At 56.7% G+C, this 140,139-nt stretch overlaps 2 protein-coding genes across 6 annotated transcripts; both read right to left on the bottom strand.

Annotated features, from left to right (window-relative positions):
• Window positions 1-43,268: 43,268 nt before the first annotated feature.
• On the bottom strand, window positions 43,269-59,945 carry RRM1 (ribonucleotide reductase catalytic subunit M1). Its single transcript, XM_084226272.1, has 19 exons — window positions 59,833-59,945; window positions 58,836-58,924; window positions 57,172-57,349; window positions 56,621-56,721; window positions 55,983-56,042; window positions 55,215-55,254; window positions 53,936-54,098; window positions 53,062-53,203; window positions 52,391-52,474; window positions 51,964-52,125; window positions 51,353-51,432; window positions 50,851-51,052; window positions 49,731-49,880; window positions 48,593-48,814; window positions 47,638-47,714; window positions 46,543-46,678; window positions 45,431-45,526; window positions 44,254-44,442; window positions 43,269-43,528 (listed from the first exon to the last, which is right to left on the bottom strand). Exons 1-19 carry the CDS (start codon window positions 59,849-59,851, stop codon window positions 43,340-43,342), a joined length of 2,379 nt encoding a protein of 792 aa, XP_084082398.1. The 5' UTR covers window positions 59,852-59,945; the 3' UTR covers window positions 43,269-43,339.
• Window positions 59,946-63,866: 3,921 nt separating this feature from the next.
• On the bottom strand, window positions 63,867-138,508 carry STIM1 (stromal interaction molecule 1). Of its 5 annotated transcripts, none has more exons than XM_084226000.1 (13): window positions 138,474-138,508; window positions 137,880-138,058; window positions 111,670-111,800; window positions 105,293-105,407; window positions 100,561-100,672; window positions 99,336-99,451; window positions 94,205-94,382; window positions 89,941-90,118; window positions 85,428-85,595; window positions 83,907-84,007; window positions 81,775-82,010; window positions 74,827-75,217; window positions 63,867-66,945 (listed from the first exon to the last, which is right to left on the bottom strand). In XM_084226000.1, the coding sequence occupies exons 2-13, from the start codon at window positions 138,010-138,012 to the stop codon at window positions 66,396-66,398; spliced, it is 2,409 nt and encodes an 802-aa protein (XP_084082126.1). In that variant the 5' UTR covers window positions 138,013-138,058; window positions 138,474-138,508; the 3' UTR covers window positions 63,867-66,395. The 5 variants fall into 5 exon arrangements, with proteins under 5 accessions (XP_084082126.1, XP_084082127.1, XP_084082128.1 ...); XM_084226001.1 differs by lacking the exon at window positions 138,474-138,508 and adding an exon at window positions 79,280-79,360 and having other exon boundaries at window positions 75,151-75,217; window positions 137,880-138,127; XM_084226003.1 differs by lacking the exons at window positions 63,867-66,945; window positions 138,474-138,508 and adding an exon at window positions 79,280-79,360 and having other exon boundaries at window positions 74,284-74,897; window positions 75,151-75,217; window positions 137,880-138,127.
• Window positions 138,509-140,139: the final 1,631 nt, after the last annotated feature.

Genomic DNA, 140,139 nt, shown 5'->3' with positions numbered 1-140,139 from the left:
TCACTGCTCCTGTTGTTTGGCACCAGTGGGATGTGTTATGGAGATTGTTCACCCAAAGTGATTTATTAATTGGACACTGGTGAGGGTTGCTTGGATTTCCTTGGCCAGTTGGGTCAAAGCTGTGTCCTGGCTGTCTCAGACAGTCCGGGTTTTTCTTTAGCATCTCTTTTGATATAGTATGTAATTTAGTGTAGTATTAGTGCAATACAGTATTGTTTTAACAAAGCATTGGAGATTTATTAAAGGTATTCAGCCTTCTGAATCATGGAGCCAGAGCACATTATTTCCCTGGCTGGGGGTGCCCTGCACCAACACCTGCTCAGTCTGGAGAAGGGAAGGCTGAGAGGGGATCAATCCATCTACTCAAATACCCCATCCATCCATCCATCCATCCATGCATCCATCCATCCATCATCCATCCATCCATCCATCCATCCATCCATCCATCCATCCATCCACTCAAATACCCCATGCATCCATCCATCCATCCATGCATCCATCCATCCATCATCCATCCATCATCCATCTATCCATCATCCATCCATCCATCCATGCATCCATCCATCCATCATCCATCCATCATCCATCTATCCATCATCCATCCATCCATCCATCCATCCATCCATCCATCCATCCATCCATCCCTATCCATCCATCCATCATCCATCCATCCATCCCTATCCATCCATCCATCCATCATCCATCCATCCATCCATCCATCATCCATCCATCCATCCATCCATCCATCCATCATCCATCCATCCATCCATCCATCCATCCATCCCTATCCATCCATCCATCCATCCATCCATCCATCCATCCATCCATCCACCCAAATACCCCGTCCATCCATCCATCCATCCATCCATCCATCCATCCATCCATCCATCCATCCATCTCTTCATCCATCCATCCATCCATCCATCCATCCATCCATCCATCCATCATCCATCCATCCATCCATCCATCCATCCATCCATCCATCCATCCATCATCCATCCATCCATCCATCCATCCATCCATCCACCCATCCATCCATCCATCCATCCCTCCATCCATCCATCATCCATCCATCCATCATCCATCCATCCATCCATCCATCCATCCATCCATCCATCCATCCATCCATCCATCCATATCTCTCCAGGGGTGTCAGGATGGTCCCAGACTCTGCTCAGTGGGGCCACTGGCAGGACAAGGAGCAATGGCCAGGAACTGAACCACAACAATTCCAGGCCAGCCTGAGGAAGAACTTCCTTCCCTGGAGGGGCAGAGCCCTGGAGCAGCTGCCCAGGGAGGGGCTGGAGTCTCCCTCTCTGGGGACATCCCAACCCCCTGGCCACGTTCCTGTGTCACTGCTGCAGTCACCCTGCCTGGGCAGGGGCTGGGTTCGGTGGTCTCAGAGCTCCCTCCCTGCCCTGCAGGTGCTGACTGAGGGATCCCGGGGTCTCTGCTCTCTCCAAGATGAACCCCTGGGATCATTCCCAAGGCAGGGCTGGTTTCTGTCCCCCTCAGCCCGGGGAGGCAGCGCAATCTGTTCCCTCCGGGCCGTTAATGGCCCATCCCGCAGGCAGGGACCCAGTTTGTGATGGAAAGAGCCCGTATTGTTTGCCTAACAGTCAAGTGACAAATTATTTAATTAGCACATATGCCATTTGTCTCCACAGCTGTGTTCATCGTCCTAATTGCAAAGCAGCCTTAATTTATTGCGCCTATATTGCTCCCTACTACTAACACGGTAATTATATGCTTCCATTAGCCCACTACACCCTATGGAAGCAGGAAAAAAACCGGAAAAAAGATTAATTCCTCCACACGATGTATCTCCCCTCTTGCAATGGATGGCTCGCCGGGAAGCGAAGCTCAGGCAGCAGCAGGAAAAGCGGCACCTTCCCCGGGCGTTTTCCTCCCAGCCACTTTCCTTAAACTTTGTATTGCCGGGATTTGTCCGTTTGGGCTTTGTTTGGGGAAGCGTTTCCTCGGGCGCACAACCCTGCTTTGAGATCTCCACCTGCTGGAGAAATCCCTGCACGCGCGAAGGAGCTCCGGGAAAACCCCGGCTCCACCGCGGCCAGACCCGCTTCTCCTCCTCCTCCTCGGCAGAACTGCTCCGGCCGGCCAGGAGCGGCGCTTCCCACCTTTCCCACCTTCCCCACCTTTCCCACTGTCCCAGCTCTCCCACCCATCGCCCTGTCCCACCCGTCCCGCCCGCAGCTCTCCCCCTGCCCAGGTGTGTCCCTGGCACTTTGGGATGTGCTGCTCCGGGCAGGATCCCCACTTTGGGATGTGCTGCTCCGGGCAGGAGAGCTCCGAGCCCTCCTCAGGTCACTCTGGAGAACCTGCTGATGTTCCTGCTCTGGCAGCTCCTGGGGAACCATCCCAATTCTCTTGCTCTGAAAAACCTGGGGTAGTGGGGGGGATTGGAGCTGGATGAGCTTTAAGGTCCCTTCCAGCCCAAATCATTCTGGGATTCTGGGATTCTGGGGTTCTGGGGTTCTGGGGTTCTGGGGTTCTGAGGTTCTGAGGTTCTGAGGTTCTGGGATTCTGGAATTTTGGAATTCTGGGGTTCTGGAATTTTGGAATTCTGGAGTTCTCAAAAGATGCCATTTCTAACAGAAGGGAAAGCTGGGAGCCAGCACCACTGTCTGAGCCCCCTCACAAGGACAGGTCCTGCCCCTGAGGGTGGCCTGAGGCTGCAGGGCCAGGAATGCCACTGTCCCAAAGCACAGCTGGAGCTGAGCCGGCCCAGAGCCCCGGGAATGCTGGCCCGGGCTGGCTCTCCCTGAGCCCAGAGCCAGGGCAGAAGGGCCGGGGCTGGGGCTGCTGGCAGCTCGTCAGGGGAGATCACCCCAGATCCCAGCCCAGCCCAACAGCTGCTGGAGCCTCTTCTGGTTAGGCAGAGCCTTTGAGGGCATCCCCAGCTCGGCAGAGCTCAGCTAAGCCCGTCTGAAGTTCAGAGGGTTTAAGCAGATGCACCTCTCTGCTTAAGCCCGGGTTTAAGCCCCCTGAAGGGCTGCGGAGCTGCGGGGGCAGGGACAGCTGCACGACCCTTTCCTTTTTCCTTTCCTTTTTCTTTTCCTTTTTCCCTTCTCCTTTCCTTTTTCCTTTCCTTTTTCCTTTCCTCTTTCCTTTCCCTTTCTCCTTTCCCCTTTCCCCTCCCACAGCCCCCAGGACAAACTCCCCCGGCCCCGGGCAGCTCCAGCCCCTGGCACAGTGCCCAGCTCGGTGCCAGCCGAGGGGTGAGGGGCCACTCCCCGGGCACCCCCAGAATGTCCCCTCTCTCTCTGCCCCCCGGGGTCGGTGACAAGGGACAAGAACCGAGGCCACCTCTCCTTCTGTCTCCCTCCCCCCAGGCACTGCCAGGAGGCGGAAAATCCCCCCGAGGTGGGGCAGAGCCGGGGAAAAGAGGGGAGAAAGGAAAGGGGAAAAGGGGAAAGGGGGAAGGAAAGGGGGAAAGGATGGAAAAGGGGAAAGGGGAAAGGATGGGAAAGGGGAAAAAGGGAAAGGGGAGAAAGAAAAGGGGAAAGGGGGAAAGGATGGAGAAGGGGAAAGGGAGAAAGGAAAGGGGAAAGGGGAAAGGGAAAATGAAAAGGGAAAGGGGGAAAGGGGGAGAGAAAAGGGGAGAGGGGGAAAGGGAGAGAGAAAAGGGGAGAGGGGGAAAGGAGGAAAGAAAAGGGGAGAGGGGGAAAGGAGGAAAGAAAAGGGGAGAGGGTGAAAGGAGGAGAGAAAAGGGGAGAGGGGAAAGGGGGAAAGAAAAGGGGAGGGGGGAAAGGGGGAAAGAAAAGGGGAGAGGGGGAAAGGATGGAGAAGGGGAAAGGGGAAAGGGAGAAATGAGAGGGGAGAGGGGGAAAGGAGGAAAGAAAAGGGGAGAGGGGGAAAGGGGGAGAGAAAAGGGGAGAGGGGGAAAGGGGGAGAGAAAAGGGGAGAGGGGGAAAGGGGGAGAGAAAATGGGAGAGGGGGAAAGGGGGAGAGAAAAGGGAGAGGGGGAAAGGGGGAGAGAAAAGGGGAGAGGGGGAAAGGAGGAGAGAAAAGGGGAGAGGGGGAAAGGGCAGCGCTCTCAGGTGGCTGCTCCAGCCCTGCCTCCCGCCAGACGCCAGATCCAAGCCGGCAAATGCAGCTCCATTCTTTTTCCCCCCTTTTTCTTCCTTCAATGCGGGCTACAAGGCTACTGCCAAAAACATATCCAGCACAATCAAACATCAGATGGTGACTCCTTTCCCACAGCTTGTGTGAGTGAAAACAGTGAAATTATACCCATGTTTTAGCGGCGAATCCCCTGGTGTTCGAGCGAGGCAAGCCCAGCACAGGGCTCTTGTTCTCCTGCTTTTTGTTCCTGGACTTGCACTGTTTTTAGCACTGGACACCATTCAGCCCCCATTCAGCATTGTATGTCACTTCACATATGGTTCATCCGCTCCAAATGTGTGCATGTACCCAGAAAATGCAGCTTTTCATTATGTATTCTCTATGTAACAGAAAAGATTAAGATGTAAGCCCGGTGAATGCAGCAGGAATTAGTTGGACAGATGAATAAGGGAAAAATGAATCTGGAATGACGGCGGATTTAGTCTAATGATGGTGGGAGGGCGGTAAGAACTTGGTGGTAGGTTTCAGCCCTTTTAATCCCAGCCTGTGTGTGTATTTTGGCAGGAGAAATGTTTCTTCAGAACTGCATCCAGAGGGATACAGTAAAAACACTTTTAACCCGATCCACATGAAAGGCATCAAAATTGTCAGGCAGCACAGCGCCCGCGCCGCCCCAAACTCTGCTCAAATCTGGGGCAAAACCCCGCAGAATTTGGACAATAAACAGAAAAACCCCCCACCTCCCCGAAAGCCTGCAATATCAGCCCTGAATTTATGCATTTCATTCAGTTATTCCTCCTCTCGAGATACGATTTCCATGAATATCCGCTAATGAGGAAGCCTTTGATGCAACTCGGAGAGGGGATTTCAGTTTTAAAAGGAGAATAAAAGGACTGAAGTTTCCTTTCCCCCTCTGCCCACAAATGCTCCCCTCAAACGTGCCCGACGGTGAGTTAAAGATACTTTTAAAATTCAGGCGTTTGTGACACTTCGGGCTGGAAGTGTCAAGGCGTGGATAAATAGAAAAGCGGCTCATTTGCTAGCGGCCGTTTGCAGCGCTTGACAGAAAACAGGAGGGAGAGAAATCCCGACCCTCAGTGGGAGCGCTGGGAGTTAAGCTCACTTCCTACAACACTTTGCACAGCGAGAAAGAGGTTTTTTTTTTCTTTTCTTTTTTTCTTTTTTTCTTTTTTTTTTTTTTTTTTTTTTTTTTTTTTTTTCGGATTGAAAATCAACATTTGCATCACAATGGAGATATTTCAAAAGTATAAACACAAAGGGCTGCAACTTCAGAGGCTCCCGGGTCAGCTGCGCTCCGCTCCGGGCGTGCAGCGCATCCTCCGCGGCCGGGAAGGGAAAAGGGAAAAGGGAAAAGGGAAAAGGGAAAAGGGAAAAGGGAAAAGGGAAAAGGGAAAAGGGAAAAGGGAAAAGGGAAAAGGGAAAAGGGAAAAGGGAAAAGGGAAGGGGAAGTGTCCCACAGATCCCTCAGTGACTTTTCTGTGTCCCAAAAATCCTCCAGTGACTTTTCTGGGTCCCACAGATCCTCCAGTGACTTTTCTGTGTCCCACAAATCCAAAGCCATCCCTTCACGTCTAAAAGGCGCCATTTGAATTTTCCCTCCCTTTGGGGTTTTAAAATAAAGATTTCATCCAATAGGATTTCAGGGAATCTCGCCCTGATTTTTTAAGATTTTCTAAGCCTTCTGATATTTACATTCTTGTAACAAACTTTCTCGCACACTTGGTTATTGTTTTGCATTCTTTTATAGAGGAAGGGAAATTGGACAAACTGTTGGTTTGTCCAGTGTCATTGGAGAGGTGGCACTGTCACCTTCCAATCCACTGTCACTTTTAAGTGTTAAAATCAAAAATAAATATTCCTTTTACCTTGAAAAGAACAGCGTGTCCGTGGCGTGTTATTTTCTGTCCTATAGCAACAAATGAATGAAGTTCTCCATTCAAAAATAAAAATAAATTAATCTGGGCAGGGAAACCTCTGGATAAATAACAATTCCTCCTGCCTGGCACCAAAGATGTTCTGACACATCCTGTGCACGTGGTGGCTTTCAGCTGTCCCTGTTAAACTCTGGCAACCTGAAAAATAAGGGAAAAATTCTCCACTCTTCTCTGTTCAGTACATTTTGACTGAAAAGGAAGTAAAGTGGTTTAAAAATCCTGGAAGTAATTTTTAAAAATATCCCCCCACTTTCCCACAAAAGGATTTTAAGGATTAATCCCACTAAGAAGCTGAATAAAACCTTTCTAGTTACTGACAAGAAAATTAAATATATTATATATATCTTAAATAATATAATTAAATATAAAGGGTCCTGTGAAGAAATTATGTCTTTTTAAAAAGAAATAAAAATTTAATTTTTAATTGCAATTCTTCAATGCCAGAAGGTCAAAATGTGTCAATTTGGTCTTGAGAAATTTCCCCACCAAGCCCAGGGGGCTCCTCTTTGGGTGGTGGTTGCAGTACTTGGGCTGACATGGCTACATTTGACATTTACACCTGAATTTCACCATTCTGACAAAATTTTCAAAACTGCCAAAAACTGACCAAAATCAGTGGCCCAAGTAAGACAAACCAGTTAATTTCACCAGTTAATTTCACCAGTTTACTTCACCAGCTAATTTTACCAGTTTATTTCACCAGTTAATTTCACCAGCTAATTTTACCAGTTAATTTTACCAGTTTACTTCACCAGTTTATTTCACCAGTTAATTTCACCAGTTAATTTTACCAGCTAATTTTACCAGTTTACTTCACCAGTTTACTTCACCAGCTAATATTACCAGCTAATTTCCCCAGTTAATTTCCCTAGTTAATTTCCCCAGTTAATTTCCCCAGTTAATATTACCAGCTAATTTTACCAGTTAATTTCACCCCTTTTCCCCCCTCCTCTGAGGACTCACACCATGACCTGCAGCTGCTTTCCACTCCCCCAAACCTGGCTCCTTTTTTGCCTCTTTCCATGTGGGTTTGGATTTAAAATTCAGAACCAGAGCAGAAATCCCAGCTTGGCCCAGCCCAGAGTCAGGCTCACCTCGTGCCCTGCAGCTGCTTTAAGCCAGGCTTAAATCAGGCTCAAATCAGGCTCATTTTTGCCTCTTTCCCCAGGGATTCAGGTTTAGAGGGCAGAACCAGAGCAGGAATTCCAGCAGTGCAGTTCCCCCTGTGCCAAACCCAGTAACTGCAATAATTCCTCCCGAGGAGGAGGAGGGAGGGTCTGGCCTTGTCCTTTATCCCAATTTCAGGCCTCTTCAAACATGGAATTGATGGGGTTTTGGCCCTGCAGGTAGCTTTCCAACTTTTGCAGTTTTGTTTGTGTTTCCCCTACTTGTGCACCTGGAATTTTTTTTAGGGGATTTTTTTTCCCCCTGTAGGATCGAGTGGCAACTCATAAATGCACAATTCTTCATTAAAGCCAAATTGGAGGCTGCAGGTGCCACCCACAGGGCCCTGGGCTTGTCCTCAGCCTGCTCCTCCTGTGTTGTACTAATAAGTAGATGGGGCTTGGGTTTTTTATGTAGAAAAGTTTATTCTTTATTTACATAACTCGTTTTTACATTGTTTTTACAGACTTTGTGTTTAATTGGCTAGTAGTTTTCTTGTTACTCAATTTATTGGTTAGTAAATGGCATTTTACATGTTTATTACATCTCTATTCTTGGACTGGTTACATGTCCTCTTTATTGATTCTTCTGGGATCAATTTCTTGGGTTTTAGGTGTAAAGTTATTTTTCTCACATGAACAAATTGTTGTGTTAACTGATTTTTATTTTCCTTTTTTTTTTCCATAGGAACAAATAGATTAGCTGTTATCTGTACTTAGTAGGTTATGATATTGTAAGGCTTTTTAAAATAATATTTTTACTTGTATGTAACACTCCTGGGTGTTATCCTCCTGGTGCCTCAGGTTTGGCTTTTCTCTTTTTGAGGTTCTGTGCTGCTTTAGTGTGTGGGTCTGAGCTCCATATCAGGGGATGGTGAGCTCTGCACAGAGCAGGGAGACAAAACAATTCCTGCTCCAGCTGGGCACCAAGGACAAATGAGCCAAATCTCAGGCCAGGAGCACAAACCCCGTGGGCTGGAGAGAGAAAAACAAGCAGGGTGGGACTGCAGGGGCTGAAGCTGGGATGGGACAATGAACTGCAAGGTGCAAATGGAGCAGAGCTGATCCCAGGGAGAGACCCCGTGCCCGGCCGGGCATTTTGGGGCCATTTTGGGTCATCTTGGGTGCAGCCCTGGCTGGGCTCTGGTGCTGCCCCAGGTGGGTCCATGCAGGAGATCCTTTGGATAAATCCCTGCTTTATTCTGGGACTCTGCCCAGCCCCTGCTCTGGCTCAGCCTCACAGGGCACCCCCTCCCTCCCTCCCTGCAGGTGACACTGCCCTTCCCAGGGCCACCCTGGAGCTGACTTTGGTAATATATATGTAATATACACTCTGTATGTGCATATACTGGTTATATATCTATATATCTATATCTAGATATATATATATATATCTCCACTCTATGTGTGTACATATATATATATATATATATATATAAAACATCCACTCTATATGTGTACATGTACTTTAGCAAGTATATCCTTGATGTTAAATATGCTTCTCTCAGCTGGGAGATTATTTTCTTTTAGGGGTAAGATGAATTTAGCCAAGGCACCTGTGACAGAGAAGAATGCAGTTTGTTGAACCTTTGCGCCCTTATTGTAAATTCTGTGTGGACAGCCCAGGAGGGTGAGCAGTGCCTTGGTGTCCTTGGTTCTGGGCTGGAGAAGGATTGTTCTGTGTGACTGAGCTGTGAGGAGAGCTGCTGACACTATATGAAATTCAGAATTACACACTAATGCAGTGTGTAACTGCAGAGCATAACTGTACAGTGCAGTGAATGTGGAAAATATGAAATTTAAAACTGAAGGCATCACATTCAGCCCTTGGATCTGCTGCCACCTGCCCAGAGCTGTGCCAGGGGCACCAAGGGGACTCTCCTTCCTCCTGGGCTAAAAGGCAGCAGGGCTGTCCATGCCCTGCCAGGACAGGTGGATTCACTGCGAGGATGAGGAGGGAAAGGGGCTGTTCTGGTACCTGCTGCTGCTCCCCAGGCCTGGGGAGGGGAGTTTGGAGCCTCCACGTGTCCCCTGATGCTGCCAGCAGGAGCTGCTGGGTCCCCAGAGCTGCACAAAGCTGTAAAAGTGAATTGGTCTAAAACTCCCCAGATGTCAATTCCTGAACCTCAGGAAGGAATTCCTGAGTTCAGGATGGTGCTGGTACAGCTGAGGGACTCCTGTGGAAGAGGAAAACCTGGAAAAACCCCCCTCTATTTGGCTGGTCCAGGAAACAACCGTGCTCTCCAGATTCAGGTGAAATCCCAGAACCCCAAATCCCTGGTTCTGGCAAAGCCCTGCCAGCCCAGGCAGTGCCAGCTGTGCCCCACGGCCACCTTGTCCCCAGCCCAGAGCACTCAGTGCCACCTCCAGGGCACACCTGCAGGGATGGGCACTGCAGAGCTCCCTGGGCAGCCCCTGCCAAGGCCTGAGCCCCCTTTCCATGGGCAAATTCCTGCTGCTGGCCCAGCTGAGCCTGCCCTGGCCCAGCCTGAGGCCGTTCCCTCTGCTCCTGTCCCTGTTCCCTGGGAGCAGAGCCCGACCCCCCCGGCTGTCCCCTCCTGGCAGGGACTTGTGCAGAGCCACAAGGGCCCCCTGAGCCTCCTTTGCTCCAGGCTCAGCCCCTGCCCAGCTCCCTCAGGAATGCTCCAGCCCCTTCCCAGCTCCCTCAGGAATTCTCCAGCCCCTTCCCAGCTCCCTCAGGAATTCTCCAGCCCCTTCCCAGCTCCCTCAGGGATTCTCCAGCCCCTTCCCAGCTCCCTTCCATGACCTGGAGATGCTCCAGCCCCTCCAGGGCTCTCCTGCAGGACCAGAACACAGGGGACAATCCCTGCCCTGGGGGACAATCCCTTTGTCCCTGGGGCTGGCCCAGCCCCCTGGCCCCTCGCAGTCCCAGCAGTTCCTGGGCAGAGGCAGCACAGAGGGCACAGGGGAGAGGGGAAAGGCTCCCCAAAACCCTCCAGAGCACTTTGGGGTCACCCACCCTGCAGGTGGGGACTGCACTAGCAGCAGTGACCTCTCTGGGGACAGCCAGTGTCCCCAAGCCACTCCAGCTGCCATTCCAGGGACCATCCCACACAGGACAAGCGACCTGGTGTCCCTGGTGCCCAGGGAGCTCACCCAGCTCTGCCTTGGCCACCTCCTTTTAATAATGCTGCTGTCATATTGATTTCCAGGCTCCAATCACACAGAATGTTTTATCCATGATGGAGCAGCAAGTTGGAAAGCCTGGGCTGCTTCTTTAATTTCAGCAGGCAGACAATTCCCAGCAGGGCTGTGAAACTGGATCTGTGTCATCTTCTGAGCTGGCACAGAACAGCCCAACCCCACCTGGGGCTGCTCCAGGCTGGGAAAATGTCTGCTGAGAATTCCAGCCTGTCTGTGCTGCCAGGCACTGACCCCCAGAGAACACTGCAGTGACCTGAGGGCCTGGAGAAGCTTCCAGAATGGAATGACAGAACTGGGATTGTGGGGGTGCAGTTTGGATAGAAGTGTGTGATATCACAGGGTGGGAAACTCAGAGTTGGAGGGTTTAGAATGCAGTAATAGACAGAAAGCAGGATGGAGGCTTTAGGGTGGAGGCTGCTCCTTCTTCACCTTCTTCTTCTCCTTCTCCATGGGTTTGGGTGGTTTTGTGTCATTGGATAAAAAAGTCCCCATTGCGGGCACGGGTGGTTGGGTATTGGGTTAGAAGTGAAAATAATTGAGGTGTCATTTCTAAATTGGACAGTTTGTCCTTCAAAGGCCTTGGAGAGAGAGACAGGGCTTCATTTTTAGTTTGTGGCAGTGAAGTGCTGCAGAGCTCAGGGTTTGTGAGACTGTGACAGAGACAAGAACTGATGAACATCTGAGTCCCAACAAGAAATTCCATCTCATACATTTAATCCCGACCCTGGCAAAAAGGAGATAAAACTCAAAGCTGGGATGGGCCAAGCTCAGCTCAGAGCCAGCCTGGGAACAAATCCAGGGCTCACTGCAAACCTTGTGTACTTTTCTCACTGACTTGCTTGGGATGGAGGGACCCCACAGCCCACCCAGTGCCACCCCTGCCATGGCAGGGACACCTCCCACTGCCCCAGGCTGCTCCAGCCCCAGTGTCCAGCCTGGCCTTGGGCACTGCCAGGGATCCAGGGGCAGCCCCAGCTGCTCTGGGCACCCTGTGCCAGGGCCTGCCCACCCTGCCAGGGAACAATTCCTCATTGCCAAGATCCCACCCAGCCCTGCCCTCTGGGTTTGGTGACAGGGGCCAAGGGCCAGGGAACAGAGGCCAGGACAAATCCTGGCAGTGTGGTGGTGCCAGAGCTGCAGGACATCCCAGCTGCTGCTGGCACTGGTGGGGGTGATTTGGGCACAGGTAATGCCCTAAATCCAAACCAGAGCCTGTGGCAGGAGTGGTGACAAACAAAGGTCCCTCTGCACAGCAGGGCAGGACTGAGACCACCTGCAGCTGGGCAGGCAATGCTCTGTGTGTGCAAAATCCCAGTGTGGGGACACTGGGGGCATTTTCCCTGGGAAAAGGTAACAATGAGGGCTGGAGTGAGTTCTGGGCAGTGCAGCTCCCTCATCCTTGCGGTGTGGAATGTGGAAGGAGGGGCTGCTCCATCCCTCTTAGCCCTGGCACCTCTCTGAGCTCTGCACATTTCCCCCAGCCCCTGGCCTGTGCCAGCCGCCCTGGGCACAAGTTCCCAGTGTGAAAAACACCATCACTTGTTTTTAAATTTTTAAAGAATTTAATAACAATAAAATGGTTATAAAAATAACAAAATAATTAGAGTAATAATAATTTTGACTGTTTGGATTGGGACAATGTGAGACAATAAAAACAAAGAGTTATCAATAGTCTGGGTACCTTTTCTGGGCAAAATACACCCAAAAAGGCCCCACATTAACAGAGGATTATCCCCTTAAAACACCAGCCTGTTGCATATTCACACACCTCATCCCTGGTGCATCAATTCCATTCACACCCAGGATTCTGGCTGGGCACTGCCAGCTCCTTCCTCTGAGTCCTGACGGCGTCTGCAGGGCTGAGCAGGCAGGAAGAAGTTCATTTGTTCTGGTAATGGGGCAATAAATTCTCTTTCTCTGAGACATTCAGGTGTCCTGTGGCTGCTATCAGGTGTGAGTCCCTTCTTTAAAAAGTATTTTAAAAAGCATAGTTTCTATTTTAACATTCTGTTATAACCTAAAACTATATTTAGCACACTACTTAAGAGAATGAATACAGCATTACTTTCTAACACAACACACAGAATATTCATTTGTGTGTTTGCCAAAAGCCAATGATAAAGCAGGCCTTTCCCACAGCAGCAATCCCAGCCCTGCAGGCTGGAGCTGGAGCAGTTTGAGCAGAGCTGAGGAAATCTGGCGCGCGCGGTGCCGGCGCTGTTGGGCCCTTTGAGCTCGCCCTCAGCTGTGCTCATTTTTTGTCACCATATTGGGGCAAGCCGGGCTGTTTTGTCACTCCACACTAATCTGACATCTGATGTCTGCCTCGCATCATTGTCTGGGGCACAGCTGGATCCAGCCCAGCAACACCCACCGCACTCGCACCCTTTAATTCTCATTTTCCAGCGCTCGGGGCCTTGTTTGTGGGAGGCCAAAAGGGCTGGAAAAAAATCAATTACTGCTGCAACAGCCCTTGCACCCACTCTGCACGGGCAGGTACGAGGGGGAGCAGCGTGGGGATGGTGCTGCTGCCCCTCGGCACGTGGGGGGCCGAGTCTGACCAGTTAAACCAGTGAGTTAAACTGGGGGAGCCCTTCTGTGGCTCCCGAAATATTCTGGCAGCTTTGCTTGTACAACCTGGCCAGGAGCAGCTTCCAAAGCACCTTTGAGCTGTGTTTCTTTGGGTTGTGTTTCTTTTAGATTGTTTCTTTTCCTCCTGTTCCCTTTCCCTCTCCTTGCCCGGCAGCACCACGGGGCAGCAGGATTTGACTATCCCGGTTATTAGTGGGAATCTCCAGTTGGACCTTTAAGGAAAGGCAGTGACTCCAAAGCACCTTTGAGCTGTGTTTCTTTGGGTTGTGTTTCTTTGGGTTGTGTTTCTCTTCCTCCTGTTCCCTTTCCCTCTCCCAGCCTGGCAGCCCCAGCCCCGCGGGGCGGCGGGATTTGATTATCCCGGTTATTAGTGGGAATCTCCAGTTGGACCTTTAAGGAAAGGCAGTGACTCCAAAGCACCTTTCAGTTGTGTTTCTTTGGGTTGCGTTTCTTTGGGTTGTGTTTCCCTTCCTCCTGTTCCCTTTCCCTCTCCCAGGCTGGCAGCCCCAGCCCCGCAGCACGGCGGGACTCCAGGACTCGATTATCCCGGTTATTAGCAGGAATCTCCAGTTGGACCTTTAAGGAAAAGCAGCGAGGTGTCAGTTGTTAACTTAACACAGCTCTGCAGCGGGCTGAGAGCTCGGGTCGTGACCCTATAATGGCCAGCCAGCCTATTAGTTCAGCAAAGCCGGGCTCAAATGTCATTTCAGCACCCGGCGGATGCTTGAATTTATTACCCGGGAAGCTCCCAACTTGAAAACGATAGGATTTCTTCTCCACCAGCTGCTGGAAGTCCCCTTTTTCGAAATAATAGCGACAAATCTGCACTTTCAAAGTTCTTAACTGGTGGGGTGACCTGTGGTGAACGAGGAGGCCGAGCAGGTACAGCAGATCATGGAACCTCCGGGAAAAGGGGGGGGAAAGGCAGGATAAAGGCAAAAAAAAAAATGCCAATCAAATTGAAATGATGAGCCCATTAAAGAATGATTTTCATTCAGGCCTCACCTTCTGCAGTGCTCACATTTTTATGGTTAAAACCCACAGGAAGCAAACTCTGCCCCTTCGTGGCCCTCCCTCCCGCCCGTTATTAATTCCTGATATTTGGTGATAATTTTAGTCGAGGGGGAGAGAGGGAAAAAAAAAAAAAAAAAGAGGAAAAAAACCCAACCAAAAAAATCTCTCTGCATTCAGTCCCCTGAGAATGTTGGGTCGAGTTTTTTGATCCCTGTTGCTCATTGATTTGAGGGCTGATGTAGTGCAAGGGGTCCCTATTAGTGGCGTCTGTCACTGCTGTAATGTTTTTGTTATTTTTCCTCATTTGTTCGCTCTGACATCATGTCATTACAGAATGGTGCTGTTCAGGCCCTGCCTTGGCTGTTCGTTAGCGTGTGTTTAATGAGCAGCTTAATTGAGCTGTCTACTAGGCCACCTGTCACCCTCCGGACTTATTAACATACTAATGGCCTGACATTGTCCTCGCTGACAGGCAACAGGGTTTACTGATTTGATGTCTGGACATGGGGATTTTATGCAGGAATGAGAGAGGATATTGGGAAGGAGGTTTAAAAACGCAAATTAACTCTTTGGTATCTCTGTATTTATGGCTGGCTCGGAAAAGTTCAACACAAAGTGGCCGGGGGTGGGTGGCAGGGGGGCCAGCCCTGCTCAGGCAGAGCCACTTTGTCACCGCTGGCAGCACGTTTGCGGAGGGGAAAATCTGCTTGGGGTAAGAGGAGCGGGCTTTACTTCTATTACAGTATTATTGTTGGGGCTGCTTCAAAGGAGAAATCTCCTTAAGCCCGCAGGAAAGTTTTGTGACTGGGCTTTTCTGCACTGTGGCTAAACAAGTGAAAGGCACGAAATTTCCAGTGAAGGGATTTAAGTGCACGACATTGTCCCCACCTTTTAAAGCCAGATGAGGACATTCATCGCCTCTGAACGCTGGGCCGGGCTCTAAAGGTTCAAAGGAGCGCCTTAAGTGCACGCAAGTTTAATAAAAACACTGGGTTTTGCTTCTTGCTGCCGGTTGCTGTCGGGTGGGTTTTTCCCGACCTTCTGCCAGCGCTGAGCTCGGCTTTGCGGAGATCCCGCACCCAGATGGGGCTTCCCTAAGCCCGGCCCAGCAGTAATCCCAGCTCTGGGGCCGTGGGTTTGGGTGCGGGGGCTGCTCTTGCAGGAGGGAAGGTTCGAGCTGGTGGGGCTTGGGAAAAATGCGTGTTTTATGGTCGGCTTTTGGCAAATATTCAGTTAATATTGTTTGTGTTGTGTTAGAAAGTTCTCCTGTATTGATTTTCTCAAGTAGTGTGCTAAATATAGTTTTAGGTTATAACAAAAGGTTAAAATAGAAACTATGCTATGTAAGATACTTTTTAAAGAAAGGACTCACACCTGATGGCAGCCACAGGACACCTGAATGTCTCAGAGAAAGAGAATTTATTGCCCCATGATCAGAACAAACGAACTTCTTCCTGCCTGCTCAGCCCTGCAGACGCCGTCAGGACTCAGAGGAAGGAGCTGGCAGTGCCCAGCCAGAATCCTGGGTGTGAATGGAATTGATGCACCAGGGATGAGGGGTGTGAATATGCAACAGGCTGGTGTTTTAAGGGTTAATCCTCTGTTAACCTGGGGCCTTTTTGGGGTTATTTTGCCCAGAAAAGGAACCTGGACTGTCTGTAACTCTTTGTTTTTATTGTCTCACATCGTCTCAATCCAAATTGTCCAAATTGTTATTACTCTCATTATATTGCTATTTTTATAACCATTTCATTATCATTAAACTTTTAAACATTTCAAACCAAGTGATGGCGTTTTTCACAGGCTCAGCTGGTGCTTCCAGGAGCCAGAGGGAGCAGAGTGAGGGGAACCCTGAGGAGCTTTGCTGATGGGTACTGGTAAAAACAAAATCTGACACCCAGTGCTAAAGGGATTCCAGCATTTATTGTAATAAAAGCAAGGCCCAAAGCAAGGGGTACTAAAGTGATTCCAGCATTTATTACAATAAAAGCAAGGCCCAAAGCAAAGGGTACTAAAGTGATTCCAGCATTTATTACAATAAAAACAAGGCCCAAAGCAAGGGGCACTAAAGTGATTTCAGCATTTATTACAATAAAAGCAAGGCCCAAAGCAGGCCCGGGCCGGGCAGGAGCGTTCCCTCAGGGATGGAGCAGGGCCTGTAGCGATGGATGGCCCCGATGTTCCAGGGGGAGCAGCACAGCTTCCCTGGGTCAGATGCTCTTTTTTATCCTGTTTTGTCCCTCTGGATCGGTTTCTGTTTGGATCCTTCATTTGCATGGAGGTTTCAGGTGCTTTAATTGATTGCCCCATGACAGTTCTCTCTGGGCTGGCTCTGGTGCTCTTTGCTGAGGTGTGCTATGGCACCCTGAGTTCCAGATTTCCTAACCCCACCCTTTTAATCCCTTCTACAGGAACCAAACTAACAGTACCTGTTAAAAACGAGAGCAGGCTCCCGGTGCTGAAGTGATTCCAGCATTTATTAATTACAATAAAAGCAAGGCCCAAAGCAGGCCCGGGCCGGGCAGGAGCGTTCCCTCGGGGATGGAGCAGGGCCTGTAGCCATGGCCCCGATGTTCCAGGGGGAGCAGCACAGCTTCCCTGGGTCAGATGCTCTTTTTTATCCTGTTTTGTCCCTCTGGATCGGTTTCTGTTTGGATCCTTCATTTGCATGAAGGTTTAGGCCTTGATTGGCCATTCCAGCTCGGGCTGGCTGGCTCTGGTGTGAGGTGTGGCTCTTTGCTGGCTGGCTCTTTGCTGAGGTGTGTTATGGCCCCTTGAGTGCGGATTTCCTATAACCACCCTTTTAACCCCTTTAGCCCCGGAGCTGAGGGAACACAGCAGGGATGGGGCCAGCCCTGGCAGCACCAGGGTTCCTGTGGTCTCCAGTCAGGAGCTGGGATGGGGCAGGGAGAGCAGGATCCCCTGGGGAAAGAGGGGTCCCACGACACTCGGAGGGGCTTGGGGAGAACCTGAGCCCCGGCAGCACCTGAGTGTGGCCACAGATCCCTGTGGAAATGTCTCTTCTTTAGCAGTTTAATGTCTGGTTAATTGGTGTGGGCAGCAAGGGAAGGGGATCCTGCCCCTCCTGCAGCCAGGTCTGGGCTCCTGGCACAGGCAGGACCTGGAGCTGCTGGAGAGACCCGGGGGAGCCACGGGGCTGGAGCCAGGCTGGGAGGGCTGGGAAGGTCCACCTGGAGAGGAGAAGGCTCCAGGGAGAGCTGGGAATGTCCAGCCTGGAGAGGAGAAGGCTCCAGGCAGAGCTCAGAGCCCCTGGCAGGTCCTGAAGGGGCTCCAGGAGAGCTGCAGAGGGACTGGGGACAAGGATGGAGGGACAGCACACAGGGAATGGCTGCCAGTGCCAGAGGGCAGGGCTGGGTGGGATCTTGGCAATGAGGAATTGTTCCCTGGCAGGGTGGGCAGGCCCTGGCAGGTGTTCACAGGAGCCCCAAAGCCTGGGGACCCTGTGGGATCCCTGTGCCATGCCCTGGGGTCTGCAGGCACTGGCAGCACCAGTGAGCCTCAGGAAGGGGCACCCAGGGCCCACTGGTGCCAGGCTGATGGGGTGTTTTAGGATGAAACACTCCAATGATTTCACAACTCCCAAAATTCCTCATGGACAGGAAATGTTTGTTTCCTTGGATCCCAAGGGGAATCAGAGAAGTCACCCTCCCCTCAGCAAAGCCAGCCCCTACTGGAGCTCATTTCTCCTTTTCACTGGGTGCTTTCCTTTGGGAAATGGTGGCTCTGACTCCACAGCCTCTTTTCTACTGGAAAAACAAGGAATTTGCTGCAGGTGAGCCTCTGTATCCCCTGGGTCAGAGAGAAGCAGGAGACACCCACAGAGCACAAACACCCTGAACACCTTCCCACAGAAATGGTGGGATGGGCACAAGGCTGGACCTCCCGACACTTTGGGATATTTTCAGATCTACCTGGAGGAGAGGGAACAGGAAAAGCCTGGGAATAAGAAGTTACAGAGAAATCCCATTCCTTCATGGCACTTTCTCACTGCAGAGGGCTTCCATCCTTCCCCAGAGTGCCATGAACATTTCAGTGTGCCATTGGACCTTCTCCAAATGCACAGGAAGGTCCTTCCCTGCTCCCACAGGGCCACTGGGAATTATGCACTGCAGGGCTGGGCTGGGAATTCTGCGCTGCTGGGTTGGGAATTCTTCATTGTGGGGCTGGGCTGGGAATTCTGCACTGCTGGGATTGGAATTCTGCACTGCTGGGAGAGCAGGGATGGAAAGGGAAACAGGGACTGATGCCTTGTGCAGGCTGAGCCAGAGCAGGGGCTGGGCAGAGTCCCAGAACAAAGCAGGGATTTATCCAAAGGATCTCCTGCATGGACTCACCTGGGGCAGCACCAGAGCCCAGCCAGGGCTGCACCCAAGATGACCCAAAATGGCCCCAAAATGCCCGGCCGGGCACGGGGTCTCTCCCTGGGATCAGCTCTGCTCCATTTGCACCTTGCAGTTCATTGTCCCATCCCAGCTTCAGCCCCTGCAGTCCCACCCTGCTTGTTTTTCTCTCTCCAGCCCACGGGGTTTGTGCTCCTGGCTGAGATTTGGCTCATTTGTCCTTGGTGCCCAGCTGGAGCGGGAATTGTTTTGTCTCCCTGCTCTGTGCACAGAGCTCACCATCCCATAATATGAACCCAGACCCACACACCAAAGCAGCACAGAACCTGGAAAAGAGAAAAGCCAAACCTGAGGCATCAAGACAGTGGAAGAGGCATGAAGGGAATGAATGGACTTAGAGGAAAAACCAAGTTGCAGGCCTATTCATCCCAAAAAAGGCAGCGACACTCCCAGCCTGCCGGACTCCAGCAGCTGGGCAGGACCTGGAGCTGCAGACAGAGGGATGGCACCTCCTCAAAACCTCCCTCCTGAGCCCAACTGCTCCTGCCAGGAGCAGCAGGAGAGCTCTTTCAGCAGCCTGGGCCCCTGAGCCCAAACCAGGATCTGCCTTGTCCTCCCTGGCCCTGCTGCTCAAAATGTGTGCTGTGGGTCCTGCCCACCCCAGAGCCTGGCTGGGAGGGATCAGCCCTGCACAGGCAGGAATAAAACTGGAATTAAATTCATCAGACTTGCTGTCAGCAAAAGAATAATCTCTGTTGCTTTGAAAAACCCAGTCCTGAGGGCCTGGTAGGAAATGGGGATGTGGCACCTCTTTCCTGCCTGTGAGAGGAAAAGAAGGAGAAGGGCACGGGGTGGTTGCAGATACAGCAGGAGATGGTAAATTGAATAAAATTTAATAACTCAGGGAGATCACAGTGCTGGGGGCAGGAGAAGCAGAGTTTCCATTCCATTCCATTCCATTCCATTCCATTCCATTCCATTCCATTCCATTCCAGAGGTTTTGTACAGACACTGGCAATTCCATTAAAAGGAAGGATCCAAAGAAGCCTTGATATTCAGGCCACTTAAAAGGAACAAACAACAAAATAATTAATAGAGGAAATAAAACAAACATGAAAATTCTGATCAAGCTGCTCCATCCTGTTTCACCTCCTTTTGCCCACGTTTGTATGGCAATGTTCACTGTAACACAAAACCCCAGGTATTTCACACGGAACCTTGCTGAGAACCCAACCAAACCCGAGAATGTTCCGTTTCAAAAAGCCCAAAATAGCCAACACTGCTGGAGCTTTCCCTCCTGGAGCAAAAGCACTTTCCTGATTCCTGGGGCCAGGCTGGGGTCTGCCATTGGTTGGATGCATCACCCAGCACTGCAGTCCCAGAGGCTGGGAGAGAGCCCTGGGAGCACCCAGTGCCAGCATCCCCCAAAATCTGACAAAACATGGGGTGGTGATGGGCGACCTCCATCATCAAGAACCTGACAGAAACCACAACTGCAAAAAACTGGGAATGCTGAGGCAGGCACAGGCTTGTTGTTTCCAAAATCATGAAACTTTGATAGATCAGAGCCAGGCCAAGGGGCTGGAGAAGGGACAGGAGGGAGGGAATCCCTGGGAAACCTTGGCTGGAACTGGGGCCTCCATTCCCTGGGGGAGCAGCTGTTCCTCCGGGATGGGAGATATGGGATATGGGATGTGAGATTTGGGATGTGGGATTTGGGATATGGGGGATATGGGATTTGGGATATGGGAGATGGGGGATGTGGGATTTGGGGGATGTGGGATATGGGGGATATGGGATTTGGGGGGTGTGGGATATGAGATTTGGGATATGGGATTTGGGGGGTATGGGATTTGGGATTTGGGATGTGGGATTTGGGATATGGGATATAGGATGTGGGGAATGGGGGAAATGGGATATGGGATGTGAGATTTGGGATGTGGGATTTGGGATATGGGGGATATGGGATTTGGGATTTGGGATTTGGGATTTGGGATGTGGGATTTGGGATATGGGATATGGGATATGGGGGATGTGGGATTTGGGATATGGGAGATGGAGGATGTGGGATTTGGGGGATGTGGGATATGGGGGATATGGGATTTGGGGGGTGTGGGATATGAGATTTGGGATATGGGATTTGGGGGATATGGGATTTGGGATATGGGATTTGGGATATGGAGGATATGGGATTTGGAGGATATGGGATTTGGGATATGGGATATGAGGGATATGGGATTTGGGATTTGGGATTTGGGATGTGGGATTTGGGATATGGGATATAGGATGTGGGGAATGGGGGAAATGGGATATGGGATGTGAGATTTGGGATGTGGGATTTGGGATATGGGGGATATGGGATGTGAGATTTGGGATGTGGGATTTGGGATATGGGGGATGTGGGATTTGGGGGATGTGGGATATGGGGGATGTGGGATTTGGGGGATGGGGGATGTGGGATACGGGATTTGGGATATGGCATGTGGAATTTGGGGGATATAGAGTACAGGATTTGGGGATATGGGATACAGGATTTGGGGGATATAGGATTTGGGGGATATGGGATATTTGGGATATAGGAAATGGTGCTTCCAGGCAGGGTTTGATTCTTGCTGCACTCCAGAGCTGAAGGGAAAATCCTTCTCCCAGACCAAAGAGCAACTTTCCATCAGTGGCGGGGTTTTCCTGCTGGATTTCAGAATAATCTCTCACCTCCCTTAGGGGGACAATGTGTGTGGGGGCTCTGCTGTCCCGTTTGTCCCCAGGGTTGGACACACAGCCAGGCTCTGCTCTTGCCTTTCCATTCATTGTTCCTGTGATCCAACGTTCTCCCTGCTCACTCCCACAGGGACCTTCGCTCTCTCCTGCCACAGGGCCCTCCCTCAGCTCTCAGGCACCTGCCAGCTCTTCCTCCCTTTGTGCAGCAGTGGAACACCCAACACCCTGAGCAGGAAGGATCTTGCAGGCCACCATCCCCTCAGACACCCCTGGGGAGGATGGCAGAACCTGTCCCCAGGTGCTGCCATTCCAATTAAGCTGCCCCATCCTGCTCCATCTCTTTACCCACATTTGCATTGCAGGGTTCACTCTGACACAAAACCCAGGCATCTCACACACATCCCAGCCGTGCCCTCCCTGTTTGTTTGTTTGTTTGTTTGTTTTACCAACCTCAGTGGAAGTGCCACTCCCACCTGGGCAGGTGCTGTGTGTGTCCTGTTCTGGTGGGTCCCTGTGTGCCCTTCCCTCACCTGCACTCCCCTGAACTCAGGCACATTTTGGGGCCCTGTCTTGTAAGAGCCTGAATGAGGGATGTGGGACCCAGGCTGCTCTCCAAAATGCAGTTTATTGTGTCCAAAATGCAGTTTATTGTGTACTAAATGCAGTTTATTGTGTCCAAAATGCAGTTTATTGTGTCCAAAATGCAGTTTATTGTGTCCAAAATGCAGTTTATTATGTACAAAATGCAGTTTATTCCATCCAAGAGGTCACAGCAGCCCAGGGTGGTGGGTGACAGAGCTGTGCCCACAGCTGTCAGCTCCAGCTGCAGGCAGCCCTGCAGACCCTTTGCTTTGGTTACAGTTCATTATAGACTTCTCTATGCTGAGCATCTTAATACAGTAGAACCAATCTATGCCTTGACTATTATCTATAGCCTATCATAACTACTATAATTACAATATTCATGTTACTATTCTCCAATCACTCACAGTCACTACATCACAGTTTAAGCCAGAAGTTGTTGTTCAGTTTTCTTGCAGTGGAAAATTCTGGGACCTTTTTTCTCCTTGCCACATTTGCTGCCTTGTTTGCCTGTGCTCTCTTCCTGCTTGGTAAAAACATCTTCTTGTTTGGGGTGGGTTTATCCTTTGCTCTAAGCCATAAAACCCCTCCTAACTCACACACCCTTTGCCTCCTTGGTTACCCAGTCAGACTGGCTCAGCAATTCTTTTCTTCTATATCAAAACTTGCTTCCATCTCTATTCCTTCATCAGACTCCACATTCAAAAATCTTTCTGCCAAGCACACATATCTGTGAGACTTCCTTGTCAAACTTTCATCCCTCCCACCACTGTCCCCCTCAGGGGAGGTCACATCCCAGCAGCATTCCTGATCCCTCTGTGCCTCCCTGAGCCCTGTCCTGGGGCTGCGTGAGGTGAGCAGATCCCTCATTCCCAGTGATCTCCGTGGGAATTTGTGCTATTTTTGGGGTCCCCAGGATAAGGAGGAATTGAGAATCTGAACTCCATGTTCTTAGAAGGCTGATTTATTATTTTTTTACTTATATTAAGGAATGCTATACTAAAACTACATTAAAAAATAGAGAAAGGATACAGACAGAAGGCTACAAAGAATGATGGTGAAAACTCCTGACTGCTCCCAGAGTCCCAAACACAGCCTGACCACGATTGGTCATTAAGCCAAAACAATTCACGTTAAACCAAACACCCACCTGTTGGCTAAACAATCTGCAACCACATTCCAAGGCAGCAAAACAAGGAGAAGCAATCAGATAATTATTGTTTTCATTCTTCTCTGAGGCTTCTCAGCTCCCCAGGAGAAGAATCCTGAGCAAAGAGGATTTTTCAGAAAATGTGACAGGAATCTGCTCTCCCACAGGAGCCCTCCCAGCAGCAGCTGCTCTGCTCAGGGACAGCCCTGGTGAGCACAGAAGCCTCACCCCAGAAGGGAACTCTGTGCCCTCCCGTGCTGCTGGGCCATGCTGAGGTCAGGCCAGGGCTGGTCCCTGCTCTGAACCCTGCCTGGGTCACCATGTGGCTGTGGCTGGGGAGGGACCCACAGTGACCCTGGAAGGGGCAGGGCTGGGGATGCTCCTGCAGCAATCAGCAGGGCTGCTCCTGCTCCGGGTGACACGGGGACGGCAGATGGCAGGAGCAGCCAGGGCAGATGGCCTTGAGCCCTGGCCTGCTCCCAGCCCCACTGCACCAGGTCCTGCTCACAAGTGCTCTCAGGAAATGAGCAGCCTGGGGTTGTTTTTGCAGTTCCTGTGCCCAGGGAGCAGCAGCAGACAGGCTCCACTGTCTTTGGATGTAATTTGGAAGAAAGGAAGTGGCAGCAATCTGTGATGTCCCAGTGCCCACCTTGTCAGTGGCTGCTGTTCAGTGCCACAGCTGGGAGATTCATTGTCCCCACAGCTCGGGTTTGGGCCCCTCTTGTCCCCTCCCTGCAGCCACCCTTTAGTCAGAGCCCCTGGCAGGGCCTGAAGGGGCTCCAGGAGAGCTGCAGAGGGACTGGGGACAAGGATGGAGGGACAGGAGCCAGGGAATGGCTGCCAGTGCCAGAGGGCAGGGCTGGGTGGGATCTTGGCAATGAGGAATTGTTCCCTGGCAGGGTGGGCAGGCCCTGGCACAGGGTGCCCAGAGCAGCTGGGGCTGCCCCTGGATCCCTGGCAGTGCCCAAGGCCAGGCTGGACACTGGGGCTGGAGCAGCCTGGGGCAGTGGGAGGTGTCCCTGCTGTGGCAGGGGGGCACTGGGTGGGCTCTGAGGTCCCTCCCAGCCCAAACCAGTCTGGGATTCCCTGATTCCATGAACAACTCCATGTATGGATTTATCTCAGGCCGTTTTCCTCCTTCCTTCTCCTCTTCCTCTGCCCTCCCACAGGCACTGGGAGACAGGAATTGTTTATGAGTGTCTGATCTTCCCACAGGACAGCCCAGATCCATCACTGGGCAAGTGACCCAAGAATACCAATGGTGGTAGCTCAGCGCTCCTGTTCATCCCTGAGGATGGGGCCTGGCCATGGCAGCCCCAAGGCCAAAGCTCCTGTCCCAGGGAGCAGCTGCTCTGGGCACTGTCACCTCCACAGGAGCCAGTGTCACATCCCCTCCCCTTCCCTGGGGGCTGCAGGGGCAGAGGGACAGTGGGGACAGGGGGGTTTCCTCATGATGCCCTGTGAGGCTGAGCCAGAGCAGGGGCTGGGCAGAGTCCCAGAACAAAGCAGGGATTTATCCAAAGGATCTCCTGCATGGATCCACCTGGGGCAGCACCAGAGCCCAGCCAGGGCTGCACCCAAGATGACCCAAAATGGCCCCAAAATGCCCGGCCGGGCACGGGGTCTCTCCCTGGGATCAGCTCTGCTCCATTTGCACCTTGCAGTTCATTGTCCCATCCCAGCTTCAGCCCCTGCAGTCCCACCCTGCTTGTTTTTCTCTCTCCAGCCCACGGGGTTTGTGCTCCTGGCTGAGATTTGGCTCATTGGTGCCCAGCTGGAGCAGGAATTGTTTTGTCTCCCTGCTCTGTGCAGAGCTCACCATCCCATAATATGAAGCTCAGAACTGCACACTAGAGCAGCACAGAACCTGAAAAATAGAAAAGCTGAACCTGAGGCATCACTGAGGGATCCCCCTGTTCCTGGGAGGGGTGAGGATGAGGTGGAGAGGGGCTGGCTCAGAAATGGTGCTGGGTCCCCACACTCCTCAGGCTGAAGGGGGGCTGCAGGCAGGCCTGGAGACCCTTTGGTTTGGTTACAGTGCATTCTAGACTTTTCTTTGCTGAGCATCTTCATGCAGCAGAACCAATCTACGCCTTGACTATTGTCCACAGCCCACCATAACTCCTGTCAGTGCCATATTCATGTTACTGCTCTCCAGTCACTCACAGTCAGTACATCACAGTTTAAGCCAGAAGTTGTTGTTCAGTTTTCTTGCAGTGGAAAATTCTGAGGCCTTTTTTCTCCTTGCCACATTGGCAGGCTTGTTTGCCTGTGCTCTCTTCCTGCTTGGTAAAAACATCTTGTTTGGGGTGGGTTTATCCTTTGCTCTAAGCCATAAAACCCCTCCTAACTCACACACCCTTTGCCTCCTTGGTTACCCAGTCAGACTGGCTCAGCAATTCTTTTCTTCTATATCAAAACTTGCTTCCATCTCTTTTCCTTCATCAGACTCCACATTCAAAAATCTTTCTGCCAAGCACCCACATCTGTGAGACTTCCTTGTCAAACTTCCATCCTTCCCAACAGGTGACCCCTCTGCACTGATCCCCAAAGGGACATTAAACCCAGCAGGATGTCAGGCAAAGGGACATTAAACCCAGCAGGATGTGAGGCTTCAACACTGGCAGGGGCTGCCCAGGGAGCTCTGCAGTGCCCATCCCTGCAGGTGTGCCCTGGAGGTGGCACTGAGTGCTCTGGGCTGGGGACAAGGTGGCCGTGGGGCACAGCTGGCACTGCCTGGGTGAGTCCCAGACAAGGGGGAGATGTTGAGTGAATTGAGTCAGAAGCCTCTGAATCCTTCAGAGAGAGAAAGAAATGCAGGGGTGGGAATAAAGCATTTTAAAAATTAAGATATGTTAAGCCCCATTGATATGAAACAGAATTGTAGGTTTAAGCTTTAAGTAGAAGTGTAAGTTACAGTTTTAAGTAAAGAGAAATACATTTTAAGTGCCTTAAGAAACTGAGCTGGGGGGGCTTTTCTGGCCTCGGGGGTTTGGGGGTTCTGTGCTCTGAACTCATCTTGGGGAGAGAGGGGGGATCCTTCAGGGAAGGGCTCAGGGCTGCCCTGGTTTGGGGGGCAATGCCCCCTCCCTCTGAGGGCACCTGTGCAGGTAACCCAGCTGCTCCTGCCAGGTGGGCACGGGCAGAGTGAGGGGCTGCTGCCCCCAGCCTCTCCTGCCTCCTGCCAGGGAATCCCTGCAGGAACCAGGGCTGGAAAACACAGGAGCTGCCCTGAGAGGGGCAGTGGATGACCACGAGCTCCCAGGGAGCTTCTTCTGCTGACTCTTTTGCTCTTTTCTGCCAGGGTCAGGATTAAATGTGGGAGATGGAATTTCTTGTTGGACTCAGATGTTCATCAGTTCTTGTCTCTGTCACAGTCTCACAAACCCTGAGCTCTGCAGCACTTCACTCTAACAAACTAAAAATAAAGTCCTGTCTCTCTCTCCAAGGCCTTTGAAGGACAAACTGTCCAATTAAGAAATGCCACCTCAATTATTTTCACTTCTAACCCAATACCCAACCACCCGTGCTGCAGTGGGGACTTTTTTATCCAACGACACAAAACCACCCAAACCCATGGAGAAAGAGAAGGAGGTGAAGAAGAAGGAGCAGCCTCCACCCTAAAGCTTCCACCTTGCTTTCTGTCTATTCCTGCATTCTAAACCCTCCAACTCTGAGTTTCCCACCCTGTGATATCACACACTTCTATCCAAACTGCACCCCCACAATCCCAGTTCTGTCATTCCATTCTGGAAGCTTCTCCAGGGCCTCAGGTCACTGCAGTGTTCTCTGGGGGTCAGTGCCTGGCAGCACAGACAGGCTGGAATTCCCAGTGCCCAGGGTTCCCACATTTTCCCAGCAGGATCAGCCTCCCCAGCCCATCCCAGGGAATCCCTGCCAGCCCTGGTGGCCGCTGAGCTCTCCCCGCTCCCGGTGAAACAGGAGCTGCTGCCAGGTGGGGATGGCCCCGGGTGGGCACAAACCCCGCAGGGGAGGCTCCAAAGGCAGCCCGGGGTAAAGCTGGGACTAATGCTGGGGGCACCTGGTCCAGCCCGGCCGCTCCCTGAGCCCTGGAGCACAGCCCGAACCGAGCCCGGACTAACGCTGAGCTCAGCCCGAACCGAGCCTGGACTAACGCTGAGCTCAGCCCGAACCGAGCCTGGACTAACACTGAGCTCAGCCCAAACCGAGCCTGGACTAACACTGAGCTCAGCCCGAACCGAGCCTGGACTAACGCTGAGCACAGCCTGAACTGAGCCTGGACTAACGCTGAGCTCAGCCCAAACCAAGCCTGGACTAACGCTGAGCACAGCCCGAACTGAGCCTGGACTAACGCTGAGCACAGCCCGAACCGAGCCTGGACTAATGCTGAGCTCAGCCTGAACTGAGCCTGGACTAACGCTGAGCACAGCCCGAACCGAGCCTGGACTAACACTGAGCTCAGCCTGAACTGAGCCCGGACTAACGCTGAGCACAGCCCGAACCGAGCCTGGACTAAGGCTGAGCTCAGCCTGAACTGAGCCCGGACTAACGCTGAGATCAGCCCAAACCAAGCCTGGACTAACGCTGAGCACAGCCCGAACCGAGCCTGGACTAACGCTGAGCTCAGCCCGAACCGAGCCTGGACTAACGCTGAGCTCAGCCCGAACTGAGCCTGGACTAACGCTGAGCACAGCCCAAACCGAGCCTGGACTAACGCTGAGCTCAGCCCAAACTGAGCCTGGGCTAACGCTGAGATCAGCCCGAACTGAGCCTGGACTAACACTGAGCTCAGCCCAAACTGAGCCTGGGCTAACGCTGAGCTCAGCCTAAGAAAGTGGGGCTGGGAGCAAGCGGGGGATGCAGGGTTGGATGCAGGGGGGGGATGCAGGGGGGGGATGCAGGGGGGGGATGCAGGGGGGGGATGCAAGGGGGGATGCAAGGGGGGATGCAGGGGGGGATGCAAGGGGGGGATGCAAGGGGGGGATGCAAGGGGGGGATGCAAGGGGGGGATGCAGGGAGGGGATGCAGAGGAGGGGATGCAGAGGAGGGGATGCAGGGGGGGATGCAGGGGGGGATGAAGGAGGGGGATGCGAGGGGGATGCAGGGCGGGATGCAGGGAGGGGATGCAGGGAGGGATGCAGGGGAGGGGATGCAGGGGAGGGGATGCAGGGGGGGGGATGCAGGGTGGGGGGATGCAGGGCATGCACAGGAGATGCACGGGGGACGCACGGGGCATGCAGGAAGCCGGGCTCGCTCCCGCAGCCCCTCCCCGAGGCACGAAGCCGTCCCAAAGCCTGCCCGGCCGTCCAGCCCTTCGGGACCATCATCTCCCGCCCCTCCCGCTCTGACAATTAGTCCCTATCATTCACACTGTGCAATCAGCTGTTAAATCCTCATTTATGCTAATTGGAATGCGAATGTGCTGCTCGGCAAAATGTTAGATTGCCATGTTTACAAATATACTCCAGGTATTTGGAAATTTAGATGATCCAAACCATACTGCTTAAGCTACCGGTGCTGCCAGTTTAAAGAACTTAAGCCTATTTATCAGTTCTTTAACAATTCTTTGCACATTCTGCCGTTTTCTTGGTGCGGCCCCTTGTCGCACGAGCTTGCTGCTTTAAAAAATCCAAATATAATCTAATAATTGGTAATCTCAATGGCAGGATTTAATTGCCTGCAGCCTCGACGTGGGTAGCACGATTTACCCAAAACATGTTTTCCTAATCCGTGAACGCGTCCTTTAAAGCTGCTGCATTTGGCAGTAAAGAGGAAAATCACCTCTTTGGCTTAGCTGCACCTCAGAGACTGCAATATGTCCGTGGAAAGTGATTTCCCCGAAGCTATTACAGCATAATAAGCTCAAGAATTAGTTTCAAGTGAAAGTTTATCTCATTATGAGCTCTGACCTGTGTGCAGCTCACACTCCCTTCAAAGGCTGAGCTCTTCTAATGGCTCTGCTTGGATGCAGCGGGAAAGGTGAGGCCACCCAGAGCCACAGAGCTGCCCTGGCCCAGGAACCCTCCCCTGGCCCTGCAGGGAGCAGCTCAGGAGCCAGGGCAGCTCCTGCTGGGGGTCAGGGCCCCGCCGTGCTCCCTCGAGGGGTTTGGTGGGTCCAGAGTTCCCCCCTGCTTCTCTTGCACCAAAACAGGAACCCCCAAATCCCTGGGGCTGGCACAGCCCTGCCAGCCCAGGCAGTGCCAGCTGTGCCCCACGGCCACCCTGTCCCCAGCCCAGAGCACTCAGTGCCACCTCCAGGGCACACCTGCAGGGATGGGCACTGCAGAGCTCCCTGGGCAGCCCCTGCCAAGGCCTGAGCCCCCTTTCCATGGGCAAATTCCTGCTGCTGTCCCAGCTGAGCCTGCCCTGGCCCAGCCTGAGGCCGTTCCCTCTGCTCCTGTCCCTGTTCCCTGGCAGCAGAGCCCGACCCCCCCGGCTGTCCCCTCCTGGCAGGGACTTGTGCAGAGCCACAAGGGCCCCCTGAGCCTCCTTTGCTCCAGGCTCAGCCCCTGCCCAGCTCCCTCAGCTGCTCCTCGCAGGATTTGCAATTTGAGGAATCAGGGTGAGACCAACCTGCTCCTAATCCCCTCCTTGGGAAAACAATTAATTCAATAAGGAGAGGAAGCTGCATCTCGCTCTGGAAACTTCTGATAAAGCTGCGGGTTATGCACCAGGCCCTGGGCAGCCTCTGCTCACTGAGGGTCCCACTTCCCTTTGTCCCTGGCTACACTGAAAAGAGCAAGTCCCAGCCTTGCCCCCAGTTCTGGTTGAGTGGATCCTCACAGCAGCAGTGCCAGACTTCCCTGGCTCCCTGCTCCCATCTGCAGCCCCACGGGCACCCCAAACCTCTGAGAGAGGCCGGGGTGAATGCAGAGGATGGCATGGAGCCATGGAATGGTTTGTGTTGGAGGACAGCACAACACAGAGCTGCTCTGGACACCCTGGGGCTGCCCTGGATCCCTGGCAGTGCCCCAGGCCAGGCTGGACACTGGGGCTGGAGCAGCCTGGGGCAGTGGGAGGTGTCCCTGCCATGGCAGGGGTGGCACTGGGGGGGCTGTGGGGTCCCTCCCAACACTGGAATCTCACAATCTTTAGAGGAAGCTGCTGAGCAGGAGAACCTCACACAGGGAGCTGGACCTAGAAACACCTTCCAGGGACCAAGGCTGAGCTCCTGGGGCAGGGGAGCTCTGCAGGAGCTGCAGGAGGCATGAGGGGAAGGGCTGGGGCAGCTCCAGGGCAGCAGATCACAGCACCCCCAGCCCCTCACAGCACCCCCAGCACCCCCAGCTGGGGCACAGCAGCCTCCCCAGTGCACAGGGGGCAGCGACCCCCGAGCTCATTCACAGAATCCCCAAATCCCTGGGGCTGGCACAGCCCTGCCAGCCCAGGCAGTGCCAGCTGTGCCCCATGGCCACCTTGTCCCCAGCCCAGAGCACTCTGGGGGTGCTTTGGCTGAGCAGCGCAGGAGCTTTGGGGGTCCCAGCTCCATTCCCGCCTCGGGGGCTCTGCAGGCAGCAGCACCTGCAGGAAAGGTCCAGGCCCAGCCCTGGAGGAGAGCGGCCTGGCAAAGCTGCCAGCCATGGGAACGAGGGGCACCAAGATAAAAACCCTTCAGGGCTTCAGGCCAGAGCCCTGGGAGCAGAACAGGAGCTGGGATCCACGAGGGGAGGGTGCTCTGGTGCTTCCCACCCGGGGTTTTCCCCACTACCTCTGTGCCTTTCCCACCTGTCCCACTGGGGGACTGTCACCTGAAACTGGGACTAACCCCTGGCTTATCCCAGAGCCTGGGATCATCCCGAGCCTGGGCCTCCGGGGGCAAAGGGGTGGGAGGAGCAGCAGTGCAGGGAGGAGGCTGCTGTCCCCTCTGCTGTCCCCTCTGCTGTCCCCAGCCCTCTCACCCCAGCTGAGTGACCCTGGAGCCATGGAATGGCCGGGGTTGGAAGGAGCACACAGATCATCTCATTCCAGTAATATTCCAGCAATATTCCAGCAATATTCCAGCTCTCCCATGCCCACCAGAGCAGGAGAGCTGCAGAATTCCTGCTGTCCCAGCACCCCCGACCCCTGGCCTGCTGAGCTCTCCCTGTGCCACAGGCTGGCTCTGGTTTCTGATATTTTGGGTCCATTTCATGCCTTCCATTTGTCCTCGGTGGGAGCTGGGATCATCAGCAGAACTCGGCAGCTGGAGGTGCTCCAGGTGCTTTCTGCCAGCAAATCCCTCCCTCAGAGAATCCTCCAGCAGCCTCCCAGCCCAGCAACTGCCACTGCTGGTGAAAATAATATATTTATTATATTTATTTGGAAGTAGAGCCAAGGGGGGGGGGAAAAAACCCAACAACTTTTTTTTTCTTTCCTTCCCCCCAAACCACCTTTTTTTAAAGATGAAAAGTCAGTCATTCAGCCAACCTTCAAAGTGCTCGACTTAATCCGCGGGGGGACCGGGTCTCGCTTTTCTCAGCCCAGATTTCCCCCCTTGTTCACACACCTTGAGACAAAGGCCGCAGGAAGGAGGCGGGGGGGAGGCCAGGGGGTGTTTTTTGTGCGGGACGCGGAGCAAATTTATTCCGGAGAGCGCCTGAAGCGGCGCCCGGCAATGCGGAGAAGTGTCCTCGGCGAGAAAAGGAGAAAAGGGCCCCGAGCAAAGCGCCCGGCCATTCAGGAGATTTGCTCGGGCACTCGAGGAGCGGGGCAGGAAGAAAGGAAAAGCTGTTGTCAGGTTTGGGGTGTTTATCGGCTCCCCTCGAGACACTTGACCCCGGGTGGGACCCCCTAATCCCCGCTCTGCATGCGCGGCCGGCCGGGCGCTGGTGGCGCTCCCGGCGGTGCCCATTGTGTGCCACTCGGCCCCCCCGGTGGCATTCTGCTCACAAACGCTCCCACAAGTTGTTTGGGCTGGCTGTGCCGGGGGAATTGTGCTCCTAATGAAACAGTCTGGTCATTATACAGCGGCGGCCGGGCCCGGCCGGGGGACGGGGACAAAGGGGCAGCGCCGGGGACAGCCTGGCACACAAACAGTTACTGCTTGTGCCGCGGGATTTAGGGGAATTAGGTTTAGGGGCTCCCTTAATGGGCCGCGTTTGTGAGGACAAAGCGCTTCGAGCTGCTCGCTGAAGGGGGAAAAGCTCCAAAACCCAGCTTGGTTTGGGGCTGCTCCCTTCGCAAGGAACAGGGGCAGGGAAGGAAGCGCCTCCCGCGGCAAAGAGGCTTGGCAGAACCCCCTTGGCAGAGCCGCTTCTCCCCGAAAACGCCCCGATTGAGTTAATTCCCAAAGCCTGGGGATTTGCAGCGTTCATTTCAATGATTTTTAATACCTGCTGATCAAAACTGTTTGCAATATTTTTGTACGTTTTTAATTGCATTAATCATTAGCTGTAATTATTTCGATTTAGGAGCTCCTTTGTTCAGCGGCTAAGCACAAACTCGGTGGAAACAGCTTGATTTTCACAGGGCAGAGTGACTTGCTTCACTTCAGGAATTGAACTGAGCAGAAATCCCAGAGCAGGAGCGGGCTGGGAAATTTTTACCAGGTGATTTATCACCGGAGGGACACTTTAAATCTGGATCAGTTTTATTAAATCTGCCAGGCATTTATTAAAGCCAGAGCAGGAATAATAGCTGGCTGCAATATCACATAATGACCATCATTGCACAAAGCCCCAAAATAGCAGCCGAATATGGTTTGGAAGTGACAAACAAGGATAATCCCGGGACGTGTCTGAAATAACTTGTGAGCTCCAGCCCCACCTGAGCTGGGCCCCAGGACAGGGGGGAAAAGCCCCTTCCCCACACCAGGGCAGAGCCAAGGCTGGGCCTCGAGCCCAGCTTCTCCACCAGGGCTCCTCATCCCATGGGAATTCCCACCACAGCTCCTCATTCCATCCAAACTCCCACCAGGGCTCCTCATTCCCTCAGTCCTGGGAGAGCTCGAGGTGTGGAGAGAGCAGTGCCTGGGCTGTTCCCCAGCAGACCCCAAAGGGAGCAGGGAAGGGGCTGGAGCATTCCTGAGGGAGCTGGGCAGGGGCTGGAGAATTCCTGAGGGAGCTGGGCAGGGGCTGAGCCTGGAGCAAAGGAGGCTCAGGGGGCCCTTGTGGCTCTGCACAAGTCCCTGCCAGGAGGGGACAGCCGGGGGGGTCGGGCTCTGCTGCCAGGGCACAGGGACAGGAGCAGAGGGAACGGCCTCAGTTTCTGAGGAGGGAATTCACAGCCACCCCAAACAAACCCCTTGGAAGGTGCAGGACCTGCCCGGGGCCCTGACACCCACATGAGGTCAGGCATGGTGGGAGTGGGACAGAGCCCCACTGTGGAAGATGTGGAGATGTTTGGTACCAACCCCTCCAGGAATTCACAGATTCCCAGGGCTGCTGGAACAGCTGCCCCTGCTCCCCTGTAATCCCAGCAGAGTGAGGGCACAACTCTGCACAGAATCCCCAAATCCCTGGGGCTGGCACAGCCCTGCCAGCCCAGGCAGTGCCAGCTGTGCCCCACGGCCACCTTGTCCCCAGCCCAGAGCACTCAGTGCCACCTCCAGGGCACACCTGCAGGGATGGGCACTGCAGAGCTCCCTGGGCAGCCCCTGCCAAGGCCTGAGCCCCCTTTCCATGGGCAAATTCCTGCTGCTGTCCCAGCTGAGCCTGCCCTGGCCCAGCCTGAGGCCGTTCCCTCTGCTCCTGTCCCTGTTCCCTGGCAGCAGAGCCCGACCCCCCCGGCTGTCCCCTCCTGGCAGGGACTTGTGCAGAGCCACAAGGGCCCCCTGAGCCTCCTTTGCTCCAGGCTCAGCCCCTGCCCAGCTCCCTCAGGAATTCTCCAGCCCCTTCCCAGCTCCCTCAGGAATTCTCCAGCCCCTTCCCAGCTCCTTCAGGAATTCTCCAGCCCCTTCCCAGCTCCGTTCCCTGCCCTGGACACCCTCCAGCCCCTCCAGGGCTCTCCTGCAGGAGCAGAACTGGGCCCAGCCCTCGAGGGGTCCCAGCACAGGGGACAATTCCAGCCTTGGTCACCACAACATTTTGGAACAATTTTCCATGCCATGGCTGTTGAGCTTTTCACCCTTTAATTTAAAGCATTCAAACCCTCTTGATGTAAATTTACCTTGTGGTTTGTAGCTCTCCAAGACCCCCAGGCAGCAGCACCTGTACCTGGAATGTTTCTGTGCTGCTGAACCAGTCTGGAGCCCTGCTCCCACTAAAAATAGAAAGACAACACAGCCCAGGGGTGTTTATTAGTGTGAGGAAGAAGGGAAATAGGGATTTTTATTCACTGCAGCTAAAGGTCTGTGCACAGGAGTTCAACAGTAGGATTTTTAAAATTCAAAACATAAGAATGAGCAGCACTTCATTGCAGAGTTGAAAGATAATTGTGCAATTAACGGTATAAGGTCAATCATGCCAGAGCTGGAGGCTTCTGACAGATAGGGATAATCAATCCAGCCTCCATATGAAAGGCTCGGAGGCAGCAATGGAAAAATAACACAGTGCCAATGTTTCTGTGCCCTAATGAACACCAGACAAGTCATTATTGACTGGTTTTTACTTATTTTAAGTGCCAGAGCACAAGTATCCGCTTTGATTAAATGGAACTTGGAATTTAGCCTGAAGTCCAGTTTCTGTCCTGGCCTAAGCAGGGACATTAATTTGGGAATGCAGCAAAGTCTCCTCGTGGCAGCTGCAGTGTGTGCTCAGGGAACGGCCAGGAGAACCCCCAGGAAAATGTCCCAGCCTGGATTTTGTGGGGGCAAGGGCAGCAGCCGAGCTCTCCTCCTGCTGGGCAGCACCCAGACCTGGCTGGGTGAAAATTCCTTCAGCCCTTGGCACCAGGATGGGCCGTGGCACCGGGGGTAGAACAAACCCAGAGCAGGGATCAGCAACCCCAGATCCAGGGAGAGACACGAGGAGCCCCGAGCTGCTGGATGGCAGCAGAGGCATCTCGGCCCTGCTTGGCTGTCCCTGTGGAATCAGGAAAAGCCTCATGCCAGCATTTCAGCTGGGGGTGCTCACCTGCAGAGGAGAAGGCTCCAGGCAGAGCTCAGAGCCCCTGGCAGGGCCTGAAGGGGCTCCAGGAGAGCTGCAGAGGGACTGGGGACAAGGATGGAGGGACAGGAGCCAGGGAATGGCTGCCAGTGCCAGAGGGCAGGGCTGGGTGGGATCTTGGCAATGAGGAATTGTTCCCTGGCAGGGTGGGCAGGCCCTGGCACAGGGTGCCCAGAGCAGCTGGGGCTGCCCCTGGATCCCTGGCAGTGCCCAAGGCCAGGCTGGACACTGGGGCTGGAGCAGCCTGGGGCAGTGGGAGGTGTCCCTGCCATGGCAGGGGTGGCACTGGGGAGGTTTAAGGTCTCTCCCAACCCAAAGCATTCCCTGATAAGCAGGGACAGGGAGCACAGGGACAAGCTGACATCGGGGAGCTCGAATCCCTCTGTACCAGCACAGCCACAGCCCATCCCAAAGTGTTGAGGAGGCCCCCGTGCCCAGGAAAAGCAGGAGGGGAGCAGGAGCAGGGGCAGGGGCAGGAGCAAGAGCAAGGACAGGGACAAGGACAGGATCAGCTCCAGCCCCTCCACCTGCAGCGCCGGGACGCGGCCGTTGGAAGCGCCAACCAACGCCGGTGATTAACGGGATTAATTCGGGATGCACGTGACTCATTAGTCATCAATTAGGGGGCTCATCCGCACACGGCTGATTAGGGACCATCAGTGCCTCAAATTAAGCACGAAAAAGATGTTTTAACGCAACCATATGGTTGTGCTTCAGAAGCAGTTAGAGCGCAAATGGAGCACATTGACGGCTCCTAACTGGCGATGAATGAGGGGAGAGTGGCCCAAATTTGTTTAGAGAGTTCCCCCTCCACTTTTGCTGCGGTTTTTAATGTGATCTAATGAATAAGCAGAGTCAGCTTTAATTGCCGACTCGCTCTCCGATGCAAAAGAGCTCCCAAAAGCTCCTTTTCCTCCTCCCAAGCCGCTGGGAAAAGCCCCAGGGAGATGATTTTTCCCTGGACCGCAGGTGAGGCCGTGCCTTTCCCTTCCTTCACTCCTGCTGCAATTCCCAATTTCCCCGGCCAAGCAGGAGCGGGATTTTGCTCTTTCTTTGCTCTACTTTCCCTTCTCCAAGGAAAAGGTGGGATTTTGGCTTGGGGGGGTTGAGAGATGGGAGGGGTGGCAGGAGGGACAGATGTGTGGGGTGAACACCTGCAGCGGGCTCGTGGCTAGGGAGGAGATGGATGGGAAAACCCCTGGGAGGAGGGGTTGGGATTGCCGAGGTGTGACAGTGACAGTGTCCTGCAGCTCCACAGATCCCAAATCCCTGGTTCTGGCACAGCCCTGCCAGCCCAGGCAGTGCCAGCTGTGCCCCACGGCCACCTTGTCCCCAGCCCAGAGCACTCAGTGCCACCTCCAGGGCACACCTGCAGGGATGGGCACTGCAGAGCTCCCTGGGCAGCCCCTGCCAAGGCCTGAGCCCCCTTTCCATGGGCAAATTCCTGCTGCTGTCCCAGCTGAATGTCAAGACGGAGTTGTAGTGGCCCAGGAGAGCCCAGAGCTCCCCCACGGGAATGTTTGGGATTTGGGGCACCCCTCAGAGCCAGCTGGAGTCACAGGGGGATCCCAGCTCTCCTCTGCAGGTGCTGGGCAGGCACTAACACCCAGCACAGCTTAGGGGGTGACAAATGGAAGGGATGAGGCTCCTGCCCAGCTTTAGCACCAGCCTTCAACTTATCCATACTAACACTGCCTTCTTTGGGGGATGGTTTGTTATTTTCACTGAAATCACAGATATAGGGAAAGGGGTTGAGAGGAGGGACCCCAAAGCCAACCCAGTGTGCCCCCTGCCATGGCAGGGACACCTCCCACTGTGCCAGGCTGCTCCAGCCCCACTGTCCAGCCTGGCCTGGGACATTGCCAGGGACCCAGGGACAATCTTTCCTTCTGTCCTGAAGTGAGGAGGGGACAAGTGAGGAGGGGTTCCTCCTCATCCATCCCTGAGGGCTGGATTTGACACCCTGGGGATGGATGAGGAGGAACAGAGGGATTTGAGGGGACCCTCGGGGGTTCCCTGGGGCTGATCCTGCCGGGCTGGCTGGGGAGGGATCCCCCCAGCAGGGGAAAGGAACCAGCTGCAGGCGTCTGTCCCACCTGAGAAATGCCCCAGCGCTGAGGGACTCGGTGACAGTGGGGACCTGCTCTCCTGCCCCGGGGCCAGTGGGCAGTGTCACCTCTGGGTCCTTCCCATCACAGGTTCTGATGAACCCCTGAGCCCCCCGTGCTGCCAGCAGGGCCCTCAGGAGAATCCCCCTTGTCACAAAATTTGGGAACTGCTCCTGAATGGGCCCAAGAGCGGGGGGCTGTTCCCTCCCTAATGCCACATTTCATAGCAGGAGCTGGGGACAAAAGGCAGCTCCTGCAGCTTCCTGTGCCCTGACTGCTGTGACCCATCCCCGACTGCTGTGACACATCCAGCCTGCCTTTGTCCTGCCGGGAGGAGGCTCCAGCCCCACGCTCCTGGAATGTCCTGGGGCTGAACCAGCCCAGAGCCCCAGCTGCACCTGGGCCACCCCTGGAAAACCCAGATGCACCCGGCTTGGCTGGGCTTTTTCCCTCCTGGTGCTCCTGGAAGGATGTGATTGCACCCAAGAAGTCCAGGATTATCAGATTTTGCCATGGCAACGCGTTATTATAAATGCAAATGGAGACTGGAAAAGGGGAGGCCTTAGGTTCTCCTAATGAGATGACAAAAGGGGATAACAGTGAAATATTCCGTGTACTTTGAATCTGGAAAAAATCCTCCTCTCCTCTGCCATCTTCTTTTCTGGAGAGCTGCTCAAGGGCTTTTGGCTGGAGCCCATGGAAGAAATAATGTGGTTTAATTTTATTTTTATTTAGTGAGTGGTGGGGTTGACACTTCACCTGCACCATTGGGAGGTCTGAGTGGCTGCTGCTGGTTTGGGAATTTGATCTCCAGAAGGACCAGGAAAAGATCAGTGGGAACATCACTCCTTTTAAACCAGGATTTCACAACCAGAAGCTGTTCTACCCTGACCTTTCATTTGTGTTTCCAGCACCTGAGCCACTCCCACGTTCATTAGGCATTTTCTGCATGTGGAGTAAGGGAACTAATTGGGTTTAATTTTGACAAAGAGAAGCCCTAGTTCATTAAGAGTAAAATGCTGTGCAGGACCTTGTACAGAGAGCACCTGTAGCATTTTTTTTTTCTAATTACCCATCAGTATTTACCTTCCTCACTTGTGCAAAAAACTTTAGAGAGTACCATGAAAGCAGCACTGAGCAGCCTCAGTGCCAGCTCACTCCCAGCCCAGGGGAAGAGGAGAAGTTGGAATTATTGCACGTGCCAATCCCAGCTACTTTTCATGGAAAAGAAAGGCAAACCCCAAAGCCCTGAGAGGGCAGGGGCCGGATGCTGTCACGGATTTCCACATGGAAACAGCAGCGTGTGGGGACACTTCCCCCTTTGGGACCCTCCAGAGGTGCTGTTTGCACAGCCAGCAGCCTCTGCAGGGATTCCCAGAGGTTTAGGGCTGGTGAGCAGAGCTGGAACAGCTGCTCCTCACTCCCCTGCTCTGGCTGCAAACCCGTCAGGCGCTCCCCCATTCACCAGCCCCTTTCAAGGTCCTTTAAAAATCCATTTCTTTAATGCTCCTGCAAACTCTCCCCTGCCTGCCCAGCTTTTTTTCCCCCTTTTTTTTGCTAATTTGATGAAGACCACACACATAAAATCAAATGCTTTTGTCATTTGCTTCTCATTGTCCCCCATTGGTGAAAGGAAGCATCGCCTGCGTGGCGTGATCATAAACATGGGAGTCCAGAGCCTGGCACCTCTCCAAATGTTCATTTCTCAGGGCAGCTTTTGGGATAACTGTGGGGCTTCCTGGTAACTATCACTTATGGGAGTGGCTGGAAGCACCAGGACACTGCTTGTGTGCTGGCAGGGTCCAGGGCAGGGAATGGGGCTGGGAAGGGGCTGGAGCATTCCTGAGGGAGCTGGGAAGGGGCTGGAGAATTCCTGAGGGAGCTGGGAAGGGGCTGGAGCATTCCTGAGGGAGCTGGGAAGGGGCTGGAGAATTCCTGAGGGAGCTGGGAAGGGGCTGGAGAATTCCTGAGGGTGCTGGGAAGGGGCAGAGCCTGGAGCAAAGGAGGCTCAGGGGGCCCTTGTGGCTCTGCACAAGTCCCTGCCAGGAGGGGACAGCCGGGGGGGTCGGGCTCTGCTGCCAGGGAACAGGGACAGGAGCAGAGGGAACGGCCTCAGGCTGGGCCAGGGCAGGCTCAGCTGGGACAGCAGCAGGAATTTGCCCATGGAAAGGGGGCTCAGGCCTTGGCAGGGGCTGCCCAGGGAGCTCTGCAGTGCCCATCCCTGCAGGTGTGCCCTGGAGGTGGCACTGAGTGCTCTGGGCTGGGGACAGGGTGGCCGTGGGGCACAGCTGGCACTCCATGGGGTGGGTGTAATTCCCAGGGAACAATTTGAAAGAATAACAAATGTGAAAATCATCCTGCCTCAAATCTCACCCATTTTTCCCCAAATCCTCACAGGCCACTGGTTTTGAGCCAATCCCTACTAATGGACTGGGATCTACCCCTGACAAGCAAATAAGGAATAGATGGGATTTCATTTTAGAGAGGAAAAACACCTTCAAAAAAGCATCCAAGGAATCTGATGGAATGGAGAAGTTGTGCCCAAATGAGCAGCTCAGCTGATCCAGGCTGGATGGGGTCCAAAGGGCTGATAAGGCACTGCAGCAGCACAGGCTCCACGTGTGTCTGCACACCAGTGCAGGACCTGCAGCAAAGTCAGGATCATGTTCAGTCCTGAGGATTTTTTTCCCAGGGCTTTTGAGTGACTTTCCTCCTGACAGACTCTGTGAATAACCTCCCCATGTTTGTACAATGTTTGTATTCATTTTCCGTGGTTTATTTATCCTGCAGAAGGAATTTTCTCCAGAACTGTTCCCTCTGACTTGCAGGAATGACACACAGAGGTGAACCCCTTCCAGCTGGGGACATTCCTGCTCTCTGAGGATCCACCTGCTCCCTGAAACAGTGAGATTTTCCTATTCTCAGTCTCTATTTCAGCTCCTCACTTTTTGTGGCAGGTGGATTTGTACCAGGAGCCTGGTGGGTGGGTTTGTTCTTTGGTTGGGAATCACTGCTGGAAGCACATTTGGGATCCAATAAACTGTAATAAACCTGAGTTTGTTCCTCTAAGTGTCTAAAAATGGTCACATGCAGAAAAACAATTACACTTACACTAGTTATTCCAAGCCTTTCCCTCCAGTGTTTGCTGCTGAATAGGAGCAGACACAGATCCCAGAATCCCCAAATCCCTGGGGCTGGCACAGCCCTGCCAGCCCAGGCAGTGCCAGCTGTGCCCCACGGCCACCTTGTCCCCAGCCCAGAGCACTCAGTGCCACCTCCAGGGCACACCTGCAGGGATGGGCACTGCAGAGCTCCCTGGGCAGCCCCTGCCAAGGCCTGAGCCCCCTTTCCATGGGCAAATTCCTGCTGCTGTCCCAGCTGAGCCTGCCCTGGCCCAGCCTGAGGCCGTTCCCTCTGCTCCTGTCCCTGTTCCCTGGCAGCAGAGCCCGACCCCCCCGGCTGTCCCCTCCTGGCAGGGACTTGTGCAGAGCCACAAGGGCCCCCTGAGCCTCCTTTGCTCCAGGCTCAGCCCCTGCCCAGCTCCCTCAGGAATGCTCCAGCCCCTGCCCAGCTCCCTCAGGAATTCTCCAGCCCCTTCCCAGCCCCATTCCCTGCCCTGGACACACTCCACCCCCTCCAGGTCTTTCCTGAAGACATTGAAGAAATGTCTTCATTAAATCCTGACTTTATTATAATTTTGTTTCCATTCCCTGTTAATTCCAAGCACACAAACCCAATCCAGCACGTTCCCAAGCCAGTAACTCCAAAGGCTCAGCCAGGGAGGCAGGTAGCAGGATTCTGTTCTTTTGTGCCTCCCTGTTTAAAATTCCCTTTGCCCTGGATGTGAGCTGTTCCCAGCCTCCCAAACCCCATTACCTGGGAGCAGAAAATGAGTGGAGGGAAGGAGTGGAGTGGGGAACAGCAGTGCAGCCCAGGGGCCACCACACTGCCCATCCTGGGAGGCTGAGAGCTGGACTCACTGGGCTGCTGAATGGCCACTGGCACCCTGGAGAGGGGTCCCTGGGGGGCACCCTGGGGACTTCCTGGAGTTCCTTGGATTCCTGAGGAACCTGCAAGCAGCTCCTGGCTCAGGAACTCCTCAGCATTTAGCCCAAGCCAGGCACAGTGAATCCCATGCCAGGAAGCCCTGCCCAAGCTGGGACAGACGCAGCAGCTGCAGAGCCTGGGCACAAAGCTCCCAGGAACGCACCAGCAAGGCCTCAGTGCCCCTGTCCTGCACCCCAGGACCCCTGTCCTGTCCCCACAGTGCCCTGTCCTGTTCCATCCTGGTCCCCCTGTCCTATTTCCCCAGTGTCCCATCCCATTCCTCCCTGCCCTGTCCCCCAAGTGCCCCTGTCCCATTTCCCCTGTCCTATACTGTCCTCCCCGTGCCCTGTCCCGTTTCCCATCCCATTCGCCCATTCCCGTCCCGTCTCCCGTCCCATTTCTGTCCCGTTCCCACCCCGCTGTTCCCACTGCAAGCAGCTCCGATGAGGATCTGCCATGGCAGCCCAGCAGCTGCCCCCGGCCGGTCCCCTCCGGTTTGCGGTGACAGAGCCGTACCCCCGGGGCAACCTGAGCATCCCGGGGACGGCAGCAGGGGATGAAGGGAAATTCCAACACGAGGAAAACTCGAGCCACCTCCGTGCTGCCCGACTGTCCCCGCCCGGCCGGGGAAGCCAGGTTGGAGACGGGCAGCGCTGCCGGAGCTTCCCCGGGAAGCAGCGGGAGCTCTGGGGCGGCGGCGCGGGACATGGGCGACCCCAGCTGCAGAGCCCGCGACAGGAAACCGGGGACTGAGCCAGGGCGAGCTCTGCTCGGGGCCGGGGGGCTCGGGAAGGGCTGGGCCAGGTTCGGGGAGGTCAAGGAAGGTCCGGGAAGGTCCGGGGACATTTGGGGACGTTCGGCACCGGGACACCGGGCACCGGGGGCGGGGCACGCGCCCAACGGCCCCGCGGCGGCCGCGCCACCAGCGCCCCCCGGCGGCGCCGCGCGGAACTGCAGGACCCGCGCCACCCCCGGCACCGGCACCGGGGTTCCAGTGCTGGGAACAGAACCGGCACCGGGGCTCGAGCGCTGGGAACAGAACCGGGAACAGCACCGGGGCTCGAGCGCTGGGAACAGAACCGGGAACAGCACCGGGGCTCGAGCGCTGGGAACAGAACCGGCACCGGGGCTCGAGTGCTGGGAACAGAACTGGCACCGGGGCTTGTGAGCTCAGGCAGAACCAGCACTGGTGTTTGTGAGCTCGGGACAGAAGCAGGCCCAGCCTGGGGCCGTTCCCTCTGCTCCTGTCCAGTTCCCTGTGAGAAGAGCCCAGCTCCCAGCTGTCCCCTCCTGCCAGGAGCCGTGCAGAGGGACAGAAGGACAATGGCTCCGTGTCCCCATGGAAAGCAGCCCAGGAGCAGCAGCACGAACCAGTGAGCACAGATGCTGGGTGTCCATCACCACCAGGAGCGTTCCCAACAGCACCAACCATTCCCCCGACATTCCGTGTTTTATTGAGCTGGGACTCGGTGGGGTGAGGTTCACGAGTTCAATAAATACTGCAGAACTGCCTGAAGCCCCACTGAGCTGGAGCAGGGAGTGAGTACAGGAGCAGTAAATCAGTAAGAGGTTTAAAAATCTAAGAACTACCTGGGGTGGAGGAATGGAGCTCCCTGAAAAGAGATGGCAGGTGACCTTCACCAGTGGCATGTGGCCCTCACAAAATAGCACCTGACCTGTGGCCAAGGACAGCACTAGCCCCCCTGCCAGGAAACTGCCTGAGCAATTACATCAAATCAGTGAATTTAATGCAGACTCAAATGCAGGGCAGCAGCTCTGCCTTTCCTGGCCCCACTGGAGGACACTCAGCCAGTGCCAGGCTGCCCTGGCCAGCTGAGGGAGAAGAGCCCAGGAAGCACCACCCCTTCCACCCATCTGCTCCTTCCAAAGGCGTTCTCGAAAGGCCAGAGGAGGGACAAGGAGAAGGAACAGCAGTGGGATGAGGAGGCTCTGGCAGGGTGGGGACACTGCAGGTGTGTCAGCAGGACACACTGCCCCTGTGCCCTGGCAGACACTGAACACACCTACCCTGGGGGTCTCCCAGCCAAGGAAAAGGGACCAGCCAGGTGTGCTGCTCCCTCTGGCACATGAGGAGCAGTCTTGGGTGACTGCAAGGCACAGTCTGGGGCGCCCAGGACAGACCTGTGAGTGGCACCAGCACCTCCCTGTCCCCAGTCCCACCTGCAGGGTTCCATGGAAGGCCACGCCAGAGCACTGAAATCTCTGGGAAGCCCAGCTACTAAAGCTATGCTCACCCCATCCCTGTGGATGGGGAAGCTACACCACCCCCCCAGCCCCAGCCCCAGCCCCAGCATCCTCACGTTCTTCCAGATGCTCCTGTCCCAGCAGCTCCAGCCAGGGGCAGCGGCTGTGCCGGAGCCGCGGGCGATCCCTTAGGAGCCACACATCAGGCACTCCTCCCTGTTCTCCAGGGAGCACACCATGGCTGCCTTGTTCCTCTCCTTCTCCTCCTCCTCCCTGGACGCCTTCTCCCGCTCCCGCAGCTTCTCCTTGTTCAGGGTGAACTGGATGGGGTTGGCAGCTGGCTTCGTCCGCAGGTAGTACATGCCAGTCTTCAGGCCCTGGGGACACGGGGAGCTCAGGGCTGGCAGCAGCAGGGCAGCGCCCCAGCTCTGGGGACACTCCAGAGCAGCACCCCCAGCTCTGGGGACACTCCAGAGCAGGCACCCCCAGCTCTGGGGACACTCCAGAGCAGGCACCCCCAGCTCTGGGGACACTCCAGAGCAGGCAGCCCCAGCACTGGGGACACTCCAGAGCAGGCAGCCCCAGCACTGGGGACACTCCAGAGCAGGCAGCCCCAGCTCTGGGGACACTCCAGAGCAGGCAGCCCCAGCTCTGGGGACACTCCAGAGCAGGCAGCCCCAGCTCTGGGGACACTCCAGAGCAGGCAGCCCCAGCTCTGGGGACACTCCATGGGAAAACAGGATTCTTGGAAGGAAACAGCCATTTGCCCTTCCCAGAATCACTGAGACCAGCTTGCCGCACCTGACCTTACCAGTCCCTGTGTGCCAAACTCACCGGGCCCCATTTGTTGGAAACAAACCCCCCTAGTCCCAGGTGCAGCTCATGTTTTTTGGAAACAAGCCCCCCAGTCCCAAACACTGCCCCTATTTGTTGGGAACAAGCCCTCAATCCAAGGTAATGCCCCTGTTTTTGGGAACAAGCCCCCAGCCCCAGCTGATGTTTGTGGGGAAGGAGCTCCTGCCCCAGCTGATGCCCCATTTTGGGGAAGGAGCCCCAATAATCCCAACTGATGCCCCATTTTGGGGAAGGAGCCCAGCTGTACCTGTTTCCAGCCATAGAAGTGCATGCTGGTGAGCTTCCCATAGTTGGGCTCAGCAATGTGGATGTTCAGGGACTGGCTCTGGTCGATGAAGGCCCCTCTGTCTGCAGCCATCTTCAGGATGGTTTTTTGGGAGATCTCCCACACAGTCTTGTAGAGCTGCTTCAGGTCATCGGGAATCTCAGGGATGTTCTGGAAGAACAGGAGGAGTTTTGCAGGGTGGAAAGCACTGACTGCCCAGATATCCCTATTTATAACATGGAATTCTTCAGTGACTGCTGGGGCTCCAGCAATCCGGACTGGAACTGAGGCCTGTACAGCAGAGCTCTATCCATACTGAGTCTAAACACAGAATCCCAGACTGGTTTGGGTGGGGAAGGACCCTAAATCCCCCCAGTGCCAGCCCTGCCATGGCAGGGACACCTCCCACTGCCCCAGGCTGCCCCAAGCCCCAGTGTCCAGCCTGGCCTTGGGCACTGCCAGGGATCCAGGGGCAGCCCCAGCTGCTCTGGGCACCCTGTGCCAGGGCCTGCCCACCCTGCCAGGGAACAATCCCTCATTGCCAAGATCCCACCCAGCCCTGCCCTCTGGCACTGGCAGCCATTCCCTGGCTCCTGTCCTTCCAGCCCTTGTAAACTGTCTCTCTCCATGTTTCCTGTTGGCTCCTTCAGGCCCTGGAAGGCCACAATTAGGTCACCCTGCAGCCTTCTCCAGGCTGAACAATCTCAGTTCTCTCAGCCTTTCCTTGCAGGAGGTGCTCCATCCCTCTGATAACTTGGTGGCCTCCTCTGGACATCCTGCGTCTGCGGGCACCAAGCACACCTGCAAACACCCTCAGCTCCCCCTCAGCAGTTACATGTGGACAGGCTGCAGAGCAGAGCAAGGCTCTTCCCCAGAGGGTGCTGGCACTGCCCAGGCTGCCCAGGCAATGGGCACGGCCCCCAGGCTGCCAGAGCTCCAGGAGCCTTTGGCCAGCGCTGCCAGGGATGCCCAGGCTGGGCTTGGTGGGCTCTGGGCAGGGCAGGGGTGGCACTGGGGCATCCCTGGGGGTCCCTTCAGCTCAGGACATTCCATGATATTCCCTGCTATGAAACCAGCCCTTTATCATCTTCCTGCTAAGTGGGAATCCAGAAGGAGCAGGAGGTGCCTGGCAGGAATGCCTGCCCTTCTGCCCCTGTACCTGGATGGAGCCGTTGTGGGCGATGATCTGGTTCTTCATCTCCTCGTTCCACAGGCCCCTCTCCGTGAGATCCTTCAGCAAGTGGGGATTCACAACCTGGGAGGGCAGAGGACAAAGGTTTTTAAATGGCTGAACAAGATCCTGCACACTCCTGACAGACCCTCACCCCTGGAAATGTTCCAGGCCAGGCTGGACAGGCTGGGAGCAGCCTGGGGTAGTGGAAGGTGTCCCTGCCATGGCAAGGCTGGAACTACATGATCTCTAAGGCGCCTCCAAACCATTCTGAGATTCTGCTGGACATGGCAAATGAGAAGGGGGCTGCATGGAACTGCCCTGCATGAGGAACTCCAAAAGATGGGAAAAGGAGAGATCACACAGTTACAGGGGCACTGGCCACAACCTGAGTTCCTAAAGAAGGGTGTAAACATCCAAGACTGATGTCAGGAAGGGAAAGAATAGAACAGGGGCAGGCTGAGTATTGGAAAGAAAACACAGCCCCCTTTTCCTGCTGGGACTGGGGTCCCTGTCCCCCAGCCCTACACAGGGAGGCAGGGCAATGAGCCTCCTGTTCCACCTCCCCACTCCTGTCTGGGGTGATCCTGCAGCCACGAGGAATGGAGAGCACTGAGACACCCCAGAGGGGATGGACACACCCCCCAAACAGGGACAGCCTCCCCTTGTTTCCACAGGAGTCTTTGCTAACTCCAGCCTCCAGAACTCATTTCACTCCCTTTTCTGACTGACAGACCCCTCTGAGCCTGTGGAGCTCTTCCATGGCCCCTTCAGACCCTTGAGTGCTTCACAGCTCATTCTCAGGACCGCAGTCTCAGCTACTCTTCCCATGTCCCTTCCATGACATCACCACCCCCCTCAGCAGTTATTCCTGCAGCCCACCTTGAGGGCCCACAAAGGCTTTTCCCAGACAAAAGCAGCACTTGTTTATAATTTCACCTATTCCCTAATGACTCTGGAACACACAGAGCCGGACTCCTGCAGCACCCAGCACTCCAGGTCCCCTTGATCCTTGGGCACATCAGGCTGAACTGAGCCCCCAGTTGTCTTCCTTAGTCATAAAACCTCAGGCCACAGCAAAGCTGCTCCCCAGAGCTCACCTGGAACTCCCCCGAGAGGACCCTGCGTGTGTAGATGTTGCTGGTGTAGGGCTCGATGGACTCGTTGTTGCCCAGGATCTGGGCAGTGGAGGCCGTGGGCATGGGGGAGATGAGGAGGCTGTTCCTGACACCATATCTGGGGACAACAGGCAAGGTTAGGGAGCTGCAGCCAAGGGACACAGGGCAGGAAAGAACCAGGAACAGCAGGAAATAAATCTGGGATAACCTGCAAAGCCTCACATCACCCACAGGGAAAAGGGAAGCACCACTGACCTGGCACTGGGGGTCAAGGGCAAGTGGAATTAGGGGCTTTGCTGTTCTCATCCCTCACCAGAGGATCTCCCATCCTGAGGCTGTTCTCATCCCTCACCAGAACACCAGAGGCTGTTCTCATCCCTCACCAGAGGCTTTCCCATGATTCAGTCACGGGTGGGGTGCAGGGAAGGCAATCTGCCAGGCACTGCACCATCCACAGCCCTGAGGCAGAACTGAACCAGCAGCCCATGAAGAAGCTGAAACCTCTCCACACACAGGACAGGGGACAGACTTACCACATTTAAAAATTAGAGCCAAACAGCCAGAATTAGTCCATGACAGGCACTTCACACTTCAGTGATTGCTGTCTTCAGGATGTTCAAGCCTCAGCTTTTCCCTGGCAGTGGGGAAGAGCCCCAGGGCCAACTCATGGCTTATTCCTCACTATGTTTGTTTAATGGGAACACAAATCCTCCTGCTGGATGCATCCAAAATGGAATTAGAGCTCAGCTAAAGCAGAGCAGTGAGGGTGGTCTCCTTGGCTTTGGAAGGACAAAAAGGAAAGAAGCCACCCAAAAAACAGCTCAAAGGAAAGATCTGCTGGGTGGGGGGAACACATGGGACTGTTTTCACACTTGGACCTTGCCTTTAGCTCTCAATAGACAGGACATGTCAAATCCATATACAAAGCCAGGCTGGATGGGGCTGGGAGCAGCTGGGGACAGTGAAGGTGTCCCTGCCATGGGGGGGGGTGGCACTGGGTGGGCTTTGAGGTCTCTCCCACCCAACCCAGTCTGGGTTTTATCTGACGTCTACTACAAACCATGCAGGGTTACTCACTTGGCAATCTTCTCCTTCAAAGCCTTCCAGTCCCAAAGGTCAGAGGGGGTGACATTCCACATGTCATACTGAAGGATCTGAGGAACACAGTTTGGTCCAAATTAGAGCACTCTTTTCTCCATGTTTTTTAAACCCCATTGCAAATGGACCTGTTATTCCTCTTAATTCTTCTTTCCCATTAGATTTCAGTGAAACTCTGGTATAACCTAATAAACACTCCATCTTGTGACTGCTTCAGGGCACAGCCAGCACAGGCTGAGTCTGCTCATCTTTTCAAATCAGAGAATCCCAGAATGTCCTGAGCTGCAGGGACCCCCAGGGATGCCCCAGTGCCACCCCTGCCCTGCCCAGAGCCCACCAAGCCCAGCCTGGGCATCCCTGGCAGCGCTGGCCAAAGGCTCCTGGAGCTCTGGCAGCCTGGGGGCCGTGCCCATTGCCTGGGCAGCCTGGGCAGTGCCAGCACCCTCTGGGGAAGAGCCTTGCCCTGCTCTGCAGCCTGAGCTGCCCTGGCCCAGCCCCAGGGGCTCCCTGGTGCTGTCCCTGTGGCAGAGCAGAGCTCGGAGCTGTCCCCCCCTCGGGAGGAGCTGCAGCCCCGGGGAGCTCTGACCTCAGGCTGCTCCAGGCTGAGCTGACCAAGGCACCTCGGGGGCCCCTCCAGACCCTTCCCCAGCCCCGTGTCCCTCCTCTGCACTCTCTCTTGGATCTCTGTGATACTGAGACACCCACAACTGAGCCAGCACTGGAGGTGAGGCTGCCCCAGGGCAGAGCAGAGTGGGACAATCCCTTCCCTCTGGGCTGTGATGGTGTCCCCAGGACAGGGATGTCCCTCCTGGCTCCAGGGCACCGCTGACTCAGATCTCACTTGCCACAAACCAGGTCCCTGCAGGTCTCTGCAGCAGCCCAGGCACAGGATCAGCTTCCCAGAGCTTTTCTCTGTGCCATCCCTGGCACTCACCCCCTTGCTGACCGGCGAGCCGTGGTAGGTGTCGTAGGGGCCCTGCTCCCTGGCCAGCTCACAGCTGGCCTCCAGGGCCCCGTAGTAGATGGTCTCAAAGATGTGCTGGTTGAGGCGCTGCGCCTCGGCGCTCTCGAAGGGAAACCTCATCAGGATGAAGGCGTCGGCCAGGCCCTGCACGCCGATGCCAATGGGCCGGTGCCGCCGGTTGGAGCGCTCGGCCTGCGGGACAGCACAGACATGTCACCTCCAGCAGGACACGCCACCTCCGGCACAACTGGGAAGGGCCCCAGGGAGCAAAACCTCCTGCTGTAGTGTGCCATGAGTGCATCAGCACTCCTTCTACCCTGCCACTGCCTGCTGAGGCCAGACTGAGTTTGTCAGTCCTTAGCACATATTGTGATTGTTTAACCCAGCAAGGGGAGGCAGGATTTAGAAGAGAACACTCAGCACATTCTGATAAATGAAGACATTTAATAGAGCAGAATCACAGAATCACTGAGGTTGGAAAATCCCTCAGAGTCTATCCACTGCAACTGTTCCTCAGCAGAGCCAAGGTCACCATTGACCGTGTCCCCAAGTGCCACATCCACATGGATATTAAATCCCCTCCAGGGATGAGGACTTCACCACTGCTCTGGGCATTCTGTGCCAGGGCTGGACAGCCCTTTCCATTAAGACATTTTTCCTAATGTTCAACTTAAGCCTCCCCTGGCACAGGTCAAGGCCATTTCCTCGTGTCCTTTTCCTTGCTTTCTGTGAGCAGAGCCTGACCCCCACCTGGCTGTCCCCTCCTGTCAGGGAGCTGTAAAACCAGCCAAAATGAGTTACACTTTCTCAGGATCTTTCCAGGATCCTTCTCTCTGTTCCACTTCCCTCTCTGTTCCTAGTGCTGGTCTGTGCTTCATGGAAGTCCTCACACATGAAAACATTCCAGTGGCAGAAGCAGAGTGGGAAGCTTTCCTACAACTGCTTCACCACAGAGCTGCTCTGGGCTAAAGCTCAGGCAGGCACTGACAGGTCCCACCTGGGAACAGGTGGTTCACAGAGCTCCCAACAAGTCCATGGAGTTCCTCTGTGACTCCTTGTGTCCCAGGCTGCTCTGGGATTGCTCTGGGCAGGATTCAGCCCTACTCACCTCTGGCACAGGGTAGTAGTTGATATCAATGATTTTGTTGAGGTTTCTGACGATGACCTTGGTGACCTCAGCCAGCTTTTTGAAGTCGTAGGTGTGCTCGGGGGTCACGTACATGTTCAGGGCGATGGAGGCCAGGTTACACACAGCCACCTGTGGGCAGAGACAGGGGGTCATTGGGAACAGGCCCAGAACACACAGCTCTGCCCCAAACCCATGGGAACAACCCGCCAGGGAACCTGCCAGGCTTCGAAAGTGCACTCCCTGGTCCTCTGGCACATCAGAACTTTTGCAAAAGGTAACAACAACTCAGGAAAGTTCAGTAGAAGTTGGTATGACCAGAAAAATCTTGCCCTGGTCAGTCCTACTGCCTGGAAACCACCCTTACACAGAATCCCAGAAGGGTCTGGGTTGGAAGAAATTTTCAAGCCTGATTTGTTCCTTGTCACTTTCCCTTTGAAGGGTGTCTCGTGTTATCCCAAATCCTCCACAGGAGTGAGTGGGAAGGGAACCCACAGTCAGTGGAAGGGCTGTGAGTACTCAGGTCAGGAGTTTCTCAGCTGTCTGCTCCCTTCCCAAGCAATAGTCAGATATATCCCAGAGAGCTGCCTCAGAAGCCCTCCCAGGCAGGCAGACAGGGAGCACCCACAGGAGCACTCCCAGGCAGGCAGGGAGAACCCACAGGAGCACTTCAGGGCAGGCAGGCAGGCAGGGAGCTGCCCCAGGAGCACTCCCAGGCAGGCAGGGAGGCAGGGAGCTGCCACAGGAGCACTCCCAGGCAGGCAGGGAGCTGCCACAGGAGCACTCCCAGGCAGGCAGGGAGCACCCACAGGAGCACTCCCAGGCAGGCAGGCAGGGAGCGCCCACAGGAGCACTCCCAGGCAGGCAGGGAGCTGCCCCAGGAGCACTCCCAGGCAGGCAGGGAGCTGCCCCAGGAGCACTCCCAGGCAGGCAGGGAGCTGCCCCAGGAGCACTCCCAGGCAGGCAGGCAGGGAGCACCCACAGGAGCACTCCCAGGCAGGCAGGCAGGGAGCACCCACAGGAGCACTCCCAGGCAGGCAGGGAGCACCCACAGGAGCACTCCCAGCCTGCCCAGCACTCTGAGCTCCCGCTCTGCACCCACCTCGTCCTTGCTGGTGTACTCCACGATCTCGGTGCACAAGTTGCTGCACTTGATGGTGCCCAGGTTCTGCTGGTTGCTCTTCCTGTTGCAGGAGTCCTTGTAGAGCATGTAGGGGGTGCCAGTCTCGGTCTGGGACTCGATGATGGCATACCAGAGCTGCTGGGCCTTCACCACCCTGCGCACGCGGCCCTGCTGCTCGTAGCTGCAACACACAGGGAGCCCTGTCAGCCCCCGAGCTCCAAACACCAGGGAGAGGCCTCTGAACTCCTCAGGGCCTGGGGCAGCCAAGGCCCTCCTCCCTGCTGAGCTCTGCACAGGGAGCCCTCACAGCAGGGCAGCAGCACTGCCCTTGTTTAAGGGGAACCAGTCTTTCACCACAGCAGCCACACAAAGCCATGGAGTGCCCTGAGTGGGGATCGCTCCAGGATGTCCCTCTGACAGGGACACTGTTCCCCTAACAGGCTGAAATGGCACCACTTACAGGTCTGCTCCCTCTTCTTACCTCTCATAGAGCTTCTCAAATTCCTCTCCCCAGACATCATCCAGGCCAGGACACTCATTTGGGCACATTAAGGACCAGTCCTGTACGGGGGAAAAATATTCAGAGGAAATCTTTAGGCACTCTCTTAATTAAAGCTGTGGCTACCCCATCACTGGAAGTGTCCAAGGCCAGGCTGGATGGGGTTTGGAGTAATCTGGGACAGTGGAAGATGTCCCTGCCCATAGCAGAGGGTAGTACTGGATGAGTTTTAAGGTCCTTCCCAAGCCAAACCAGTCTGGGATTCTCTGAAATACGAGCAGGCATAGGAACAATTTACTGAGAAAATGCTGATGCCTTAAGGTTTAAAACCCCAGAGTCAAAATAGCCCAACAGTCCACGAACAAATCATGGGCTGTGAGATTCAGGCCTGAAGCAAAACACGGAGCAGCAGCTGCCCAGCTCCATTCTCCACCTGCACCGCCAAGTTCTCAAACAAGGTGCAGCAGCTCTCCCAGGAAGGCCCTGGGAGGAACAGGGAGCAAAGCAGCTCTGCAGCCCTTGCTGAGCTCCTTTCAGGGCTGCTCACCTGCTCCTCCACTACCAGGCCTTTTCTGCACCAGCCAAGTTCTCACCTGGTTGGTTTCCACTCGCTTCATGAAGAGATCAGGGATCCAGAGAGCAAAGAACAGGTCCCTGGCCCGCTGCTCTTCTTTCCCTGTGTTCTTCTTCAAGTCCAGGAACTCAAAGATGTCCAAGTGCCACGGCTCCAGGTAGATGGCAAAAGCCCCAGGTCTCTGGGACACAGAACACAATCTGGGTCAGAACAAACAGTCCCTGGAAAGAAATCTCCTGCCCTGCTCCTGAGTGCCCACAACACCCCAAACCAGCTGGGAACTGGGGGGCAGCACCAGATACCAAGGCAAGGGGAAAAATGCCCTTTTATGATTATGTGACACCCACAACCACTCCATCAGCTTCCTGACGTTCATGGGACAGCCCTAGCAGTGTGGAAGCTCTCCCATTACCCAAGGCTCCCTGCTGGACCCTGGTTTAAGGTACCTTGTTTCCACCTTGATCCACGTAGCGGGCGGTGTTGTTGTAGACCCTCAGCATGGGAACGAGCCCATTGGAATTCCCGTTTGTCTGCAGAGGCACAGGAAAACCATCAGCAAAACTCCCTGCAGGGGCTGGCCTGCACTTCCTGTGGGTCTTTCCTCAGGCTGCAGAGCTCTTACACTGATCACCACCAATTATTTCTAGTTCCTTCCCCACACTTTTTATAACAAAAATGTATATATCAGCTATACGCCCTAGAGTTAAGAAAATGCTCTTCCTAACTTCTTTTCCCTACATTATGTCACCTGAAGGCTTGCAGGGTTTACACACACTGTGACAAGAAACCCCAAACACACATCCACGGAAGGTCTGGGGCAGTTAGAGACACAGGCAAAGGGCACAAGTCTCTGGGCCTATTCCTAGGCTGCTAACAGACAAACATGGGAATTGTCTGACCAAACACTGGAATAAGATCCTCTTTCTAGAAAGGTTTCTATGAGGAAGCCAAAACACCAAGAAAAACCAACCTTCCTGTCTCAGGCCAGGGCCTACTGAGGGAGGCTCAGTGCTGTGTGAACTGAGAGAGGCAGCACTGGTTTGGCATTTCCTGGGAGCAGCAGCAGCAGTGTCCCTGTCCCTGTCCTGGGGTGACTCAGAGCAGGACAGGCACTCACCCCAGCAATGTAGCTGCCCGTGGCACGAATGCAGCTCACAGCAAGGCCAATGCCCCCAGCAGACTTGGAGATGAGGGCACACTGCTTCAGGGTGTCGTAGATGCCTTCAATGCTGTCGTCCTTCATGCACAGCAGGAAGCAGCTGAAGGAAACAAATGGTTTCAGCAGACAAAGATGGCAGGGGAAGTCGTAAGTGTTTCATCAGGCTGCAAAACCCAGGGCAAACATGGGACCTTTAGCATGCTCCAGAAAGCAATCCCACAAGTGTGGAATAAAGGACAAAACAGGAAACCGTGAGCAGTACTTGTACTGCTGATACCTCAGCTACCAATCATTTTTAATCATAGAATTGTGGAATACCCTGAGCTGGAAGGGACCCACAAGGATCAGAGTCCAATTTATGGTCCTGCACAATCCCACCCTGGGCATCCCTGGCAGCCTCGGGGCCGTGGCCATTCCCTGGGGAGTCTGGGCAGTACCCAGCACCCTCTGGGGGAAGAACATTTTCCCAATACATTGAACAAACCTTTATAAAATAGAAACCTTTTCCAGATATACAGGATATCAAAAACCTATCAGTTATGCTTGCTGCTTTTAGAAAACAATTACCAGGATTCATTTGGTAACCTGCAGCAGACTACGCACATCAGGAACTTCCAAATACAACACAGCCATGCAAAGGTTTCAAATATGTCTAGAGCTGACAGAAACCTGGGCATTTTTCCCCAAAGACAGCCAAAACTTGACAGCAGCTCCTCAAAACATATGCAGAAACTCAGCTGCTCATTTCAGAGGCTGTGCAAGCCTCTCACTGGAGCAGATGTGATCCCCAAGGCCTTCCCTGTGGCCAGGATGCAGGGGAGAGGGAGAGCACCTGGAGAGCTGGGGGCGGTTGGTGCCGGCGTTGAAGAGCGTGGGCGAGGCGTGGGTGAACCAGCGCTCCGAGAGCAGGTTGTAGGTCTCGATGGCGGCCTCGATGTCGGCCTTGTGGATGCCCACGGCCACCCTCATCAGCATGTGCTGGGGACGTTCAGCAACTGCAGGGACACAGAGCCAGCAGTTCCAGGGGCTGCCTTGGGAGGGACCTCACAGCCCCCCCAGTGCCACCTCTGCCATGGCAGGGACACCTCCCACTGCCCCAGGCTGCTCCAGCCCCAGGGTCCAGCCTGGCCTTGGGCACTGCCAGGGATCCAGGGATGGAATTCCATCCCAGCCCTGCCCACCCTGCCAAGGAACAATTCCTCATTGCCAAGATCCCACCCAGCCCTGCCCTCTGGCACTGGCAGCCATTCCCTGTGTGCTGTCCCTGCATCCCCTGGAAATTGTCTCTCTCCAGCTTTCCTGGGGCTCCTCCAGGTCCTGCAAGGCCACCCTGAGCTCAGCCCAAAGCTTCTCCTGTGCAGGTGAGCAATGCCAGCTGTGCCAGCCTTTCCTGCCAGCAGAGCTGCTCCAGCCCTCTGCTCATCCTGGAGCCTCCTCTGGGCTCTGCAGCAGCTCCAGCTCCTCCCTGGGCTGGGGCAGCTCTGCAGGTGGGCTCTCACCTGAGGGGGCACAATCCCAATCCCTCTCCTAGTGCCCACACTGGAATGAGCCAAGGGCACAGGGATTTTGGGATGCCAAGGCACATGGCTGGGGCATGCCCAACCCCGCAGCCACCAAGCAAACCCAGAAGGTCAGGGAGGAAGAAGACTCCATGTGACAGTCACAGGGTCACAGCAGCAAGCTCCAAACGCTGCAGTGGGACACCTGGGAGCCAGAGTTTTCATGGAATCACAGAGTGATTGGCCTTGGAAGGAACTTGAGTTCTCCAGCCCAACTCCTGCTCAGAGAGCACCAGGCCTGTTTATTCAGGACTGCATCCCATCAGGCTTTGAAAAACTCAAGGAACAATCTGCTCCAATGCTCAGCGGCTGTCATGGAGGAGGGGAAAACCCCCCACCTGTATTGACAGTTAAAATCAAACAAATATGCAGTCCAGAATCCAGCTATGTTTCAGCTTTATATTATAATTAATCTCTGACCCTTCTGGTGTCCCAGGATATCCAAGCCAAGGGCCTGCATCACTGGCACCACAGCACCTAAACTTAGCTTTAATTTAATTTAAGTTAACTCAAATTTTTTAGGAAGCGCTCAGCACTAGGAACAGCCCTTACCTTTGGAGTTGATTTTCAGCAAGTAGGAGCGTTCCAGAGTCTTTAAAAGAGAGGATGGTTTTTAGCAAACAGGCAGATTTTTAATTTTTTTAAAAATCCTGTTAACTCCAAACTGAACTATCTCTACACCCCTCATCACCATGCTTCACCACCCCTGCACTCTGCTGCTCCTCTCTTTATTAGCTTAGTTAGTGATTAATGAGTGAAAATACACAATTCCACAGGAAGATTCCAACACTGCTTTGGATTACAGAGTGGGGAGCACAGCAGGAGTCCCCACACTGTCCTGAACCCACAGGAGCTCTCTGCCCAGAGCCCTAAACCTGAGGCAGACCCAAACCACAGCAGCACAGCTGAGCTGGGTGTGGGGCAGCAGAGCAGCCCCCGGGGTGCTGTGGGGAGACATTCCAGCAGCACAGGGAAGATAAATGTGTGGGATGACACCCTGAGAGAACTGCTCCACTGAATGATGGGTAAAGGAAAAATCCCTTCCTTGGCTAATAGAGGATTAGAGTAATTTCTTTAGGAATGGCATCCAACAACACTGACTGGGATCTGCTGTGAAACCCAGCCCAACAGTTAAAATATTCCAGCAGCAAGAAAACTCCATGACTCATCCCACTGGGCAGCTGCTTAGTGCAGGCCCCCTTCATCTTCACAGCCCCACTGATGTTCCACCCTCTCCTGTGCCCCTCTTTGTCCCAGTCCAGGTGATTCCACAAGCATTCCCCTCCTTCCCAACAGACCCAGGAGCAATGTGCTCTTTACCTTAAAGCCAAAGTAGTTGTAGGAGAAGTCTCGGTCATAGATGATGGCAGAGTTCAGGCGCTGGAAGGAAATAACAAAATTGACTTTTACAAGGTGTAACAATGTTATTTATACCTGTTGGCATCCTTGGCCCCAAAGCTCCGCTGTGTGAGGGGCACCAGAGCACAGGAATGAAGCAGGAACACTTCCCTCAAAACAACAAAAGCACAGCTTCAACAACCCTTTTTCACTCAGTTTTTGGCTGAATTTACTGAAATCTAATTGGACAACAAGAAACAAAACACAGAACCAAAGGACAAAAGGAACACAGACCTGGAAACTGAACCCAAATAACTTCTCTCTCTCCTGTGCTGCCTCATTTTGCTCCAGCACAAGGTACTTTTTCTCAAATTAGTTACTTGTGCTGATCATGGCAGTGGAAACATCCAAGAAAACAAATTTTACTACCAAAACATCCACAGAGGAAGAAAACTCCTGTATCCCCTCTTACACTCTCTACTCATGCCCTGCACTGTTTTCTGTGCTTGCTTTTTACCCTAAAACAAACATGGCTCCCTTAAAAAATAAGAAAAGCAAATTATTGAAGTTTTCAAAATTCAGTGCAATGGTTCAGAAGTGAAAAGAACCCCAGTACTTACATCTTTGTTGGCCAGAACTATGTCCAGAGTCTCTTTGGAGATCATTGGGGAGTGTTTCCCATTGTGAGGGTTGATGTAGGTGTAGAGATCCTCCATCACATCTGCCAGGGAAAGGGATGTGAGCAGGACATGTCCAGGCCTGTCCCTGCAGTATGTGGCACTGGGACTCAGGGATGGGCAAGGCAGGAAAGGCCTTGGAAGTAACCCCTCCAGCCCCTCAAACACACAGCTCTTCTGCTGCTCAGCCCTGCCAACCTCAACAATCCCCTTCTACAAATTGTGTCAAAACCCCACTGTAAAAAGTAACAAATGGGAAACAAAGTGGGTACAAGCTGGTCTCAATCCATCACATTTTTCACCATGCCATTTCTACAACTGCCTTTCACAAACCAGGCAATTCCATTTGCCTTGGGAAACTCGTGGGTTTCATCTCCACGGCGTTTTCAGCCAGCCTGGGCCCTCAGGAGCTCCCACTTGAGAGCTTTCCCTATTTCTGTGCTCCAAAGCTCTCGCTCTGTGTCTCCCCCCAGCAGCTGGAGGCGTTCACCCACCACTGAAGACTTTCTTGGTCTCCTTGTGCAGGTTGGACACGGCGATGCGGGCGGCCAGGATGGCGTAGTCGGGGTGCTTGGTGGTCAGCGTGGCCGCGGTCTCTGCGGCCAGAGTGTCCAGCTCCACCGTGGTGACCCCGCTGTAGAGCCCCTGGATCACCTTCATGGTGATCTGTGCCTGCAGGAGGGAAAGGCCCGAGCTCAGGGAGCCCCAGTGCTCCGGGGCAGATGGATGCAGTGCCTGCAGCACCACGAGCTGTGCGGGGGGAGAGCAAACTGGAACAGAGAGGGGGAATGCTCCTGGACACGGACTGGGGACAGCATGAGGGACAGGAGCCAGGGAATGGCTGCCAGTGCCAGAGGACAGGGCTGGGTGGGATCTTGGCAATGAGGAATTGTTCCCTGGCAGGGTGGGCAGGCCCTGGCACAGGGTGCCCAGAGCAGCTGGGGCTGCCCCTGGATCCCTGGCAGTGCCCAAGGCCAGGCTGGACACTGGGGCTGGAGCAGCCTGGGGCAGTGGGAGGTGTCCCTGCCATGGCAGGGGGGGCACTGGGTGGCCTTAAAAGCTCATTCCAACCCAAAGCCTGCTGGGACTCTGTGTAAGGATGGCTTCCAGGCAATAGGATTGACTGGTCTCTACTGAATCTCTGTGAACTGTTGCTACTTTTGCACAACTTGTGGGATTTACAGCCTTGCAGGGAGCATTGGCACATTGGGTTTGGGACAGGTACTGCTGGCCTGGGAAGCTTCTGGCACGAGCAGATCAAAGTCCCAAAGGAGAAACTTAGCTCCAGGGAAAGAGGTCACACACAACTGCAGAATAAATAAGAATTCAGGGGCACAAGGAGGCAGGAGGACTTGGAATTTCACTTCTGTCCTCAGCATCAACTCCAGTCACTACAGGCAAGTCAGGGCACTTCATGCTGTGGTCACCAAGTCACCAGTGACCTCCTCCTGCCATCCATCCCAAAGACTTTTGGGTACAGGACCAACAGCAACTGTTTGATGGGTGGAATTTCAGACAGGAGAATGGATCATGAGAACTTAGGAGATGGGAAGAGCCTTAACTGTAGACTCCAAATGGCTACACTGGGTCTGAAACCTGCATAAAAATCTTACAGACACCAGTGGGTCCAATGGGGAGTCATCCTGGGCACAGGCTTTGGAAGGAGAAGCCTCCATAAGTGGGATCAATGCCCATCCCAAATCAGCTCAGAAAACCACACAGGGATGTGGCAGAGAATTCTGTCCTGCTGTTTGACCAGGAGGGGATCCAGAGCGACTTCCATGTGGCATTGCTCCAGCTTTGCAGACACTGGGAGCAACCTACCAAATCCAAAATATGGCAACTGGAGCAACAAAACTTATTTTTTAACTACCAGGGGCTCAACAGCTTCCCCAAGGTTTGAGGAGAAAGCAGGGAAAGGGGATTTTCCCCTCCACAGTCTCTGCACCTGGGAAGCAAAACCCCTCAGAGCACAAACAATTGCAACAAACCCATTCTGGATGTGTCTGCCAAGAGTTCAGGGAACCACAGAACATCCTGAGCAGGAGGGGACCCCCAGGAATCCCCCAGCCCAACCGGGACACCCTGGGAGCTCCTGCCCAGCTCCCACCCTGCTCTTGCCCAGGAGAGGTGGGGTCAGGCAGGGGATGGCACTCACGGGATCCACGAAGTCGGCGTTGAGGCCGTAGCAGAGCTTCTGGATGCGCGAGGTGATCTTGTCAAACATGACCCGCTCCTGGCGCCCATCTGGGACACACACACGGGCCAGCCCAGCCAGAACCAGGCCAGAACAGAACAGCCCAGTCAGAACCAGTTCAGAACAGAGCAATCCTGCTCACTCACACCAGGGCAGCCCAGTGAGAGCCAGTCCAGAAGAGAGCACACAGGGCAGCCTCAGTAAGAACCAGCTCGGCACAGAACAGCCCTGCCCAGCTTCTCCCGTGGGGGAATTCGGTGTGGGAATCACCAGGGAGTGGGGTGGAGTGCTTGGCTGGGTACAAGGAAAGGGGAGGCTCCTCCTCCACCCCAAGAATCCCCACCTAAAACTGCACCAACCCAATCCCCAGGGTAGGGACCCAGCTGAGGGTCACCCCCACCTCAGCCTGGGGACCAAAGGGGTGGGGAGCAGGGCCAAAGCTCCTGCCATGGGACCCAAACCAAAGGAGAGGTCGCACCTCTCACTCTGGGCTCCCCCAAAGCTGAGGGGAGCCCATCTCCTCCCACCAGGTGCCATCAGAGCTGAGGGGATCCCATCCTCCCACGGAGGAGAGGGGGGCATCTCTGTGGTGCCATGAGGGGGACCCCAAAGCCAAGGGGGTCACACCACCCCCTCACAGCATGTGCCATAAGGTACCCCCAAGGATGAGGGGGACCCAATCCACACGTGCCATGGGGACCCTTCCAAAATGGGGGGATCCCCATCTGCTTACCTTGGGTGCCACGCAAGAGTCCCCCAAAGCAGAGGGAACCCCAGAATGGGGCAGGGGTTCCCCTTCAGGTGCCACGAGGGACCCCTAAAGCCGAGGGGTCCCGTGCCCACACCCTGGGTGCCCTGGGCAGGACAGAGCCCCCATCCCCGACACTCGGTGCCCCCAGGGCAGCGGGGCGCTCCCTCCCCGGCCTGCCGGCATCCCCGGGACGGGGGAAGCGCTCACCCCGCTTCACGACGTGCATGGTGGCGGCGGGTTCTCCTCAGTGCCCCTCGGTCCCTCTCGGTGTCTCCGCGCCCGCCGCTTCCCGCGCCCGCCGCGCGCGCCCCGCCCCGCTGAGGCGGCCGCCGCCATCTTGCCTGCGGGCACGGCGCCTTGCCTCGCCCCTTCCCGCACCGCCCCGCTCCCGGAGCTGCCTGTGGCCGCGGGCGGACACCGATCCCGGCCCTCATCCCGATATTGTCCCCACTTTCCCCCGGGAATCGCCGCTCCGCCGGGGAACACCGGGGGTCCCGCCCGCTTCAAAGATGGCGGCGCCATGGCTCCCCCCCCTCGCCGGGGAGGAGCCGGAGGGACAGGACGGGGCTGAGGGCGCCAAAGACAGAGCGCGCCGAGGGACAAAACAGCTCGTCCTGAAACGCCAAAACAGTAACTATGTTAAATTTAATTACCCTGAATCAAGGCCCAGGCGTGAAATGTGTGATTAAACTTTGTATCCCACTGCCCAGGGAGGTGGAGGGGTCCTCGTCCCTGGAGGTGTCCAAGGAACAACTGCACAGGAACAGTCTGAGGCTCTGCTGCGGAATGGGCCCAGGGCACAGGAGCAGCAAAGAGATTAAATTACAGAAAGTTCTGTCCCAAAAGCAGCAAAGCTGCACCTGCAGAGCCTCCAGCCCTGGGACAGCAACAGCAGGAGCAGCTGGAGAGAGCCCAGAGGGGCCACGGGGCTGGAGCCAGGCTGGGAGAGCTGGGGGTGCTCACCGGGAGAGGAGAAGGCTCCAGGCAGAGCTCAGACCCCTGGCAGGGCCTGAAGGGGCTCCAGGAGAGCTGCAGAAGGACTGGGGACAAGGATGGAGGGACAGGAGCCAGGGAATGGCTGCCAGTGCCAGAGGGCAGGGCTGGGTGGGATCTTGGCAATGAGGAATTGTTCCCTGGCAGGGTGGGCAGGGCTGGCACAGGGTGCCCAGAGCAGCTGGGGCTGCCCCTGGATCCCTGGCAGTGCCCAAGGCCAGGCTGGACACTGGGGCTGGAGCAGCCTGGGGCAGTGGGAGGTGTCCCTGCCATGGCAGGGGGCACTGGGGGGGATTTAGGGTCTTTCCCGACCCAACCCAGTCCATGGATCTGCAGGTCCCATGGGGGCTCAGGGCAGCAGCACTGAAGCCCTGCTGAGGTTCCTTTGCAGAACCCATCCCCAGACACCATCAGTTCCTCCCCAGTCCTGCTCTGAGTGTCCCTGTGCCACTGAGGAGCCCAGGCTGGCAGGGAACACCTCCTGTCTGTGGTTTGCAGCCTGTGAGGTGCCTTTTCCCCTCACTGGGGGGAACAGGAGGGGCAGCCAAGTGTGGCACCACACCAGAAATGTTGGGGTTTGCTCCATGACCGGACAATGAACCATCAACCCTTGGGCTGAGGCTGATCCTGAGGGGCTCAGAGAGACATCCCAGGGCTTAAAGGGGCTGGAAATCCAGGTTTTTATTGCTTGTGGATAGGCCTCTGTCCCCTTCAAGGTGAGGGCATTGGTTCCATTCAGACTCCAAGCCGGATACCACTGGGGGTTCCTCAGCCCCCAGGGTGGGTGGGAAGGTGCCCAATGCACCAGGTGAGCCTGGTCCTGCTCAGAGTCCGGAGAGTGCCCCCCTTCCCCCCCCCACCCAAAGATAGGACACAGGGAATGTTTGGAACTGACCGGGAAATGGGAATAAAGCTGGGCTGGTGCCTCTGTTTTACTGGAAAAGGGCCTACAGAAGGAAAATAATCCCAAATGCCATTTTGGGCTGGCTGGAGCCCCAGCTGCACTCACAGACGTTTGCCCTCAGCTCTCCTCTGAGTTTTGCTCCCCTGCTCTGAAAGCAGGAGGAGGTGGAGCAGCTGGCTCATTTCTGAGGTGGCTGCAGAGGAAAGGAAAGCCTAGGTGCTCCCAGGGACAGCTCCCACGGGAGCGCCCCGGGCAGGAACCAGAGCCATGCACCTCCTCTGAGCCCTGCCAGGAGCCCCGGGCCCTGCTCCCACAGCGAAAGGGAGACGTTACCCCTGCCCAAACTCCCTGCTGGCAGGGCTGGGGACAGAGCCATTGCCAGTGCCAAGGGCAGGGCAGGGACACGCGGGTGCCACTGCCCTAGAGGTGTCCTGAGCCCTGCCTGGGTGTCCTGAGCCTTGTCCACCTGTCCTGAGCCTTTCCTGGGTGTCCTGAGCCCTGCCTGGGTGTCCTGAGCCCTGCCCAGGAGTGCTGAGCCTTGTCCACCTGTCCTGAGCCTTTCCTGGGTGTCCTGAGCCTTGTCCAACTATCCTGAGCCCTGCCTGGGTGTCCTGAGCCCTGCCCAGGAGTGCTGAGCCTTGTCCACCTGTCCTGAGCCTTTCCTGGGTGTCCTGAGCCTTGTCCAACTATCCTGAGCCCTGCCTGGGTGTCCTGAGCCCTGCCCAGGAATGCTGAGCCTTGTTCACCTGTCCTGAGCCTTTCCTGGGTGTCCTGAGCCTTGTCCACCTGTCCTGAGCCCTGCCCAGGTGTGCTGAGCCCTGCCCAGGTGTGCTGAGCCTTGCTCAGGTGTGCTGAGCCCTGTCCCGGGTGTGCTGAGCCCTGCCTGGCTGTGCTGAGCCCGCTGGAGATCCCCTGGATGCCCGCGTGGAGGCAGCCAACCCTAATGAGTGTTAATGAGCGCCAGGCTAATGAGGAGCCCCTCCAGGGGCTGCGGGGTTTGCATGAAGCCCAAGGCTGTGGGGAGCTTTGCCCCTGGAGAGGCCGGGCTGGGAGGGCTGGGGAAACGCTGATTTTGCCCTGGAAAATGTGCTTTTTTGCTTTTCAGTGTAAACACGGGCAGCGGGGGCTGCAGGGAGCGGGGTCTGCCCCGGGGAGCGTGTGCTGAGACAAGAGGTATGCCCATGGGCATGGCAGGGCTCTGCCAGGGCACGGGATGGCTGCTGCTGCCCCTGTGTCATCCTCCTTGGGATGGCTGCTGCTGCCCTGTGCCATCATCCCACGGGATGGCTGCTGCTGTCCCTGTGTCCCTGTGCCATCATCCCATGGAATGGCTGCTGCTGCCCCTGTGCCATCATCCCACGGGATGGCTGCTGCTGCCCCTGTGTCATCCTCCTTGGGATGGCTGCTGCTGCCCCTGTGCCATCATCCCACGGGATGGCTGCTGCTGCCCCTGTGCCATCGCTGTCCCCCAGCCCAGCTGATGCCACCCACGGATCCCATTGTTTGTCCTGGAAATGTCCTGCACCTCAGAGGTGACTCTGGGGCACTCGGGGAGCTGGACCCTATTCTGGCCCCTCAGTCTGGGAAGGACCTTGGGACACTGAGCACATCCAGAGGGGGCAGCGAGGCTGGAGAGGGAACACAAACCCTGAGACGAGCCCTGAGGGAGCTGGGGGTGCTCAGCCTGGAGAAAAGGAGACTCAGGGCTGCCCTCATGGCCCTGCACAGCTCCTGAAAGGTGCCTGTGCTCAGCTGGGCTGGGCTCTGTCTGCAGCAGCACTGACACAGCCAGAGCACACAGCCTGAGCTGCACCAAGGGAAATACAGGCTGGAGAGCAGGGAAAAGGTTTTGCAGCAAGGGTGAGAAAGTTCTGGAATGGCTGCCCGGGGAGGTGGTGGAGTGCCCATCCCTGGGTGTGTTTAACAAAGCCTGGATGTGGCACTGGGGGCCAGGGCTCAGCTGAGCTGGTGGGGCTGGGCTGGACTCGATGGTCTTGGAGGTCTCTTCCAACCCAGGGATTCTGTGACCCGCTGCCCATGGAGCTGTCCCATCTCCTGAAGCAGTTTGGGGGAGGCTGTCCCTGTCCCTGCCTGTCCCAGCAGCAGTGTCCCGATGGCAGTGGCAGTCACAGGATGTCCCCAGCGTGGATCCTCTCTGCCTGTGGATCCAATTCCCATGGGAGAGGATGATGGCAGGGCCCTGATGCAGGGGGTGTCCCTCTGCCCTGTCCCCACCGACCTGGCCAGGAACACATCCCCAGCTGGCACCAGTGCCCCGACCCCACTGTGCTGGAAGCCTGGCAAGGGCTGCAAGAAGAGACCAGCAGCCATGGGCTCGTAAAATAGACTACATGCTTTATTGGATTGAAAAGTTTTATGAAATGACAAAAAACAAAAAACAAAAACCACCTTAAATCAAGAGTTGGCAGATGTGTCAACAGTTGCCATTTGGTAGATCCCTAACCCCTTCTCCAGAAGCATCCACAGGTCTCTGCCACCACAAGCAGCTCTGGCCCCGACCCCGCTGGCCCCACTCCTGGTGGCCCTGCCTGTGACAGCAGGGTGCCCACAAATTGGGGTGCCCACAGATTGAGGTACCCATAAATCAGGGTGCCCACAAATCAGGGTGCCAATAAATTGGGGTGCCCACAGATCGGAGTACCCATAAATCAGGGTGCCCACAAATCGGGGTGTCAATAAATCGGTGTGCCCACGGAATCGGGGTGCCCACAAATCAGGGTGCCCAAAGACTGGGGTCCCCATGAATCGGGGTGCCCACGAACTGGGGTGCCCACAAATTGGGGTGCCCATGGAATCGGGGTGCCCAGGCAACAGCCCTGTTGTGGGGCCGAGCGCGTCCCCCCATCCCCAGGGAAATGCAGGCACTTAAAGTTATTGAGAGGAATTTTTCATTTATCCCAAAGCAACAGTGAAACCGTTTAACTCCCGCCTACAGAACAAAAAACAACTTTGTAGCCCTTCCTGAATTGTCAAGACACAAATATATTACTCTGGCATAAAGCGAGGCCCCGGGGGCTGTTGGCCTCCTCTTCCTCCTCCTCCCCCCCATCGTGCATCCTCCTCTGCCTCAGCCCCTGCCCACCCCCAAGGATATGTGGTATGATGGTCTGGGGACGGAGGGGGTGCTGAGGACAGGGACCCCGGGCTGGGGGGGGTCATGTGGTGCCAGGGAGCCACCTCGAGTGGGGTGGGAGGGGGCTTGGGGGTTCCCCTGGCAGCCCCGGGGCTGGGGGATGCTCCTGGAGGAGCTGGGAAAGGGGAGCAAGGGATGGGGCAGGGCTCTCCCCTCGGGGTGGGGCAGGGGCCAGGGATGGAGCAGAGCTCATCCCTCGGGACAGGCTCGGCCCTTGCAGGGAGTGGGACTCAGCCACAGCTGCTGCCCTCAGTGGGGACTCCACAGTGGCTGAGGCTGTGCTGGGGTCACGCCGAGGTGAGCCGGGGGCTGTGAGCAGCAGGATGTGACCCACAATGTGCTGAGGGAGGACGGGAGAGCCCCTGGGAGCGGCTCAGGACGGACTGAGCCCCAGGTCAGGCCCCAGGTCAGGCTGGCACAGCCAGGGACACCCTGGCGTGTGGCCTCAGGGCAAGGGGGACACTGCCTGTGTGAGCCTCCTGTGTCCCTCGGGGGTCACAGAGCCCCCAGCACCCAGCCTCCGCCAGGGGAGGACTCTGTCATGGTCCTGCCCCCCAGGCACAGCCTGTCCCCTGCCCTGGAGAGCCCCACTGTGTCCTGGTCCCTCCCTCTGGCCCTGACCAGCCAGGACAGGGGACATGGGGACAGGGGACCTGCTCCTAGGAGCCCTCTCCTCCCTGTGTGGATGTGGCGGCTGGCTGGGCTCTGCACCAACACCCCTCGGGACGGCCCTTCCCCCACTGTCCCTGTCACCAGGGCCCATCCCTCAGTGTCCCTGTCACCAGGGCCCATCCCTCACTGTCCCTGTCACCAGGGCCCTTCCCTCACTGTCCCTCATCACCAGGGCCCATCCCTCACTGTCCCTCATCACCAGGGCCCATCCCTCACTGCTCCTGTCACCAGGGCCCATCCCTCACTGTCCCTGTCACCAGGGCCCATCCCTCAGTGTCCCTGTCACCAGGGTCCTCAGCCGGGTCCCAGGCACGGCAGGCTCGGAGCAGGGCAGGGCACCGGGGAGGGTGCCCGGGGAAGTACAGCCGGGGACAGGCGTGGGCCCCTCCCGCCCCGTGTCCCGACCTTCCCAGGCACCGGGCAGAGCGGTGCGGGGACAGCCCCGTCCCCGCGGCCCCCGGCGGCCGTGGGCACCGGGAGCACACAAGTACCGGCAAGGGCAGAGTCCTCCCCTGCTCCTGCGCAGCGAGAGCCGCTCGGAGGGGATCCCCTTCCCAGGGGCGCAGCCGAGGGGCCGGGGTGGGAAAGTGACTCGGAGAAATGAGGGAGAACCGCTGCGACCGGAGTCACCCCGGGGGCAGCGCGGAGCGGCCAGGGCCGCCCCGGCCCGCCCTCAGCCTGTGCAAAAGTCGGAGGAGGCAGGAAAACAAATTAATAACAACAATAAAAAATAAAATTAAAAAAAATAAAACCACATTGAAACCAAACCCAAAGGCCGCGTGGCTGAGCAGAGCAGGAGTAACTGGAAGCCATGCACAGCAAAGCCGGGACCGCAGCGGTCGGAGGGAGGGCAGGGGCGGCTCTTCTCGCGGGGAGCCGGCGGCGTCGCGCTTCTCGTCTCGGAGATGAGGAAATAAATAAGTTTAAATAGCTCCTCCCGTGCCGGCGCCGGGGTGACTCGGGGTGCGGGGGGTGCCGGGGCCGCGCTGCGTTCCCGGTGCACGGCCGGCCCCGGGCCCGGCGGGACGCGTCCGGGGGTCTCCCCCCCTACTTCTTGGGCTTCTTGAAGATCTTTAGGGGGAACTTTTTCTTGCTCTGGCCGAGGTCAACCTCATCGCCCGTCAGGCTGCTGTCCTCGTCCCCCGGGCTCTTCTTGGCGGCCAGCTGCGGGATGCGGGTGTTCCTGGCGCCGCTGGGCCGGCAGTCAGAGATGGGGGAGGGGGTGTCGGGGTCGGTGGAGCTGGGGCTGTGCGACCGGGACGAATCCGAGTGGCTGGGCTTGCCGGCCGTCGGGTGGCTGATCTCCCCCAGGCTGGAGGACTTCTCCATGCCGTGGTTCACCGTCATCATCTTCTTCATCGCCATGGGGCTCTCGGGCAGCCGCTCCTGCAAAGCCGCCAGGGCGGAGGGCTCCCCGTGCCGGCTGCCGCCGTTGTGGGTGGGCGCGCCGGGGCCCGGGGGCCCGGGGACAGCCTCCTCCATGGACCTGGTCAGCAGCGTGGGCCGGGCAGCCAGCAGCTTGGGCGCCGAGCTGGGGATACGCTGGTGGTCGCTCAGGTGCGGGATGGAGGAGTCGGAGTCGCAGCGAGTTAAATCTCTGCGGTGGAGAGCGCCGAGAGAGAGGGGTCAGTGCCGGCCCGGCCCGGCCCGGCCCCGCACACACGGAGGGCAGCAGCGGCTGAGGGAACCCCAATGACCCCGAGAGAGGCTGGCACTGAGCCCCTGCCCACCCGGCCCCGGCTCTGCCCCTCTCTGTGCCCCAGGGTCGGAGATACCCGGGCCGGGGGCTCACCCCGAGCAGCTCGAGGGAGCGAGGACACAGAACCGGGAAGGGATCCATCCCTCCCCACGGATCCCAGGGGGATCCCTCAGTCCGTGATGGGATCCATCCCTCCCCACGGATCCCAGGGGGATCCCTCGGTCCGTGATGGGATCCATCCCTCCCCATGGATCCCAGGGGGATCCCTCAGTCTGTGATGGGATCCATCCCTCTCCAGGGATCCCAGCTCGCCCCAAGCCCTGTGTCCCCCCAGATTCCCCAAGGGTCCCTCAGCCCTGCCTCATCCGTGTGTGCACCCGCGACCCCGAGCCCCCCGCCCCTGCCCGAGCCCGGCGCAGCCGGTGCCAAGCTCTAATCCCGGCGGGAGGAATTAGAGCTCGGCCGTGCCACACAAAGCCATGCCCAGCCCCGCCGCTGCACGTGGTTTGTGCCCAGCCTGTGCCTACCGGTGACGGCCAACGGGGCTCCGGGAGCCCCTCTGGAGAGTGGGTGGCAGGAGGACGAGGGAAATGACAAGTCACAGCTCGCTCCTCCCGGCTGGATGCTGCTGGCCCCCCTCCCCGGGACCCCTGCGCAGGTGCCGGGCCGGGGGCTCTGGTGCTGCCCGCCGACCGCAGGGCACGGGCGGAGCTGCCCCCGGGCAGTGGATGGGTGAGGGGCCCCAGCCCTGCCCACGCACAGGAGGGAGCAGCGGAATGGGAGGCAAATGGAAAGGAAAGGAGCGAGGGGAAGAGAAGTGAGAAGGGGTGGGAAGAGATGGGAGGGAGGTGCTGACCTGTCCCTCACCCTGGAGCCCCCCGATCTCTGCTCCTGGCACACACCCCTGCACATGGGTCACCAAACCCACCTGGCACTGCACAGAGCCTCCAGATCATCTCCTAATGTACCACCATCACCATCGGCCTGGAGGAAGCCAAAGAGACCGGCCAGACAAGGGAAAACCTCAGTAGAGCTGGAGACATCCAGGCAGAACTGCAGAGATGTTCAGGAATCCCAGACTGGTTTGGGTGAGAAGGAACTGAGAGGACCACCCAGTGCCAGCCCTGCCATGGCAGGGACACCTCCCACTGCCCCAGGCTGCTCCAGCCCCAGTGTCCAGCCTGGCCTGGGGCACTGCCAGGGATGCAGGGGCAGCCCCAGCTGCTCTGGGCACCCTGTGCCAGGGCCTGCCCACCCTGCCAGGGAGGAAATTGTTTCTAATATCTGATCTAAACCTGTAATTTTTCAGTTCAAGGCCATTCCCTGTGTGCTGTCCCTGCATCCCCTGGAAATTGTCTCTCTCCAGGTTTCCTGGGGCTCCTCCAGGCCCTGCAAGGCCACCCTGAGCTCAGCCCAAAGCTTCTCCTGTGCAGGTGAGCAATGCCAGCTGTGCCAGCCTTTCCTCCTGGAGCCTCCTCTGGGCTCTCTGCAGCAGCTCCAGCTCCTCCCTGGGCTGGGCCCAGGGCTGGGGCAGCTCTGCAGGTGGGCTCTCACCTGTGGGGGCACAATGCCCCTTTTCCTGCTGCCCACCCTGTGGGATCAGCCCAGGGCACAGGGATTTCATGTCCCAGTGCTCATGGCCAGGGCCTGTGGAGCTTCTCCCACCAATGCCCAGCTCCTTCTCCCAGGGCTGCTCCCAGTCCATTCTCCCCAGGCTGTGTTTGTGCTGGGATTGCCCCCAGCCAGCTGCAGGCACCTGCCCTTGGTCCTGCTGAGCTGCACGAGGCTGGCACAGTCCCAGCTCTCCAGCCTGTCCAGGGGCCTCTGGATGCTCCATCCCTTCCCTGCAGGGTGTGCCCACAACACCAGCTCCGTGTCACTGCCAGGGTGGGGCTGCCCAGGATCCCTGTCCCTGATGACATTTCCCAGGGCTGGTCCCAGTCCTGGCCTCCCAGGAAGGCACTCCTCACTGCTCTCCACAAAGTGCTGGCACATGCTGGAGTCCTGGCTGTGCTGGCAGGGGGAGCTGGGACAGGCCCAGAACATTCTCCTCGTGCTGGAACAAGAGCATTCCTTTAACAGATCCCACAGAATAAAGCTGGGCCCTCGTTCAGCAGCTCCAGGGAGCACACAGAGGAAAAGGGGATCCTGTGGGTGGCTGGCATTCAGCCCTGGATCTACTGGGGGAGCCCAGCTGTGCAGAACACCTCATCTCTCCTCTTGCCCAGCAGCAAAGAGCCCTGGGCACTGCTTGGCATTGTCCTTGTCCTTGCCTGGAGCCCAGCCTGGCTGGTGTCTGAGCCACATCCCGGGCGAGCCACTGGGAGAAGGGAACAGTCCAGTGGTGTGAGATCCCAGCGGATTCTGAGTGGGCAGCTGGAGCCCCTCCAAGGGACACAAGTGCCATCATCACATGCCTGGGGCCACTGAGCTCCCAGGGCCACCAGCGGATACTGCAGAAGGTCACTGTCACAGCTGGTGGCCCACGGCTGTCACTGGGATAACTGGGATAACTAACTGGGATAACTGGGGTAACTGGGATAACTGGGGAGCAGCAGCAGCCACAGAACACATGGGGCTGAACTCAGGGTGTTGGAGCTGACCCCCAAAATGGGGACACACCCACACCCCTGGGCTGGGACACCTCGGGATGCTGCCAGTGCCTGCTGACAATGTCACTGCCATTGCAGCCTCCAGCTCCTTCAAGGAATTCAGGAATCTCCTGCCTTTCCCAAATGTTTCTACTCATGGCTTACCACATGGGCAAAGGGGAACTCCTGCTGGGAACTCCTGCCTAGACACTCCTCTCCCAGGGAAGGTGGCAGAAGCCCTCACCTGCAAATGCTGAGCCCTGGCTGAGAACACTCAGTTCCAGGGGTTTATGTCCTCCACAAATCCCTGGAAGGTGCCCCTCTCCAGGAGAACAAAGCAGCCTTTGGCTGCAGGGGCTGGCACCAGTCCAAGGCCGGAGCAGCCAGTGCTGGGCCCCAGCAGGGCTGGAGAAGGAGCCAGGCTGTGGGCACAACATTGGCTTGGGAATGGTGCTGGGCAGAGGCCGGGTCAGGGCCAGGCAGGATTGGATCCTGGCAGGAATGCAGGGCCCACTCTGGACTCATGGAGGAGGTGGGAGCCCCAAGGGACCCCACGTGCCCTGGCTGGGGATGGGGGCACAGCAACACCCGCTCCCTTCACAGGCAGTGCGCCAGCTCCACCAAGGAATCTTCTTCTCCAGGAAATCCAGCCCGTCCCTTCTGGCTGCCACAACCCCACAGGGAGAGATCCGGGTCAGGGTCCGCGATAGAAATCCTTTCAAACAGCAAGAGGGCAGCAAATACAGGAGAAAATGCATTTTCTTCCAACTGAGGAGACTTCAAGGATGTGTGAAGAGGGTGAATTTTCCTTGCTGGGCTGGAGAGCTGCTCCCTCTCCTGCAGGCCTGGCAGGTTTCAGTGCAGCAGGGACCAAAGCAGCCCTGCAGTGCTGGCAGCAGGTGCAGCAAAGGACGACAGCAGATGGAGAGCCATGCTCTGCTCCACGAGGATCTTCTGCCCAGAGAGCAGAGTGGGAACCCGATCCCAGGACAGCTGGTCCCACACTGCAGGAGCTGGGCAGGGCCTCGGTGACACCACGGCCACCATGTCACCTCCTGGGGCCGCTCTGGCTGCAGCACAGGGTCCGTGTCCCTACTCCTGGTGCGGCTGTTCTCTGGGATCCTCACCCTGGAGTGGGTGCACCACATGGGTTCCACCTCCTGGGAGCCCCAGTTCATCCCTCTGGGCTCATCCAGGAGGGCTGAAGGAGCTGATGCCAAAGAGATCACAATTCCCAAATATTCCAACTCTGCTTGGACACAATCTCTCCAGCTGTAAGTCAGGAATATATTCCTGAAGGACACAGGGAAGAGCTGGTGACAGCAGCACCCACCAGAGCAGCAGCAGTGCCCACCCTGCTGTGCCAGGCTGTGGGGACATCCCGGCACACAGGACACAGCCACCACAGCAGGGACAATCCAAGGGACACCTGGCACAGACACAGGGACCTCCTGCATTCCCTACTGGGGAACCCACAGGCCGATTCTGGGAGCTGAACACCAGCAGCCAGGAATTTCTGGGGTTTTCTTCAGCCCCAAATGAGCCTTTCCCTGGTGGTTCCCACAAGGAAGTGCACAACAGCAGGGACAGGATTCCCGGGATCACACTGGCTGGGTCAGAGGCAGCAAGACAAGTGGACACTCCTGAGTCCATGCCAGGACAACAGGGAGGAAAGAGCATTCCCAGGATACTGCCATCACCCCAGATGAGGATTATGCTCCTGGAACTGTTCCAGCACACTTTCAAGAGGAAAAGCTATCCCAGGAGAGGCTGGCCTTGATGACACAATGTCACTTCCCAGGAAGGGATCAGAGGAAGTGTTTCTGCAGAGCAGCAGGAGCCCCTGACAGTTCACCCCTCCAGGAAACCACAGAGCAGCAACTGGATAGGGAAATACCTGGGAGCCCGAGCCTTCCTCCATGCCAGCAGTGTTCCCTGCTCTTGTCATTGGCTCCAGGCACTCCAGCACCTCCACAGAGTGACCCTGCCTAAGGCAGGATGGATCTGCTTCCTCCTGGCTCCCTCCCACCCCACCAGGATCCACCCGAGCTGGGAGGGAGGGAGGGAGGGAGGGTGAGGAGAGATGGGGATGGTGAACAAAAGAAGCAGAGAGCAAAGCATGGAATAAGGAAAGCCTGGAGTACAGGAAGCCTGGGAGTGGAGGAGGAGCAGGGGAGGAGCAGCCGGAGGATGGAGAACAAACACCTGTTTTTCCCCAGCCCTGCAGCCCATGAAGGATTTCTCTGGGTGTTCCCACTCGGGTCCAGCCCAGCATGGCCCAGGAGCTGCCCTGGGTGTGCTCCAGCAGCCACAGAGCCCTGGCTGCCTCATCCCTCTGTGCCTGGCTCTCGCAGCACCCTCGGCTCCGTGCGTGCGGCACCAGGGACCAAGGCTTTTCTTAAGGCAAAGTCCCAAATTTGCTGTGGGGCTGAGCTTGGCACAGCCTCAATGCACACCCAACAGCAGCTTCCTCCCTTCCACCCTGCAAGAGCTGTGAATTACTCATTTCCCTGGATTCCCGACTCTCTCCCTTCCCTGAGCTTTGGCTGCCGCCTCCCTTCCTGGTTGGAGAAGGGCCTGGGCATGGGCATTTGGTGCTACGCTCCCATCTCCGTGGGTTTGATCCACCTGAGGCAGGCACTGGCAGCAGAAACCCCTGTGCACACACAGCCCCTCCAGCCCCTCTCCCCCCGGGGACCCCCCGATCCCGCAGCCGCCTCCGGCCCAGAACCGCTCTGACCTTATTGGCGCCGGATCCTCTGAAGCCAATTGCAAAAGAGAAGCAGAGAGTGAGGAGTTGAGGGAGAGGCTCCCTGCCAGGATAACCCCAGCAGGACTCCGGAGACAGCGATCCCCAGCCTCACTCCTCGGGGGCAGCTCCTTGGAGAGGCTTCTCCTGCGAGCTCTGCCCAGCCTTGGCTCTGCTGGATGTGCGAGAGGCTAAAGAGCTCCAGCAGCCCCCAGCGCCAGGGTGGCACTTTCCTCCTACCAAGGGAGCCAGGACTCTCTGGGGCTCTGCTCTGCTCCTTGCAGTGACTCCCTGGAAGGCCTTTCTGAGGCTCCCCAGTGTGGAGGCTGAGGGATGTAAGGAAAGGCCTCCAGGAGCAGGGGTATCAAGGAGGGGCAGCAATCCATTGGCCCGGCAGCGGCGCTTTTAGGGATGCATCAAAGCAGGGTCTGCTAATGATGCAGCTGGATAAAAGTTATCAGCACACCACAGACCCACATCCTTGGGCACCCAACTCTTCATTTCTGCTGCTGGGCTGAGCAGGGATGATGAGGTGGGGGAGCTGCCTGCTGAGGTGCAGCTGGAGCAAGTCCCAGGTGGGAGGTTCTGACTCCATCCCTTCTCCTGCATCACCAGCTGGGCTTAGCCACAGGAGCAGGGACAGGGCAGTCCTGCTGGCACCCAGTGGTGACCACCTGGACGCTGACCAGGGCAGGTCCCACTTATTCCCTCCTCTGGCACCGTCCCCTTCCCTTCCTGGGGTCCCCACACTGGATCCTGTTTCCCTCTGCCACTCTCAGGGGGTCTGTAGGGACTCAGGCTTTGTCCTGGGCAGGAATTCCACGTGCCATGGGTCTCAGTGGAAATAAATCACATTTGAACAGCTGTTTTGGACACAGGACATGAGCCCCAGGTTGCCAGGATGAGCACTCCCTCCTGCAGAGTCAGGGAGGCAATGGAAGCAGGGACCAGCAGCATTCCCAGCTTTTACCAGTCCAACTGGGACAGCTGCAATTGAGCTCCCACTGGTAGGAGTTAATTAATTACACTGCTTCTCATCATCCCCAACCAACCATTACTGAATTAACTGAGATGCTGCTCTTTAATTTTCCATTGTGAAACAGGTGCAGGAATTTCCCCCTTGGTATTCCAGACTCCAGAATGTGCCTGGGGCTGCTCAGCTTGGAAACACACAGGGCAGGGAGGGGGTAGAACATCCCAGCCAGAGACTGTGAACAAGGCCAGGAGAGATCCCAGCACCTGAGGGCAGAGGGACCCACAGGTAAGGGGAGAATGGGACATTGTGCTGGGATGGGTGAAGATGTGGTGACTGGGAATGTTTCCCTGCCTGGAGAAATGATGGTGGAAAGACATTTCCCCTCTCCTCTGCCTCACCCAGAGACTTCCAGCCTTCTCCCAGCAGTCTGCTCCTCAGTACTGAGGATCAGCAGACTGGTTTTAATTTTGCCATGGAGAGAGCATGGAACAGAGATGGAATGACCTGGCAGGGACAGGATTCCCTGGTCCATCACAGCCTCCCCACTGCCTGCATCCAGTGCCTGGCACAGCTGAGGCCACGAGCGCACATCCCAGTGCCCCAGGGGGATCCCACAGGGACACAACACCCTGGGACTGGCTGCACCCCTGGCCCGATGGGACCAGGATGTCTGGATCTCACTTGGGAGAAAGCAACCCCAGGAGCCTGACCCTGTGCTTGGGACACACAGCATTCCTGTCAGGCTGTCAGGGCCCCCTTGGAGCACCAGGCAGGATTCCTGCTCCTCCCTGCCACCAGCACCATGAACTGGGACAGCTCTGGCATTGAGGGACGGAGGATAACCAGGCCCTAGGATGGACCAAAGAGCCAACTGAAAGGGACCAAGCTAAAGCCAACAGGAGCAGCTCCAGCTCCCTCCTCAGACATGCCCTAGCCAAAACAGCCTGTTCCTCATCCCTACCAGACCAGAGGCAGAGTCACTCCAGAACACGTTCCTGAACTGCCACTCTAGCACCTCTGAAAACCATCCCAGACTTCTCCAGCTGCTACCTCGTGGTCCCCACCCATCACGTTCCCTTTGCAATTCACTTGTCAGGAGCCCAGGGAGGCCCAGGCTTCAAATCAGATCAGGTTCGGTGATCAGCTCTGTTACCTCCTCACATCCCCGTGTTCAGGGAATACTGACCACCTGGGAATTCTCGTTTGCTCAGCTGCAGTAAAACAACAGCAGAGCACCTCGGGAACGCCCCCACTGAGCTCATGGGCGTGGGGATGGCCCACGGAATCCTCCTTAGAGGCTCCAGCGGCTCGGGAGAGCAGCGGAAGGAACAAAAGTGGATAAATCGTGGAACAAAGGCCCAAAAGAAAAGGGCGGGAGGAAGGTGAGAGAAAGAGCACCCCAGCAAGCATCAGCTCCGAGGCACGGCAGGCAGGAGGCAGCTAGAAAAGAAACAGCAATATACCCAAAGCTCCCAGTGCGACAGCGAACTCCAGAGGTGACATCAGGAGGGGGCAGGTCGGGGATGGAATCCATCTGGAGGAAATAAGAGGTGGTGTGATGGTAATAGATAGGGTGGACATGGCAAGCAGGAGCAGGTGCGGTGGTGGTGGATGAGGAGCAGGAGGTGGAGGAGGTGGAGGCAGGCGATGGGCTGGAGCCGGGCGGGTCGGAGCCGAAGGACTGTCCGGAGGTGAGGCTGTGCATTCGGCGCAGGGACACTCGGCCCGCCCGCAGCGGGGCCACGGGGCCCGCCTCGGGCTGCCCCGGCACGAGACTCTCTACCAACCTCTGCGATCCGTGGCCGTGCTGCGGCTCCACCAGGCGCTGCCGGACTGTGCTGGGCAAGGCCGGAGCTGCAACGACACACGGGGCACAGTGAGGGTACGGCCCAGCCCGGGGAGCTCCGGCAGGACAGAGAGAGGGCACGGCCTGGCTCAGCCCGGGGAGCTCCGTCAGGACAGAGAGAGGGCATAGCCCAGCCCACGGAGCTCCAACAGGACAGAGAGAGGGCATGGCCTGGCTCACCCCACGGAGCTCTGCCAGGACAGAGAGAGGGCATGGCCTGGCTCAGCCCGGGGAGCTCCAACAGGACAGAGAGAGGGCACAGCCCAGCCCAGCCCGGGGAGCTCCAACAGGACAGAGAGAGGGCATAGCCCAGCCCGGCCTGCAGAGCTCCGCCAGGACAGAGAGAGGGCATGGCCTGGCTCAGCCTGGGGAGCTCTGCCAGGACAGAGAGAGGGCATGGCCTGGCTCAGCCCGGGGAGCTCCAACAGGACAGAGAGAGGGCATGGCCTGGCTCAGCCCACGGAGCTCCCACAGGACAGAGCGAGGGCATGGCCCAGCCCAGCCTGCAGAGCTCTGCCAGGACAGAGAGAGGGCATGGCCTGGCTCAGCCCACGGAGCTCCGCCAGGACAGAGAGAGGGCATGGCCTGGCTCAGCCCGGGGAGCTCCAACAGGACAGAGAGAGGGCATGGCCTGGCTCACCCCACGGAGCTCCGCCAGGACAGAGAGAGGGCATGGCCTGGCTCAGCCTGGGGAGCTCCACCAGGACAGAGAGAGGGCATGGCCTGGCTCAGCCCGGGGAGCTCCAACAGGACAGAGAGAGGGCATGGCCTGGCTCACCCCACAGAGCTCTGCCAGGACAGAGCAAGGGCATAGCCCAGCCCAGCCTGCAGAGCTCCGCCAGGACAGAGAGAGGGCATGGCCTGGCTCACCCCACGGAGCTCCGCCAGGACAGAGAGAGGGCATAGCCCAGCCCGCGGAGCTCCAACAGGACAGAGCAAGGGCATGGCCTGGCTCAGCCCGGGGAGCTCCAACAGGACAGAGCGAGGGCATGGCCCAGCCCAGCCTGCAGAGCTCCACAGGACAGAGAGAGGGCATGGCCTGGCTCAGCCCACGGAGCTCCGCCAGGACAGAGCGAGGGCATAGCCCAGCCCAGTCTGCAGAGCTCCGCAGGACAGAGCGAGGGCATAGCCTGGCTCAGCCTGGGGAGCTCCGCTAGGACAGAGAGAGGGCATGGCCTGGGTCAGCCTGTGGAGCTCCACCAGGACAGAGAGAGGGGATGGTCTGGCTCAGCCCACGGAGCTCTGCCAGGACAGAGCGAGGGCATGGCCTGGCTCAGCCCAGCCTGGCCTGCAGAGCTCCACCAGCAGAGAGCAAGGGCATAGCCCAGCCTGGCCTGTGGAGCTCTGCCAGCAGAGAGTGAGGGCACAGCCCGACCCGCAGAGCCCCACCAGCACTGGCACTGGCCTGCTGGCACCATGAGAGCAGCACCACCCCATTAGCAGCACCCCACTGGCACCATCCGCTTCCCACTGGCACCACCCCAGTCCCACGGACACCATCCCACCATCCCAGTCCCACAGACACCATCCCAGCAGCACCATCCCCCTGTTCCTGCACCACCAGCACTGTCCCACCTCGTGCCAGCAGTTAAGGCCTGTTTAATGCAAAAGCAGCTTTAAGCTGGTGCTGAACATGCTGGATTAATGCCCAGCCCACGGAAAACTCCACCATTGCTGATGCAGGTGCCTCTGAACACCTTATCTGAGCATCTTGCCTGACGCAGAGAGCGGCTACGTGATTCATCCCACCCGGAGCCACCACCCGGCTCCTGGAGAGCCAAGAACTGGGCACTTCCAGGGCCCTTCCACCCCCACAGCCATCTCATGGCTCCAGTCCTGCTGCCTGGGTGGGACCTGCACAGCCCAAAGCAGGAGCCTCAGGTGAGCGGGTCAGTGCTGGCACCTGGAGCTCTGCTCCCAGAGCTCAGCTCTGCTTGATTCACTGTGCAGGGGCAGCACCAGGGGCAGAGCCCTGGCAGCGTGGAATCATACAGGGATTGGGTTGGGAGGGACCTTAAAGACCATCTCTTCCCACCCCTGCCATGGCAGGGACACCTCCCACTGCCCCAGGCTGCTCCAAGCCCCAATGTCCAACCTGGCCTTGGGCACTGCCAGGGATCCAGGGGCAGTTCCCTGTTTGGTTGAAAATACTGGGGTTGAGGATCTTGGGAAGGAGGAATTGTTCCCTGGCAGGATGGGCAGCCCTGGCACAGGGTGCCCAGAGCAGCTGGGGCTGCCCCTGGATCCCTGGCAATGCCCAAGGCCAGGCTGGACACTGGGACTGGAGCAGCCTGGGGCAGTGGGAGATGTCCCTGCCATGGCAGGGGTGGCACTGGGTGGCATTTAGGGTCCTTCCCAACCCAGACTTTCTGGGATTCATGCCCCATTCCTCCTTGCCTGACCTGGTGACTCTGGCCCCAGAGTGGCCTCACCTGCTCCCAGCCTGTTCCATGACCACTGTGACTGATCAGAGAGACCCTCCACCTGAGAAATACTCTCCTCTGGTTGCCAATTCCCCTTGGTTTGGGGAACCACATGGGAATGTCCTTTGGAGCCCCAGCACCAGATCCTGAATTCAAAGCTCCCCAGGATCTCTCCAGCCCTGCGGTCACACCTGGCTGGAAGGGGAGCCCAGCAACCCCTGAGCAGCTGCCTGTGCCCCACACCTGGCCCCAGGGTCACCCCCAGAGCCCGGGGAGGCCCCTTCCCCTGCCTGGAGCCTTGGGAATGCTCCCCTCCGTCATGGGAAGCAGGATCCCAGGGCTGCAGCCCCATCCCCAGCTGGCTTCATTCCATCCCCTTGCTGTCATTCCACACAAGATGATCCTCCTTTGGCAGGAGATAAGGTGTTCAGGATTGCTCAGGATTTCTTATGTGCATAAGAAATTAATGTACAAATGGGTTAAAAAGATGCAGAGACAGGAAAGCTCAGAAATGGAGGAGGAGGAGAGCTCCTTTGGGAATGGAAGAACCAGCAATCCCTGCTCTGGAAAATCCCAGCTGGACACACAGGGCTCCTCTGGCAGGACTGAAAGATCCACAGGGACATATTTCCAGTGGATGAAGGAATAAGAAGGAATAATTCTGGCAACTTGGCTGTTTCCACAGCCCCAGGGTGAACCCCAGTCCTTCCCACTGCTCCTCGCTCCCTACAGTGCCCATCCATGAATTTGGAATTTTACACCCTCTATTCTGTTGCAAGATTATTTTTTCAGCTCCAGAGCTGCAATTTCAGTTTGGGAATCTCACTCTGGAGGGTTCACAGGGATGTGACTGCAGAGTAACTCACTGGGGTGATGAGCTTCTGCTACAGGTTTCTTTGTTCCCTGGGCCATACTTTTTTCCCTAAGGATTCCCCATTTTTTCCTGGTGTTCCACTCCTCATTTCCCAATTCAGTACTTCCCACCTTCGTGCTCTCCTTCTCCAAGACTTACCCTGCAATGAGCTCTGGAGCAGAGGCTGGGACCTGGCTTCCCAGACCCACCACTTCCCTCCAGACACGTTCTACCAACACTCCCCAAATTCCAGCCCAAGGAAAAGCCCTCCCTGCGAGGCTGGCACATCCACCTGCTCTGTCTCCCTCTAAAGGGGAGGCTTCCAAAGGGAGCCAAGGCCTGGAGGTTGTGTGCCACCCCCAGGGCACTGGGGCTCCAGGGACAGCTTTCCCTCAGAGTGGCCCTGCTCAGTTTTTTTAGGGATTCTAAGGGAACACAGCACCAACAGCACCTGCGGGGAGGGATGGGAAGGAGGTGGGATGGGGCAGGGAATGCTGTCACCTCCTCCTGGCCTCGCTGGCTCCTTCACCTCCACCTCAGGGGTAAAATGGAGTGAGTCCAAGCCCCCAGATTCCCTAACTGCACCCAGCAGCACGTGGGAGCTGCAGCTGAGATTCTTCTTCATCCCACCAGACTCTTCCCGGGGTTAGTGCAGGTGGCGATGGCTCAGTGAGGACAGATACATTCATTAGTTCCTGTGCCAGAAAGATGGAAAACCGGTGGATGCATTTTAGTCCAGAAAAAGGCCAGAGGGCAGAATAAAAAAATGAGAATAAAATTGAAGAGAACCAAACCAGGGTATTTCCAGAGGGACTGATCCTCCGAGGACAGCGAGGAGCGGTCGCTGAACCTGCGCCCGAAAAGCCAGGCTGCATCTGGGGGGCAGCCAGGGGGGAACAGGAAAGAGAGAGATGGGATTTACTGGGAGAAGCACCACGGGTCCTCACAACACACCTGGCCAGGAGAAACACCGCTCTCCTGAGGCAGGGTTTGTACACAAAGGAAGGAAATCCTACAGGGAAAGGCTCCCATGCTTCGGGAACTGGAGTGCCCAGTGCTTGCTACAGGTGCATCACCTGCAGGGAGGAGGGGGCAGGAGGGGGCAGGCAGGTGGGCAGACAGGTGGGCAGGAGGCTGGGCAGGCTCTCTGCCCCCTCTGGGACGATGGACCTGGAAGTGCTCCCTGGAAATGTCTCCCTCAAGGTATCTCAAGTGCCAAGAAGCTGAGGCTAAAATTGGGGCTGGAGGCTCACACCTGGCCCAGCTCAGGTCCTCAGCTGTCACCTGGGACTGTCCAAGCATCCCTGCCATCAGTGCCCAGCTGGGGCTGGGCCAGGGCTTTATCAGAGATGTCCAGCTCGATTCTGAGGGCAACTGATAATGAAAAGGAGCAGGATGTCTCTATTCCCTGAAGCTTTCATGTCCCCAAGCACAGCTGATCCCACAAACTGTGGCTGCAGCCCCCAGGTCTGCAGAGCCCTGGGAACACACAGGTACCCCCATTCCTCCTGCCCCACCCAAAGCCTCCAGGCTCTGCCTCCCCTGGCCCCTGCCCTGACCCAGTGGGCACCTCCTGCAGCACACAGTGCCAGCCCTGAGACCCTTCTGCTGCTCCCTCCTGCTCCCCCACACAGCCCTGGCTTGGATTAAGCTGTCCAGCGTGGCCCAGAGCAGCTGGGGCTGCCCCTGGATCCCTGGCAGTGCCCCAGGCCAGGCTGGACACTGGGGCTGGAGCAGCCTGGGGCAGTGGGAGGTGTCCCTGCCATGGCAGGGGTGGCACTGGGTGAGCTCTGAGGTCCTTCCAAGCCAATCCACTCTGTGATTCCATGATTCCATGAAAGTGCCCTGCCAGGAGCTGCTCCTGCACCCCCAGGCCCTGTCCCTGCTCTACCCAAGGGGAAACTATTTGGGAAATGCCTTTTGGGAGCAGCAAGGCAGGACCTGGGCCAGCTGCAGGCAGAACAGCAGCCAGGGCTGGCTCCCAGCTGCTGCAGAGAAGGTGACACTGTCACCCAGCCCAGTGACACTAATTCCAGCAGCTGGGGGGTCACAGGCACAGGGGGATCCATGCTCAGCCCTCCCTCTGTGGGGTCTGGGCTTGGCAGAGCAGGGACAGCCGCCCTGGGGGTGATGCTCTCTGTCCCCAACACAGAGGGACAGGAGGGCCCCTGGCCGAGCCCAAGGCTGCACAGAGCTGGGAACTGGGGCAGCCTGTGCTCCAGGGAGTGCTGAACAGGCTCCTGAGGCTGGAGGAGTGCTGCTCCCAGCTGGAATGCTGCAGGATACAGGTCCAGCTGTGCTTCAGGAGGGGGCACCTTTGAGTCCTTTCAATCCCAAAAAGGTGCTCAGGCCAAGGGGACATGGGGATAATCCCTCTTCCTGTCCCACTGCCATGTCTACCCATGCCTTTGGTTGGGGTTTTTAGTAAATGCTTAAATCACTGAGCTGACCAGAAGAGCACAGATAGAATGAAATGGTGATTAACAATTTCTAAATTACCAGTCATGCTGGCATTGCCAGGCTCCAAACAACCCCAGCAGCGGGGCCTGGCCTGCTAGGGATGTTCCTGACCCTGATGGACCAGCTGGGGTCTTTGGGAATGTAAACCCCACCTTGCATCAAGGATTCCCTCCTGATACAGGTGAACTACAGACCCAGGTCTGCTCTGTGCCACAGCCCCCAACCCCAGCACACACTGCCCCTGTTCCCTGGGAGCCCCCATTCTCAGGGAGCCCCCCATTCCCGTGGAGACCCCAGAGCCCCATTCCCAGGGAGCTCCTCCGTTCCCAGGGAGCTCCTCCATTCCCAGGGAGCTCCTCCATTCCCAGGGAGCTCCTCCATTCCCAGGGAGCCCCCAGAGCTTCCCATTCCCAGGGAGCTCCTCCATTCCCAGGGAGCCCCCAGAGCCCCATTCCCAGGGAGCTCCTCCAATCCCAGGGAGCTCCTCCATTCCCAGGGAGCCCCCAGAGCTTCCCATTCCCAGGAAGCTCCTCCATTCCCAGGGAGCTCCTCCATTTGCAGGAACCCCTCCCAGTCCCATGGAGACCCCAGAGCCCCATTCCCAGGGAGCTCCTCCATTCCCAGGGAGCTCCTCCATTCCTAGGGAGCCCCCAGAGCCCCATTTCCAGGGAGCCCCCAGAGCCCCATTCCCAGGGAGCCCCCAGAGCCCCATTCCCAGGGAGCCCCCAGAGCCCCATTCCCAGGGAGCTCCCCCAGCCCCAAGGAGCCCCCGCAGCCCCCGCTGGCCCGTTCCCAGGGATCCCCCCGGCCCGTCCCCCGGGTGCCGTACATTGGATGGACATGGGTGACACCAGCTCCTCGTCCAGGTCATCCACGTCGTCGGTGATGATGAAGTGCGAGGGGTTGGGCCGGGGCGTGCCCATCCAGCCCGGGTCGATGTTGAGGGCCGAGGCCAGCGAGGGGATGCCGGGGTTGTTGACGATCTGGAAGCCGCAGAGCAGCTCGATCTGCTGCCAGCGGTGCAGCCGCTCCCGCAGCGCCGCCGTCACCTCGCTCAGCGCTTGTCTGCGGGGGGACAGGGGGACAGTGCAGGCAGGCACCGGGGACACAGCCCCTGCACTGCCTGGGGACAGGGGGACAGTGCAGGCAGCCACCGGGGACACAGCCCCTGCACTGCCTGGGGACAGCTCCTGCACTGCCTGGGGACAGCCCCTGCACCGCCTGGGGACAGGACACACGGGGACAATGCAGGCAGCCACCGGGGACAGCCCCTGCACTGCCTGGGGACAGGACACACAGGGACAATGCAGGCAGCCACCGGGGACACAGCCCTGCACTGCCTGGGGACAGCTCCTGCACTGCCTGGGGACAGGACACACGGGGACACACAGGGACAGTGCAGGCAGCCACCGGGGACAGCCCCTGCACTGCCTGGGGACAGCTCCTGCACTGCCTGGGGACAGCTCCTGCACCGCCTGGGGACAGGACACACGGGGACAGTGCAGGCAGCCACCGGGGACACAGCCCCTGCACTGCCTGGGGACACCTCCTGCACTGTTTGGGGACAGGACACACGGGGACAATGCAGGCAGCCACCGGGGACAGCCCCTGCACCGCCTGGGGACAGCCCCTGCACTGCCTGGGGACAGCTCCTGCACTGCCTGGGGACAGGACACACGGGGACAATGCAGGCAGCCACCGAGGACACAGCCCCTGCACTGCCTGGGGGAACAGCCCTGCACCACCTGGGCTGCATTTGGATTTCTTACAAAACAAGACTACAAGTGATCTTCTTTTGTTAATATACAGCTGTGAAGGTTTTAAAATAAATATTAAAATATATAAATATAAATATATATATACTTTAAATATATATTTTAATTTAAAAATGTATATAAAATATACTTAAAAGTATATATTTATATATAATTATTTACATAGATATTGTATATATAATATAATAAATTATAATATCGTATAATATAATCCTATATTTTGTGTATAAAATGTATATATTTTTATATAAAGATATATAAGTATATCTTTATGTATATAAAATGTATATATATAAAAAAAATCTATCTAATCACTCAGAATCTATTTACAAAAACATTTTAACTAAAGTGTATCAAAAATTAAAGTTGATATAAAACTTAGTTAAATAGTTGATTTAGTTAATAAAATTTAACGTTGTAAGCAAAAAAACCAATTAATTTATACATTTTAGTCATCATAAGAGTTGTACTATAGTTGTACTACTAATCATAGTACCTTGTTTACTCCAATACATTCAACAAACAATTAACAAAACTATTTAAAAAGTCTACATAGTATCAATAGGAGGGGGAGATGTAAGGGTCAGCTGGGGTCATCCTGAAACATGAGACTCTTTTCATTCCATTTCCAGAATAAAGCAATTAAAAAATGCAGCGGCAGCTGGAGTACCCGGGGATAACATCAAGGGGGAATGGCTGCCAGTGCCAGAGGGCAGGGCTGGGTGGGACCTTGGCAATGAGGAATTGTTCCCTGGCAGGGTGGGCAGGCCCTGGCACAGGGTGCCCAGAGCAGCTGGGGCTGCCCCTGGATCCCTGGCAGTGCCCAAGGCCAGGCTGGGCACTGGGGCTGGAGCAGCCTGGGGCAGTGGGAGGTGTCCCTGCCATGGCAGGGGTGGCACTGGGGGGCTCTGAGGTCCCTCCCAGCCCCAGCCATTCCATGACAGTCCCTTAAGCTCCCTGCAGCCTCCTGGAACCTCATTTTGGCAGGACTTTTCATTGCTCCATGTGACTGTGATCCCTTGTTTCTCACAGGCAGAATCAGGTTATTGATGAAGAGGAGCAAGCCCAACCCCAGGTCACTGAGGACAGCAGAATTTCAGTAAAATGAGCCCCAAAGCCCTGCAGAGGTGAGGACACTCCTGCCTGGGACAGGGGAGGGATGAAGAGGGAGGTGTTGAGCACTCACTTTGCAGTTAAGATTTTATGATCCACATCATCCAGAGAGGAGCTGTGAGCAACATGGAACGTCCCAAAAAGGGTGTTTCGCTTCTTTTTGATCTTTTCAGCCTGGAATATCAACAGAGAAAGGTCACAGGAAGAAGACAACCTGAAATTTCCTCCAGGCCATGGACATCCTGGACGGGCTGAGACAGGAAGAGTCCCTGCAGCTGCCTGCATGTGGGAATGGTGGTGTTACTGGGAATGCTGTTCCTGGCACTGGGTGAAGAATTCCCCAGCAGCAAGTAGCAGGTTGGGGATTTCTCCCAGTTTCCCAAAAAAACAGAGGGAACTGAACTGAAAGGGCTGAACTTTCAGGGCAGAGCTGGAGTCCCCATTCCTGGAGGGATTTCACAGCCCTGTGGATGTGGCACTGGGGGACATGGGGCAGTGGTGGCCTTGGCACTGCCCAGGGAATAGGTGGACTTGAACGTCTTCCAGGGTTTCTCCAACCCAAAGCACTCCATGATTCCAGGAGGCAGGTACCTCACACCTTGGCTCATCCCTCCCCTGGATAACACACCCCAGGGTGTGAGCTGAGGAGGATTTCTGGATTTCTGGTTTGAGGTTGAGTTTGTGCCATTGTATCAAAACTTAAAAGTCTCCTCCCACAGCTCTTCCACTCCCAGTTCCAGCACATGAAGCTGGGACTTAGGAGAGTCGAGGGTGTGGGTGCAAGAACTGACAGAGCCAAAGGAAAACTGTTGGAATGCTAAAATGTTCCCAATCAAAGCAGATTAAAGCACACAGTTTTCCCTCCTGCCAGCTCTGCTCCATATGGCCATGGGGACGAGGACGAGTCACAACAGCTCCCTGGGCTCATCCCTCAGGGCTGGCACACCAAATCCCAGACCAGGAATGCAGTGATGATTCAGGAGCTCGGGATTCCACTGCCTGTGCATGCTCACCACTTGGAGCAGGGATGGTGCTGAGAGGTCAGAGCCTCCTGCTCACCCCTGCCCAGGTTCCCAGGGCTGCAGGCTCCAGCAGTGCCCAGGGTGGGACCTGCCCACCCTGCGAGCCCATGGCTTAGGAGCACCATCCTCATCCTCATCCTCATCATGCTCAGCCCCTGCTCACACCTCACTTGTGCTGCACTTTTACAAGATATAAATTTAAGGTATGAAGAGAGAAACTGCCCTAGAGCTGAGTGAGGGCAGGGCTGGGTGGGATCTTGGCAATGAGGAATTGTTCCCTGGCAGGGTGGGCAGGCCCTGGCACAGGGTGCCCAGAGCAGCTGGGGCTGCCCCTGGATCCCTGGCAGTGCCCAAGGCCAGGCTGGACACTGGGGCTGGAGCAGCCTGGGATAAAATCAAAGGTGTCCCTGCCCACAGAATGAGATGAACTTTGAGGTCCTTCCCAACCCAAGCCATTCTGGGACTCCACGATGGCACAAAACCAAGAAGATGCAGAGAAACCAGCTCAGCTCTGCAGGCTTCACCCCCCAGCCCTGCCCAGGGACCCAGCACGAGGCCGCTCCAGCTCTCACCCCTTCCTTGGCCACCAGCAGCTGCTTCTCTGCGTTCTGCTTCTTGATGTTGTAGTACTGCACCTCCACCTCGTGGGTCAGCTGCAGCCACTTCTGCAGGGCCTCGGGGGCAGCCCAGCTGCAGTGGGACTCCAGCTCCTTCTCCGCGTTCTTCAGCGCCATCCGCACCTGGGGAGAGGCGCCGGGACACGTGGAGCAGCCATGGGGACACAGCCCTCCTCCAGCCCATCCCTCCCTGCTGCCACAGCCTGCCCAGGCAGCTGCACCAGTCCTGGCAGCAGGAAACCCCTCTGCAGGAGCAGCAGCATCCTGGGGGCTGCAGGAGAGGAGCCACCCACAGGGCAGGCTGCTGCTCCGAGCACCAGAACCTCCCAGGGACCACTCCTACCACCCTAAGCTGAGCCCCTTCCCCAGAAATTCCCAGCCAGCACCGTGCTGTGCCCCCTCTCAACCCCTCCACATCACCAGGAGGCACAGGAAAACCCTCTGGAGCCGATGGCACGGTGCACAAGGTGGTTCAAAGGGAATTAGGCTGACAGGGAGGATGCTCTGGGGGGTTCTGCAGCCTCTAGAAGCTCTGCAGAGCTTGCTGCCTGTCTGTAAATCCCCCAGATCCCCCTGCGGGGGCAGAACCCCCTGACAGGCAATCCCTGTCTCACCACAGCTCCCAGCCAAGCCCAGGGAGCTCGTCAGGAGACAACTTCCACACTGCACAAAGTGAGAAAAATATTTAGACACAAAACATGTGCTGCTGGTCAGGAAAAGAAACAGCCTGGCTGCATCAGCCATTCCTGGGGTGTCTCCTTCATCCCCAGCCCAGGCTCCTGCACACCCTGACACCCCACAGAGATACAGGATCAGAAGGGACTGGCTGAGAAGCCAGCTGAGGACACTGCAGCCCCACAGAAAAGCCTTTAGTGGCACAGACCACCAAGAATGAGCTTGTCTGCTGCAGTGCCCACCCTGTGGAGAGGCTCCCACAGCCCTGGAGCTGGGCTAGCCCCGCAGGAAGGGAAGGTGTGCCAGCCTGGAGCAGCAGCAGGATGGCACCACAGCCCCAGGACGCACTGCAGGGATGTGGCACCGTGCCACCACAGCCCTCTGGGGCTCGGGGGGGCTGTGGCTTCACCCTGCACAACAGCCCTGCCTCCCACCCACAGCAGCTGCCCTGCTCCCGCAGCTCCAGCCCACGGGCACGGCCGTGCCTGGCGGCGGTGGGCGGATGCAGAGAAGAGTTTTTGTGCAGGATTGCTCACACTTGGAGCTCTTCCCTGGATGTGTTCTTCTTTAACTTAGTCATGCCCGACCCAGCCCAGCCTGGGGGGTTTCAGGGAGCCAAGAGCCCCCGGGTACAGGCAGATCTGAAATTCTGTGTTTCACCCAGAAGGTAAACATCCATCCATCCATCCAGGAGCAGCCCCGAGGCACCACACACCAGAGGTCAAACACTTGCACCCCTTGTGTGTGATTCAGGGTTGTTCAGTATAAAACTGCCTAAATCAGTCCCTGAGTGCCAAATTCAGTCCCAGACCCTGGGTTTTTCCTGGCTTTCCCCACTGGACACCAGCAGCACCAGTCAGGTGCTGCTCCCACCTCAGCAGAACTCAGATCATCACCCACAGGCATCTGGGATTTGGAAATACGGAAAAATCTTGGGTAGGAAATCTGTCACTGGTTGTCTGGGGTAGAGGAGTGCTCATAACACTCACAAGAACAACGTTTTTAGGGAATGGTGGGAAGGGAAGTGCTGTGGAACAGGCAAGGACCAGTGGCTAAAATTGAGTGTCCACAACCCAAACTCTCGTGGTTCTACAGGGAATCCGTGCAAACAGGAGTTATTTTGTGTGTCTCCATTCTCCTGGGAAGACCTTTAGGACCCCATCTGGATCACTAATAACAACAATTCATAAGGAAATTTATACAAAAGTTATACTCAGCCCTGGTGAGACCCCACCTGCAGAGCCTCCAGCCCTGGGGCCCAAGAGCAGGAGGATGTGGAGCTCTAGGAGCCAGTCCAGAGGAGCCATGGAGCTGCTCCAGGGCTGGAGAGCTCTGCAGCCAGGCTGGGAGAGCTGGGGGTGCTCACCTGGAGAGGAGAAGGCTCCAGGCAGAGCTCAGAGCCCCTGGCAGGGCCTGAAGGGGCTCCAGGAGAGCTGCAGAGGGACTGGGGACAAGGATGGAGGGACAGCACACAGGGAATGGCTGCCAGTGCCAGAGGGCAGGGCTGGGTGGGATCTTGGCAATGAGGAATTGTTCCCTGGCAGGGTGGGCAGCCCTGGCACAGGGTGCCCAGAGCAGCTGGGGCTGCCCCTGGATCCCTGGCAGTGCCCAAGGCCAGGCTGGACACTGGGGCTGGAGCAGCCTGGGGCAGTGGGAGGTGTCCCTGCCATGGCAGGGGGGGCACTGGGTGGGATTTAGGGTCTCTCCAGCCCAAACCAATCTGGGATTCTATTCCACAATTCTCTCAGTGCTCTCTGGGCCCATGGCCCCACTGGGGTCTGTGGAAGGTGACCCAGTGAGGAGGGAGGGATGGATGAAGATCCTGGAACAGGGCACTTCTCCATCCCACACACTCATCTCCAGCAGGACCATCCAAACCCTCCAGCGTGGCCTGGGTGATCAGAACCCTGGTGCAGAGGAGGTCTGTGTTATTGCTCCCTGGGAGCAGGGACTATGCTGAGCTGGGGGGAGCTGTGGGGTCAGAGGGGTGACAGGTTAATGTCACAAGTGTCCTGGGGCTGTGGGGCAGTGTGGGGTTACAGTCACACAGTGCTGTGGGACACTGCAGTACTCACCTGCCTTCGGCCTGGGCAGCTCAGAGGTCACATCAGCTCCTTGATGGGAAGGCAGGGCAAGGGCAGGGTGAGAGCTGGGCTGCTCCAGAGCTGGGGCCCAGGGCACCCAGCCCCACTGGTGCCCAAAGCACACTGCCCCAGTGCCTGTCTGTGCCAGCAGGGACAGCCCAGACCCCTGCTGCAGTCGCAGGCAGGAAGGGAATTTGCTGTTTGTCCCCCTGCACTGCCCTGGGGCTCTCAGGACACTTGGTCCTGCTTTGCCAGGGGAAGCCCTGGATTCCTGCCTTGGTTTCCTCCCCATCCTCCATGGTGGCAAAACAGACTGGACACAGCTGGGAGGATACACACACACACACAGCCTTGGAACATCTGAGGAACCTGCCTGGCTCGTGCAGGTCTGGCTCCAGTCTCAGTTTAAAGTGATCTGTAACTGGCAGCCAGGTGAGAATTGTCCCACAGATGAGATAGGAAGCAGCTACTGGGGTTGTGGGTTAGGACTTCCTTGTAGGTTTGGGGAGGTTAAGGTTGGATACTGGGAAAATTTCCTTATGGAAAATGCTGTCCAGCCCTGGCACAGGCTGCCCAGGGAATGTTGGGGTCACATCCATGGAGGGATTTAACAGGATGTTAACTGGGGACATTGTCACTGGTGGCCTTGGCTGTGCTGGGGAAGGGCTGGACTGGATGGTCTCAGAGGGCTGTTCCAGCCCATACACACCCCTCTGATCCACGAGAAAACATGGAAAGCATAACTGAACTCATTCTAAATCTGTCCTAAAACCATGAACACAGAGAGACTGCACGGACTGGGGAGGGAGTCAGAAATGCCAGAGGGTGCAGCCCCAGGGCAAGTCCGACCCTCTGCTCCTGCTGGGATGTCACAGGGTGCCAGCACCTGCCCTGCCCAGCACCATAGCAGTGACTGGGATGTGTGATGGACACTATGGCACAGAGACTTGGGGCTTTTCCTCCACAAAGGGGAGTGGGAAAGCAAAGGCAGAAGAGCAGCAGCATCACTGGATTCAGGGGGAATGGGAAGCAGTGAGGACTGGTATCCCTCAGGAGCCAGGACTGGCACTGGGAAATGTCATTGTTGGTGACAGGGACAGGGATCCAGGGCAGGACAGGGATCCTGGGCAGCCCCACCCTGGCAGTGACATGGAGCTGGTGTTGTGGGCACACCCTGCAGGGAAGGGATGGAGCATCCAGAGGCCCCTGGACAGGCTGGAGAGCTGGGACCGTGCCAGCCTCGTGCAGCTCAGCAGGACCAAGGGCAAGGGCCTGCAGCTGGCTGGGGGCAATCCCAGCACAAACACAGCCTGGGGAGAATGGACTGGGAGCAGCCCCGGGAGGAGGAGCTGGGCATTGGTGGGAGAAGCTCCACAGGCCCTGGCCACGGGCACTGGGACCTGAAACACCTGTGCCCTGGGCTGATCCCACAGGGTGGGCAGCAGGAAAGGGTTTGGGATTAAATCCCTGTGCCCCCACAGGTAAGAGCAGAGCAGCTGGGGCTGCCCCTGGATCCCTGGCAGTGCCCAAGGCCAGGCTGGAGCAGCCTGGCACAGTGGGAGGTGTCCCTGCCATGGCAGGGTGGCACTGGGTGGGCTGTGAGGTCCCTCCCAAGGCAGCATTCTGTGTTTCTGTGACTCCCCAGAGGGATGCAGCAGCACTGCCCTCAGGGCCATGCCCGTCAGGTGCCTGCCCAGGTGAGCCCTCACCTGCTCCAGCTCCTGCTCGGCGTATTTCTGCCGGCTGAGCTCGTTCTCGGTGCCCTCGCGCAGCTCCCGCAGCCGGTGCGCCTCCTGCTTGGCAATGCTGATCTCGTCCTGCAGCTTCTTCTCCAGGTGCACCTTCTCCACCTCCACGGAGCGGTGCTCCTCCTGCGCCTTCTGCAGCCTGCAACAACACACAGAGCCAGGGCCACTGCTGGGCCAGCTCCCGGGCCCTGCAGGCAGGCGGGACCGGGGCTGCCCTCCAGAGCCAGCCCTGTGCTCTGCTCACCTGTGCTCTGCCCTCCAGAGCAGCTCTGTGCTCTGCTCACCTGTGCTCTGCCCTCCAGAGCAGCTCTGTGCTCTGCTCACCTGTGCTCTGCCCTCCAGAGCCAGCCCTGTGCTCTGCTCACCTGTGCTCTGCCCTCCAGAGCCAGCCCTGTGCTCTGCTCACCTGTGCTCTGCCCTCCAGAGCAGCTCTGTGCTCTGCTCACCTGTGCTCTGCCCTCCAGAGCCAGCCCTGCCCTGCTCTGCCCTCCAGAGCCAGCCCTGCTCTGCCCACCAGAGCCAGCCCTGAGCTCTGCCCTCCAGAGCCAGCCCTGAGCTCTGCCCTCCAGAACCAGCCCTGCTCTGCCCTCCAGAGCCAGCCCTGCTCTGCCCTCCAGAACCAGCCCTGCTCTGCTCTGCCCACCAGGTGCAGCCCTGCCCTGCTGTGCCCATGGGGATGGCAGGGAGAGAGTTCACTGTGGCTGGGAAGAAAGGAAATTGTCGACTGCTCAGTCTCAGCTTGATTAGTTTATCAAATGCTCAGGATGCATTTTCTTCATTTCCCACAGCACACCCAGATTTCCTCTAATGAGTCTCAAATTAAGCTCAATTTTCGGTATTTTCAGCCAAGCGAAGACTTCGATAAAACAAAGCAGGGCAAGATCTGCCAGAGCACATCAGATGGGATGGATCCATGCTCCTCCCAAAAATCCTGCAAATTCAGACATGTCTTAATCCTGCTTGGACATTCTTTTTCTTCCTCATGACAGACTGAATCAGCAGGAATATATGGCAGCAATGACACCCTGGATCTCCATGGATCAGCGGGACCTTCCACGAGGAGCTGGCCTGTGCTGAGGCTCCCAGCAGGGCTGTGAGGCTGGCAGGGCACCAGCTGGGCCAGTGACCCTCAGAGAGGATCAGAGTGTCACCTGTCCCAGGGGAGACCGCACCCACCTGGAGCTGCCCCAGGGGGAACTGAACAGAGACCAAGAGCTGCCCCAAGGGGAAAAGGAGAGAGACCAAGAGCTGCCCCAAGGGACAGTGAACAGAGACCAAGAGCTGCCCCAAGGGACAGTGAACAGAGACCAAGAGCTGCCCCAAAGGGAAAAGGAGAGAGACCAAGAGCTGCCCCAAGGGGAACTGAACAGAGACCAAGAGCTGCCCCAAGGGACACTGAACAGAGACCAAGAGCTGCCCCAAGGGACACTGAACAGAGACCAAGAGCTGCCCCAAGGGGCACTGAACAGAGACCAAGAGCTGTCCCAAGGGACACTGAACAGAGACCAAGAGCTGTCCCAAGGGACAGTGAACAGAGACCAAGAGCTGCCCCAAGGGACACTGAACAGAGACCAAGAGCTGCCCCAAGGGGAAGACACCACTGGCCAAGACCATGACCAAGGGAAATTCAACAGACATGGAGCTGTCCCCAGGTGAAGATGACGGTGACAAAGAGCTGCTGCAGCACTGAGGACACGTGTCTGACACCAGCTGGGACAGGCCCTGCTGGCACAGGCTGGCACAGCCCTGCAGTCACCAGGACACCCCACACACCCTGCTGGCACAGCCCTGGGTCCTGCCATGCCCCACACCCAGTGTCCACTCACACAAGTGACACGCTGGTGACACATCCCCCTCATGCCTGGCCATGGGGATGACCGTGGGATTTGGGGGCACAGCTGACGGGCTGTTCTGGTTGTTTTTAGCTGAGTGGGGCAGGGGCAGCACGCAAGGACGGGGCCAGGCACAGGCACCAGGGCCTGGCTGCTGCAGCTGGCTCGGGGCAGTGCCTGAGGATCCGACTCCTGCAGGCTGGGACAGACCTCCCCCAGCACCAGGAACAGCAGTGAGAACACCCTGCCATGGCAGGGACACCTGCCACTGCCCCAGGCTGCTCCAGCCTGGCCTCGGGCACTGCCAGGGATCCAGGGGCAGCCCCAGCTGCTCTGGGCAAGCTCACATTCCAGGAGCTTCCATACAATGCACACATCTCCAAACCAGACCTGCCCTCTCCTTTCAGGCTTCAGTCGGATGTGCCAAGACTTGATGATCTTGATGAGTCACTTAATGGCCTGGGAAGTGTCACTGCTGCAGGGTGTTCTCCAAGGTGCTCTGGGGATGAATGAAGGCTGGGGTTTGCTATGAACGTTCCCAGCTCCTCAGGAGCATGTCTGAGCTGCTCAGCAAATTCCAGCAGGCATCCCGTGCCTTCCGGAGGGCTGCTCAGCTCCGAGCTTCACCCAGCCAGCACAGCAGGGCCCTTCAAGCTCTGAAAATGAAGTCTCTGAGCAGAACTGCAGCACAACTTCTCCACAAGTCCTGGAGCACTGGGGCTGTCCGGAGTGTTCACTGTTCCTGTGGCAGCTGAAGATCCCGGCCGGACCCCGCTGGGCAAGGACGAGGAAGGGAAGGGACATTTCCCCTCAGGAGGCCTCCCAAGGCCCCCAGTTCTCCTCCTTTCCTCCCAAGGACGAGGAAGGGAAGGGACATTTCCCCCCAGTTCTGCTCTCAGGCCCTGAGCTCTGCTCAGTGCCCTCTGTGAGGACGAGCCCTGCCGAGTGCTCTGGCTCAAGGCTGTGCCCAGTCCCAGAGGTTTTGTGTTTCTTCCTGAGGGGCTTTAGAGCATTAGCAGAACTTCCCAGGAACATCCACTTGTTTACAGGGCTGTGCCCTCGGCAGCAGGGCCCAAGGTCGCTCCCCACAGGCACATTCCAGTTTGGAGCTCAGAGGTGACACCCAGCCGAGCCCTCCTGCCTGGACACCGCTGCTCCAGGGACGGACACGGAGCAGGGATTCCCGTCTCCTTCCAGATGCAGGAAAAAGAAATCAAACCTTCCTTGGGAGTGCTTCCTAGCTGTAACAGAAAACTCCACGAGGCTGGGTGGAACCAGCCGTGGGCTGGAGCCCCAGAGGGGAGTGGATTTGTGCCAGGGGAAGGTGCCCAGCCTGGCTCCATCACCTGGAGCTCCCTCCTCGGGGACGCCACTAGTGCCACCTCACTGGGGGACAGGAGCCCTGCCAGCAACACTCAGGGGCAGGGCGAACCCTGGAGGCTCTAGTGGGCTCCTAGGCAAGAAGTGGGGCTGCAGACCTGGGGCTGCACTGCACAGATCCCCAAAAGCTGGCTGGCTGCAGGCCTGCAGGGCAGCCTGACACCCTCAGGATCCTGGTGCCTGCACAGGGCACTCACCACACCCCGTGACTGGCCTGGCATCAAACTCGTGTTCACAGAAGTCACTGGAAACACAGCCCTCAGCTCACAGGGCAGCCTAGTTAATGTCTATCCTCCCCAACTCCACTGAAACCTCAGAGAAAACAGTTCAAGGCCCACACCATGCTGCTGTTATTTGCTAAATCTGCCATTAAAATATTCCCTTGGCAGAGCACCCCACAGGTTTGTCATCACCAGGGCTGAAGGCTTTCCACTGTCCCAGAAGATCCCTCTGTCCAGAGGCTCTCTTGGAGCACGTTCTCCCATCAGTAGCTCTACTGGAACCATTGCAGTGATTCCTGGGAGTAGAGACCCCATTCCTGAGGCTGCAGGATTTGATCCATGCCAAAAGCCCAGACATTCCTACTTAATACTCCAAAATGATGTACTTTTTTCACTTTCCAAGCAACACTTAGGTACTGCTTCCCCATACAGCTCCAAGAATTCAGGAGGGGATGTGTAAAGCTTTTTCCCCTTCAAAAGCCAAGGTGAAACAAGCTTGGATGACAAATTCCACATGAGCTGGATTGCATGGCAGGAGTGGGACTGGCCAAGCTCTAAGGCCCCTCTAAACTCAAAGCACTCCCTGGTTCTGTGACTAGGAAAGAACAGCCTGGTCCAGGAGTCCCTGCAGGAGGAGGCAGGCCCCCATTGAGCTTTGCCAGTCCCTCAGGAAGGGGCTGACTCTGCTGTGAGGCACCACACAGCTGAAAACAGGCATTTCCTGAAGTCTGAAGGAATAGAGCCGTGCAGGGAGAGCTGAGTGCTCCAGCTGGATGGACAGTGGGCACCTACCTCTCCTGCAGGTCATGGAGAGACTGCTCAGCCCTGTGGAGACCCTCCAGGTCCTTCATCATCTTCTTCATGTGCTCCTTGGAGTAGCGGTTCTGGATGTAGGCGAACCAGCAGCCGCCCACGCCGATGACGATGGACACCACCAGCATGAAGTCCTTGAGGTGGTTGTGACGAGTCACTGCAAGAGAGCAGAGACACTGCTGGGGCCAAGGGATCACTGGGAGAACTCCAAAGGGCTCTGCTGCACCGGGATGGGACGGGAGAACTCGGGGCAGCCCTACAAGGAATTCAGCACAGGACTCACCAAGGGAAAGTGGGGCTGTTTCAGTGTTTCAGGAGGAAACCAGAACCTTGACAACATTTATTCAATTTGGAGACAGCAACAACAACAAAAAGGATAAATTCCAAATCCTGCAGCTCCAATTTGCCTGGCAATGAGTGGTACTGGGGAAACCGCACAGAGGAACCCCGCCAGAATGGTTGTGACCTCACAGGGCAGCACAGGTAACCAAGAACAAAATAAACACTTGGAACAAAATAAACACTGCTGAGATCACAGAGCTGGGGCAGCTCAAGAGTCCAACTGTCAAGTTGCCAAACTTTCCATCAGAATCACAACTCAGTGTGGAAATTCCCTTTTTTAACAGTTAATTCAAAAAAAGGTGTTGATGCATGTGAGAGGATGAAAGTAATTAAGTGTGGGCTCAAGTGCTAAACAAAGCCCAAAAGATGAGTCAAGCAGATTTTTTTCCTGTAACTCAACCAAGTGTGTGCTGGAAAAGCCCAAATGAAAGAGCAGCTCACTCCAGTGAGCTGGGACTTAATGATCAGTGTCCACTGGTTTTGAACCAAACAAAGGCAACTCACACCAGATCCAGGGAAAAACACCTGTACCGAGGGGGCAGGCCCTGGCACAGGGTGCCCAGAGCAGCTGTGACTGTGGAGGTGTCCCTGCCATGGCAGGGGGGCACTAGACAGGAGGTGAAGCCCCTCCCCAGCTAAACCACATCTGTCACACTGGCAGAGCTGGGGGGACAGGAGGGGACCGGGAGGTGCAAACCCGAACTGGGAAGGCAGAGCTCAGCACGGACTGACCCGGATGGACACGTGGGGACAGGGCTGCTGCTCCCTGCCCACCATGCAGAGGCTTCCCCTGGGAGGGAGAGGGACAGGAGCCCTCCCCAGGGCCCAGGAGACAGGCAAGCACCGTGTGCCCCAGCACCTGGGATCCATCAGTCCCTGCAAGCACCCCGGGTAAATCCAGCACTCAGAAGTAAACAAGGTGAGCGCTGGCCCCGCTCCCTCCGGATGGATTAGCACAACATCCTCTTCCCAGGCAGCAGATCCTGGCAACTGCCTGCACATCCCTCAGCCTCAATCCCTGCAGCTCCCAGCTGGAGAGTGCTTTGTGTTCCACCCTCCCACAGCCCCGCTCTCCTGCCCTCCCAGGGCCATTCCCTGCCAGCCTCACCCCACCTGGTCCCTGTCCTGCCCCTGGTGCCAGCCGGGCTCAGCTCCAGCTGGGAGTGCAGCATTGCACACATCCCTCCTCTACACCAGCCCTGGCCAAAGACATGTGTCTCCATGATTCTTTAACGTTTTCTAAGCCTTCTGAAGTTTACATTCTTGTAATGAACTTTCTTGCACACTTTATGTAAATAACTTATTGTTTTGCATTCTTTTATGGAGGAAGAGAAACTTGATGGACTGCTGGTTTGTCCAGGGTCATTGGAGAGATGGCACTTTCACCCTCCGATCCACTGTCACTTTTAGAAATTTATAAATGTTGGAGTCAGAAAATAAACTTCCCTTTTTCCCTTGAGAACAGCAGTGTGTGCACCTCATGTTATTTCGTGTCCTGTAGTGACAGACACAGGCATGAGGAAACTGAGGAAAACTCAGCTTGGATGGAAATGCAGAAGCATGGAATGCCAGGATGGTTTGGGTTGGGAAGGAGAGACCCTAAATCCCCCCCAGTGTCCCCCCTGCCATGGCAGGGACACCTCCCACTGCCCCAGGCTGCTCCAGCCCCAGTGTCCAGCCTGGCCTTGGGCACTGCCAGGGATCCAGGGGCAGCCCCAGCTGCTCTGGGCACCCTGTGCCAGGGCCTGCCCACCCTGCCAGGGAACAATTCCTCATTGCCAAGATCCCACCCAGCCCTGCTCTCTGGCACTGGCAGCCATTCCCCCTTAGCCTGGCACCCCAGAGCAGAGGGGTTCCAGCCCTGGGAGCATCTCCATTTTCTCACTTCATTGTAGATGCTTTTTTCTGGTATCTAATCCCAACCAACCCTCCTGCAGATCCAGACCTTTCCCCCTTGGTCAATTTTCACTTCTGTCAAACATCAAGCCCAGTCAGAGCTGCAAACCCAGCAGGACATCAAGTCCTGCAGTCCTGCAGCTGAGCAGAACAATCAGTCTGTGATAAAACTGTGCCTGCTCTCCCTCCTTTCCCAAAGAAAGGAAATGGGAAAGGTGGAGAAGTCTGTTGTCCATGGCGTACGTGGCTTTCCCTGCAGCCTTTGCAGGTGTAAGGTGAGCCCAGGCCTGGCTGCTGCTGGGTGCAGGACAGGCTGTGCCAGCCCTGCTGGCCAGGGACAAATCCAGGGGGTTTAAATCACAATCGACTGCACAGGAACAATCTGAGGCTCTGCCACGGTGCCCTCGGTCTCTGGCCCAAGGCACAGGAGCAGCAGGGAAAGAGATTAAATTACAGAAAATTCTCTCCCAAGCTCAAAAGCAGCAAAGCTGCACCTGCAGAGCCTCCAGCCCTGGGACAGCAACAGCAGGAGCAGCTGGAGAGAGCCCAGAGGGGCCACGGGGCTGGAGCCAGGCTGGGAGAGCTGGGGGTGCTCACCTGGAGAGGAGAAGGCTCCAGGCAGAGCTCAGAGCCCCTGGCAGGGCCTGAAGCAGTCTGGGATTCCATGTTTCACCTGAAGTTGTGCTATTTTGTGCCAGATACATTCCTGAATCACAGGAACAGGACCCCAAAGGGACAGACACAGAAGGGATCACCTCATCTTGCTTAGATTATAATTGCACCACGCTCCCTTGCACTCGGATTAATTAAAGCTGAAGTGGTCAGACCTGTTTGCTGGAGGAAATGGCAGGGCTGGAGCCTGGCAGCAGGAACCAGACCTGGAGGGATGGCTGGGGCCTGCAGATCCACATGGAAACTGGCCATGGAATGCAGCTGGAACCTCTGCCACGAGCCAGACACCCACCCCTGGAGCCCTGGGCTGGGAAAAGCTTCACCCAGCAGCAGGAACAGCCCTGTGAATCCACCTGCTGTGATCCCCATGGGCAGCAGGGTGTCTGGATTTAGGAGCCTGCAGGAGGACTGGGGCTCCAATTGAGGCTGCTTTTATCAAAGTTTTTACACCTGTGGTGAACAGAGCTTCCAGAGAGGAGACAAACCCTTGGAACTCTGCACCTGAGCACCACACCCCACTGCCAGCAGCTCAGAGACCCCCAGAGCCCAGCTCCCCTCCAGAGGCACTCCCCTGACCATGGGAGAGGAGGTGTAAAGCAGCTCCTGCAGCTTGAAAGGTCACTGAGCACTGCCCAAAGCTGCCACTTGCTGCTGGCTCCTGAAAGGTGTTGTGCAATCCATCCCTGAAGGAATTGGTTTAGATAAACAACCTCTCCCCGTGACTGCAGACAAAGCCATTCAGATGACCAGAAACCAGCAAATTTTACCTTCTGAAAAGGGATCAATCTCTCCTTCAGCTGCAGATTTAAAGTGTATTGCCACTTCTCACACACCTGTATATACAGTCACAGAACCATGGATTGGTTTGGGTTGGGAGGGACCTCCAAGGCCATCCCAATCCACCTCCTGCTGTGAGCAGGGACACCTTGCAGCAGCCCAGGCTGGCCTGGAAGCTTCCAGGCAGGAGCTGAGAGGGGTGTGAGCAGCCCTGGCTCCAGAGCAGCCCCAGCACCACGGCTCCCTGCACACTTTGATCTCCGTGCCCCAGGGAGGGTCAGGCTGCAGGGCCAGGGAGCTGCAGGGCAGAACAAACAGCTCCAGCATGGCAACAGACATTAATTCCCAGCTAGTACAAGCCATTCAGTCTGCCATTTACACAGCACAACTACTCTGGAAAAATTCTGCCCCCAGCACAGGAGTCACTGGGCTGGAGCCACCCAGGCATCAAAAAGATTCACATTTAACATAGGCAATAAATAAAAACCAAACTGTGCCTGTGCAAAAAGAGCCTTCTCAATAACTGTGAGCAAAAATGGCTGATTGTACAAGCCAGGGTTGTGATTTCCTCCCTGTGGCTCTGCCAAACCTCATGCTGTGGCTCACACTGTGCAGGCAGTTTTCCCAGGATTGGGTGGGAATGGCTGGAGAGCAGCCCTGGGGAGAAGGACTTGGGGGTGCTGGGGTGGGAGAGGCCAAACATGCCCCAGCCATGAGCACTGGGACCCCAAAATTCCCGTGGTGATGCCCCAGCTCGGGCAGCAGGAGAGGGGGGATTCCCCCCCTCTGCACCCAAAGCCCAGGATAAAGCCATGCCAGAGGAGAGAGAGACAAAAGCACCTTCAATAGGGAGCAGACAGGAGCCAGAGGGAACTGGGAGCACCTGGAGCGTGGAGACACACATCAGAGAGCTCGAGATCCTGATAAAGCATCAAAGGAGCCCAGGGCCTCCCACCACCACCCTAAGCTTCCCATCCAGCCTGCTGCTCCTTCCCTCCTCCAAGGGTTGGCAGTTCACAGCCTGAGTCACCAGCAGAGCCTCAGGACGGGACAGTGGAGCCCCAGGAAAGCCCAGGAGATGATGACAGAGCTCCAGGACAGGGCAGCAGCTGCCCTGGGAGCAGGCAGGATTGCTGCCCTCCAGCACCATCAGCACCACAGAAGGGCAGCAGGTTTTACCCTGTGGACACAGGAGATCCCAGCAGCACAGAGGGAGATCCCATCTGCACCTCTGGGAGAGCCCTCTGAGATGGGGATGCCAGCCCAGGCTGCTCCAGGCTACAGAGCTGCTCCCAGAAACCCGGCACCGACCATTCCTGCTCCAGGGGAGCTGTGCTGGGATGAATCCCCTGGCTGGGGCTGGGCTGGGCACTTTGGGTCACCCAGGCCTGGTGGCCCTGGGGCGGTGGCACGTGGTACTCACACAGAGGAGGCCCGAAGAGCACCGTGTCCAGAGCCTTGAGCTGCAGCTTCTGCCGGTGGCTGCGGTCGGTCATCTTGAGCACAGTGCCCATCATGGTGGCGTTGTTCACTGCCAGCCTGCACAACAGGGACACAAAAACTGCTGTGGGCACATCCACCAGGGCAGCAACGCAGCAGGGAGACCCAGAGCAGGGCCTGGGAGCTCCCTGCTACCAGGGCAAGTCCCTCACTACTGCTGTCTCTAACCAGGGTGTCTCCAGGACACTTTGCAGCAGCATTCTTAAGACTGGGAGAGAGCAGGAAGAACCAGGGCCAGGCCTAATTCATTACCTGACAGCATGAGGAAGTGATTTCCCATCAAAACCCATCTTTTGGTGTCTTACCAATCACTATTAAGTATTTTTGAACCAAATCTCCGTTGCCTTTACACCGTGTGTCACAGACCACAAACCACAGTTCTCCCTTGGAAGGGATGTGGACATACATTGTGCTGCCTCAAAAACATCCTCATTTTATCCCCACTTAATCCCTCCTTCCCAGCCAGCTGAAAAGGCCCTTTTCCAGCAACAGGAACCTTTATCCAAAAAAGCTGCCCTGAGGTTTTTCAAACCTGTTACAAGTTTAGGTTGACTCCCAGACAGTGCTCCTCTTCCATGGAATCATGGAATGGTTTGGGTTGGGAGGGATTTTAAATCCCACCCAGTGCCAGCTCTGCCATGGCAGGGACACCTCCCACTGCCCCAGGCTGCTCCAGCCCCAGTGTCCAGCCTGGCCTTGGGCACTGCCAGGGATCCAGGGGCAGCCCCAGCTGCTCTGGGCACCCTGTGCCAGGGCCTGCCCACCCTGCCAGGGAACAATTCCTTTCCTGTATCTAACCCAAATTTCCCCTTTTTTCACTCACAGCTGGGGCAGAACTGGGCAGTGCACAGGCCAAGGAACTTCAGGTGATGAGAGGAGCTGACTCCTGCCAGGCCCTGGCTCTTTCCCTGCACACATCCCATGGGGACACTGTGGGCACTGACACAGGACTGGCACTAACACAGGACTGGCATTGACCTGGGCCTGGCCCTGACCTGGGCATGGCACTGACCTGGGCATGGCACTGACACAGCACTGGCACTGACCTGGCCATGGCACTGACACAGCACTGGCACTGACCTGGGCATGGCACTGACCTGGGCATGGCCCTAACACAGGACTGGCACTGACCTGGGCATGGCACTGACCTGGGCATGGCGTGGCCGCTGAGCTGCAGCTTGCGGAAGGTCTCCTCGTACTGGGGCAGCTCCACGTAGGAAATGAGCCACTGCACCACCTCGTCCACCGTCCAGTTGTACACTGCAGAGAGCACAACAGCACAGCTCACTGGGGGCATGGACACCAGGGAGTCACAGCTTTGGGCTGGGAGGGACCCTAAATCCCCCCCAGTGCCACCCCTGCCATGGCAGGGACACCTCCCACTGCCCCAGGCTGCTCCAGCCCCAGGGTCCAGCCTGGCCTTGGGCACTGCCAGGGATCCAGGGGCAGCCCCAGCTGCTCTGGGCACCCTGTGCCAGGGCCTGCCCACCCTGCCAGGGAACAATTCCTCATTGCCAAGATCCCACCCAGCCCTGCCCTCTGGCACTGGGACACTCCAGGCAGTCCTGCAGAACCTCAGCCTCCACCTCGTGGGACAATTTTTGCCCAGACTCAGGAACTCCTGAGGTTCTGCAGCCCCTGAGCCCCCACAGACCCCACATGGCAGGGGAAGAGGTGCCTGGAGCTTTCCCTGGGACAACACACCTTTCCCAGTGCTGCTTTGCCATTGTGCTCCCAGTTCCCAAGATTAACACATGCAACGAGGCCATCAGATAGAGGAGCAGAGGAGGCTCCTCCTGCCATGGCACCAGCAGGGCTCGGGCTGGGCACCTGGGCAGGGCCAACACCCACAGTGCTGGCAGGTGACAGCTGGGATGGCTGGGGTTTCCATCAGCCAGGTGATCCTGCTGCCTCCATGCTCCAACAGGGAATGTTGTTCACCCTCAGCACGTGCCCAAAGGCCCTGAATTCTGAGGTCAGCTCCCAAAGCCTCACCCCCTGCTCCAGACCCTGGCACAGGGTGCCCAGAGCAGCTGGGGCTGCCCCTGGATCCCTGGCAGTGCCCAAGGCCAGGCTGGACACTGGGGCTGGAGCAGCCTGGGGCAGTGGGAGGTGTCCCTGCCATGGCAGGGCTGGCACTGGGTGGGCTGTGGGGTCCCTCCCAACCCAAACCAGTCTGGGACTCCGGGATTCCCTCTGATAAGAAAAGCACACACGGAGCGGTGCCGGAAAAAACCCATCGGAAGCAGCTTGAGAAAGGATCTGTGGGAGGAGGTGGAGCAAGTGCTCAGCCCAAGTGAACCAGGTGAACTTTGCTCCTTAACCTCCTCCCCGGGCATCTGTGGATTATTTATGGAGCTGTCATGCAGCTCCAGAGCCATAAGTGAGGAAGCCTTAGGAAATCAAGTTCCTGCCTTTGCCACTTTGTTGTGCTGCACTTACAGCAATGCTCTGAAGGCAAACATAATCCTAGAATCCCAGACTGGCTTGGGTTGGGAGGGACCTCACAGCCCACCCAGGGCTACCCCTGCCATGGCAGGGACACCTCCCACTGTCATGTCCAACCTGGCCTGGGACACAGCAGATGTGTTTATTGGACAGAAGGGGCGTTATTACACTTGAATTTATCATCCCCTCTCCCTGGCAGGGCTGCATGGCTCTGCTGCAATGCAACCCTGACTGGGCCCATAAGCACAGAAACACCTGCCCATGCCCCAGGGAGCCCACTGCCTCCACAGGGAGCTGAGGGGTGAGGGAGAGGAGGGATGGGGGATCTGGGAGAGATGAGGGAGCTGGGGGACATGGGGTGCTGAGAGAGAAGAGGGAGATGGAGCTCAGAGAAATGAGATGAGAGATCCAGGAGAGATGAGGGAGCTAGAGCTGTGAGAGCTGGGGGAGCTGAGAGAGATGAGGGAGATGGAGCGCAGAGAAATGAGAGATCCAGGAGACATGAGGGAGCTGGGGGACATGGGGGGCTGAGAGAGATGAGCAAGCTCAGGGAGCTCACAGACCTGAGGGAGATAGAACTCAAAGAAATGAGAGTGATGAGAGACATGAGACATGAGGGATCTGGGAGAGATGAGAGTGCTCAGAGCCAACTGAGGGGATGAAGCTGAGGGAGCAGAGGCAGAGCCCAGTGCCGAGCGAGGACAGCAAGGCTCCAAAGGAAGGGGCCACCCCCACAGATGCTGGCACGGTGACCCAGCTGCAGGGTGGCACAGATGAAGCCACCAAGCCTCCCTACAGTCTGGTCACTGTCCCACACACTGGGGGACACCCGTGGCTGTGGGCACCAGCAGGATGCCAACGATGAGGATGGGAGAAGCCACAGGCCCTGCACAGAGACATCCCCAGCACAGCCACAGGGCATGAGGCCACATCCCCAGCCAGCAGCATGGCCAGCCCTGGGCTCCTCCAGAGCCCCTGGCTTCTCTCACTTCCATGTGCAGCTGGGTTTCTTTTGGGAAGAATCCCTGAGAAGCAGAGGCACAGATGAGCAGGACCCTGCCCTGCCTCCTCAGCCCAGGGGCTGATCTGGCATCACTGCCACGGCTTTGGCAGAGCCAGGCTCACCCAGGTGCCATCCCTCAGACCCAGCACCTCGTAACAGCATCACAACCTTACACTAGCAGCATCTTCTGCCGTCATTCAGGGGCAGAAATATCATTATACTTTCCACCTGTGACCAGGAACAGCAGCAACGGAAGGGAGGAAAAGCAATGGCTTGAAAACAAATGACCCAGGCCCAGCCACCCCATCCCTGTGGGATGTCAGTGCTCTTCACAGCTGCTTTTCACACCCACAGGAGGGAGCAGACCTTTCCTACAAGCCTGATTCATCACTTCAGCTCCAACCCCAAAATTACACTTCGATTTTCCCTGGCAGTGTCCCAGGCCGGGCCTGGAGCAGCCAGGGACAGTGGCAGGGGTGGCACTGGGTGGGCTGTGAGGTCCCTCCCATCCCAAACTCTCTGTGATTCCGTGCCATCAGAGCACCCTTCAGAAATCAGTCCCTTATTCCATCAGCCAGATCTACAAGATGATGAAAGGGAAAACAAGAGCAGGAGCTCAGTGCAGCCCTGGACACCCACTGTGCCCCAGCAGCTCTGCCAGGTGCTGGCTGTGCCAGGGGCAGGGACAGAGCCAGGGCAGCTCAGTGATCAGGGGCCTGGTGAGTATCAAGGGACGTTCTCCTCCACCCCTTAATGATTTCTACCCTTTCCCAGCTGACAGCAAAACACTCTCCAGGCAAAGCCATGTGTAAACAGCCTGTAATGGGATAAATATTTCTTATGGGAGGCAAAGGAACTCGGAGTCATGGAATCACAGCATCCCTGAGGCTGGAAAATCCCTCTGAGCCCGCAGAGTCCAACATCCCCAGCACTGCCAAGGCCACCCCTGACCATGTTCCCAAGTGCCACATCCACAGGGCTGTGACATCCACAGGGCTGTGACATCCACAGGGCTGTGACATCCTCACAGGATGCGTTTCCATCCCTGTCCTGGGCAACTGTGCCACTCCTAAAGTGATGTGGCCAAGAACTGTCAACACATCCCTGTCCAGCTCCATGGGAGAGAGTCTGGTCTGGGATACTCAGCTCTGGAATTGTCACATGGATATCACAGAGACTGCTTTGGATTGGGAAGGACCCTAAATCCCCCCCAGTGCCACCCCTGCCATGGCAGGGACACCTCCCACTGCCCCAGGCTGCTCCAGCCCCAGTGTCCAGCCTGGCCTTGGGCACTGCCAGGGATCCAGGGATGGAATTCCATCCCAGCCCTGCCCACCCTGCCAGGGAACAATTCCTCATTGCCAAGATCCCACCCAGCCCTGCCCTCTGGCACTGGCAGCCATTCCCTGGCTCCTGTCCCTCCATCCTTGTCCCCAGTCCCTCTGCAGCTCTCCTGGAGCCCTTCAGGCCCTGCCAGGGCTCTGAGCTCTGCCTGGAGCCTTCTCCTCTCATGCACAGCCCCACTGTGTTCCCAATCCACAAATGCTGCCCCTCATTCAGTGCTCCTGGGAATGGGAGGGACTGCTGCACTCCCTGCAGCTGCCTCCACAGCTCTGGGAACACAGAGCACATCCCACCAGAGGAATTTAAGGGCTAATACAGAAAAGTCAAATACCAACAGGACACAAGTGAGAAACTGAAATTCTGTGGCTGGTGAACTGATTAGAAGATTAATATCGTGTATTTCAGGGAATGGACATAGACAGAACTCCTCTTTTAGAGATGAGGAGCACTGAAAAAAAGTGGATTAATGATTTCTGTGGAATTCTGTGTGAAAGCACTGGGGAAGCACTTGCCAATCTTAAAAGTTTGTTCCAAGATTCTCAGGTTTCAGGCAGTTCCTCAGCAGAGTCTGAACTCCCACCACCTCCCTGAATGCTGGGATAAATAACAGCATTTTGGAACAGCTAAAAGTTATTTCTACACGGACTGTACTTATGACACTTCCTGGATTTTGTTTTCCCTTCTTTTCACTGTGAAGGAGCTTTTCAGGTTCAAAAAGTTTCTCCTAAGGAAAACACCACCTGCAGGAAAGCTCCCAAGCAGCTCTACTGAGTATTTAGGATGTTATCACCCCAGCAAATTCCATCTGGAACTGGGTGTTTGAAGAACCTGGAATTTGGCTGCATTTAACACACATTTCTAGGGGATAGGAACAAAACAAGAACTGATCCTTTGGTGGCCACGCTCAGGTGCAGCAGGAACAGTTTGAAAGCACCAACCCTGAGGAAATCCTGGGAATCCACACCTCAAAAAGGGAGCTGGAAGAGCACAAGGCCTGGGACCTGCACACTCTGCCCAGGGCATCTGCAATCCAAACTCTTTGGCACTTCTGGGAAAGGATTTTTTGGCTTTTTGCCCTTTTTTACCTTCAGATGTTTTCCAGGCCTTCCAGAGGTCTTCTACACTGATGAGCTTGTCCTCTCCATGGAAAGTGCTGTGCTTGACTGCTGGGTCATGGTAATTCAAGTCTTCCCTCAAGAACTAGGAGAGGAATTAACAGCAGGATTAAGCTTTGGTTCATCTTTTAGGGAGATGAGGAGCATAAAAGAATTTCTGAATAGTAATAATTTTGATGGGAAAGTCATAATAAATCTGAATTTTAAAAAGCCCATAAATATAATGGATATACTAGATATACACAGATATAAGTATATTCCCTGCAGTACCCCTGAATATCTCTGTTTCTGGGAAGACCAGCCAGGAAATATTCAGTAAGTAAATATGTTAAATTCATTTTAATACAGAGAAGGGATAATTAATTAGAAACTTTGGTCTTGGGATTCCAGACTTTTTTCTGAATTATAGTACCACCAAAAATTCACCTAAGTGGCACAATGGAACCAGCCTTATGTCACTGGAGTAAGAACCCAAGAATTATCACTGGATTTGATCTGCACCTTCAAATCCAAGCTGGAACAAATGCCACGGGCAGAAGGAGAGGCAGTTCCACTGAAAAGTATAAATATATCTATGTATCCCAGCTGACTGGGGGCACAGAGCAGCTGGGGCTGCCCCTGCATCCCTGGCAGTGCCCCAGACCAGGCTGGACTCCAGCCACTGGGGCTGGGGCAGCCTGGGACAGTGGGGGGTGTCCCTGCCATGGCAGGGGTGGCACTGGCTGGGCTCTGAGGTCCTTCCAACCCAAACCAGGCCGTGAAATCCACCAGCAGACAGAGAACCCCTCACATTCCAGTGCCCAACAGATGGAACCAAGTTCAAGGATAATTCCACATTCCCACCCCCAGGACAAAATTCCCACACAAGCAGCTTCATCCTTTGGCTCTTCCACGTGCAACAGGATGATATCCACACCCAAAAACCACCTCAGAGCTGGAGATGGTGTTTTAGCATCAGACAGGGCGTGGAGAAGATCTGGGCAGCTTTATATCCCAGGCTCCCTGCAAAGCCAGGGAGGCAGCTTCAGCCTGGGGCTCTGCCCTGCTGCCCAAAAGCTGCCAGGGCTCTTCCTGCCCAGCAGAACACAGGCAAACAGGAGAATCTGGGGAAATGTGGAAACTGGAGAATCTGGGGAGATGTGGAAAGTGGGACAATCTGGGGAAATGTGGAAAATGGGAGAATGTGGGGAAATGTGGAAACTGGAGAATTTGGGGAAATGTGGAAACTGGAGAATTTGGGGAGATGTGGAAAACAGGGCAATTTGGGGAAATGTGGAAAATGGAGAATGTGGGGAAATGTGGAAACTGGAGAATTTGGGGAAATGTGGAAAACAGGGCTATTTGGGGAATGTGGAAACTGGAGAATGTGGGGAAATGTGGAAACTGGAGAAAGTGGGGAAATGTGGAAACTGGAGAAAGTGGGGAAATGGGTTTTTCAGCAGGGGCTGAGCCTCGGGGCCCCAGCTGTGCCGAGCCCTGTCCCCCTGTGGGTGCCGCCGTGACCGAGCGGAACGCGGCAATGTCACCGATGTCACCGATGTCCCCAGCCCCGCTCCAGCTCCTGCTGCAGCACGGTCAGCTGCTGCTCTGTATATTTAGCTCAGGAGCACAGAAAGGAAAGGTGATCCCTCAGCTTCCCTTGGGCCCACAGTGGCCAAAACAAACCCAAGGACTCGGTGGAGGGGACGGAGCTGGGCTGGGGGATGTCCCCGTACATGAGCAGGGAGAGGATGCAGGATGGGCTGGGGGAGCTGGGCTGAGCCCACCAAAGCCCAGAGAGAACTTAAAAGCACATTTTCCACCAGTACCTTCTGGGGAAAAGACAAAATCGTGGAGTCCCAGACTGGTTTGGGTTGGGAAGGACTTTAAAGTCCACCCAGTTCCACCCCCGGCATGGACAGGAGCCCCTTCCACTATCCCAGATACTCCAAACCCCAAGCACAAGAAGCCCTGTGCAGAGCACTGACCTACCTGCAAAGCACTGGAAAGCAGCACTTCCAAGTGTTAAAGATCCCACTGACCCTAGGCCTGGAGACACCCAAAGCTCTGAGCCTGGGTGAGGGTGGGCCAGACCATTGCCGAGGTCCCACAGACCATCTCCAAGATCCCATCCAGACCCCCCCAGCCTCAGCCAGGCTGTGAATCCACAAGGAAACTGAGTCAAACCTGAGTCTCCCCACCGAGTTGAGGGAAAGGAAAACCCTGGTCAAACCAGTCAAAAGCAACAGGACCAGAAGCACTGCTACAAACCCCAGGAGCCGCTGGGATCAGTGGGAAGACTCAGCCTGGGAATGCTGATCTTGGTGCTCTGAGGCCTCCAACAGCAGGAGGACCTGCAGCTGCTGGAGAGCCAGAGGAGCCAGGGGCTGCTCCAGGGCTGGAGAGCTCTGCAGCCAGGCTGGGAGAGCTGGGGGGGCTCCCCTGGACAGGAGAAGGCTCCAGGGAGAGCTCAGAGCCCCTGGCAGGGCCTGAAGGGGCTCCAGGAGAGCTGCAGAGGGACTGGGGACAAACTTGCTGGCTGAAGGCACGGTCAGAAATGAGCAGATCCGCCAAATGGGATTTTCTGGAGGGTTTTTTCCCCCATAGACTCACAGAATCTCCTGAGTTGGGAGGGACCCAAAAGGATCATCAAGTCCAAGTCCTGGCTCTGCACAGCCCCAACAACCCCACCTTGTGCCTGAGAGCCTTGTCCAACCTCTCCTTGAACTCTGTTCTGTGTTTTTTTATCTGCAGAAAGTGCAGCTACTGAAGTGATTTTTCAAAGCTTCCCATCCCTCCCACATCCCTGGATGTGTGCCACCCTCCCTCCCCAGCACCAGCTCCGGCTGGGCCGAGCCAAGGGCCAGACCCGGCCGCGTGCCGGCAGCTCCCTGTGCTCCCCAACTCCAGCAGCTGCCCCAAAGGGACAGACAGCTCCTGGCTCCAAGGCCTTCCCCACCCCAGGCAGCGGGACCTGGCTCTGGGAGGAGCCACAGAAAGGCTGAGCAGCAACACAAACCTTGTTTCCTGAGGAAACCAGGCTGGCAGCATCCCAGAGCCCTGGCACCGGGCAGCCACAGCCCAAAGAGCCAGAGCTGCCTTTGCTGTGAGCGTGCAGACAGGAATAGATCCCTAATTAGAAGATTTCCCCATGAGGGACAGTTCTTTCACTTTAATTGAGGCCACTGATGTCATCTGAAACTTCATTGAAAATTCACTTCCCAGCAGGAAAACTGCAAGGATGATTTATGGACAGCATGAAGCTGTGGGACAAAACTCCACCCATAATTGATTTCAAAAATACCTGTGTTGTCCGCGTGTCCCCTTCTGCCCAGGAAGGGGTTTCAGTCCAAACAAAATACTCCTATCATTTACCCCCAAAAGGTAGGGGCCAAAATAATAAATGAAAATATTAAGTTCTCAACCAAGCAGGAAAATGCCCATCCCTGGAAGTGTTCCAATCCAGGCTGGACCAGGCTTAGAGCAACCTGGGATAATGGAAGGTGTCTCTGCCCATGGCAGGTGGTGGAACTGGATGAGGTTTAAAGTCCCTCCCAACCCAGACCATCCTGGAAGTCCATGAACACCGTAAAAGGTTTAAATTTGAGCCTGCTGCATTCTTCCCAATAATCCCCTAGCAGCTGTCCCCCCACAGCCCAGAGTTAAGCCTGACTGCAGGGTCCATGTGGGGGACAGTGATAACCTTGACTGGAGAGCACAGCAGGAGTCAGCTCAGAGAGGGAAATTCCTGCAATACCTCACTGGGTAAGCTCCAGAGCTTACTGACAGGTGAACTTAATGCAACTTCCATTAAAGCTTAGCAGAGGTAAAGCAGCAACTGCATGGATGGAATCCAGGGACAGGGAATCACTGAGGTTGGAAAAGACTTCCAAAATCATGGAGCCCAACTGTAAATGCAACAGCCTGAGCACTCTGGCTCAGAGCAATCCAAGCACAAACACAGCCTGGGGAGAATGGACTGGGAGCAGCCCCGGGAGAAGGAGCTGGGCATTGGTGGGAGAAGCTCCACAGGCCCTGGCCACGAGCACTGGGACATGAAATCCCTGTGCCCTGGGCTGATCCCACAGGGTGGGCAGCAGGAAGGGACTGGGATGGTGCCCCTCTGCCCCACTCAGGCTGGACAGCCCTTTCCAGGAGGAATTTTCCCAATGTCCAACCTGAACCTTCCCCTGGCCCAGCCTGAGGCCGTTCCCTCTGCTCCTGTCCCTGTTCCCTGGCAGCAGAGCCCGACCCCCCGGCTGTCCCCTCCTGGCAGGGACTTGTGCAGAGCCACAAGAGCCACCTGAGCCTCCTCTGCTCCAGGCTCAGCCTGCTCTGCCTCTCCTGGTGCTCCAGACCCTTTTCCAGCCCTGCTGCCCTCCTAGAAGCAGAGCAGAGTGCTGGGAGCAGGAGCAGCCCTGCCAGGGCTCAGCACTGCTCAGATGCAGCTCAGAGGGGTTTGGGGAGTGGCTGTAAGAGCACCAAGGCAGTGATTCTGGGGCCTCCTGGAAAAACCCACGGAATCCTCCCACCCTGGCAGTGTCTCTGTGCCAAGGCTCTGAGCACACGTTCCCAGCAGTGTTTTGTACCAGGAACTCCCAATGACACCAGTGGGAGCAGGGGCAAGATTCGCCCAGAGACATAAAACTGCCATCTCTGCCCAGCCCTAAGGACACAAGGCTCATTCCTAATTTAATGCAAGGGAACAGCACACTTGGGCTGAACTGGGCTGCCCCAGTCCCTGGGAGAGGCTGAGCTGCAGGTCCAACCACCCAGTGCAGGGAACTGCCTCCAGGGAAACACCTCAAGTGGTGGAGGAAATGCAACTGGAAACTTTTCAATTGTTTTCATTACTCAGCCAAGTGGGATTGAGGCAGAGGGAACAGCCCTGCAAGCTGGGAACAGCCACCCAAAACCAGCAGCTCCTGGCACCAGGGGCCTGTGCCGTGTCCCTGGGGACTGTCACTGCTCCTGGGGCACATTGTGATGGCTGGGTTTGCAAGAGCAGCAGGGGCTGCCCCAACATCCCTGGCAGTGCCCAAGGCCAGGCTGGACACTGGGGCTGGAGCAGCCTGGGGCAGTGGGAGGTGTCCCTGCCATGGCAGGGCTGGCACTGGGTGGATTTAAGGTCTCTTCCAGCCAAACCAGTCTGGGATTCTGTCACCTGGAACTGCAGAGCTACCCGTGAGTGGCAGCAGATCCCTGCACCCACGTGCTTCCTTTCAGCTTCCAACCCTCTGCCTTTCCTGTTCAGCTGCCAGTTCTCCCTGGAAGACAGAATTCCTCACCTCCAAAGAGCACCCACCACAACTGAGGCAACACTGCAAACAAAGAGCTTTCCCTTTTCCTGCAGACTCTTATTTCCATCGGTGCTTGTGTAAACAAAGAACAACAACTTTCTTTCTCTTCAATCCTCTATCAGCTAAAGTGCCCAAGGCTGACACAACAAAAAGCTGCTCCTTTTTTAGCAGTGAGCACACATGGACTGAAACCTCTTTAGCTGGCTGGTGGAAGAATGCAGTTAACATAAAATCATGGAATGGTTTGGGTTAGGAGGGACATTAAAGCTCATTAAATTCTTCCCCTGCCATGGGGCATGGCCCCCCTACCATGGGAGACGCCTTCCACTGCCCCAGGTAGCTCCAACCTTATCCAACCTGGCCTTGGACACTTACAGGGATAAGACACCCACAGCTGCTCTGACAACAATGAAGTGGCTACAAACCCCCGGCATCCAGGAGAAGCCCCATCCAGCACTGGTGACAGTGCCAAGACACCCCTTGGACCATCTTGTGGCTTCCTCTGTGTTGAGGAGGAGGCACCAAGCCCAAGTGCAGCCCTGGCCACAGCAGCCTGACTGTGAGAGCAGCCCCAGCACTGGGCTGGACACGGCCCTGGTGGTACCTTGGGTTTTAAGTTTCTCGGCTCTGTTTGGTGTGCAGCTTTTAGCTTTATATTAAGTATTACTGGGATCTTTTCACAGGGTGGGGAAGACAAAACTATCCTGTTCTAGCTGGAGACTCATGGACAATCTCTTCAAACTTCAGGCCCAAAGCACAAACAACATGAAAAGAGGAGGGCGGGCAAGCGAGCAAGGAGGATGAAACTTCATCATTTGAACTCATTAATTGCACAGTTAACTTCTGTATGCAAATGGACTAAAACTTACACAAATGTGAGATCTCATGACCAAGCCCTGTTTTGATTCCATCTTGGACCCACCTGGGCAGAGCCAGGACTGTGGCTGTGGTCCTGCCAGGGTGTGGCCTTTCAAAGCCCTTCAATAAATACCCTCTTTATTGCCCTGAACTCCACCCAGCCCCCGTTCCAGCTGCTCACGGCCCCACGGGGCACAGCCCTGCACCCACCTCGTCGCTCTCCTCCACGTCCACATTGCCGTTGGCATCGTCGTCCATCTGCTTGTGGATGTTGCGCACGGCCTCGAAGCTCAGCTGCTCGTCCTCGTCGTGGCACAGGGCCTTGTCGATGCGGCAGAACTCTGCTGGGGCAACAGCAGCACGTCAGGCAGCAGCACCGACCCCTCAGGCAGCAGCACCGACCCCTCAGGCTGCAGCACCGACCCCTCGGGCAGCAGCACCGACCCCTCCCGGGCAGCAGCACCGACCCCTCCCGGGCTGCAGCACCGACCCCTCCCGGGCTGCAGCACCGACCCTCGGTGTGTCCCTGCAGCACCGACCCCTCCCGGGCTGCAGCACCGACCCTCGGTGTGTCCCTGCGGCAGGCCCGGCCACCAGCACAGCCCACGGAGCCTGGCAGGGCAGGGCAGGGCAGGGCAGGGCGTCCTTCCCACCCCAGCCCTCCACACTCCCACCAGGACAGCTCTCCCAGCAGGGGCTGCCTCCTGCCCAGGGCCCCAGCCCCAGCAGGGCAGTGTTGGTCAGGGTTCCCTCAGTAGGACTCAGAGAGACCAGAACAAGGCAAGGTGCCCCTCTCAGCCCAGCCCTCCACACTCCACCAGGACAGCTCTCCCAGCAGGGGCTGCCTCCTGCCCACAGCCCCAGCTCCAGCAGGGCAGTGCTGGCCAGGGTTCCCTCAGTAGGACTCAGAGAGACCAGAACAAGGCAGGGCGTCCTTCCCACCCCAGCCCTCCACACTCCACCAGGACAGCTCTCCCAGCAGGGGCTGCCTCCTGCCCACAGCCCCAGCTCCACATCTCCCTTGGAGGCTGCTGGTGTTGGCACCATGTGCAGCCGGGGCGTTTGGGGAGGAAGAGCCGTGTGTTTATAAAACACAGCAATTAAAACCCTTCCCTCTTCCTGATTATGGAACGGGCTCTTCTGGCTGCTTTTCACATCATTTTCTACTTTCTAAGACGAACACTTTATGTTTTGCTGCGTGCCCAAGTCCGTGCAAGCACCAAACAGGGCTGATCCAGCCCTCCCGTGGCACTGCCAGGTGGTGACACGGGACCCAGGGATGGGGAATCCTGAGGGACCTGGGCCGGCTGGAGGGCTGGGACCATGCCAAGGCCACGGAGCTCAGCAGGGCCAAGTGCAAGGTGCTGCAGGGGCTGGGAGAGCTGGGGGTGTTCACCTGGAGAAGAGATACCTGAGAGCCCCTTCCAGGGCCTAAAGGGGCTCCAGGAGAGCTGCAGAGCCACTGGGGACAAGGGAATGGCTTCCCACTGACAAGATGGGCTGGACAATGACACAGCCTCCTGCAGAGCCAGGGCTGGTGTCCTGCTGCTCCCAAACCTCGGGGACTCACTCCATGTTAACTCAGGTCTGTCCATGTGGCCAGGGAGTCCAGCAGGGCTGTGAACTGGTGACCAAACCAGTGAGTGAACTGGGAATCTTCCCCAGGGCTCTCTGCTCCTCCAGGCCACTCCTGAAGGGACACCAGAAACCACATGGACCTTGGAAGAACCCTGGAGAGATCTGGGGGTCCTCTCCTACCCTGCCAGAGCTCTCTCGTGGCTCAGAACTTTGGCTGGGCCTTTCTGTGCTGGCTGCCCCCATTATCTCCGAGGCAGGGAGCGGGTACATGAGATGGTCTCTGTGTTTATGCTGCCCTTGGACGCCACTCCAGAAGGAAAAATGAAGCCAGGCTAAACGATATCTCCCAAAATATTACATGGTTATCTTGTTCCGAGCCTGTGCTTGTTGTTGCAGGGGAGAACGTGGCAACGCTGTAGCAAAGTTTGGATTATAGGAAGGGAAGGTCGTGTTATTGTAAAAGTGGGTTTGTTCAGATTAACCCCCTCCTGACCACGGAACTCCTGAGCCTTGGCTCAGGTCTGTGCAAGGGGTTCAACCAGGGAAAGAGACCTGAAGCGATGCAGGATTGGAGGAGTCAAGGATTGAGGGGATCCTGCCCTGATTTCCTGCCACCCCAAGGACAACCCCTGGGTATTTGCAGCACAAATGCCAGGAATGAAGATTGATTGAGAGCAGCAGCAAGAGCAATAAAGCAAGGCTTTGAGCTGCCAGGTGCTGATAATCAACTGCACCATCAAGCGCAATCAAACCAAACCCGGGAGGAATCTGGTGCTTTCATCAAGACCAAAAGGAGCCTGAATATGGGGCACAAGTGATTTAATCAGCAGACAACCCTGAAGTGACAACAGAATGGGCCCAACATTTCAGCAGCCACTCCGGGCTGTTCATTCCACTCCCTGTTATCTCCCTTCCTCTCCCTTTTATCTCCACGGGCTGCAGCTGCAAGAATACCCAAATGAAGGAACAAAGACCAGCACCAGCCACTTTGCCTATGACTGATGGAAGATTAAGCCTAAAGATCACAGCACAGAATCTTCCTTTGTGTGGGAAGGACCTTTAAAGCTCATCCACACCTTCCACTGCCCCAGGCTGCTCCAAGCAGGCCTGGAATCCTGCAATCAGGCTATTCCAACACACCTTCAGCGAACAAAAGCCTCAAAATGAGTGAGAAATTCACTTGAGTAAATCTCCCTCTCCAGAACGTCCAGCCCTGACTTTTGCTCCAGCAGCTTTCCAAAGAGACACCTGCTGGTCCTGGCTGGTGCTCACCAGGGCAGTGACTCCTGAGGAGCACCACCATCACCTCCACTCCCACCCCGCCTCTCTGAGTCACCGGGAACCTTCTGTCTCCATCCCGCTGTTCGGCGGCTCCAGACCTGCTCTTTATCTCCCCACCATCGACTCACAGGCTGCATCTGCCCCGCCGTGCAGAATAAAGAGACCTTTGTCCCTCCCAAGGAGTGTCTTTGATGGGCCATTAACCGGGGCACATCAACACGGGCCGGCTCACAGCCCTCCTGCTGCTCCTTCCGTGCCTCCTGCCCCTTCCATCCCTCCTGCTGCTCCTTCCGTGCCTCCTGCCCCTTCCATGCCTCCTGCTGCTCCTTCCATGCCTCCTGCTGCTCCTTCCATCCCTCCTGCTGCCTCTTCCATCCCTCCTGCTGCTCCTTCCATGCCTCCTGCTGCTCCTTCCATCCCTCCTGCTGCTCCTTCCATCCCTCCTGCTGCTCCTTCCATGCCTCCTGCCCCTTCCATCCCTCCTGCTGCTCCTTCCATGCCTCCTGCTGCTCCTTCCATGCCTCCTGCCCCTTCCATCCCTCCTGCTGCTCCTTCCATCCCTCCTGCTGCTCCTTCCATGCCTCCTGCCCCTTCCATCCCTCCTGCTGCTCCTTCCATGCCTCCTGCTGCTCCTTCCATGCCTCCTGCTGCCCCTTCCATCCCTCCTGCTGCCCCTTCCATCCCTCCTGCCCCACTTCCATCCCTCCTGCTGCCCCTTCCATCCCTCCTGCTGCCCCTTCCATCCCTCCTGCCCCACTTCCATCCCTCCTGCCGCTCCTTCCATCCCTCCTGCCGCTCCTTCCATCCCTCCTGCCCCTTCCATCCCTCCTGCTGCTCCTTCCATCCCTCCTGCTGCCCCTTCCATCCCTCCTGCTGCTCCTTCCGTGCCTCCTGCTGCCCCTTCTGTGCCTCCTGCTGCCCCTTCCGTGCCTCCTGCCGCTCCTTCCATCCCTCCTGCCGCTCCTTCCATCCCTCCTGCCCCTTCCATCCCTCCTGCTGCTCCTTCCATCCCTCCTGCTGCCCCTTCCGTGCCTCCTGCTGCCCCTTCTGTGCCTCCTGCTGCTCCTTCCATCCCTCCTGCTGCCCCTTCCATCCCTCCTGCTGCCCCTTCCGTGCCTCCTGCTGCCCCTTCCGTGCCTCCTGCTGCCCCTTCCGTGCCTCCTGCTGCCCCTTCCGTGCCTCCTGCTGCCCCTTCCGTGCCTCCTGCTGCCCCTTCCGTGCCTCCTGCTGCCCCTTCCATCCCTCCTGCTGCCCCTTCCATCCCTCCTGCCCCACTTCCATCCCTCCTGCCGCCCCTTCCATCCCTCCTGCTGCCCCTTCCATCCCTCCTGCTGCCCCTTCCATCCCTCCTGCCCCACTTCCATCCCTCCTGCCCCACTTCCATCCCTCCTGCCGCTCCTTCCATCCCTCCTGCTGCCCCTTCCATCCCTCCTGCTGCCCCTTCCATCCCTCCTGCCCCACTTCCATCCCTCCTGCCCCACTTCCATCCCTCCTGCTGCCCCTTCCATCCCTCCTGCTGCCCCTTCCATCCCTCACCCCTCGGGGCTTGCTGTCCCCACCAAAGGCTCTCTGCAGCCTCGGCTCAGGGGTCCTGCAGCCACCCCAAAGGTGCCCCCACCCAGATCATCAAAGGACCCTGAGGACAAAGTGCTAAAGCAGAGCTGTAATTTCACTGAGCCATCGATCTTGGAAAAGCCCTTGGACACCATCGAGTCCAGCTGTTCCCCAGCACTGCCAAGGCCACCACTGACCATGTCCCCAAGTGCCAACCCTGTGAAATCCACTCAGGGATGTGACTCCACCTGTGCCGGGGCTGGACAGCATCTTCCATTAAGGCATTCTTCCCAATATCCAACCTGAACCTCCCCGGTGCAATTTGAAGCCATTTTCACCTGCCATGGAAGGCAGTTTGCGGTGGCTTTGTAAGAGGTGACAAAGATGTGTCTTATGGTGGTTCTGGCTGGCACAAGTCACCCAGACTTGTTTTGGTACTCTTGTTTTGGCGGGCTCCAGCCATTAGCCACCCGAAACTCAACAGGACCCAAAACTCAGCTGGACCAGCAGCTGTGGGCAGCTCTGCCTGGGCAGGGCTGGAGAGGACGATCTCCAGAGCTCCCCTGGAACATCACTGCATTCCAGACCTTTCCTTTCTCATGGGAGATTCTCTCTAACGAGGATTTTGTTTGTTTAATTCCCCTTGATTTCCTTCTGCGAGGTCCCATTATCTCCAATAATGCCCCAAGCCCCTGCAGCTCTGAGCTCTGCAGCAGCAGCAGCCCTGGGGACAGCACTGAACAGCAGCTTAATTATTACAATTGTCATTTACATAACTGGCTTTTATAAACACTGGGAGGGCAGCCAAGGAAAAAAGCCCTATATTTGGGGAAAAAGAACTGTTTACATATTTCACCCGTGTAAACAAGGGCTCAGTTGAACTTCCGCGCTCAGGGTTCCTCCCCTGGAACTCTGGGTTTCAACTAAAAAATGCCAAGGACAACTTCAGGAATTTTAACGAAGGCACAGAAGCTGTGAGGGATGCATCCAGAGATTTCCTTTCCCTCTGGAGGAGTAAGGAATAGCAAGGGGAACCCTGGAAACCCTGACATCTTGCAAGGCTGCAGAGCAGCAGCACAGAGAGTGAGGCTAAAAGAGCACAGTAATAATCCTGGGTTTGCAGCTCTGATTCTCAAACATGAGAGCCTGATGGAGCTACAAGAGCATCCAGCCATTCTGACTGTCAGGAAAGTCCTCAGAGGGGTTTTGTACTTCAAGCTGACACTATACAGCTTGTTTACTACAGAGGGAACTGTCAGACTCCAGGTCTAATGCACCACACTCGGCCACAAACACATGTGAAATTCACATATAAATCCTTTTTGTCAAGAAAAAACAAAGAAAAGGATTTATCAAACAGAATTGGGATTTTAGCACATGCTCGTTCTCCTGTTCCTTCTGACCTACTTTCCCTGGCAGACTCCTTCCCTGGGAGGTGCAGAGCCAGGGCACTGTGTCCTGCTCTGGGCAGGCAGTGACCCAGAGGGCAGGGCTGGGTGGGATCTTGGCAATGAGGAATTGTTCCCTGGCAGGGTGGGCAGCCCTGGCACAGGGTGCCCAGAGCAGCTGGGGCTGCCCCTGGATCCCTGGCAGTGCCCAAGGCCAGGCTGGACCCTGGGGCTGGAGCAGCCTGGGGCAGTGGGAGGTGTCCCTGCCATGGCAGGGGGGGCACTGGGGGGGATTTAGGGTCCCTCCCAACCCAAAGCAGCCCGTTCCATGACCAACACAGACCTCATCCATGTTCCCACCTCCCTTCTAGTGTGGAAACTCCTAGAGTGACTCTCCCAGCAGTTTTGGAATGTAGGACCTGGCAGTTGAAGGGAGTTCGCTCAGAGCAGACCAAGGAGAGCCTTCAATTATCTGCTCAACAGGGAATTATCCCCGTGCTCCTGCTCTGGGGTTCCCATCACCCTTGGGACAGCAGGGTCTGGAGCAGCTCAACAGGGACTCACTGCACTCAGCCAGCTTTCCACCCCATGGAATCCTGCACTGGTTGGGGCTGGGAGGGACCTTAAAGCCCATCCAGTGCCACCCCCAGACAGTCTCAGGTTCCTCCAACATTCAGTGACTGTGGAAGTTTTAGTAGGAGTTCAAGGAGACTTTTTTCCTCTAAGGGAGTACCTTGCACAATGCAAAAAACCAAATCCTTGTGCCCAAGTCAGATTAAACAGTCTAGAAAAAATGTAAATCCTAGCAGAGATTGGACTGTTTGATCTCTGAGAGACTTTCAAAGAAGTACTAACGCCCTCGGGTCTCTGCTGGAAGGGCCAACCCTAAATGCTCACAAACCATTTAATAACAGTGCCCAGGGAAAAGGGCCGTGCCCAGCTCCTGGGGCCAAAGCTGTCTCTGCTCTGGGAGTGCCCCTGTCTCAGGATCAGCATGACAAAGCCACCAGGGTCACACAGATGCAGGAGGAAGCCCTGTGTGATGCACTGAGCCCTCGTGCACCACCACAGCTCAACAGAGCCACAGGAAGGAATTAAGCAGCAAAGGGAGGTTATTGTACAGTCATGAACTTACACTCAATTAAAACCTTAAAATTCCTTCCCCAAATGGGCTCCTCTCCTTGGCATACGCTCAGCATTTATTTACTACCATCAATTCTCTCACCACCGAGTGCAATCAGCCTTTTTCATGCTCTCCATGCACCAATTTACTGATTTAATGTCAGCCCATTGCTTCCAGACATTCTCCCCGTTCCTTTCCCTTCCCTGCAGCAGCAGCAGAGCCCTTTCATCCCTGGCTTCCACCCAGTCCCCCCACCAGAACTTTGTCACCCTACTTTTCATCAAGTGCTTCGTTCTTTCCACCCCATTAAAACAACGCACCTCTCCAAATCTCACACAACCCCCAAAAAACAAGGCTGGTGTTTGCTGGAGTGGGAACACATGCCCCCATCCCATCCCATCCCCATCCCCTGTCTGTCCTGGCAGTGCCCACCCCTCCTCCTGCCCATGCTGTCCCAGCACACGATCCCCTCTATCTGGGAACAACCCCCCCGCCCCGTCCAGCAGAGTTTTTGGGAATGACTCCACCCTCGCTGTGGCTCCCAAACCTCCCCAGAGCAGATCTGGGCACCCTGGCTTGGGTGCTCTGGCCTCCAAGCGCCAACTTCACCCATTTCCTTCCGCAGGGATCTCTGTGTGCTTTCCTCAGCACAAGGCCTGGGGGACATTTCTCCTGGGCTGAACTAATAAGATAACAGAGGTGGTTCTGGTACCACCCTGTCAGGCACAGCGGCTCTGCCCACGGGCAGCTCCAAAATACCACGTCAGGGCTTTCTCTGAGGAGCAGCAGAAGCCAAAATATCCCGTGGGCAGGGAAGTTCTAAGGAGCTGAAATAACTAGAGATTGGGTTACTTCATAACCATAAACTAAGTAATCTGAGTGCTGACACATTCCTGCCCCACTGTGTGGAACAAGACTGAATCATTTGAACTGCAGCCACAGCCAGGGCCATCCAAAACTGATGGGAGAGGGACTTTTTACGTGGGCAGACACTAACAGGACATGGCAAAATGGTTTTAAACTAAGAGAGGAGACTCAGATTGGAGACTGGGGGTTTTCCCCTGTGAGAGTGGTGAGGCCTTGGCCTGGAGAAGCTGTGGCTGCCCCTGGATCCCTGGAAGTGCCCAAGGATGGGATTTGGAGAAACCTGGGATAGTAAGGTGTCCTCCCCATGGCAGGGGTGGCAGCAGATGAGCTTTGTGGCTCCTTCCAGCTCAAACCACTGTAGGATTCTGTGATTCCATGTGTTGGGAATGCTCTGCAGAGCCCTGGCAGTGCTGAGCACCAGAGGAATCCATGGGACTGGACAATCCTGTGGCACCTGCTCCAGTTCTCAGGGACCCAGGATCAACATTCCTGCTCTGCAAAGAGACAGGATTATCCCATGCCCCACACCAGCTGTCCAGTGATTTTCACAGAATCCCAAAATGGTTTGGGTTGGGAAGAACCTCAAAGATCATCGAGTCTCACCCCCTGACATGGCAGGGAACCTTCCACTGTCCTAAGCTGCTCCAAGCCTGTCCAAGGTGGCCTTGGACACTTCCAGGGATCCAGGAGCAGGCAGAGCTTCTGTTAAGTGTACTCTGAAAGACTCCCAGGGAGAGGTGGGAAGGAATCCAAGTCCCCCTGAGCCCCCGTGCCAGCCGTGAGTCACCGCTCCAGGCAGCCCCAGCCCACGGCGCCGAGCGCCGGCTGCTGCACGCTGGGATCCAAAGCCATAATCATGGAGTGAAAGAGAAATCTGAAAGTCAGGAAACCACATAATGGATGAGTGAGTCATCCCTGCCTGAAAAATTGAAGATGCCAAAGAAAGCTTAGAAGTCAAAGAAAAACCCACACCATTGCTGCTGTTCCATCCTGCCACCCCTGAGCCGGAGATCCATCCCTGCAGCACTGCCTGCCCAAGGCCAGCATTCCAGGGACAGCTCTGGGCAAGAACACCTGGAGCAGAAAGAGCTCAAGATACAGAAGCAAAAATTGTGGTAGCTCTGACGGCAACGGAAGTACAGAATTCCTCTCTTTGCTGTCAGAAAAGAGAGAAATCATAGAACGCCAAAAAAGGCTCATGTTTGGGAGGGACCTCAAAGCCCACCCAGTGCCACTCCTGCCATGGACAGGGACACCTTCCACTGTCCCAGGCTGCTCCCAGCCCCATCCAAGATGGTCTCTGGCAGTGGGATCCATTCCCTGGCTCCTGTCCCTCCATCCTTGTCCCCAGTCCCTCTGCAGCTCTCCTGGAGCCCCTTCAGGCCCTGCCAGGGGCTCTGAGCTCTGCCTGGAGCCTTCTCCTCTGCAGGTGAGCACCCCCAGCTCTCCCAGCCTGGCTCCAGCAATTGGAGCCTCTCTATGGCCTCCTCTGGAGTTGTTCCCACAGCTCCATGTCCATTCCAAGCTGGAGGCCTGGGATGGAGAGCTCAGAGCTGACCCAAAATCCAGGCTCACAGCCCAGTTCTGTCTCACCTTCACAGTCTCACAGGATGGCTGAGGGAGCCCAAGGCCCCAGGAGTAATGTGGACCCTCAGAAGGGCCCTTCCCTGCATTTCCTGGCCTCTTCCTCCTCCCCAGCAGCCCAAGCTCCAAGGACTGCCCTGCTCCCTTCCCAGACACACTCAGCATAATTAATCCAAGGGCAGCAGCACCATTCCCACGCTGCCGTACAAGGACAGCTTCTCCCAATTCTAGCCTTATTTATCCCTCATGTGTCTCACCAAGAACTGATGATTCCCATGTTCACAGGAGCCCTGCAGAGCAGGAAACAGAGCGACAACAGCCTCTTCCTTGGCTATGGCACACGCTGCACAATCTGCCTTTCCTCCAGCCAGAAGGAAGGAGCTGCTCCCAAGCCACCCACGCTGCTGCAGCCAGCTCGTGCCTTTCCCAGCAAAGTCCTTCCCTTCCATTGAAGAACAAGACTCCAAGAGGGCAAGGTGCTGCCTGTCCCCAGATTCCTACAGCTGATCCCACAGGAAATCCCTAACCCTAACCTCAATTATCCAACCTCGACAACAGCCTGCAGCCATCACCTTGACTTCTTTGGGAATAAAAACCCTACCCAGTGGTCCCATTATCCTCTACTTCCCCAAACTCAAGCAAAGCCACTCTCCTGTGTAATTCCCTTCTCACAAGGGTCAGGATAGCAGGAAAGGGGGACCCAAGGCAGGTGTGGATCCTGGCACATGGAGGAGGAGAAAGCCAAAGGCATGCATGGGAAGAAGGCAGAGGAAAGGAGGAGGAAGGAGCTTGTGAATAACACAAGTCCACAAAAAAGCCAAGTTCTTATTCTTGGTGCTCACACACCCGCTCGTTCCTAGGCACAAACGGCCACAGTAGGAATCCCAAAAGAAGAACAAGATCCTGGATGTGCCAGGCACTGCCTGTGCAGTGCCTCAGCAATGGAATGCTACCAGATCCCACATGGGATAAGCTCAGTGACATGGCAGGACAAGGGGTTAGAGATACAAGGGGAAGAAAGTGACATCTCTCTGCAGGACAGGCTGCAGCAGTGGCCACACTGCTCCCGAGGGGGAACCCTGACCTCCACTCACACAGTGGGGGGAGAAAGACTTTTCCCACAAAACCCCACACATGTTTTTTCCACTAAATGTCACTATAAAAAAACACCCCAAACCCCAGGTACTTCCTTTCCCCATGCCCAGTCACGGTCAGGGCACACCACGCAGCACACAGGGCGGCGGAGTGTGAAAACCAGCAGCACAAATGAAAAAAAAAATCCCTGTTCTAGCAGGCAAAGATCATTCACATTAGGAAAACAGCAGTTTGAAAGTATTTTCCCACCCTTGCCAGCCACACATGAGCACTTTGGGTTACATCAGGGCCAGGAGAATGAGAGAACCCCTGAATATCTTCAGCTGCAGGGACCCCCAGGGATGCCCCAGTGCCACCCCTGCCCTGCCCAGAGCCCACCAAGCCCAGCCTGGGCATCCCTGGCAGCGCTGGCCAAAGGCTCCTGGAGCTCTGGCAGCCTGGGGGCCGTGCCCATTGCCTGGGCAGCCTGGGCAGTGCCAGCACCCTCTGGGGAAGAGCCTTGCCCTAAAATCCAACCTAAACCCCTCCTGGCACAGCCCCAGCCACTCCCTCAGATAGGAAAAAATCCTCCATGGATGAGATGGGCAAACAGCAATGATCCCAAACGTGCTGCTACAAGGCAGGTTGAATTCTAAACTTCTGCCCCAAAGTGAGATTGCTGGTTTTTAATCCAAGGGGGAAATGACAAGCCCCCCCAGCTCTGAGTGGCACCGTGCCAGCAGTGAATGAGCCCTGTCTCCCTGGAGCTGCCTCACCAAAAAGGCTGTTACTAAAAAAACAATTTAAAAAGAAAGTATTGAAATGAGTCACTGTGGAGCCAGGATTAAATTGTGAATTTTATGCTTTGCTACACTGGAAGATGGAAATGCTACTTTTGGAATAGGCAGTGGGGAGTTTCACCCCTTGGATAAAAAACACCTCCTAAAGTGGCTGTTTTCTGAGGGTGATCAGGAGAAGAGAACTTTCTAGAACAGATACAGACCAAGAGCAGCACTGGCACCCTGAGGCTCCACATCCCAGCAGGGTCCTGGCAGTGCTGGGGCGGCAAAAGGTGACACAAAACGCGAGGTGTCACCTCTAGGCCATGAAACCTGGGGGGTGAGAGCAGGAGCTGCCAAACCCAGAAGGGAATCCCCAAATCCCCAGGGCTGGCACAGCCCTGCCAGCCCAGGCAGTGCCAGCTGTGCCCCACGGCCACCTTGTCCCCAGCCCAGAGCACTCAGTGCCACCTCCAGGGCACACCTGCAGGGATGGGCACTGCAGAGCTCCCTGGGCAGCCCCTGCCAAGGCCTGAGCCCCCTTTCCATGGGCAAATTCCTGCTGCTGTCCCAGCTGAGCCTGCCCTGGCCCAGCCTGAGGCCGTTCCCTCTTGAGCTATCAAGGGGGAAGGAGAGAAGGGGGTAGGGGAAGAGGGAAGGAGGGATGGAGGGAATGCTTTCCAGAAATGAGAAGTGGTGATTCCATCAGCTCAGCAGCGCCTGAAACCTCACCCCTGGTCTGAAAATTGCACATGGACAGGCAGCTCCCACACCTGGCTTCCCTGAGGACCAGGAGACACACGGCCACTTGTGCTTTAGGAACAGCAGGGATTTCAGAGTGATACCAAACCTCAGATGCTCTTTCCTTGAACACAGACTTTCCAAAATCCTTCAGGGCCTTTGAAGTAACAAAGAGGCTTCAAAAGACAAGCTGGGAACTCCTTGGACGACATACTCTTCCTCCTCAGCACACAAGGAAGAGCTCTGGCGTGATGCAACCCTTGTTGCAGTTCAGCACTTTAAAATGATGTTGTGTAAGCAAAAACCCCCGGAAGGAAACCCCCAAACCTTTCCCTAGCCCAGCTCCAGTGCCACCCCACAGCTGCTCCTCCTCTGCGGGTGCTAAACCCAGCTCAACCCTCCCTGAGACTGCTCAGAGTCACGTGGGAACACAGAGTGTAGAATGCCCAGAAAATCCTCAAATTTGAGCGGATCTGGTGTTCCATCAGAAGGGCAGCTCATCTCTCCCCCATCATTCCTAGGCCGTGGTTTAGCTGTGGCTTTCTCCAGATAGCTGGAGAGGCACTGCAGGGTTGGAATGTGCCCTTGATCTGAGCCCTGTGCGGAGAGGAGTTGATTTTAGGGGAAGCTGAGGCAGGAAAGGGGCATTTTCCAAACCCCAGTCACCAGGAGTCAGACTGGGACAGCCAAGCCATGGAATGCCAGACTGGTTTGGGCTGGGAGGGACCTCAGAGCCCACCCAGTGCCACCCCTGCCATGGCAGGGACACCTCCCACTGCCCCAGGCTGCTCCAGCCCCAGTGTCCAACCTGGCCTTGGGCACTGCCAGGGATCCAGGGGCAGCCCCAGCTGCTCTGGGCACTCTGTGCCAGGGCCTGCCCACTCTGTGCCAGGGCCTGCCCACCCTGCCAGGGAACAATCCCTCATTCCCAAGAATTCCTGATCCATCCCAAGTGCCCCAAGTGCCCCTCAGAGCCTGGGATGGGGGCTCCAGGTGCTTCTTTTCCACCTGTCGCGCAGCCCACGCCACGCCCAGACCCCTCCATGCTGCTGCTTTCCCTACAGCACACCCAGACCCCACTGTGCTGTTTCCTTCCCCACAGCTCCCTGCACACCCAGACCCCGCCGTGCTGCTGCCTTCCCCACAGCACACCCAGACCCCATCGTGCTGCTGCCTTCCCCACAGCTCCCTGCACACCCAGACCCCACCATGCTGCTGCTTTCCCCACAGCTCACAGCACAACCAGATCCCACCATGCTGCTGCCTTCCCCACAGCTCCCTGCACACCCAGACCCCATCGTGCTGCTGCTTTCCCCACAGCACACCCAGACCCCGCCGTGCTGCTGCCTTCCCCACAGCTCCCTGCACACCCAGACCCCGCCGTGCTGCTGCTTTCCCCACAGCTCACGGCACACCCAGACCCCGCCGTGCTGCTGCTTTCCCCACAGGACACCCAGACCCCGCCGTGCTGCTGCCTTCCCCACAGCACACCCAGACCCCGCCGTGCTGCTGCCTTCCCCACAGCCCCCACAACCCACGTCCCCCGTGGTTCCCCAGCGCCGAGGGGGAGCGCACCATGCAGAGCACCGCGGGCAGGAGCCAGGCCAGCACCGGGCCCGAACAACAGATCCGTCCCACAGGCAGTGCCTCGCCAAGGAAATGCCCCCCGGAGCCTCAGGGAGGGATAAATCGCTCGGAGCCTCAGTGAGGGGATAAATCGCTGGGCAAGGAAAGTTGTGAGGGCCGAGCCGCACTCCCTGCCCCGCCGGCCCCGCAGGAACCCGCGGCACGGGCAGTGCTCGGAGCAGCACTCCGAGGGCAAACAAATAAATTCCTCAGGCGCCTTCCTCAGCGCTCCATAAATCCTGCAGGCACACAGGGGGGCAGAAGGTGGGAGCTCTGTGCACGGGAGCCGTGCCCAGCAGAGCTGCAGGCCTGCTCTGGGAGCAGCATGGAGCTCCCTCCCGTCACGGCCCTGGCCTGGCCTCAAAACCACAAACGCAGAGCTGAGTGTGCTCAAAGCAAGGGACAGGGCTCTGGGATCCCTCTCCTGGAAGGACAGGGCTCTGGGATCCCCCTCCTGGAAGGACGAGGCTCTGGGATCCCTCTCCTGGAAGGACGGGGCTCTGGGATCCCTCTCCTGGAGGGACAGGGCTCTGTGGAAGGACGGGGCTCTGGGATCCCTCTCCTGGAAGGACGGGGCTCTGGGATCCCTCTCCTGGAAGGACGGGGCTCTGGGATCCCTCTCCTGGAAGGACGGGGCTCTGGGATCCCTCTCCTGGAAGGACGGGGCTCTGGGATCCCTCTCCTGGAGGGACGGGGCTCTGGGATCCCTCTCCTGGAGGGACGGGGCTCTGGGATCCCTCTCCTGGAAGGACGGGGCTCTGGGATCCCTCTCCTTGTTCACATCCCGAGGCTGGGCAGCTGCACTGGAACATTCCCCATAGTAGCAGTGCCCTGGCAGTAAGAGCTCTGTCACCCTGAGCAGCCCGTCAGCAGAGCACACAGAGCACAGGACAGACAGCTCAAATTGCCCCAAACTGCAGCTGGGAAGGGTTTGGGACCACCCTGGGAACACAGCACAGTGTCCGTGGCTGCCAGGGCACAGAACACTTCGTTTAGCAGAGTTAATTACAGACCAGCAGAGCTTCCAGCAAGCTGAGGCTGCCTCAGAGATGTGCTTCAAATCACAGAAAGTGGCCTTGACTTATTTAAAAAGATTCTTGTTCCCAAACACAGTGGGAGGGACCAAGACTGTCTGCATGACATCAGCCACCAAACTTGAGAAAACAGCAGCTTTCCATGTGCAAATTAAAAATAAAATAATTTCATTACGGAAAAAAAAGGAGACTTAACAGAAAATTATTGTTGTCATGAACAGCTTAAAAGTTAAATTCTAAAAAAACCTGCACCTGTTCTCTTCTTGAAAGAGACACTGAAAAATCCATCCAGTGCCACTCCCAGCCATGGCAGGGACACCTCCCACTGCTCCAAGGCACAGTGCCCAACCTGGCCTTGGGCACAGCCCCAGCTGCTCTGGGCACCCTGTGCCAGGGCCTGCCCACCCTGCCAGGGAACAATTCCTCATTGCCAAGATCCCACCCAGCCCTGCCCTCTGGCACTGGCAGCCATTCCCTGGCTCCTGTCCCTCCATCCCTTGTCCCCAGTCCCTCTGCAGCTCTCCTGGAGCCCCTTCAGGCCCTGCCAGGGGCTCTGAGCTCTGCCTGGAGCCTTCTCCTCTCCCGGTGAGCACCCCCAGCTCTGCCAGCCTGGCTCCAGAGGAGCCCTGGAGCAGCTCTGTGGCCCCTCTGGGCTCTCTCCAGCAGCTCCAGGTCCTTCCTATGAGGAGACCCCCAAAGTGGAGCAGCTCTGCTGCGGGGTCAGCCCAGGGAAGGGGGTTTGGGGCTGGAGCAGAGCAGAGCCCATCCCAGCCAATCCCACTCCCAGATCACCTGGCTGGAAGCTTTATTTGTCCAGAGTTTTGGATACTTCGCTTGGAGGGGAAAAAAGCATTTGTAAGGAAAAATAAATGCTACTTTTTCATGTAAGTCTTGTATCTTCAGGCTACATCAGCTGATCTGAAAAAAGTCCCCAAAACCCAAAAAAGGAAGCTGAGTTTCTCTCTATCAACTCTCCTGCCCAGTACCAGCACAGGACACAGCCACTGGCTGTACTGGTAGTATTTCTTTCCCAAGAGCAGAAGTGTCACCTCTGCAGCACTTCCGTGCCCAGCCAGAACACACAGGACTAAGTTTAGCCATCGTTAGGCCACAGAGAAATCCCTCCTAAGCCCTGTCCACTCCCAGAGCCAAGGAGGCACCAGCAAACCAAACCATCTGCAGAGAGCTCTGCATTCACCCAAATCTGACTCTTTAAACACATTATTCAGGCCTGATTCCTTGCAGCTCCTCCAGGACCAGAGGAGCAGCAGCCCTGGGGTCTGAGCAGCAACACTTGGGGATGTTGGGCTGCAAAAATCCTGCCAGAGTGTGAAATTCTGGGCTATTTCTGCTGGGCTGGGATGAGCTGACTCAGCGCTCAGCACCAGCCACAGCCACGCTGAAGGACTGTGTTTACCAAAGGGATAACTCTGGCTACCAGGGAAGCTCCCGGCCAAATCCTAACACAAACACTCAGGTGACTCAGGAGGATGGGCCCAGACTCCTCTGGATCTTCTTTAATACCTCATTAATTCAGGAAAAAAACACTCCATACCCTCCAGGCAGAAAATATTCTTTCCAGCAGCAGCATAAAGGGGAAAAGGAGCCACGAGCTTTCCTTCCACCTCTGCTGCAAACGGAACTTCCCTGCAGCTTCCCTGAAAATTCTCGTCCAAACCAATTACAAGTGGCCCAGGCTGCCAGGGCAGGGATGGAATCACATCCCTGAAGGGATCTAACAGCACTGTGGATGTGGCACTTGGGGACATGCTTAGCTGAACTCTGCAAGGGCTTTCCCAACCTAAATAATTCCAGGATACTCCCCAGTAAACCCAGCCCTTTCTCACCTTGTGCACCAAAGCCTGCATGAGTACTTCTACCAATGCTCACACAAAGACAATAAAGCCTTTTTTCTCCTCCTTTCCAACACAAATTCCCTTGTTTCTCTGGGACACAAGGTGCTGGATTCACTCCCAGGGCCAGGGCAGGTGTCAGTGAAGCCTTCCTGGGAATGCTGGATGTGCCACCACGCTGCCCTTGGGGAGGGTCTCCAGCCCCCCCTCTGCCAGGTGACTTCTGCACAGCAGTGACATCCCTGCATGTTACTCCTGCCTCAGGAACAGGAAGCCTGGGGCTTCCACATCCCACAGCACCACGAGGTTACACATCCAGAGCCCGTGAGGAACTCCAAGGAGTTGGAAGTGACATTCCCAGCACAGGCGTTTGGCAGATGCTGAAATCACCTGAGCTTGAATCACAGCGCAAGACTCGGGTTTGGTTGAATAATTCCTGTTCCTTGAGTGAACAGCAGCTGGAGTTTCTCCCAACCCCAAAGGAATCACAAGAATGAACTCATTACACGTTGTCAGGGGGAGTATGGATGAGCTGGGGTGAAATGTCCCCTTTTCCCACACCTCAGGCAACCTCCACCCCAGTTCCAGCGCTCCTGGCAGGACCCAAGAGCAGCACATCCCACAGCTCTGTGGGCACAGCAGGCCTGGGCTGATCCTGGCTTTCCTGCTGCTTCTCCCATGTAGAGCTCAGCTTTGTCCTGGATCCTCCCATGTTCCCAGCCTCAGGAGGCCCCCAGGGCCATCACACTGCTGGCATTTGGGGCTCCCTGTGCTCAGGGTGCCTGTGCAGAGCCCAGATGGCTCCTCCAAACCCCCGCGTGCTGCCAACACAGCAAAGAGCCAAAGGTACTGCGGAGCTGGCTGGGATGAGCCGGGACAGTGGGACAGCAGGATAGTGGGATAGCAGGACACCTCCTCCCGGCAGAGTCCCAGGGACAGGAAAGCATCTCAGCCATTTCACCTTGTTCGGCTGAGCACTGAAAATAGCCCCGGGATGAAAAACAAACCCGCTGGACAAGTTCTCCACAGCGGGAGGCTCTGGCCAGCAGTGAGTGAGCTCTGTCCTGCCCTGAGCACTATCCTGCCCTGAGCTGTGTCCTCTGTCCTGCCCAGAGCTCTGTGTCAAGTTCAGTCCTGTTCCCTGTCCAGAGCTCTGTCCTGCCCAGGGAGCTCCAGAGGGGTCAGTGCCATTGGAGCATGCCCCCAGGCCAGCCCTCAGGAAGGGAAGGGTGGCAGGGAGAGCAGTGCCCCATCCAGCACACCTCTGAAGATATCCATCTGCAGGATGGCACAGGAATGCCAGAAATTCCCTTTAAGGACAAACTCCAAGAGCTGAGCCTCACCCTTTGAAGCACAAAGCATTTTTTTCTCCTTTCCCAAGAGGAAAAATAAAAGATGGGAGAAAAAATAACCAGCAACCCCACTTATCACACCGATTGCTGTCAGGAAAACTTCTCTAGGAATCATCCTGCAGTGTGGGAGAACAGCACTGAATGCCCCCAAATATCCCTTTCCACCCTCTTTCTGTGTTAATGATACAGAAAATGAAATGAACAGGAAAACCTGTTTATCTCCAAAACCCAGCATGCAAATCTCCAGGAAACAGTGTGGTCCATGAGAAACCTCTGAGAACAGCAGGAGCAGAGGCCTGGGATGGGATGGGGACAGCCTTGGGGTGGCACAGGGATAGCACCCACAGTGGGATGAGGACAGCCCCCATCACTGCCCCACCAAGAGATCCCTGTGCCACGTGTGCTGCCATCACCATTCCCACACAGCCAGCAGCATTCCAACTTCCACACTTGCCAGTCCCACACTTTTGGAGCATGCCCTCTTTCATCCAGAGGCACTCCAGGACAAAGCTTAATTAACTGACTCTCAGCAGGCCAGGCTGCAGGAGTGCCGCTGCCTGGGGAAGCTGAGGCTCCTCTTCATCCGGCCAGCTCTGCAGGATGCACTCACTCCTCTCAGGACACCCCCAGCCAGAGCCAACGTGGGCTCCAGGAGGGAGCTGGGAAGATAAAAACTCTGAGACCCTGGCTATCAGGACAAAGCAGAGCTGGGGCTGCTCTGGCAGAGCCTGGCACAACCCAACGCCCCAGATCCCCTGGCAGCATCAGCAGCTGTGCTGGGTTTGTGCCCCAGTGCTGGCTGGGGACAAACCAACCTGAGCCCCCCAGGCAGAGCCACCTGGATCCACACACCACACAGATAAAAGCATGGCATGGACAAGAGCGTCCTTCCTGATCCTTTCCACGGGTTTGGAAAAGATCTCCTCGATTTTGCAGTTTACAGCCCAGACCCCGCTGTAAAACCCCAGGAACGCGAACTGCTGTCGCCTTCCCAAAACACTCTGAGGTGCTCAGACCTTCCATCAGCCATTTCCCCATCAACACTTCATCCCTGGACTTGGATCCAGCTCCAGAAATGCCAGCCAGAGGAGGAAGCTGGGAAGCTCCAGCAGGATCTGCCCTGCCTGAGATGGGACGAGTTCCCTCAGCAGCACTCCCTGAGCTCAGCCCCAGCAGGTGAGAAAAGCCATCACACACGGATTAAGAGGGAATAACCCTTCCACAGCCTACCTGACCTGGAGTTCTCCTCACCTCACCTGCAGTCCTGGAGCTGCTCTGTGACAAGCACAAGGCTTTCAGGCCAGCACAAGGTGCCAAACCTGGATTTTTGCCTTCCAGCTGCCAAACTGCCAGAACAAACCCACCCAGAATCCCTGGACAACAGCAGCTGCTTAGAGCAGAATACTTCCAGAATTACTTCTGTCCCCCAAAAATTAGTTTCTATCCTCCATCCATCTCTATCCAGTTAAAAAAATAACTTTTTTTCCCTTTAGCTTACTCACCCATTAATTATGTCCTGGCACTCTTACAGATCTAAACACATGCATTGCTTAGCAGCTTTAATCCTGAATTATTCCTCCCTTTCCTGCAATCCAAAGCCTCCCTTGCCTAGGAAGGGGCAGGCTGTTCCAACCAGCAAGCTGTTCCTTTGTAACTCAGAGAGGAACATTCCTCAACTTCTCCTGTTTATTGCATTTTTATGCTCCCAGAACAGCCGAATTTATGGCACCAGAGCTCCAAACCTGCAGAGAAGAATTAAACTGACCTTAAAACTCCATCCTTCAGGGAAAAACAAACACTGGGCTACAAAAATAGTGCCTTTTCCTGCAAAACGTGTGTGTGTGTTACCAAACATCCCCGTTACCAACTGCACTGCTGCTGCTTCCACTTTCTGAGAGCTGCTGGGATCAGCAAGTGCCAAACCCCAGAGGAGGTGAAGGGGTGTTGGAACTGAGAACATGCAGAGCTCCTTGGTGGGATAAAGAGCACTTCCAAGGAGCTGCCTCTGTGGATCCTGCAAATGGCTCTTGTGGCAAACCTCAGCAAAGTGGGGATAAAAACATATACACAAATATATATACATATATATGTGCCAGAGGCAAGCCCTCTCCCCCTCAGGGTGGTGAGAGACTTCCAAGGAGCACCTGGTGGTTCCCAAAGTCAAACCCCACAGATGTCCGTGACACACAGTGAGTTAATGCATTTTCCAAAGTGGAAAAAATAGGTTACTTAAAAATAGGTCCATAATCCAAACAAACAAGCACCCCGGTACTATTTCACAGAGGAAAAACAAGCAGGCAGAGACAGTCCTGGGACACAACCAGGCATGGCTCCCCAGTGACTCCTCATGCTCCTCTCAAGGTTTTCTATCCACTGCAGGGCCAGGCACATGGGCCAGGACAAGCTCCTGGGCACAGTCCTGCCATCATTCCTTACCATTACTTGCATTATTAGGATTATTGCAGAGAGCAATAATCTGGGCCTGAAGGGACTCCAGGAGAGCCCCAGAGGGACTGGGGACAAGGCCTGGAGGGACAGGAGCCAGGGAATGGCCCTCAGTGCCAGGGGGAAGGGCTGGATGGGACCTTGGGAATGAGGAATTGTTCCCTGGCAGGGTGGGCAGGCCCTGGCACAGCATGAGGCAGGAGCTCCTCAAGGCTCCCATGTGCTGCAGGAGTGACAGAGAAATGGCTTTAATTAAAGAGTCCTTGTCCCTGACAGCACCAGCTCCTAAAACTGAACTGGAGCTCTGGAGGTGCCACAAAATTAATGAGGCACGGCTGCAGGGGCTGGGGAAATGAAGGTGAGGGAAAATTAAAGTGTTCCAGAGAGCCCAGCGTGGATCAGCCATAGGAGCAGAGCAGACTCAGCACGCAGCACTGCCTCCACAGGAAACATCCCCAAATTCCAGCAGCAAAGAGAGCCTGGAGGGCAGCAGGGGGAAGCAGCAGGGAACAGGGAGAAGGCAGAAAAGAGGCCCAAACCCTCATTATTCACAGCATCCCACACTGGACTGGGCTTAGATGCCCCTAAAGTCCATCCCATCCCCCCCCTGCCATGGCAGGGACACCTCCCACTGCCCCAGGCTGCTCCAGTCCCAGTGCCCAGCCTGGCCTTGGGCACTGCCAGGGATCCAGGGGCAGCCCCAGCTGCTCTGGGCACCCTGTGCCAGGGCCTGCCCAGCCTGCCAGGGAAGGATTTCTCCCCAGTAGGACCTGACTGACACAAGGAGGGCTGATGGAATCTCCTTCTCCAGCTGGGAGCAGGGGGATCCCCAGACCCTCACCCAAGGACAGTGAAGGTCCCAGCTCCTGCTTCCAGCACATTCCTGCCCCTCCAGTTACCCACAGCAGGGCTCCACACAGCTGGGCCAGCCAGAACAGGAACCACCCTGGTCCCAAAGGGCCTTTCCAGAAGCAATCCTGAGCTGCCCAGGGAGAGCCACAACTCTCCTGCCTGCCAGAAGTTTATTTCTCCCTCTCTGGATTCAAAGTAAAGCTAATTAATGGAGGAAACAGCTTTTTTAACACTAATAAGTTTGTGCAATTAGGGCTCTGGGGAGCAGAATGCCAGGCTGGGCACAGTCCAGCACTGACGGGTGGCCAGGGCTGGCACTGACCCTAGGCTTGGAAGCACCAGGGACACGAGCCACTGCCAGCACAGCCTCCAAGTGGGACAAGCAGCAGGACAGGGATAACCCCAGGGAAAAGTGCTGCTGTTCAGCCACCAGCTCACGGAAAGGGATTTTTTACTAACAAATCCCAGAATCCCAGAGTACCTGAGACTGGCACAGCCCTGCCAGCCCAGGCAGTGCCAGCTGTGCCCCATGACCACCTTGTCCCGAGCCCAGAGCACTCAGTGCCACCCCCAGGGCACACCTGCAGGGATGGGCACTGCAGAGCTCCCTGGGGTAGCCCCTAAATACCAGGATGGCCTTTTAGCTCCCCTCCCTCCCCAAACGCCAGGCAGATCATGACCCACACCTCCCTGGAGGGTACCTCAGCTCCCCCAGGCTGTCCCCAGACTGTCACCCAGCCCCTGTCCAGGGAAGGAGAGAGCTCCCACAGGGAATTGTGGCTTACCAACACACCCAGGCAGCCCACAAGCCAAACACCAACTGAGCAGGCCCCAGAAACACAAAGTGTTTTCCTCTCACTCCTCTTGGGATGAGGCTATGTTCCAGGCCCACCAGAGCATCCCAGACCCTGGGATGTCAGGAGGCTCCTTCCTCACACACTGCCTGCTCCATGCCCTCCTGGGAGCAAAGGATGGAAAGGACAGAAGGATTGCTGCCTTGGACTTCCACGTGGGTGTGTGTATCCCTGCCCCGCGGTGGGAAAGGCCAGCCCAAAGCCCGGTTTGGACCAGGAGCTGCATCTTCCTGCAGCCCCAGCAGTGCCCCAGCAGCTCCCCCTGCACCCTCCCGTGGGAAGGGACCACCCCAGGGGCACAGCAGACATGGAGACAGCTGCTTTCCAAGGCAGCAAATAAATAAATCTAACAAGAAATTAACTTAAGAGCCTCTCTCTGATCCAGCTGAGCATTACTCCAAGTTTCTGGGCCAAGCAGGGAAGAGAATGAGCTGGAGGGAGCCAGGAGCTCCCCAGCAGCCCCAGCGCTGCCCAGTCGGTCCTGCTCCTCCTCCTTCTCCACATGAGGCCACTTTGCTGCCAAAACACGATTTTTCCAGCTTTCAGAATGGCAATTCCTCGAGATGAGTTTCGTTCCCGAAGGAAGCCGAGGCTCTGCTTCCAGCTGAGCTGGGGAAGAACATGGACTTTTTCCTGGCAGAGCTCACCTCCCTCGCCCAACCCAAAGCTGCTGCTCACAGGTGCAATTTCTACTCAGTGAACCCCTCAAAGCAATGAATTTAACAGCAACATCTCCTTTACAAGGCATTTTATCAAAGGAAGGAGGGCACAGCGGGTCACTGTGTCCCATGAACTCCCCCGGGTCTGTGGAAGGACAGAGACGCAGCCTGTTCCACCCTGCAGGACGAGCCATCACTGACCTCCCCATGGCTCCACCGAGGCGTCCTCCTGCTCACAGGACAAAAGCCCTCGTGCTGGTTTCAAGCCCAAACCCAGCACTTCCCAAGGCAGAGGTTTTGCAGCAAAGGATTCACTTCCAATGAACCCCTGGGCCTTGGGATGGCATGGACAGACAGGGCTTGGGCACAGCCTCCTCACCCAGAAATTCACACGCTCCCTCTCTGGAATCAGTGACAGTCCCCAGCCTGTGGGTGCAGCCCCCCTTCCTCACCCTGACTTTGTCCCACGGGATGCTCCCTGGGGTTAAGGGTAGCTCCAGGTGTTCCAGGCAAACACAGGAACAGCCCTGAGCACAGCCCTCCAGGGTTGGACACTGACACTATGAGGATGTGGTTTTAACTTGTTCTTTAAACCACTGAGATAACAGAAAAGATGACTCAAGAATGGTTGTGATGAAGGAATCAGTGAAGCAGGAGACTGGGCAGGAGAAGGAGCAAGAATGAGAAAGAGGAGCTGCTGTGGAAAGAGGAAAAGCCACGAAACCTGTGCCAGCCCTGCACCAGAGCCCAGCCCTTGCCATCCTCTGAGGCATCACCCAAAAATGCCTCCAGCAAACACACAGTTCAGAGCCCACCTCTGAGCTGCTGCAGGAAAGAGGGGAAATCCACACCACGATCCCTGACCTGCCTCAAGGATGCCAGAACAGGGAGCCACAGGAGGCCCCAGATCCCTGTGGATGCCAGACCCCAGGAAGGAATTCCTGCACAATGAAATAAGGCTCAGGGCAATGCAGATTTGCACCACTTCCATATTATTGCAGGGGGATCTGGATCCCCTTAGATCTGCTGGGGGAAGCTGTCACCATTGAGGGAACCAGGGATGAGCCCCAGCCATCCACACCCTACCTCTCCACAGCCAGCTTTCCTCAGATATCCTACAAACACACCTGGAAGTGCCCACCTGTGCTGGGCTGCACAGAGGACAAGCAATTCAAATAAAAACCCTAAATCCCACACACTGGTTGCAGATGATGTGACTTATGGAGAAAGATCCAGCAGAGCAAGCTTAGTATTTTAAATCAGATGAAGTTTAAGACATTTGATCCAAACAATGGGTTGCATTTTTGATGGTACACATAAAACTCATGTAAAACATTGCCCCGGAGGATGTTCTGATAAGGACCACAAAAGGGACCAAAACCTGGCTGATCTGGGCAAATGAGCAGAAAGAAGGGAAAAAAATCCTGGAAGTGCAGTTTGTCCCCGAGGAGCCTGGTTTGCCCCCTTTTAGGGGGTGTGAAAAGTCCCAGGCCGGGCTGCAGCCTGACAAATTCGGGCTAAAAATAACCAGGGCGGGTGCAAACAATGCCGCGGGGCCGTCACACATCCTGTGACAGCGGCAGGAGCCCAAACCTGCCCGAGGCCAGCGCCAGGGGCTGCCAGGGGCTCCTGCTGCCTGGCCTGGGCTCCAAACCTCCCGTGCCTCCTTACATGGCTCCTGTGCTGCCCAGTGGAACCAAACTTCAACGTGATCCCGGCAGGAAAAGATTACAGATCAAAGATTAAGGCCCCGATTCGCCTCTGAGGGAGTCAAAGCCGGGAGAAAATCTGGTTTTCCCCGGGGTTCAGTCACCTGCTCTGGTTTTCCTGCATGGATAAACCCACCCATTTCAAACTCTTGCTTAAAACTACCTCCCAGGAATCGGGATCATTCCCTAATCCTGTATAAAACCTGCTGATGCATCCCCTGCGTGTGCAGAGGAACCTCAGCAGCCCAAGAAGTGCTGCAGCTCAGGCTCCTGGTCTTTGCAAGCACTTCCCTGCACCGCCTAAAAAACTTCCCCGCTGCTGACATTTTATCATTAAAATCCTGCAATCCTAATTAAAGAATTAAAAAAAAAAAAGCATCTTTGCACGTTGGAAAACGTGTCAAAGCCAAGCACTTTCACTTTCAAAACCGTCCAACACTCACCTCTGCCTCCCACCGAGCAGCCAACACCTTCTGCTTCCAGGGAAAACAGCGGGAAAAGCGTGCCCTGTGCCGGCTGAGGACATTCCCTGCTGGGAGCTGGGAGCGACAGCTCGGGGAGCTCCAAACCAAGCGGCCAAGAGACCTCGGGGGACCCGCGGAGCTGCGGCAGGAGAGGGCACAGAGCCCCCCCAGCTCTGCCGGCTGCCCCGGGACGGGACACGGAGCAGGAGACACCGATCCCTCCCTGGCCACATTCCTGCACCTTTGGGGCTCCAGCCCGAGCCAGCCGGGAGTCCCAGGCAGGTCGGGGAGCCAAACCACGGCCCAGCGTGACCCAAAGCGCTGGAGCAGCCGCCGCGGGGGCAGCTCTGGGGCCCGGGCGCTGGGGCTGCTCCCGCCCGTGCCGGGGCTGCCTCCGCTCGCCAAGAGCACAGCCAGCAGCTGAATCACCCAGGCTGCCACACTTCTGCAGGGCCTCCAAAAATAACCGCGCTGGAAATTCCTTGGAGGCACAAACCTTGCTTCACAAGGACTGCGGAGATCCAGTTTCCTTAGTGGAGCAGACTGGATGCGAACGGGCCCGAGGGCTCAGGAGCACGGCCAGAGGGGATGAGGAGCCCTCGTCCCGGAGATAGCCACTGACAGACCCCATCGCCGGCCGGGACGGAGCCGCCCGGGCTCCCACCCCGAGCTGCCCGTGGTTCTGCTAGTCCCACGGCTCCAGGGCCGGCTCCCTGCCCCGCTCCTTGCCGCCGGCAAGCCCCAGGCTCAGAGCCGAGCCCTTCCCAGGACGCGGCTGCGGCGCCTTCCATCAAACACCGGCATCCAAACACCGCCCCAGCCCCTTCCCCGCGCCCACGTCCCCCGAGCCGCCCCCGGCCCGCCGGAAAGGTCTGCAGGGGCTGGCCTGCAGCCCGGGGGTCCCGGCAGCGGGGCTCGGCACTGCCGGTGCCCGGAGCTGCCCCGGCGCCGGGGCCGGCCCAGGCTCACAGCGGCTGCACGGCCAGCTCCGGCTGACCTCGGGCACCGCCACAAGGACACGGAGCCCACGGAGCCGGCTCCGGGGGCAAACCCGCAGCGTGCCGGGGCTCGGCTCCCGCTGCCCGTCCGGCTTTTGGGGCGGAGGGGACGGGAACGGGGCGAGCAGAGCGCCAGGGCTGTGCCGGCCAAGCTCCTCAGGTGGGACTGGCCGCTCCCGGCACCGCTGGGGTCCCACCGCCGGGAACGGCCCTAAAAACACCTCATGAGGAACCCTCGGCACCGTCCCGAGCTCCCGGCACCGCTCTCGGTACCACAGGGCGAACAAGTAAATAACAGAAATGATCTTAAATCCCGCGAACCGCTCCCTGTCGATGCCACTTAACGAAGGAGAGCGCAATATTGTAAATGAGCTGAAATTTAAAACTTTTGACCCAAACAGCCGGAGCCCGCTGCAGGAACAAACCGGGGTTATTTCGGTTCTTGCGGGGTCCCGAACCGGAGATCACCGCAGCTCTTGCCCGAAAGGCGGAGAAATGGCCCTAAAACGGAGTGCGGGGGGGGGGGGCTGGCACGGCCTTCCTCGGGCAGCGCCCGAGCCCGGCGGGGCGGGCAGGGCACCGCGGGGACCCGGCCGGGGGCTCACCTGCGATAGCCGAGTCGTCCAGGTGGGAGCCGGGGGCCCGCTCGGCGCGGCCGGGATGCTGCAGGACGAGGAGGAGGAGGAGGAGGAAGAGGCCGCACAGCGCTCGCACGGCTCGGCCCGGCCGCGGCTCCATTTCCGCGTCCCCACCGCCGTCAGCTGCTCCTCGGCATCGGCACCGGCTGGGGAGCCGCGGAGTGTCCCGGTTATCCCGGCTATCCCGGCACCGCCGCGAGCTGCGGCCGCGCACCGGCTACCGGAACCCTCTGTCCCCCCCGCCCCGCAGTGGTCTCTCCCAGGACAGCCTCCCCCCCCCCGCAACAGTGGTCTCTCCCGGGACACCCCCGGTCCCCCCGCCCTCAGTGGTCTCTTCCCGGGGTAACCCCGCCGGCCCCTCTCCGCTCTGCCGGGATAACCCCGCTCCCCGCCACCTCCGCTAGCGTCTCCGCGGCCCTCTCCGTCCCTCCGCCGCCTCCTGGCAGCGGTGCCTCCCGGAAAACCCCGCTCCGTCTGTGCCGGGACAGCTCCGCACTGCCCCCTCCCCCCCCCTGCTGCCGCGGTGGTCTCGTCCGCCCCCCCGAGCGTCGCGCTACGCACCGGGCCCTGGCGCCGCCGCGCGCGAGCTGACAGGGGGCGTGGCCTAGAGCCACCCGGCCACACCCGCCAGGAGGCGGAGCCAACGGGGCGGGCACATGGCCACGCCCCCGCTCCCGCCGGCGCGCGCACGGCGCTGGCCCGCAGCGACCTCTGGTGGGCGGAGCGGGAAATGGCGGGAACGGGGGCACCGGGACGCATCGCGACATGGGACACACCGCGACAGGGGACACAGTGCGATAGGCGGCACACACCGACAGGGCACACACCGACAGGGGACACAGTGCGATAGGGGACACACACCGACAGGGGACACGGTGCGATAGGGGGCACACACCGACAGGGGACACGGTGCGATAGGGGACACACACCGACAGGGGACACAGTGCGATAGGGGGCACACACCGACAGGGCACACACCGACAGGGGACACAGTGCGATAGGGGACACACGGCGACAGGGGACACAGTGCGATAGGGGACACAGTGCGATAGGGGGCACACACCGACAGGGCACACACCGACAGGGGACACAGTGCGATAGGGGACACACACCGACAGGGGACACGGTGCGATAGGGGACACACACCGACAGGGGATACGGTGCGATAGGGGACACATCGCGACAGGGACACATCGCGACATGGGACACACCGCAACAGGGGGCACACACCGACAGGGAACACATCGCGGAAGGGAACACACCGCGACATGGGACACACGCTATTATGTGACACACTGTGACACGTGACACACCCCAACATGTCACCTACCCCGACGTGTCACCGACCTCAACACGTCACCCGGCCTGGTTCTCTGGGCAGAGACGCTTGGGGGTCCCAGCACGTGGCTCCTGGTTCCAGCGGGGCTGAGGAGATTTCGACACCTCCCAGAGCTGCGACACCTCCAGGGCCACGTGCCCGGTGGCACGGCTGGAGCGGTGCCACCAGCGTGCCCAGAGGCCACTGCCGGGGGGCACGGGGAGCTCACATCTGTCCCACCCCTCTCATCTGTCCCACCCCTCTCATCTGTCCCACCGCTCTCATCTGTCCCACCCCTCTCATCTGTCCCACCCCTCTCATCTGTCCCACGCTGGCCGGGGCGCTCCCAGAAGTGCCAGCCCTGTCGGTGCGTGTCCCCTGTCCCTGGAGCACGCTCCTCCCAGCCAGGTGCCCACAGCCCCGCTCCGGGGCGGGGGTGCCAGGCCGGCCCCTGGGGACCCGCGGCCATGGTGGGTGTCCAGGCCGGGACACGGGGCTGGCTTCTGTCCAGGCTTCTGTCCAGTCTCCCTCGCGGGGTTCTGGTCCCCCTGCTGGCCCTGGGGAAAATGCTGGCTGGGGGCAGAGGTCCCACACCTGCAGACCCCGAGATGAGGATGGGGACAGGCACTGGGATGGGGACAGGCCACTCGCTCCTGGGAGCTGCCTCCCCTCCGTCCCGGGTGTCCCCCACAAGCCCCTCCCGCCCCAGGGACCCCCATGGGCTGCGGGCACTGCTCCGGGGACCTGGCCCTTGTGGGGACTCCCAGACCGGGGGACCCGGCCCTTGTGGGGACCCTCACAGCACCCGGGCTCCTCTGGCCTCGGGGGTGGAGGGGGCCCTCCCGCAGCAGCCCCGGGACCCCCCGCTCCTCCTTGGGGTGCAGCAGGGGAGCCCCAGCTCGCCCAGGG

Source organism: Fringilla coelebs (assembly GCF_963513975.1).
Source record: "Fringilla coelebs genome assembly, chromosome: 2".
In the NCBI taxonomy this organism is placed as follows: domain Eukaryota; kingdom Metazoa; phylum Chordata; class Aves; order Passeriformes; family Fringillidae; genus Fringilla; species Fringilla coelebs.
The sequence above is the reverse complement of the archived record's forward strand: the minus strand, read 5'-3'. Positions and strand labels throughout refer to the sequence as shown.

Coding starts and splice junctions, on each gene's coding strand:
- RRM1 (XM_084226272.1), bottom strand. Junction 55,255..55,982: donor ACAACTACTTTGGCTTTAAG/GTAAAGAGCACA, acceptor TCTCTTTTAAAG/ACTCTGGAACGCTCCTACTT. Junction 48,815..49,730: donor ACTACTACCCTGTGCCAGAG/GTGAGTAGGGCT, acceptor GCTGTCCCGCAG/GCCGAGCGCTCCAACCGGCG.
- STIM1 (XM_084226000.1), bottom strand. CDS start 138,012: ATGGAGCCGCGGCCGGGCCGAGCCGTGCGAGCGCTGTGCGGCCTCTTC. Junction 99,452..100,560: donor AGCGGCCACGCCATGCCCAG/GTCAGTGCCATG, acceptor CCTGTTGTGCAG/GCTGGCAGTGAACAACGCCA. Junction 85,596..89,940: donor CCGAGCAGGAGCTGGAGCAG/GTGAGGGCTCAC, acceptor GCCTCTCCCCAG/GTGCGGATGGCGCTGAAGAA.